At 46.1% G+C, this 144,179-nt stretch overlaps 4 protein-coding genes and 1 long non-coding RNA gene across 5 annotated transcripts; 3 read left to right on the forward strand and 2 right to left on the reverse strand.

Annotated features, from left to right (window-relative positions):
- Positions 1-3,805: 3,805 nt before the first annotated feature.
- Positions 3,806-26,995, reverse strand: ITM2C (integral membrane protein 2C). Its single transcript, XM_005529605.3, has 6 exons — positions 26,852-26,995; positions 12,972-13,109; positions 11,288-11,476; positions 10,884-10,994; positions 7,216-7,366; positions 3,806-5,607 (listed from the first exon to the last, which is right to left on the reverse strand). The coding sequence occupies exons 1-6, from the start codon at positions 26,969-26,971 to the stop codon at positions 5,516-5,518; spliced, it is 801 nt and encodes a 266-aa protein (XP_005529662.1). The 5' UTR covers positions 26,972-26,995; the 3' UTR covers positions 3,806-5,515.
- A 26,044-nt stretch (positions 26,996-53,039) lies between these two features.
- CAB39 (calcium binding protein 39) lies at positions 53,040-94,314 on the reverse strand. Its single transcript, XM_005529604.3, has 9 exons — positions 94,209-94,314; positions 73,069-73,225; positions 65,503-65,667; positions 61,532-61,650; positions 59,374-59,542; positions 58,615-58,674; positions 57,137-57,202; positions 56,173-56,316; positions 53,040-55,353 (listed from the first exon to the last, which is right to left on the reverse strand). The coding sequence occupies exons 2-9, from the start codon at positions 73,180-73,182 to the stop codon at positions 55,165-55,167; spliced, it is 1,026 nt and encodes a 341-aa protein (XP_005529661.1). The 5' UTR covers positions 73,183-73,225; positions 94,209-94,314; the 3' UTR covers positions 53,040-55,164.
- LOC148183498 (uncharacterized) lies at positions 63,435-68,016 on the forward strand. Its single transcript, XR_015773493.1, has 2 exons — positions 63,435-63,548; positions 66,780-68,016. It is a non-coding gene; the product is annotated as an uncharacterized LOC148183498 (long non-coding RNA).
- Positions 94,315-107,475: 13,161 nt separating the features above from the next.
- On the forward strand, positions 107,476-109,725 carry LOC102107007 (transcription cofactor HES-6-like). Its single transcript, XM_014258370.1, has 4 exons — positions 107,476-107,535; positions 107,929-108,024; positions 108,177-108,255; positions 109,280-109,725. The coding sequence occupies exons 1-4, from the start codon at positions 107,476-107,478 to the stop codon at positions 109,723-109,725; spliced, it is 681 nt and encodes a 226-aa protein (XP_014113845.1).
- Positions 109,726-139,902: 30,177 nt separating this feature from the next.
- Positions 139,903-141,534, forward strand: LOC102113770 (transcription cofactor HES-6-like). Its single transcript, XM_088061089.1, is given in 5 exon segments — positions 139,903-140,000; positions 140,079-140,165; positions 140,241-140,333; positions 140,336-140,392; positions 140,394-141,534. Coding segments are annotated over 5 exon segments (747 nt in total). The 5' UTR covers positions 139,903-139,934; the 3' UTR covers positions 140,838-141,534.
- Positions 141,535-144,179: the final 2,645 nt, after the last annotated feature.

Below are 144,179 nucleotides of genomic sequence, written 5' to 3' on the forward strand. Positions count from 1 at the left end.
AGCTGGCACAAACACCTTCCATATCCAGCATGAATAATACTATTCCCAGAGCAAATTTTCTCAGCAAACTTGAGGAAACAGCTGATTCTTGATTCTTCAGCCCACCCACTTCTTCAAAGATTTTAATAAGAAGGAGTTAATTGGTAATTGATGAGCAGCCCCTGTGCTCTTCCTGCCCCCTGCAGCAGCTCCAGCTCCTGCTCTGATGTGAGCTGCAAGCACGAGAGGAGCCCGAGCCTGTAAATCGGTCCTGGTGCCAAGGTTGCCCTGCACATTGTGTCACCTCTGCAGCATCTTCCTGCTGCCTCCAGCAGGAATTCACTCACAGCCAGTGACAGACGGGCTCAGGGCAGGGGCTGAGGCTCTGGGATGTGCTGCACCGCTCGGATCTTATCCAGAACTGGGGCCTGTGGGGAGAGCTCTGCCACGTGAGACCCACCTGTGAGCCATGAGCACCTCATGGGAAAGGGAGCAATATACGAAAGGAGATGATGGGGAAGGTCACAGTGATCAGCTGAAACTGCTGTGGAGGTAACTCCAACCTAAATCAAGAGATTTTCCTTTCATTCAATAGAGAGCAAAAGCAGCAGCCACACAGGGATGCCCATTTCTGCTCAGCACTCCCCTCCTTACCTGCAGACCCAGCAGGTCAGAGCCAGCTTCCTCCTGAGGAAGCAGAGAAACACAACAAGGGGTTGTGTACACAGCAGCCAGGAAAAGCAACAGTCACCCTGGCCTAAAGTCAGTCTTGTGTTAAAAAATTCCACTCATTCAAAGTACCTGACACATGAGGGTGTTCATGTTGTCTGACTTAAGAGACTCAGGAACTCTTCATCTGAGCAGTCAAAGGCATCCTCAAGAGATGTCCTTACTCTCCAGAAACCAAGATTCCTAAATTAAGTATGACAAGTTGGATGGTCCAAAGGTTGCTTCAGGCTCCAGTTCCCTTCCCAGTCTCATAGGGCCCTGCTGGCAAGTAAGGCTGGACACTGTTTTGTAGACATTTCAGTCAACACAAATGTTTCTTTCAACACAAAATAAACAGTGTTTCATTTCTTCACATTCCTTCACCATTTAAATTCAGAATTTTTGGATAAAAATTGTTTTGAAACAAGAAATAACAATTTAATTACTAAAATGTTAAATGCATTAGCTTAACATCAGGAAGTTTAGCTGCTTCCACCCCTTTTTTGTTATGACTTTTTTTTTAAGCTGGAAATATTCACTAAAGCTCGATCCATATGTGTTAGAGACTCGGTTCCCTCACACTCTGCTTTTTGTTCATTTAATCCAGCAAACATTTCCTGTGACGGAGCTGCAGCACCTCAATGACTTCACTGGGACATCAGGAATTGTACTTGCCAAAAGAGCAAGAAACAGGCATTTACCTGAGACCTGGGAAGCTATTTTTGTTGTTCACACAGCTGTCCAAACACGCCTTTTTTTCTCTGGGAAGGTGTGACAGCATCCACAATACTTGTTCTTATAATGCTCTGGGTGAAATTCAGAAGGAGAGCAGCAAAATGCTTTGGGAACTTGCACATCCTAAGGCACATACATGAATGAGCATGTAGAGGAGAGAGAACAGGCTTTCCTTAGCTTGGAATCACAATATACCAGAGAGCTGTTCCTGTTGGGCTCCTCTCTGGAGCACCTACGTAGTCCATCAGGGCCTGAATACTCCTTGTCCCAAGGCTGCAGAGATCCCAAAGGGCTGAACATTGTGGGATAGGGACTGTCCCTGTATGGACCTCGTGGTTGGGTTCTTTCTCCCCTTAAACTGAAATTGATGAGAGGGAGGCTGTTTTTTCTCTCTTGTTCAGACTTGGTTGTTTATTCTTCTCTTATCTGCATTACATGGATTCAGGGTACGAGGAGCTGTGTGCACTAAGATAGAAAGGCACAAAATGGCTAACAAGCATTTTCTTCAAGGTCTTTTATATGGCCATTTACCCAATTAACTGATGCTAACTAAATTATTTTTCTTAGTGACCCAATGACCCAACACCTGTGAACTGCACTGTAGCATCTTCTATCCAATCACTCATTATTACCCAAAAACCTCCAGAAGAACATGAAGAAGAAGGACAAGAGACAACACCCTAAATCCTCCATCTGTTCTCTAAAGTACTTTAAACTCCAAACTTTAACTTTTTTACCCAGTGACATAAGAAACTTTCTAATTTACACATTTACACTCCTAGTTTTTCTACTTAACCTTAAGAGTTGTTTTCAGGATGTTATATGAAATTCAGTGTTTTCTTGGATGTCAGAGCCAGGTATCAGAGATAAGGGCACTCTCTGTGCCTCTGACTCCAACACGGGACTAGACTGTAAATGCAACTGCAGACAGCTTTTAGCAAATAAAAAAATTCATTTATGTTTTAGAGGAGACTCTGAGGTACCTCCCCTCGACTGCTAAGTTAATAACTTTCCAGCAGTTTTGGTTTTTTTTAAATAATAAAAATAACGAACCCAGAGCTTGGAAGTGAATTCTCCTAGAGTTAGACCAACTTTGATTCATTGTGCACCGCCTGGCAGAGCTAAACAACTACCTGAGCCATGCTGTGATATGCAAGTATTAGAAAGGAAATTATATTAGATGCCAGCCATTATCACAATGACCCATATTTTAGGGTTTCAGCTGCATCTCTGCCAGTCTTCCTAAAGCAGGTTTTATTGCCAAGCTTTTATACGTGCCACTATTCAATCAAATAAAGCAGCCTTCTGCCAGAGTGTGAGCAGGATTAGGAAGAAGAACTGACTTGAGTTCTCCTAAGAGCAAGGGACAACAAATACAACCCTAGAAAATGAAAAACTGAATCAAGAGGGAAATTTTGAAAATGTAAATTTTTACAAAACAAGCTGGTTTTCTTTGTAGTGGACATGTCTCAGTTAGCTGATTCACTCCTAACTGGATTTACTGGAATGCATCAATCACATTATTAATATCAGCATTTCAGCCTTCAAAAGGCATGTCTGAAAGGTTCAGGTTTCCCACAGAGTGGTGCAGAGTTGTTTCCTCAGCCCAGAGCTGATGGAAGAAGAGGGCAGCCAGGCAGAGCCAGCTGGGCCAGCCTGGCAGAAGAGGCTTTGGCAAACACAGTTACAGAAAGTGCAGCTCCCTTCAGAACCCAGGGATGGAAAGAGCTCCCATATACTGAAGAGTTAAATACAAAATGCAGCAAAAACGACTGTAAAGAGGGAAACATGAACCTCTTCCCTATCAACCAGAGACTAATTGTGGAAAGAGGAACAGTCAAGTTCAGGAAAAATATTATATTCTCTGCCTGAAAGACGAAACAGGGAGAAAACCTAGGAGGGCAGCAAGGGACCCCCATTGCTGTGTGCAGTGAGGAAAGGAAAAACCCCCAAGGCCAGCCCTGCAGAGCCAGCCAGAAGGTAACTGCAAGCTTAGGACACACTGGACACATTTCTGTGTAGAAATCCAGCAGCTGGAGAGGCAAGGCTGAGCACAAAGATCCAATGCCCATGAGCCACCCAAGCAGCAGAGGTTTCTGGCTGCTTCAGACCTCAGCTGGGCAACTTCCCCACACAGGCTGCCCTTGGGTGTCCCAGGGATGTGCAAGGAGAGGGGAAGGGCCCTCCAGAGCAGGCATGGGCAGCTCCCCAGTGGGTCAGCCACATCTCTCCCATCCCTGTGGGGAAAGATCTCCCCACTGCAGCATCCTCCTGCTGCCCAACTCCTCCATCCCACTGGGCTGGGCTCCCCAGCTGCTGCCTCCCATCAGCAACAGCTGTGTGGAGGGCACGTGCTTCCCATTCCAAACAAACACTTCACAGGTCAGAGGTAAAAGACTTTATTATCCCATGGGTTTTTCCTAAGAAGTAAGATTCCCACCAGACAAAATATACAAAGCATCTTATGTTTTGTTTCTAGACAACTGCATTCTCATCCTATGGAACAGCGACCACATTAGTTGACCCCAAAGAACCAAGGTTTGTCCTCACAGCTACGGGATTGCACAGGTAGCATATCCAATGACCAGTTAAATCATGCAGAACCAGAGGGGAGGGCAAGAGGCCTGTATGGTCACCTGAGTGCAGGCTCAGGCTTCTAGAAATGGAGAGAAACACCGGGCTTAAATTTACCAGTTACTTCCACGAAGTGAACCGATTCTCTGATCCACTTCTTGTCATCCTCTTGGCAATTAAAGGCTGGGGCTAGCAGCAAGTTATTGCTGGGAAAACACAATGCTAGAAAAGTAAATACCCATCTGGCAGTGGGAAACTTTCCACACCAACCTGCAAGAAGTGCACAGAATTCTTCATTTTACATCAAGTTTAAAGCAGAATGAAACTGAAGTGTCCTCCTCTACTTGACAGAAATTGATGTTTATAGTTGACTATGTTTATATAAACTAATAGATACTCAGCCTCTAAGGACATACTAATTCCTACTGCATTACATGACCATCCTGAGATCCTGTTTTGTTTTCACATAACCCATAGAATGAACACTCAAAAGTTTAAAATGTATGAACTTTGCATTTTGGTTCTGCTGAGTTAATGATTGTACTTGCATTTACTTTATCCTTCCTCTTCCAAAACAACAAGCTCATTTCAACAGATGGTGAACAAGTCCAGATTTGCTGGAAACCAATTAACAAGAATGTGCCAAGTTGAAACTCACCCCATTCTTTCAAGCCAAAAAACTGCCTGCATTTCAAGAACCTAATTAGTTTTAACTACACTTATGGAACAGAGGGAAGCATATTTAATTACTCTGCAATTCTTCTGTCTGATGCTCAATAGAAATGCAGTTTTGTTCAAGCAATTTCTCTGCAGTATATTGATGAGCTCAATCTTGCCTTGTATCAGTATCTGTGCTCCACTGGTGCTGCAGATACACAGCTGGATTACAGTGATTACTATCAGAACAGCTTTCACTGTAGGAGTTACACATGAATACACACTGTTAAAAGATTTCAAAAACCTGCTTCTTCACTTGCCATTAACTACCAGTTCTGCTGCTGACACCACCTTGCCTCTGCTGAGCTCTCAAACTGCCCTGTCTGTAGCCTCACGACTATTCCTTTCCTAAGTGCACCTGGTTTAGGTCATTACATCTGCACCAAAATGGAAATCCTCCTCTTGTGCATACACCCTCTGTCCCAGTGCCAAGGCAGCCTCAGAGCAATATCCCAGCCTGAAACTGCTCAGCCAGGAAAAGAGCACCTATTTCCAGCATTCCTATTTCTCAGCCATCCCTTCTACTCAAACCTGCTCCCAACAGAGATTTCCATCCTGTGGTGTGGAAGAAGCTGCATCTACCCCCAGTTATCTTTGAGCACTGTGTAAATTTAAGCCCAGCAAATGTCTTGGGTAGGTAGCAGGGAAGAAAAGGCCACAAAGGACCCCAAAGATTAGAGCTGCACAAGCTGAGGGGAGTATAAAAAGTAGCCAGATTACCATATCTAAAGAGAGGGCTGAGAGCATGTGTGTGCATGTGTGTGCAAGCAAAGCCAAGGAAGGTTACATCTGGAGACTGGCTTCATGATTTTTGGCAGATAACAGTTTCGACCACAAAAGTATTTTCAAAGTGACGAATACGATGACAGTTTCCAGCCTCACGTCGACTGATACCTAGAAGTGATTTAAAGAGAGGAGAGAGGTGAATCAACAAATGATAATCTGTAAGAACCAAAGGAAGGAGGGGAAGGAAAGCAGATGAGATGCAACTTCTTAACACTGAAATGCGGGGACGAGAAAGCAGCATTATCTGGTCTGTGGAAGAATTAACAAACTCTAGGATACAGTTCTGCACTAAGAGCTGCCGTGGGCTGAAGGAGTCACCTGGAAACAGCTGGTTTCACCTGAGAGCATCTCAGTGTTATCTCAGGGACCAGAAAGCCTTAAGAAATCAGCAGAAGTCACAGGCTGGCACAGAGCACAGCCCTGGATGCAGCAAAGAAGTGTTTAAAATATCCACTTCCTCTCTGGCTGTTTGTATCCCTGCATGCGTGATCCTGCTGTGGCCTCAGCCTTGGGTAACACTTCCCCTTGGGTAATACTTCCCCATGCCCTTCAAATGCAGCTCCTCAGCTCTGGGCAGCTCCTGCCCCCTTACAGCAAACCCATGGTGCCCCAGTGACAAGCAGGACCGTGCCAGGGCTCCAGAGGAGCAACTCCCAGCGTGTGCCAGCAGCTCTTCCTGTCAGTGCAGCTCCCATTGGGAAAGTACCATCAGCTACAGCCATGGGGACCTCTGCACCCTGCAGCTTCCCCAGAGATCCAAACCCAACTGACTGCAGGTCCATGTTCCAGGTGAGCCCTTAAGTATATCTTAAAAGCAAATTAATACAAATACTGGTATTAAAGAGTATTTTGCAGCAAAATGCATTTCAATATAAGGTATGTGTTGCTGATTTCCATGAAATCATTTTTACACAGTCCAATGTTCCCTCTTCACAACGTTTTCCATACTATTAGAAATTTAATTAATTAAAGGCAATTTGCAGATCTAATCTGCTCTGAATAGCTTGAACTGAATCGGGTGCCTTCATTAGGGAAATTTTCCAAACAGTTCCCAACAGCACTGCTATTTGTTCAGCCCCAAGAGCCCACATGTAAATGAATTGCTGGCTCCTGCAACCATTTTTACAAAGTTTCTACCAGGCTGATGGATGACAGAAACGTGGCAGTCAGCATCCTGGAGTTGGGTCTCCATCAACTAGATGGGAAATGTCTCAAGGGAAACCCCCAAAGGGAAACCCCACTCTGGCCATAAGGAGGCCAGCATGGCTGAACCAGCCACAGCAGGGCTGTGATGTGGGGTGAGGAGCACGGGCAGGGCTGTGATGGGGTTGAGGAGCACAGGCAGGGCTGTGATGGGGTTGAGGAGCATGGGCAGGGCTGTGATGGGGTTGAGGAGCACAGGCAGGGCTGTGATGGGGTTGAGGAGCACAGGCAGGGCTGTGATGGGGTTGAGGAGCACAGGCAGGGCTGTGATGGAGTTGAGGAGCACAGGCAGGGCTGTGATGTGGGGTGAGGAGCACAGGCAGGGCTGTGATGGGGTTGAGGAGCACAGGCAGGGCTGTGATGGGGTTGAGGAGCATGGGCAGGGCTGTGATGGAGTTGAGGAGTACGGGCAGGGCTGTGATGTGGTTCAGGAGCACAGAACAGGGCTGTGATGTGGTTGAGGAGCACAGGCAGGGCTGTGATGGGGTTGAGGAGCACAGGCAGGGCTCTCACGTCGGCGGGCGCCGCGCCGCCGCAGCCGGTACGTCTCCTTGCCGCTGCACAGGCGGTAGATGAAAGAGCCCAGCTGCTCCATGTCACTGACGTGCTCGGTGGCGATCATCTCCTCCTGGATTATGTATGTCTGAGGCAGGTATGTCCCTTTCTGAAACGACAGTTTCCACCAAAATAAGGCACAAACACTGCCACCGTCTCCTCCTTTAATGCAGAGCACCATGGACAGCCAAACCACGGAAAATTCATTCACTGTTGAGGCTCAAGCTCTACTTACTGAGGGCAGTTAACACGTGCTTGTCCTTGCAGGAAACTGTCCCTTGCTACTAACACAGTGCACACAAAACAGATTAGATCCAAAAATGGAATGTTCACATAAGGGGTGAAGTCAGTGTAGGATCAACCCTGGTATAAACTGACCCAAATTTTACAGCAGGATGCCAAAAACTGTAACTCTGAGAGTACAACAAACCCATCTGGAAGGAAATAAAAAGCTTAACCAACATTCCAGGAACTCCACTGAAATGTGCACTCTACGTTTACTTCAGAAGGCAAACCCCAAAACTACCAGACCAGCTCAGATTCCAACATTCCCCTCTCCTCTCTGGTCCGTTCAGCACAGCCACAATGATGTCCTGGCCCTACTGCCCACAGGAATGGGGACTAGAGATGGGCCATGGGCACCACATTCTGAGAAGAACTGGGCTCTCCACACACATTCATTGCCCCAGGAACATCTGGAGAAGTGACATCCCTGCTGTTGGTGTAGAGGCCACTATGAAGACCAGGGTGATGAGCGAGGTGTCATGGCAGAAAGCTACCAGAGGATGGAGAAAATGGGGTTTCTATGTGCCCCCCCAAGAGATGGAGGTCACATCTTTCCCTGTGGGAAAGAGTTCAGCTCAGCACTGGAGATCCTGCAAACTCATTCCCAGATACTCAAGGCATCTTTCAAGTTTGGACATTGCTGTAGCAACAAAAAGCTGTGTAACAAGTGCAGCTTGGGTCAGAGGGCACTTGTGAGTAGATGCTAACTAGATCATGAGGCAAAGAATCACCTCTGGTCCCTTTTCCTTAAGAAGAGTCAAAGAGATAAAAGAACTGTCAGACCCTGGGGCCAAGGTAAGCATAATCAAGGTGAAAAGCAAGCAATAGCAACACCATTTCAAATATCACCTCTTCTGTTTCCCAGGACTGGTTATCTCCATAGAGACATACCTGGAAACACTACTGTAACTCAGTGCTATGCTGCTGGGCTGGCACAGCCAGGTGGGTCAGTAAGGCTGTCCTCTAACACTGCAGGATTAGACAATTAGAGCCAGTCTGTACTGCACTAACAAAACAGTTCTGCAAGAAATTCCATTATTGATTCTCAGGGGGGAAGGCAGGAGGGCTGTGAGATACGTGCAGTTCCTGGCAGGGGCTGTGACGGTGGCAGCCAGGGCTGGGGCTCAGGATGTGCTGTACCCTTGGCCTGGTGAGAGGGCTCAGAGACAGACATGAGCACACAAGCCACCCTCTTCACTGACTCAGTGAAACAGCTGTGGCAGGTGAAGGGGGAATCACCACTCCTCCACTGCAGGACTGTGCAACAAGGACAATACCTTCAAGTCTCTGCCAAGAACTTTCAGCAAGCTACAGCACCGAGCATCTTGCGTTCTGCAGGAGATGTGGATCATCCATCATTTAACTGGGTCACCTCCAATCTCCTGCTGCTGCAGGGGGGAGCATCCCTCCATCCTTTTGTGTCAGGTACTGATGCAGGCCTGGTCACTGAACTGTCACACCTGCCCAGAATAAAGCCTGAAAGAAGCAGATGCGGGGCATGTGGCAGCCACTCTGCAAAGGGGCACCCTGGCACCAGGCTGGCCAGGAGAACAAAGTAAAGAAGGCTCCCAAACTCCCTGTGCTGCCCCTGTCTGCTGAAGCAAACCAGTGGGGTTAACTGCTGGACTGTGATTTGATTCTAGAAACAGAACTGCAGTCACTGAACTGCTCCAAAACAAAACTTTCTGCTGGAAATCGGTCTCATTCATTAGGGACTTGACTGCATTCAGAGATGCACAGAAGGCAAAAGTCTCCAAGTCCAAGGACCAACAAAGCTCACCCAGACTCCAAAAAGCAACACTTTTGAGCAGCAGGGCAAGTAATAAGGTCATAAAGATCCTCCCTGCAGCAGGAAGAAATGAGCTTTCTGCCTGACCAGCAAGGCCCCTGCCATGAAGCCATGAAGATCACAGGCCCACAGGATCACAGCTGGGGAGGGACCTCAAGACTTTATCCCATCTGGTCTTGAAACCTTCAAGAATTTCAAGGAGGCAGCACAACCTCCCTGGGCACCCTGTTCCACTGCTTCACTGTCCTCGTGGTGAAAATCTTCTTCTGAGCTCAAAACCAAGCTAATCACTTTAAAACAATGTCTCTAAGGTACAGGTTAAAGCCTCCACAGACAGACTGGACACTACTGGACACCCATCTCAATACTCAGGAGGTTATTTAAACCCACACCTGCTTTGGGCTCTTCAAGCACGTAAGACAATTTTAATTGTATTGCTATCCCCATTTTATATTCAATGACAGTGCATCATTTTCACTAACTGTGAGATTTTATCTGTTATTTTAGGATGTGACCAGCATTCCCAATCTCTCAGCTGTTTTTTCTCAGCTTGTGCAATTCTGCCTTTTCCATTTCCCTGTGCCCTGGGGACTGGTCACTGCCACAGTCAGAAGCTGTGACAGGTCTGGAGCGAGTTGTAAGTAAATGTGTGTTGTACCCCAGTGGGGTTCCCAGCACATTTTCCAGACAGTCACCGTGCATGAAACTGTGGGGACTGCTTGGTAACAAACTGGGAGTTTGACAGGGACTGGAGATCAGGCATCTCTCCAGCTGTAACTGTTTGCCTCTGAGCTTAACCACTGCAAAGTTCACCACACTGCACATAGCAGAAAGTGAGCAAAGGAAATTTAAGAAAGAGTAACAATTAGATGGTCTTTTTTTCCCCTTTCTTTTGAACAGACCCTCACAGGAGTGATAAAAGACCCAGGTTCAGTGCCTTGATTTACCTGCAGAAGGCTGAGACAGATATGTACCTTTTGCAGTCTGAAAAATCCTGTGTTTTTTTCTTGCTGTGAAGATTAAATAGTATTCTATTTTAAGATAACTGGTTTCAGCAGCACAGGCTTCTGAACTGAACAAAATCGCTGGTACTAAACCTAAATTAATGCTGGCTGTGAGCACAACTGCATGAGCCCAAGCCCAGTGCTGCAGCCCAGCAGCCAGGGTAGCAGAGATTCCCCCCAAAAAGGTGAATGTTGAAGGCCTGCTTCTTCCCAAGGGACACTGAGAGCTCTGCAATTGGCAAAGCACAGTGCAAACCACAGGACAGTGAAAGGAAAGAATTTTTTCTTTTTTCCCTTGATTCTTACAATCAGTAAACACCAGAGGGAAGGAATCTGCTGCTTCTTCTGGTCAGGCTGACCGTCATGCCAGCATTACTGTGCTGTCTGCACAATCAGTATTTCAGCCAAACCTGCTGAAGCCTTCACTCTACATGAATACTCAGGGCCAATACACTTCCCCAGCACTTTTGATTTCCCAGGAGCTGCCAGCTGGCACCCAGGAGCCAACTCAAGGAAAGCATGCAGAACAAGCAGGGCTGCAGCTGTACCTTCACATTGACCAGCAGCTCCCACAGGTTGCGAGGAGGCATCACGATGGTGGTGTTCAGCTCGATGACGTAGCACTTGTCCAGCGTTATGTCATGGTACGCTGTCAGACCCTGTGTGCCAAGCACAGGAATTGCCCAACTGAACCTTCTGCAACAAACTGTGACTGAAAATGTGTGAGAAGAGGGAATTCAGGGAAGATGGGACACTGCATTAAACAAACCTCCCCCCCAAGCAAGGAGAGAGGGTTGGAAAAACCCAGAGAGGGCCTTGGGCAGGAGCACAGCTCAGGAATAGACCACCATGGATGTGTGTGACAACAGTGACAGTGCTAGGCCATGAACACAGAGCTGGTGCACCCAGCTCAGCCCCACGCTGTACCCCAAAGGCCCCAGGAGCTCCTTACTCGCTGGAAATCGTGGATGATGTCTGCAGGGTCGCTCCCTCCAAACTGGGGCACCGGGACATTGATTTGCTCGTAGTTCTCTTCAATGTAGATCTTGACATCTTCGTGCAGCTCCAGCTGCCCTTTGAAGGGCGAGTACAGAGAGTCTTCGTACAGGACACCGCAGTGGAACACGCTCTCACGGGGCAGCTGTGGGGACAGAGCCAGGCAGGATACAACACACACCCCCCCAACAGCCACAGCAAACATGGGCAGGGTCAAACATCAGATGCTTGAAGGTATTTTAAGATCAATCTTTTTACCAGAAGATATTCTCGGTGAACCTAGTGCAAACTACCCTTGTGGAATGGTCACATCTCACTTCATGCTAGGCAGGTCCAAAGTGAATAATGAATTCCCTGCTGGTTTTCATGAGGAGTAATTCAGAAAGGCAAAACTGACTGCCTGCAAGCTCTTATATTTCCTTACTAGGCTGTTCACATCCCTCCACAGCCATGGCTTCCAGAAGCTGCACTTTTCTACAAGAGGCATAGAAGCTTGGGCTGAACAGAGTATAATTTCTAGAGGCCCTTGTAGTTTGGAGTGGTAAATACAGCAAAACAAAGTGAATTCACCTCACAGCAAAACAGGAGCTGCTGCTCTCTGAGCAGCCTGGAAGGTGTCCCTGCCAGGGCCTCCCCTCCTAGGGAAGTGTGTCCACCACTTTGACAGGTACCCTCACCTGGGGCAGGGCTCTGTGTGAGGGGGGAGCAGCATTTCCAGATCAGGTGTAAAAGAGAGCGGGTAATAAAGCACTGATGATTCTTGAAACAAAGACTGCAAACTAATTTGACAGCAAGGAAATTTATGGAGAAAAGGAGTACATAAAAAGACTGTTCTGCTGAGTGGGTAAGTGCAGAGATGAAGGCAGAAGTCCTGGGAGAACTCATTCACTAATAGCCACTCCACAGCACAATGAGAGCTCCGATGCAAATCAGTGCTCTGGGGTTTCTTGGCTAAACAGTCAGCAAGCCAGAACTCAGCAGTTTCCTCCTTAAAAAGCAGCCTTGCCTTGTCTTATTCCCTGTATTCTTACCCTCCACAGTTCTGCCAGCCCAGTGCCTTGGCCAGGCTAGGCCAGGCTTTGCAAAGACTACATGTTAAAAATGGTGCTGAATTTCATAGAGGTTGGTTGAGGGCTCACTTTCTACATCATCTCCCACTTAGTTCTTACTTCTCTGCTTGCTTTATTAATAGCAGCACCTATTTTTGTCACACCTACAGAGTTTTTCTGTGCTAGAGTCTACAAAACCTAATGCAAAAAGCTGCTCCCTTGCCTGTACCCCTCTGTTTTCTCCAGGCTTGTTCTCCCCTCACAAGCTCACCAGCCATGCTTTCAGACTTGAAAATGGACAGCAGTGATGTGGGGTTTAAAATGTACAAATGGTAGGCTATTTTTATGCAGTTAAAATAAAGTAAAACAAAGCCATAAGGGAAGGGGAGGGTTTCTGGAATGCCCTTCCCGGCATGGGGGATGGAGGTCAGCCTGAGCCTACCACTTAAGAAACGCCTCATCTGCAGTGCCCCGCATCCTGGCTCCCGAGTCACCACAGTGCAGGGCAACAAAAACCAGCAGCACCTCTCTCAAAGGTGGTCTGGCTGCTTGGGCTGATGGAGCCAGAAGTGCTCCCCAAGTGACTCCTACCTGGGTGATGAAGAAGTATCTGTACACGTACATCGATGCGAAGACCAGCCCCAGTAGCAGCACGAGGAGGCCCATGGTCAGGTAGCACACCCCGCTGAGCGACGAGCGGCGGCCCTGCGCCACGGGGCCTGGCTCCTCCTGAGGGACACAACCACAGCACCGTCAGCTGCCGCTCCAGGACACCTGCACCCTGCTCCTCCATCCTGAGAGTGCTCCAGGGCACCTGCACCCTGCTCCTCCATCCTGAGAGTGCTCCAGGGCACCTGCACCCTGCTCCATCCTGAGGGTGCTCCAGGGCACCTGCACCCTGCTCCTCCATCCTGAGAGTGCTCCAGGGCACCTGCACCCTGCTCCTCCATCCTGAGGGTGCTCCAGGACACCTGCACCCTGCTCCTCCATCCTGAGAGTGCTCCAGGACACCTGCACCCTGCTCCTCCATCCTGAGAGTGCTCCAGGGCACCTGCACCCTGCTCCTCCATCCTGAGGGTGCTCCAGGACACCTGCACCCTGCTCCTCCATCCTGAGAGTGCTCCAGGGCACCTGCACCCTGCTCCTCCATCCTGAGAGTGCTCCAGGGCACCTGCACCCTGCTCCTCCATCCTGAGAGTGCTCCAGGGCACCTGCACCCTGCTCCTCCATCCTGAGAGTGCTCCAGGGCACCTGCACCCTGCTCCTCCATCCTGAGGGTGCTCCAGGACACCTGCACCCTGCTCCTCCATCCTGAGGGTGCTCCAGGACACCTGCACCCTGCTCCTCCATCCTGAGGGTGCTCCAGGACACCTGCACCCTGCTCCTCCATCCTGAGAGTGCTCCAGGGCACCTGCATCCTGCTCCTCCATCCTGAGAGTGCTCCAGGACACCTGCACCCTGCTCCTCCATCCTGAGAGTGCTCCAGGGCACCTGCATCCTGCTCCATCCTGAGGGTGCTCCAGGGCACCTGCACCCTGCTCCTCCATCCTGAGAGTGCTCCAGGGCACCTGCACCCTGCTCCTCCATCCTGAGGGTGCTCCAGGACACCAACAACCTCCTGCTCCATCCTAAGGAGTTGTGCTATGTGCAGTGAACAGGGCAGGCACTGCCCTGCGAAGCTACTTCACACCTGGTGACAGTAAAACACTTCTTGTGCATTTTGCCTCCCTTACCCCAGATACATAAACGACATAATATACATTATATACACATATATTTGTATGTATTGAAAAATTGTGTGTGTGTGTGAACATACACAAACATGTATCATCAGCTTCCCACCAATTGTTCAGAACTAAAACAAGCTTTTTATCAATGGGCCATAAAGACTGACCAAAAATAAGAAATATAATCAGGAAGTGAGAATTCTTGGCTACTGAATGTAAGAGCATTTATGTGTTTATAGTCAATTTTTTTGTTGTTGTTGAAATACTGGGACTCATGGCAGAATGTCTCATTGGAAATTTTAGTGATGGGAATCACTGGTCCCAGAGAGGTACCTCCTGGCCCTGCTGGGGTGAGCTGACACAAACAGATGCGCTGATCTCAACTCCATTTTCAAGCACATTGCAGCACAGCTCCCAGGAAAATGGACAGAGCATCAAAAGGAAACACACCTGTCCTTTTCAGTGTGCTGCCCAATCTATACAGACAGTAGCCAGCTCACCTTGTCACAGCCCTGAAAACAGAGGGCAGCGCAAAGGCAGAGCTACCCCCTGGACACAGCTCATCCCAACCTATGATGCTCTTGTTTTTACTACCAAAATAACCCTTCAAAATGTTAAGCAGGATGATGTAAGGCCTTTCAGAAGCAGATGAAAGAAGCTGGTTCAGAGATGCCCCAGTTTCCACACAGAAGAGCTGAAAGCTGCCCTCAGCTGAGCAGGCAGGCAGAGGAGAGAGGCACCAGGGTTCTTGCAGATTAACTCCCTCTGTGCAGTTTGGGATCTGATGTGTTTGACTAGACAAACACTCTCTCCACAGCTGCTTGGAGACTGCTACAAACAGGAGGAGCAGACTGAAAAGCAAACATCAGCCTCTCATTTCCAAGGTTTCTCACTTCATAAAGGAAGAGATGTTTCTCCAGAATAACATGGCCAAGACCCACATTTGGGTGCTGAAACCCAAATGGGAGAGTCCCTTGGGCCCCTGCCACCCTCTGGTGGCATCAGGCCAGCTCTGCCCAGCCCCTCTGGCAGCAAACACCTCTTTCCCCTTCCCCTACCTTGGAGCAGCCCTTGGGAGAGCAGCAGTTCAGTGCCAGGCTTGGAGGTATCCTTGTTGTCCCAGACTAGGACACAGTCCCCAGACTGTGGGGACCCTGCCAGGTGAGGATTGCTCCACTGAGATGCAGGAACAGGGGCAGGGGCAGGAGCCTGCAGTCCCTCTCCTGCCTGCTCCACTCCTCCAGATACTGAATTTTTTGTTCCCAGCCACATTCAGCCAAGAATGGTAACTTGGTAACTGCCAAGACCAAATTGCTTTGGGGGAGCTACAATTCCCGCACACCTCCAGGAGAAATTAATCCACATTTATTTCTCCTTCATTCCAGCTGCTGAAAGACCCAGAGCACCTCGATTCACTGCCAGCTCCCTGCACTGAAGGATCACTGTAATCAGTTTGCTGCTGGCTCCTCCAGCAAATAAAGGGATGAGCAAGCTGAAAAGCATCACATTTTCCTCTCTTTCTGCAGACAATGGGCAGCAACTCTGACAAGCCACAAAGAACAGAAAAAAGAAACAAAAAATCACATTACTAGAGGAAGTTTAAAGGCCCTCTGACATGAACTGCTAGGACAAGAAAGTCATGCTAGATGTCAAGTGTTTCACAAAAACAGCTTTCCCCAGATACTTGTCATCACAGGAGGAGTGCAGATGGTGGGGGTGAAGAGGAAGGAGATCTCCTGACACTGAAGCAAGGCTGAGAAAACGTTTCATGCTCTGCAAGTGAACCATATCCGAAAGGTGCCAGGTTGCTGTGGCTGTTAATGCACTGCTGCTCCCACCCTGGGCTGCCAGTGCTGATTCCAGGGAGGGCTTGGAGACAGGCTTCATGAGGACACAGCAGCTCTAAGGGCAGAAAAAATACTCCCACTAAAAGAAAAGCTGTGTTTGAAGAATGCTAGAGAGGGCAAATAAGCCCTCAATGGTTTGCTACTTGTTAGGGCAGCTCTGTCTTCTCTGCATGACCAAGGACACTGTGAGATATCCCACCTCTCACTGCCAAACGTGAGTTCTGCTCCCTACAAAACATTGCTGGTTTCAGGAAAAATGCCCAAGCTTTGCATTGTGGGAGAAGGTGGGAGAAACAAAGCAGAGCTTTGCTCTGGAAGAAGTTATTAAACAAACCCCCAGACTCTGAGGGAGGAAAGAAAAAAATCAACAGCAAGCATTCTGATGGAGCAGCAATTTAGGCAATGAGGTTAAAAATGCAGCCAGTCAGGCCAAGAGGAACAGTTAGCACAGTCCTGCAAAATACTGCATAAAAATCACCTGGAAAAACCTGACCAAAAATGTATCTCAATCCCCTAGCCCAGCAGATGGAAAGGCCACCAGCCCTTGTCATTGTGAATACTTGACAATTTAAAAGCAGCTACGTCACTCTGCAGCTCAGCCTGGGGCTGGAGGCATCCCCAGCACTGAGAGCCCACAGATGGAGCAGTGCTCTAACAGCTCTTCACCCAGGATAACCAATCTGCACCAGCCTGGAAAAATCCAAGAAACTTGTTCCACAGGCTGCTGCCCTGCTCATGCCACTACACACCTCCTTTCCCACAGGACCCCTAGAATAGGTGCAGTAGAATTGTTTACAAACAGGGTACTCTAAAAAACCAGAAAATCCATCACAGCTGACTGCCATCTCTTCTTGCCTAGGAATGCCTGGCTCCCCAGCAAGGGGAGAATCAGAGTCGGCAGCAATGTTTTCCTGAAGAGCAGTCCATGCCTTCAAGTGCCATGTGCATTTCCACAGGACAAAAATCAAAATATTAAAACACAAAAATGCTGAATATTCCAAAGGATTCATTAACCAGACACACAGCTTGCAACAAGCCATCCTATTAATTTTCTGCCTTGATCAAACTTGGGGTTTTTTGGCCAAGAGGAATGGAAAAGGTTGGGGTCAACACCATTCCTGGGCAGAGGCAGGGACAGGTATTTCAGCTGAGTAAATGGGCTTTCCTCTTTTTGTCGTTTTAAACACAATATTCCAAAAGCTGGACATATTTTACACAAAAATGAACACAAGGCACTCCCTCCCCTCCCTGGGTTGAGCAGAGGACAAACATTCATTTGTTCCTGTGAGTCAGAGCAGGGAAACCTCCCAGGCACCTGTGGCTGAGCCAACCCCCCCAGCTTCACAGCACCAAGCCTTTGGACACAGCACTGGAGGAGCTGTTCACAAGAACCATAGCCGGTGAGATGCTGCCTCTGGAATTTCTCATTAATACAGGAGAAGGTTATAAAAATAGAAATGTGACATTATTGCTCCTTCATCACCCATGTCTTGCTGAAGATGACAGAAGTGTGAAAATAAAATGTGTTGTGTCATGCCTCGATCCCTTCCTGAGTCGCACATTGCCTCAGCAGAGATGGGCTCAGCTCAAGGCCCTTTTCTACTTCTTCAGCTTCAGAAACAGCTCTGAGTCCTCCACAAACCCTTTTTCCTTCATTTCTGAAACCATCTTAGGTGTAGCAGGGCCTGACAAACAGGGGACAGAGATTGGCAAGTGTCTAAATATACACCCCCAACAGGAAAAGAAGCGTGGGGTGACTAAAAATAGTAGATGTGATTTCGATGACTGACAAGTGAGGAGAGAAATGCAGTGCAGAGAGATGCAGTTTGGAGAGCAGTGCCATCTAAACTATGTCATCACTCTCTGGGACACTGTTCAAGGGAGCAGCAGCCTGAGCTCTCAGTGTCTGATGCACTGACATAACTGCAGACACTGCCATGGGCTCCTCGAAGGATGCAGGCTCCAAACTTAAGAAACTTTCATCAGAACAATCTAACTTACCTTGCTTGTTCACTCATTTCTGATAGCCAAAGGCCAATATGGACTATGGGAAAACTAAAAAAAACAGTTCAAGGTTGCTACCTCCAGCACATCAGTCCCATATTCACACCAAAATCAGTTACTGCTTTATAAAACATAAGGACTTGCAATAGTGGCATTTCTACTGACTTCAAGTGGAAAAAACCCAGAGCTGATTGCTGGAAAACTGCAGCAACTTGGAGTCGGTGTGAGCTGGAAGGGACTGACCTCTCCTCTGATGTGATGGCTCAGCTTTGAGTGTCGCCTCTTGCGAAAGTGACCCCCAGGCCTGTACCAAGAGCCTGCTCTTTCTGCAGATGAAGCAAAGCCCTCTCACCCAGCCACCCACTGCCTTCTACTTGGGCTCTGCCAGCACTCACTGCTGCTTCCCTGCTCCAGGGAAAGCACTGGAGAGTTTGTGGGATAAGCTGTAAGGTGAAGAAATCCAGAGCTGCCTCTCAGACAGAATCATGTCTGTAGTCAGGAATTCCAGCACAGGGGGGCTCAGTGGTGCAGAGCCCCCAGGGATGGCCCGAGTGAGCTGGGTGGGCAGGCAGGCTCCAGACTGGAGCACCTGCCAAGCTCTGCAGAAGGGAGGTGAGAGACTACACACAGGAAAAAGGCAGACAAAGGAAGACAAGAAGAGGGAGAGGAACAGAGAGATAAAATATCACAGCAAAGGCATCTTGGCATCCATCAAAGCACCCGCAACACTCCAAAGAAGGCTCCTGTGACAGATGAACAAAAAAATGAGTCCTGTCCTCAAGAGCAGTGATGCTTGGAGAGAGGAGAGGAAGCAAAATGAGGAGAATACCAGGTGAGCCCACGGGGGAAGACTGCCTGAGAGGTCAAAGCTCTGCACTAGCAATGAGAGGCCTCTCAAGGAACTCACACATGGAAGGAGAGTCCTTCCAGGCTGAAGGGCATTTCTGATGCTCTAGGTCAGAAAAGGAAACATGTGCATGCATAGACAGAGAGAAAAACACACACACACATACACACATACACATACACATATACATATATATATATATATATATGTGTGTGTATGTATGTATGGCACACAGTTTCCAAGGCAACCAAAGTCCCTGCTCACACTCCTTGAGCAGTGCTTGCACTGGCCGCCAAACAGCATTTCCACAGAGAACACAACTGATGACTTTTGGACTCAAAGATGCCTGGAAGCAGAAAAAAACAAACCCAAAAGCAAACCTGTAATTAAGAGACTATCACAGCTGAAGGCAAAAAAGTTGCAATAAATGAATCTAATCGCACCTTTGAGTGACACCACAGCACGTGACTAGCAACAAAGCCACCTGCCTCAGGAGTCACTTCACAGCACTGGAAATTAGAATATCAAAAACAACTGCTGGCTAATTAAAACCCCCAGCTTTGTTGCTATACGACAAAGACAGCATGATGTTAAAAATGCAGCCTAGCATGTAGGAGCTCCTAAGCACTCAGTGATCATATTTTCCTTCTCCCTCATCAGCAAGAGAGATATAAATCCCCCTCTTTTCTCTTTTTTCATCCCTTTCTGGAACTAAGGGGCTGTTTCTCTTCCCTCTTTCCACAGGGGTGAGGAATTAATTTCCATATTTTTTTTTATTTTGTTTTTTTGGCAGAGGCACAACAACTTCCAGCTGGAATGATTCCAGCCTCCCTCTCCTTTTTCCCAGGAGTACAACCATTCAGAGCATTAGCAGAGCCAACAAAGCCCCTGGTAAAAACAAGGCTGTTCTTACCACGCTCACAGCTGAAGCCCCGAGCATCATGTTGAACAGAGAGGCAGGCAGAGAGAAAATAAACAGCTGTGACAAAGTGGCAAAAAAATATCCCAACCTGGGCATTTAACTGCCGAAATACTGATTTGCCTGACTGCCAAAATACTGATTCTGATAACACAGCCTGATTTCCAGGCCACTCGCTGCAATGATGGGGAAAATCAGTCCCTGCCATGGAGCAGCTCCACAGCTAAAAGGCTCTGGAGCACCTGGGCAGACCTCACCTGGGAGAAGGAAGGAGCCAGCACAGCCACGTGAAGGCCACGGGCTGTTCAGGGCTTTTTCACAAAAGACTCCCTGAAGTGAGAGGTAGCATTAAAAGAATGGGAATTTTCCCCAGGAGAAGAATGGAGGTTAAGCTTTGGCACTGGGTCTCAAAAGGTCTCCAGAGCGATGAAAAGCAAAAGGCAGCTCAAGCAAGAGTGAAGCAGAGCAGCTGCTCTGGGAACAGGGGAAGCTCTTAAACCAAGAGGTTGGCAAATTTAAAGAGAGCCTTGACTCAAAGGTAAAGACACATGCAAGTGGGCAGGCACCTGACTCCTTAAAGGACCTCTCACAAATGCCAAAAATATTCAAGAACACTGCAAAACTGAGGTAAGGAAATGCCAACAGCTTTCAGCTTGCTCTTGATGTAGCTGAGTCTTCCTCCTCCTCCCTGGTGAAGGGAAGCTGCTACAAAAAGCAGTCTGTTTGCTTCTACCATCATGCAGGGCTTGGAAGAAGCAAGCCATGAGTCTGTGTCCTCACCAAAGCGCTGAGCTGTCCCTCAGGACACACACCCCTTTTCCCAGCCCGCAATTGTACAACTGCTCCCATGTAAAACAAACCCACCTACCGAGCCAGGCAAGTGGCCCTGGGCACAAGCCAAGAGAGACAGAGGCTGATTTTGCAAGAGGTGTGAAGGACTGGGTGCTGCAGTAACACATCTGAAAGCACCAAAAAAACACATCAAAAGGTTTCAGGCTTTCACCTGAAGATTTTCACCTCTAGTGATGCCTTTTGATGTTAATGAAGCACCGAAGCACAGCAACAGCTGGGCCCAGGACTCACCTGGACACTGCCACTGGGCTCTCACACTGCTTCTCCCAGAAAGCTCCATGTCTGGAGAGCTTTTGGGTCAGTGCAATATAAAATCACAGCATTCATCTCAGAGCTTGCACAGTAAAGGCAGGCAGAGATGGTCAGATCAGCCATTCTGGATGAGCAAGCCAAGCACTGCTGATCTGGCTATGGCCAATGAAGCCAATACTGTCCCTCCTCACTCTTCCTCTAGGTGTGACTGATTCCCAAAAAGCTGCAAGAAAGGACAAGCCATGCCCAAGATGCTCAAGAACACCCAAGGTCCTGCCTTCTGCTGGCTCTGCAGACAAGAGGGGCAGTCACAGCCAGAAACCTGCACTGATCACTCTGAGCAGAGGGGCAGAGTCCAGTATCTCCTGGAGGGCAAGTTCAGTCATCTTCAAGGAACCAGACTTCAGGTTACAGCATTTGCTAATTCCCTGAAAATCAGGACTTGCACAGTGTCACACCATAAAATGAAGTCACTGCTCCCTTCTGGAACACTGACAGCTATTATCTCTTCTCCCAGCAACAGCACAGGAAAACTCTGACAGTCAATCCTACACTTGAAAATTCACCACAAAGAAAAAGTGTCTAGTTTAACAACAGCAAGAGAGAGGAGGCAAATTTACCCTTCTCTTTGTTGTTCAAACTGACTTCAAAGGAAGGGCATGGCACCAAAGAAGACAACTCTGAGAAGCAAGTGCAGAGAGATGAATGAAAAAAACAGTACCCTCATACTGTCCTCCCTCAAATGCTAACACTGGCATTAAAAAAAAAAACCCAAACATTCCTAGGTTCTCACACATCACTTGGGCAGAAAATACATGTCTACAAGTGAAAATGCCTTTTCTATCTCCTGTAAACCTGGTAATGGGCAAACATGTAGTAGCACAAAACCAGGAACTACAGAGCAGCACACAAGGACACCTCATCCTCCATCTCTTCGGACCTGGCTGCAGTGCTCTGCTGGATGCAGCTCCCTTCTTCTGGCCTTCTGTGCCACACTTACTTTGGGTTCATTTGCACCCTTTAAAACTCTTCTTTTTAAAGGTATTTCTTGGTTTTCTGTGTTTCACAAAAAAGAAAAAAAAAACACGCCAAAACTGCTGTGCCCAATGCAGGTAAATGCAACAGGCTCTTCCCAGGTGAAGAGCTCCCCATGCAAAGCCAGGCTGCCTCCAGCTCTCCCCCAGCTTTGGGAAAACACACACCTCTAGACATATATTTCCAGTTCCTCTGTCTCCAGCTCTTCAGTCTACATCTCTTTGGTGAAAGACAGCTACATGTTCCAAAATTCCATTGCATTTATAACATTTCTGCTTGGAATAGATATTCTCTGTTCTAATCCCTCTGCCAGTTTTAGCCAGATCCTTTGTCATGCTCAGCTGGAATATCAAATATTCATGTCCGGAGGCCAGTAAGACACTGAAGTCTAATATTTCACTAGAGCAGATCATGCAAGGGGCCAGAGAATTTTTTTTTTCCAATTCAGACCTTCTCCTCTGATTCCAAGGCATCCCCAAACTACAGAGAACAAAATCCAAATGACAATGCTTCTCTTTAAGCTGACAACTCCATACAGGCCACAAAAAAAGTCATCACTTCAGCCCATGTGGTTATAAGAGGGTTGAGCAAAGACCAGGAGTAACCTTCTGTTACAGGAGGCTGCTTCTTAAAATTAGGATCTACCATATTCAGCTAAGCCTAGACATGGTGAGAGCCCCTGCAGATTGAGATCCTCAAGCCTGGACTCAAGCCTGCAAACATGTCAATGAGGACAATCAATCAATCCATGCTGCTGCCAGCGAGGTTTTCCTTCCTCTCTCTGAATTTACAGCTTGCTTTGTGAAAAAGCCTCTTTAAAAGACTCTTCCTCACATCCTCCCCTTCCCTCGCCATCTGTCTCCCACCTCACAACATTCTGCAGAGAAGTTGCTCACAAAACCCAACACTGCACTGGCACGGCAGTGTCCACAGGCTGGTGTGACTCTGCTTTATGTGCCCAGAGAGCCACTGCTCCTCCACCTGCCCCGGGAGCTGGAACCCAGCTCTGGAGAATCAAAGGTACACCAAACCCCAGAGAGCCAAAAGTGGCACTGTTGTCCTGCTGCCACCATGAAGTGCTGATCCTTTTGGGGTCACTTAGGCAAATGCAAATCATTCCCAGCTCACCTCGCCCATCTGAGCATCAGGAAAGGCAGGAGGGCAGGGACACAGCAGCAGCCCCAGCAGTGAGGCACTGTCTGCCTGCTTAAGAGCTCCACATCCACAGCAGATGTGCTCCTCACTGGGAAGATGCGCAGTCACAGGGAACAGAGCTTCCTGGGCACCAGAGGGGCCCTCAGGGAATGTGCTCCCCACGGGTTTCCAGGCTTTTGACCGCTCTTTCTGCCAAACAGGGCAACCATGCTGGGTGTGGGAGCTGTGGCAACAGGGAGGAGGCTGAGGCAGCTCAGCTGTCAGCCAGGAGCTGAGGCACCCACCAGACAGAGGTCCTGAGGTGCAGCTACAAAGAGACCACACAGACATGGAAGGGTTGGATGGATCCAGTTACAGGCAGCAAGCAGCTCCTTGTGGGAAACTTCTCCACACAAGCAGGAAGGGTGTGATCCAAAGACCACCGAGTCTTGTCATGACTTTGGGAATGCAGATGGGATGAAAGGCACAAAATCAAAGCCTGGTATTACTGCAACCAACCAGGAGCAAAACGTCGGTCACACCCTGCAGACACCACTGTGTGCACCCTGGAAAGCCCCTCACAGCCCCCGGGTCTGTGAGCCATTGCCAAGGTGTTTCCAGCAGGCTTGCCAGGCCTATGGATACGGAGAGAGCTCTTCCAGTCCTGCTCGGCTCGTAAAATCCTTCTCTGCCACCAGCCAGACCTGAGCAAACACTGCCCTGCCTTCAATGCTCATCCTGCCAGAGACAAGAATGAGCTGCTTCCTTTCCCAGAGGCAGGACAACAGGTTTCTGTGAAAGCAGCCCCTGGATCACACGGATGTGTTCCCACTGCCTGAACCCCGTGTCCCCCAGCACCAGCCTGTGCTGCTGTGTTGGTGTAAGGCACGATTTCCCCCAGCCAGCAGCACCGAGTGTGGACACAGCCCTCGGCCAGGGGCAGCCAAAGTCCGCTCTGGACAGAGAGAGGGCTGAGAGGTACCTCTGCCCTCCAGTACTTTCATCTGCACCAGGTGAGGCAGAAGATTTTAGTGAAACCCCTTCTCCTCTGGCTCTTCTGCTGTCTCTGCCAAATAATGAGCAATTACTAGAAGGGTGCACAAGAGATCAAAAACCCCACGTTTTGACTGGAGAGCTCCAGCCATCAGTTTTGTTTGGTTCCTGTGGACTTCAACATCCATCACAATCACAAGGAGCATATTTCCCAGAGCAGTGTAAGACACAGCCTGTGTATATATTTCCATTTCAGACTGCAAATATGGAGTTCAATTAAAACTCACTGAATACTATTTTGCATCTGAAAAAATATTTTTCAATGAATACAACAGATTATTTTACTGGATGCATAACCTCAAGCCGCCTTCTGCTCAAGGCTGCTACATCCCCGCAGTTCCTACTAATGACAAGATTGTTTCTTCTATAAGCTCTTGAAGTCTTGCAACAGTCTCAAAATTACGTGGATTTTTCTGACAGGAGTTTAAATTGCATATTCTTCCCGATTCAAGCCAAGCTGTGCAGGGGAGAAACAAGGCTCAGCACATGCAAGCTTGCTGTCATGACTCCTCACCTACTACTTTTCAGGACACATTAGCATCACAGACATCTTCCTGCCTGCCGCATCTTTGCATTCACCCAGCACCTGCCAAAATTCACAGGCTGCGGAAGCTGCCGCTGAATCATTTCCCAGCTCTGGCTCCTATCACTGGGATTGAAGTTATGAGATCAAAGAGAAAAGGAATGCAGAGCATCTTGTTTGCATGTCACCAATGCCATTTTGCTGCGAGGCAGCTAGAGAAAGACACACACAGACAGAAATTATTGGCAGCAGGAGTATGGCAAGAAAGCCTTGCTACGCAAAGACCAATGCCACAAGTCAGGTGTTTTACAAAGGTAAAGGTCCAGCTAAGCCCAAGCACACCAAAGAATCCACTGTCATAGTCTGAAAAACATCATCAGGAAGAGGCCACCTGATGTCAGTGGATATGCTGCTCCCTGGACATCCTCATGCTGCACAGACTCACTGTAACCCGTTCCTGCCCTTATTTCATGGGTCTCATGTGGATGCTCTTACATGTCTGTCTGCTGGAATCGAGAGACTTGAGGAGTCTTTGTTCTAAATTCATGTTTTTAGGTTCCTTTGTAGCTCACAGAGGTGGGCTTAAAAGAACATCACCAAGCCTCCCAGGAGTCAGAGAAAGGCCTAAGGCAACATAAAAACCCCAACATTTATTATTTGCTACCTAAGCCAATTTCATACATCTGGTAGGACCTGAATCAGAATAATTTTGATTGCTGAGATCTGGCAGCACTAATGATAGAAATAAGCTTCTATTACTTTTTTAATTTTTAAACTCCTTTTCTCACAGTGCTTATGAGAAATAGATGGATCCTGCCTGAACTCATGCAGGATCAACAGAAGAACTGAGTTTCTGGCTGTGGAAAGCTGGTTTAATGGCAGGATGAGCTGCAAGTCCAGTGTGGTAGCTTCCAGGGTTGGACATCAGAGGCAGGAAGAAAACTAGCACCTTAGCTTGTAATTAGGAAATACAAGTCAGGAAATTACCGAGGTCACAGTCGGCCTCATTCCCCCAGGTCTCTGCAGAGCTCCCTGGTCTGAGATTAACATCACAATCACGACAGACTGAGCACAGCCAGACCCCGGCAGCACAGGCGAGAGCTGCGAGCACATTGTGTGTGATGGGAGAGATCATCACGGTGTGACTCCCTGAACTCTGCAGAACAGAGCAGTCTTCGGAAGCCCCTGCTGCAAAGCACTTCTCCAGGGCAATTCCCACTCGTTTGGTGAGGCACACGAGGAGGAACACTCTGCTCTGCTGCAGGAACAGAGCAAAACCACAGCTCCCACATCGTTTTTAGAGTCAGAGAGATACTAGGGTTCAATAAATGATCAGACCACATGCACAGCCTAGGGATTTGTGAGGAATACAGAAATGCCATTTAGGACTCCTCCTCTGCAATGGAAGCCTGTAACGAGGCAGAGTCGATGCCATGGGTCAGGCCCAGCTCAGGACAATACATTCACATTACAGAGGGTGGAATTCACCCAGCAGGTCCACCCATGCAGCAGGGCTGGCAAGTGGGGTTGTCCAGCACCAGAGACTTCAGAAACACCCAACTCCTGCCAAACACAACAGTGCCTAGCTCACTGTCCATACTCGAGAGAGGCACTGGATGTGCCATCCCTGGTACGTGCCCAGCACTGCCCAACAGCGCCTGGCCACAGCTCACAGTCCAGGAGCGACCCACACATCTCTACCCAGCCCCAGCCCATATTCTGCATCTGCTGTGGATGTTCCAGTGCCTTCGTTCCCCTTGTGCCTAAAGGGTTCCCAACCCTTGCAGTCATGAGCACTTCTCCTACCCATCCCCTGAAGCCAGCAGAGGAACTCCACACCACTGTATTAACTGCCATCTGCAAAGCATCTAGAGCTGTGCGCTCTTAGCCCCTCGCTTCTCATCCTGCTCCAGCACCATCTCTTTTCCTCCTCTTGCCTCTTCCCCATGCCAATCCGAAGCCCTCAGAGATGTCAGGATTCGAAATCCCCCCATGCGTGACCAATCCGAAATTACATTCCCGCAGGCTGAACCACCCAAAGGGGTGAGTTCTGCTGCCACTGTGAGCGCTGGACATTCGCTCCGGTGCCCAGGGACGGCCGCTCTCGCCACGGCGCCGCTACCCTGCCCCATCATCCCCGCTCCTCTAAACTTCGGCTGCCCACCAAGCCCCCGAAGCCGCCGGTAAAGCCGGACACTTCTGCCGGTGCCCGTCCGAAGCAGCATCACACCCCCGGCACCCCTCGTCTCCCGCCGCCCCTCGCCCCCGCCCCACTCACAGCGCCCGGGGGCAGCAGCACGGCGCCCGCCGCCCCATCGCCCCCCGCCGCCTTCTCCTTCTCCTTCTCCTTGTCCGGCTTGAGCGCCGCGGGCGGCTGCTGGACGCCGATCTTCACCATGGCCCCGCTCCGCCGCCGCCAGCCCCGGCACCGCCCCGGGGAGGGGCCGCGCCGCGCCCGCCCTCAGCGCACTGAGCCCGCCACGGGCGCCGGGCGGGCCCCGGGCACTCAGAGCCACCCCGGGCACTCAGAGCTACCCCGAGTCCCCAGAGCCGCCCCGGGCACTCAGAGCCCTCAGAGCTGCCCCGGGTCCCCAGAGCCGCCCCGGGCACTCAGAGCCCTCAGAGCTGCCCCGGGTCCCCAGAGCCGCTCCGGGCACTCAGAGCTCTCAGAGCTGCCCCGGGTCCCCAGAGCCACCCCGGGCCCTCAGAGCCCTCACAGCCGCCCCGGGCCCTCAGAGCTACCCTGGGTCCCCAGAGCCGCCCCAGGTTCCCGGAGTTGCCCCGGACCCTCAGAGCTGCCCCGAGCCCTCAGAGCCGCCCCAGGTTCCCGGAGTTGCCCCGGACCCTCAGAGCCGCCCCGGGCCCCGGCTGCCCGCGGGGACCTGGCTGCCCCAGCACGCCCCGCTCTGCCCGGCCGGGCTGCGGGACACGGAGCGGAGTCAGCGGCACCTCCGGCATCTTGGGGTACGGCACGGGCAGTACTGCCCGTGGCACTGCTGACATCGGGTCAGCAAAAGGCAAAAAAACGAAAGAAAACCGAACAAGCCCCGAGCCTGAGGATGCATCAGCCTGCAGCAGATGTACAGAGAGCAGGGGTTACTCTGGGGAAAGCTGGAAGAACCCAGCAGCTCTTCGAGGCCACAGAGCAGAATCCATGGAGGAACAGAGAGATTTAGGTGGCCTTTCCCCAGGATCAGGCACAACAGATGGATTACCTTCATCTAAGAGACAGTGATCCAGAAAATGCCCTGTCTGCCAGAAGCAGAGTGTGGCATACAGAAGAGAATTTGGGGGAGGGTTGGGTTGCCTTTGTGCCACCAGATGATGGCTGGGGAGCAGCAGGGAGCACAGCAAGGAGTAAAGAACACATGTTGACAGTTTTGTTAAGTAACAAAATGGAAAAAAAAAACATTAACAAAACCCTCTCTGCCAGCTACAGGTAATAAGGAAAGTAGGAAATTGTCAGTGGATAAACAGAGCACTATCCTTACATTGATTTGGTCCACTTAAACATAGCATTTATTTATAATAAAGTTGTTTCAAGCATTTTCTTTCAATCCAGACAGGTTCATTATGTACTGAGTGCTTTACATCATATTTTGAACTAACCCATTGATAAATTAGTGCTAAATTTTATTTGTAAAAGGCATCTTTGGCAAGGATTCAACATTGACTCACAACAACAATTGCTCATAGTGCTGACTTATATTGTTCAGTATTTGGAGCTGTTTGCTTCCCAGCCTCCCACCCTGTGGATAAAAGTTACACAGGGATTGCAAGTTTTATCTCACATGGAGATAAGGGGCTGCATATCCACAATAGCCTCTAATTCCAGGAGCTCAAACTGAGACAAGATGGTCCTGAGGTTATGGAAATGGGAGTGTTTACAGCCAGATTCAAACATCTCACACTCAACATGCAAACTGGGAGACAGCCCACCAGGGTCTTCCCTGACTAAAGCTGTAAGGTAAATTCTAACTCTTCTGAAAACATTTATCCTGTTTCATATGTAGCCTTAGAGCAAGGAAATGTCCAGAATAGGGCAGAAATCCCCTTGTGTCCCTCTCAATCCACCAGATCAACCTGCTGCCCAGACTTGGCCCTGCCCTGCTCTTTTTTTAGGTTGTTTAGCTCACTCTTCCTTAGGGGTAGCCCTCTGTGTGACAAACGCTGTGTTACCTCCTCTCCTCCAGCCCAGGGCCCACTGGGCAGCTCTTGGCACTGAGAAGAAACCTAAAGGCAGGATGCAGCTGAGGAGAAGTGATTACAAAGTCTTACCTCTGATACAACCAGAGAAAGCTTGAGACTAAAATCTTCAGTTTAAAGGCAGAAGTTAAAGAAAGTTGGGGTTTGTTCTTTCCATTTATGTCTAACGTGACTCTGGCCCTCACCCTCAGTCAGTCAGTCTGTGGGAGTGGTGGGACAAGTCTGCAGTCAGGAGAGTAAAGGACCCTCTCCTAATATTTAGATCATTTGTGACAGATAATGAGAGAAATAGGCGCAAGGCTCATGATGTTCAGCAGGGCTCCTGGCAGAACTAGTCTATTGATTTCCTCAGAGTCTAACAAACGGAAGAGAGCATTGCACCATTGCCAAGCCAGCAGCAAGCACCAGGCAGCAGTGACAGTGTGACTCTGCCCTTTCTTGCATCAGGTCAACTGCTGAATCAGCCAGGGTCCTCTCCAGAGCACAACTGATCTCCTGCTTCAAGTGGGGAGAAGTATTGATCAAATATCTCAGACTGCCATTGGAGTGTAGGTGTTGGGGTGTCCCCTGCCCACAGCTGGGCCAGCCTGGCTGTTTCCAGCAGGAAACCTCACCTGGCAGCCACTGCCCTCCCTGCAGGATCTGCACCTCGTGCCCAGCACAGCCGGAACTGCAGCACCCTGTGCAGCATCAACCGGCCCCCAGCACACCCAGAGCTGTTTGCAGGGAGGGCACAGAACCTGCAGGATGCTGTTAATGTTCATGTGTTCTTTAGAATATTTTTTTTTCTTTTATACAAGTAATATGCACAAGTACCTCAAACAATCTTTGAGTTTGCAGTATTTGTGAGCATAGCTGAAATACTGGAATATCACTTCGGCTGTACCGTAAAAATACTGCAGGACTGACAAGGAAGGCAAGTTATTCTCAGCAAAACAATGAACCCAAAACAAGTAAAGGAAATCGTCAAAATAATTATAAAATGGGTCAACATTAAGGGTGTAAACCGTTAAGCATCTTTACTTATTTAATATTTCAAGACTGGGTCTCAGCCACAGCCATGGCATTCTGTGGCATCTCCAGATTTCAATTACATCCCTGGATAAATGGCTTTGCAAGCATTAAGAAAAATCACCCAAGTTATCACAGGGTGAGTTTCAGATGAGAAGATTTCTCAGTTAGAAACCTCCAGCTCCAGGCCCTTCAGTCAGAGGCTTAGGGGATAAACACTGACAATGAACTCAACGTTTCTAACACAGCTTAAAACCATCTCTCTTGCCCTGCAGTGGAGAACTGACATGCTGCTTACAGAACATCTCGCTCAAATCTACTGTCTTTTCTATTTTTAAGCAAGCAGGTTTCTATTTAAAACTGCCACCTAACCAACTTCCTTAAAGCCATCTGCTGGTTTATTAGTCTGTGATAACAAAGCTTCCATCTCTGAATGTAATTAAGTGGAATCCCAGGGACAATTTAATTGACTGACCTTTCATTAAGAATAGCAGTGTGATAGCACTTCTCAAGTAATGAAGAAGTGGGACCTCTATAAACCTTTATTAAACTGCCCTCTGTCTTGCCACTTCTCACTTTTCAAAAAAGCGCTTAGCTAAAAAAAAACACAAACAAACAAATATTAAAGAGAGAGCACAAGATAACTGCTTTAATATTTTCCCAGCCAACCAAAATGTGTTTGTCATGTATTCAGCTGCATCTATTTCTGAGGTCTGCCTGGTGTCTTAGCTGTCATTCCTCATTGTATCAGACTGCAAGGAAATGAGAATTTCAGAGTCCTTAAATCATTCTGGTTTTCCACTGTAGTTCCAATAAGGTCTTGTACTAGAGAGCGTGCCTAAAAATGAACAGAACTCTGTAATGTGCTGAAAATATACTTTTATTTTTTCATTCTTATGCTTCATCAACTAAACAGAAAGAAAGAGACAGGTTGGGCTAAAAAAAAGAAACTGTTAAAAAAAATCATAATCACTCTTAAAGGAACAGACCACAAATGCAGAGGATGTAGTCATGGTTTTTGCTATTCCTTACACAATCTACTTCTAATTGCCACACATAATTGCATGAGGTAAAGCAATTACCTGTAGCCAAAGGTAGAGAATCGATCCAGTGGTTTCCATGGAAAGTTACAACTTTCATCTGCAGCTGAACTGAGCTGAATTTCTTGTCACTCCTGGGCACCTGCCACGCCAGCCAGGGCAATGTGTCAATCCCTGGAACAGCTATCAGGGACCACATCCTTTGTTCCTTCTTTGTTTTGCTTTGAAAAAAAGCCCTGATGATTCAGCAGCAGCAGGAAGCCTTGGGCTACCTAGGAGGGTAAATGGAAAACTATTACCATTATGTACTTCAGAAACAAGAGAGCAATTTTCTCCTAATAGTAGAAATTATCCTGGATTAGTCTCCCTCCTGGAAACTAGCAAGCTCCAGGTATCTTGGTTTTCTCTCTTTTACAAACTCTTGTGTATAAAAGGCCAACACTTGGCATCCTTCAGTCAGTAGCTGAAAGAAAGCATTCACATTTCAAAAGGTGTGCACAGACCAGATGTTCAATGGCTTTGACCTGAACAACGTTCAGGTAACCACTGGTGGCAGGACTGCTGAAAGCCAGAGCCAGGGGCTTGTTAACATTTGGGTGCCTGTTGTGGCACCTTCACACCACGTGCCAAAAAGTGGGGAGGGATGGTGAGAACAGGAAGGGAAAATGTGGCTTGGAGACAGCACCCAAAATACCCAAGCTGGATTTTTATGTCATGGGATAAGAAAGGAGCATACCCAAGACAGCAAAATTAACAGGACTGTTGTGCAGTTTATACCTTTTTATGATTTAGAGGGAGATTTTCCATAGAAGTTTCCAAAATTTACCTGCAAACTTGTTAGGGGTTCCACGAATCAAAATACTTCAACTTTATATAATTTCTGGAACCAGCAGGGAGGGCATTGGTGGGGAAGCACTCGTGAAAAGAACAGGTTACCAGCCTAAAAGCCAAGAAAGCCCAGCAAGTGGGAAGGGCCCCATTTCCTACCTTTACATATGAATGCAAATGTTAAAAAACAGCTTCGGCACAAGGGGAGAAAGGGAATGTAGGGGAGATGCTGGTTTAGGATAAAAGGCTGGGGCTGGAGAAGTGGGTGTGAGGTCTGAGCCCCACGGAATTCAGCTGCATCCTTGGCCCATTGCCCGAGGGTCCCAGCGAGGGACAGAGCCCCAGGGACACGAGAAGATGTAACCTGAGCTCTCCCTGCCCCTTTCCCTTCGCTCACCTCATTTCTAGTTCTGTACTCAGGAACTGGGCTTTTGGCTGTACCTGCACCAACCTTGAAATATTCTGACGTTGAAAGAGGCCAAAGGATGTGGAAAACCAAAGACTGAATCAAAGCCCCCATCCTGCCTGCTAGGGGCCTGCAGACCCAAAATCTGGGAGGGGATTTGGGGAGGCTGGCTTGTGTTCCCCTCACCATAAGGACTATTATCTCAAAGTCATTAGGCTTGGCAAAATCCATCTTGTGGCAGGTGCAGGCAAGTGTTCCCTCACCAGGAGCAGTGTCTGAACCAACAGAATCATCGTGGGAGGCTGCTTAGTGCAGAGGCAGCACAGTACCAGCCTCAGATGTGGGGAGTGAAGCACCACGGGCTCCTTTCTGTGGTGTTGGGTGCCCAGCCCCAAGAAAATGTGCCTACAATTACAGTCCTGAGCACAATGCGTGTTCCAGTCAGCTGCAGAAAAGCCAGGGAGTTTGAGGAGGCATTGGCTTACACCAGCAGCCCCCAGTTTTCACCAGCTCATGCCCATCCATCATGCAAACAAGATCGTGAGCAAAGGCCCCACCTTTTTCTCATTTCTCAGTGTTCCTCTTCTTCAATAGGGACTATTTACAAGTGTATGTAGTGACAGGACATGGCTTCAAACAGACAGAGGGCAGGTTTAGACTAGGTATTAGGAAGACATTTTTACTGTGAGGATGGTAAGACATTGGAACAGATTGCTCAGAAGAACTCTGGATGAGCCATCCCTGGCAGTGTTTAAGGCCAGGTTGGAGGAAGCTGTTGTCCAGTGGAAGGTGTCCCTGCCAAGCAAAGGGGGTTGGAATAAGATGATGTTTAAAGTCCCTTCCAACCAACATCACCCTGTGATTCAGGATTTGTTAAGAGTGAGTGATGACACTCAGCCTGAATAAAATGCTTTCTGGCAAGAGCAGAACACACTGAAGAGAAAGGAACATGACACTGGAAACCAGCACCAGCTCTCCAGCAGAGTTTGGGCTGAGAAGAAGGAAAGAAAGTGTCATCTCTTGCCAGCAGTTTGAGTGTTGAAGAACTGCTTTGAAAGCTCAGATAGAATAACTGGTGTTCCATGACAGCCACATTCTCTGAGCGAGTCTGCCGTCTCTTTTAATTAGCACGCCTCCGTGAACACGTCAGGATTTAATGTTACACTCCTAGAGAACTATCATTACCTTGAACCCAAGAGGGATGAAGTATCACAGGACAGTGTAACAAACTAATAATCCCTAGGAGATGGAGACCTACATGTTAACCAGGTGCAGGACTGTGACAGGAAAAGCCTGAATCTCCTCTGCCCTCTTTCGCTTCTTCTATCTCTGTTGAAATGTCTGTGTGATGCTCCATCATTGCCCAAAATATTTGCACAGCAGGCACCCTCCTGCTTGCCCTGGCACTTTTGATTTGGTACTTCAGTGCTTTGCCCAAATGCACTCCTGAAAATACAGAGCAGGAAGATGAGAAAAAACAAGAACAACAAACCCACAGCCAGCACGTTAAACAGAGGGGCAGACTGCAAACTCCTGCTTGCACATCCTCAGTTTTGGCTTCTTCTTTGGGAGGGGGACTCGGTGAACAAGCCTTTTGTTCAGACACCTGGTTTGTCACACCCAAAACTGCTGCAATCAGGTCACATGGAAGGAACCTGCCACCCCCCCCAGTAACGTGTGACATCCTATCATGCCCATAACTCAGCTAATACCAAACAAAATTTCAGTATTGCACGGCTGACAAAGAGTTTGCAGTGAGAGACAGAACCACTTTTGTTTGCAGCATCAGCACATCATAATACAAATTCAAGCAAGCTTGGAGTCAGCAGCTGGCAGAATTGATCTAACCTTGCTGTGTAAGAATCCTCTGCTTCACAGTCCAAATGAAATAAAAGCCAAAGCAAGCAAATTAAACTACATCCAGTAATTGCCATGCTCCTGTTCAGAAGGTCCCAGGGACAAGGGAATGAAGATGACATCTGTGATGATGTTCAATGATGTGGCATGTGGCATGGAGGAGAGCTGCACATTAGAAGAGGCTCATGGAGTCAACTGGACTCCAGCACATTTAGAAGTCAATAGTGCCAATGGACAAGCAATGAAAAATATACTTGGATTAGTTCTAGTGCAGCTGATTACATGGGCCCAATATTCACACAGCTGAAACAAGCTCCCTACACTCTCTTCTTGTCCCCTACACTGCTTGACACCTTTCTGGAATGAGGGCAATCCAAATCAGAAGTAGATGCCCCAGTTCACCAGTAAATGCCCAAACTACAGCACAATCTTTCTCTAGCCACCCTCTCTTTGGAGCGTAGGCATAGCAAATCCAGATGACTTCATGCACAGAGCATCCTTTAATTGCAGATTCCATTCCCCTGTTTTATTATCTTAAGTCCTACCAAACTGTATCCCTGCCCACCAACCACCCCTGTTCCTGGGAATGTGTATTCTACTCCCATCCCACACATGAGAAACCATTAGCTGGCAGATCATGTGGACACAGCTTGTGCCTGTTCTGCCAGCAAAGGTGCTGGTCTGTAGAGCAGCTGAAGTCCTGTCATTGCCCAGAGGCAATATTTTCAGGTTGATATTACAGATATTACAGCTGGAGTGCCGTGAACATAAACTCCTCTTGTGCTTTTTCAAAACACCCACCACAGCTGCATCAACAGCTGCACAGCTGGCTGTGCCAAGGGCAGGCAAAGCAGTTTCAGTAGTGTAGGGTGGGACACCAGAACACTCTCCTGAATATTTCAAGTGTGACTGGGGTTACTCTTTGGGGTATTGCCACAAATTTGCTTCTAAGAAATGGGCTGCTGTGTGTTGTGGTTCCAACTTATATTGAGATTTGTCTTGGTGCAGTGCTGGGGGAGACATCTTGGCCCTGCTCTGCCTTCGTGGTAAACCTGCAGTGCCCTGTGTGAGACAGAAAGCTGGCAGCCTCATTTTTAATCACTTGTGGGCTTGAGTTCATCAGTGTTTTCCCAGATTTTTATTTATGCCTTGTAAAATTTTCCAGAAAGCAGAAAATCTGTTCAGTCAGGTCACATTGTGAAGGATACCAGTTTGTCCCTCCACAAGTCATCATGACATACTCCCCCTTGTCCCATCCTCCTCTGCCAAGAGGAACTGAAAAATCTCTTGATTTAAGGAATTAAAAATATATACAAATTAAATATATATAATAAATATATATATATTTAATTCCTACATATAAAATATATAGGAATTAAAAACTCTCCTACTACCAATATTGTCCAAGTGGAAAAGAAAACACACTGTTGGACTCCTGAAAACACACAGCCAACTCTTTTACAGTGACCAGAAAGAAAAATCCCCACTCTTACGAGCTGCTTTCCCACTCTGTGCCCTCATGACTGTGACCCACAGCCCATAACGTGCTGCTGTATGAACCCATGAAAATCTCCCACCCAGCAGCATACCAGGTGGATTCCTGGATGAACATACCGCACTATTCATGAGCTGAAAGCACTGTATGGATTAAAATTCCTTCTTTTCTAGGTCAAGAAAGATGTTGCCGTGCCCCACAATGCACCACAAGCCATACACAGAATATCCAGGTTCCAGACATGACCCTGGCACTGCACATGGCTCCAAGCTTGCATGATGGCACAAGAATGTGAGAAGCCCACGTGGATGCCTAGGCCATATATATTGAATTAACTAATTCCTCTAAAACATTATCTTCCATGGTGAAGATGGGCCTCAGAGGCAAAACTTCTGAAGGTGAAAAGCAACAGCATGGTTGGTTTTTTTTTCAAACATCTCTATCCTAAGTTCAAGGCAGCATTCTTCTTCTTCTTCTTCTTCTTCTTCTTCTTCTTCTTCTTCTTCTTCTTCTTCTTCTTCTTCTTCTTCTTCTTCTTCTCCTTATTCTTATTCTTCTTATTATTCTTATTCTTATTCTTATTCTTATTCTTATTCTTATTCTTATTCTTATTCTTATTCTTATTCTTATTCTTATTCTTATTCTTATTCTTATTCTTATTCTTATTCTTCTAAGTTTGGGCATTAGCATGATGTATTTTTCAGGACACAATTTCAAGGAAAAAACAGAGAATAAAACCTGTACTCCAAAGTCTCATCTTACAACTCACATAAAATTTTTACAAGGGCAACAGACAGGGCAACAGCACCTTAAAACAATTCTATTTGTAAAAATTTGTATTTGATGAGCAATGCAGCCTGCAGGTTACTATAGCAGCCAGATCCATCACCTAGGTGACCAAGCACCAGTGATATCAACATTAACCTATCCCTCCACACAACCTCACACTGTGCACATTATCAGCCTTCCATTTCTTGGAAGTTTCTCTTCATACCAGCAGATGGACAGGAACAGAGCATGTGGGCAGTCTCCAGGAGGGGTGAGCTCTCCTCACAGCACCAGGCTGCCTTGCTAAGGAGGATTATTTCCGACAGCACCACCTGTGGAAGTGCTGGGCACTTGAGGCAACCAACACATATAACCTGATTTACTACCAGAATAGTAAGCAGCAACTTGCCTGAAAGCTCTTTGGAAAAGCTTCTGATGGCCAAAGAATCCATTTAACATAGCAGAGGGTCTGAAGCTTTAATCCACACAAAGCAGAGAGAATGTTGTGAGGCATTGGCAAGATCTCCCCCTAATGAACTATTATTTTTGGGAAGCCAAACTTTCAACAAGGAACACCAAATCCAGTAAATTCCCAAATCATTACCTTACCTATTCCATGGGAATGACCTGTTCCAAATAAGGCCAAATAAGATGCTTCTCTAATGTTTCCCTGATGCTGTTTAACTCTGGGTATCTGAGGGACACTCCTGAGTACAGACGTGTTTGTTTACAACCAAGCAACACATCACTCTGATTACAGGGACAGATCCAACTCCAGACTCCTGGAAAATACTTTTTTGTAATATTACATAATTGGTAGCTTCTGTAGTCTAAAGGGATTTTGGTTGCTTGGGCTAAAGGAAATTAAATGGAATTTAGATTTGATTTTTTCCCCCTTTTGTTAAAGGCTGCCTTTATATCCCATGGAGAAATTAACTGAGAAATCTCTTTTCCTGCACTTTGATAAATAGGGATGACTCATTATTTCCTCATTTTGCTTTAAATATCCTGTCATCCTTGTGGTTTGCTTTGTTCAGCTATTCTCTCAGCTTCACCCAGCACCTGCTGTAATGACACAGGAAGTCCTCTGTGGTTCTTCTGCCCTTTCAGTGCATCCCCTTATCAACAGAGCGCTCTGACCTTCACACATGCCTCACTTCACTCACCCAGCAGACACTTGCACCCCCTGGGACAGCCCTTCTTTCATCACCACTTCCTAGGCAGCAGGAGATAATTTTGGCAGTGCTAAAAACCATGTCATACCTTTCCAAGCTTTTACCCTCATTGAAGCACACTCAGATTTGGGGCTGCAGTTTAAATTTTTGACGTAGACTGAGCTGTTACAGCTTCTTTGACACTGCAGGAGGTGGAGAAGCTTCTTCAATCAAATATATTTGTTTGAAAACTAATTGTTTGCTTCCTTGTCTTCCCACCATCTTTCGCTGTCCTATTGCCCCCTGTTCCTTGTGCTCAGTAAAAACAGTGGAGTCTTTGACCTGCTTATCCATGCACAGGTTGAGTAAAGACCATTAGAAGCCAAGCCCTTTGTAATCCTGGAGAACAAAAGAATAACTGTCTTCCTGATAAAGCCAGTTTTCTTGTCTGTCTCTCACTGGCTGATGATGGGATAGCACCAGCAGAAGAAAACAAGATCAAAGTTATAGTGCTGGATCTGAGAAGATAAAAGAAAAAAATTCAGAAAGAAAGGAACTTGGGGCAGATGAGAGAAATAAGAAACACATTTCTGCAGCAAAGGATATTTTACAATGAGGCTAGACAAGGGCAGAAGATTTTAGGAAAAAACAGGGCCTCTGTTCCAGGGAAGGCATCTGTTGGGGCCTGAAAGATTCAACCTCCACACAGAGAACACTTGAGCAGTGGAAAACAAAAAAATAGGAGCATGGAAACAAATAAATGTTTTATTGTTAGATGAGAACTGTACATTCTTTGTTGTTGACAAATGCAGCTTGAATTTTGCAGAGCTTTTGTATCTGCTTGTTTCCCTCGTGGAGATGCCCTTCAGGGGTGATCCAGGAGTGCCCAAGGGCTCCCAACCTGTCCCTGGCGAGGCTGGAGCTGCCTGGGGAGCTGAGGTTCAGCCCTGGTGCAAGAGCCAAAGTCAGGATTCTGTGAGAGGAGGACATACCTGCCTTGACTGGAAACTTTCAGAGGGACCAGCAAGGTGAACACATGGATGTAGACAACTGCTGAAGAAACTCTCCACGTTTTTTGTCCGTGAATTATATGAAATAATGTTTAATTAGTTCATATCCCTAACAGTCCTCTTCAGAGCACTGGACATCCAAGGTCAGAATGTCTTTCAGGACAACTCGGTATCTTTAATGAATAACTGCACTTTAAGCAATGAATTTAATTAAAATGCATCACTACACTGGAGAAAATGTCCAGCCCTTGTGATATTATGCAATAGTGCACTCAGTGTAGAGATACAAGATAAACAAGGAACACTCTGAGCTTGTGTATCATCCTGCATGACTTAACTTCCTATTACTTTTTACCTTTTCTCTTTCTCAATTCCTATTTATATTTATATATTTAGAAAAGGTAACAGGCTAAGTGAACACTGCAGAACTGCCAGCAGCTGGTCAGGTGGAAATCTTGCCATTATGAGGTTGCAACCGTGCTCAACTGTGCAGAAACAAAAATTCCTCCACGAAACATCTCACTGGTCTTTCCTGCAGGAGCAATGAAATGCTCAGTGTTTCCAACTCCATGCCTCTGAGAAATGAAATGGGTCCTAAATGCTGTAATCTCATTTTGACTTCCATTTTTATCACTCTAAAAACCAAGATCACAACAGGAGAAGGCGGTAGGATTTTGTCTGTTGTTGCAAAGTGCAAAGAGCAGCTCAAGATGGCACCTGAGAGCCAGGAATGCAGAGATTTGTATTTTATATAATGACAAGAGAAATTTTATTCATCTGTTTCTTTGGGGGGAAGGCTCACAGTAGAGAAAACCCCAAAAAAATCAGGAGAGAACTGCTTGAAGATACCATGAAAGGAGACCTTCAAAGGCATGGGGCAAAGAACCTTTGGATTACTCTTTTTATAATGCATAAAGGATATGAAAGAGGTTTTTCAGTAGTTCTTTCTTATTCTAAAAGGATTTTTTTTTTGGTTCTTGCTTCTCTTTTACATGAAAAATTCAAGTCTTGCCTTGAATAGAAGGCTCTGAGGCAAACAGCATCAAAGACATGCACAAGTCAGGATCAAGTACATTGGTAAGTACATTTGGTTAGTGCCTGTCTGACACTGGATTCTTAGGGATGCAGATAAAAGTCAACAAATTTGAAGATTCAAAAACCAAACCAAATTCATTTCAGCTGCAACAAATACTTTTAGAACAGTAAAAAATTAACATCTTTAAATTACTAATGGTTTAACTTTACAAAAACAAAATAAAATTACGTGCCCCCAAAAATTCACAGTTGTGTTTGGGCAGAAGAAACCTGTCCTTCATACTCAAAGTGAAATTACTGATAAATAAAATGCCTTTTCATTGCCTCTGTGTGGTGGTGAATAGGCTCTAAGTTACCTTTTGAAACAGACTTGTATCCCACACCCTTTTTCTGCTGAAGGGAAAAATACTTTCTCAGCCAGCTGGTCTCTTTTCTGAGTAGGAAAGCAGCAGCAGAGCTGTTGGAGAAGGACTGGATATTATTTCTTGTGCAACAGAACAAACTTCAAGTCTGTTGTACCTACAAAATGCCAGATGATTTTCTCCACTGCTTGTAAGAGCAGGAAACCTCTCAGACTGTTGGGTGGTGAAAGTATCTGCTAAAAAACATAAAAATACAAAATAAAAGCAACTCCTTGGAACATGAACATGATGGATTTTGAAGTCAGCAAGAGGAAGCAGAGATGGTGCATCTGATGACATTTTCCCAGTTTCTTTCTCAGGGCAGATCTGAGCTTTCAAAACTGAAGTGTTATTGTAACACTTTTTCCCTGTTCTGCATGTGGGGTTTTGGTGGATTGCCTACTGAATATTGAGTTAGGGATGCTCGTGTTCTCAGATTCCTGTGGCTATGTTGCCCTAGTCAGAATTAAATGATACATTACACCCTGAGTCACCCTCTGCTAATGCCTCCTAGATGTTTTCTGGCACCAAGGTTTAGAATTGGAGCTCACTGGAAATTTTCCATAGGGGAGATTTTCTGTTTCTGAGAAAATGGGAATTTTCCATGAGGGGAAAAAAAAAAAAAAAAGGTTGTTTCTGCCAAAAAAATTTGAAAGGTTTGTTTGTAAAGAGGATGAAAAAATAGTATTTCATTTTGAATTGGACAAACCAAACTGCACAAGGGCCCAGATGATCCGTGTGAATTTTGGATAATTTCTGATGCAGGCAGTCCAGCCAGAGCCCAGCCTCAGACAAAGCAGGGGCTGTGACTACAACTTTCAGATGGGCCAGTGTGAGTGCTCATTTCTGACAGCCACGAGTGTCAGAGGAGCCTGCTGGGCAGGGCTGGGGGTCAACAACCTCCAGTTATACAGCAGGGTTACAGCAGCCCCACACAGGCATCTCCTGCAGAAAGACACAGACAGGCTTTCCAGTAATCCCAGTAATCCCAGTAATCCCCAGATGTTTCCTGAGCTACCATTGCCATCTCCACATCCTTTCCTCTCTGCTGGAACCACTTCTCTCCACTCTTCCATCCCTATTCTCTATCAGCTCCCATTCTCACTTCCTCACCCCTCAAATCCCAGGTGCCACTCCACAGTATCACCCCTGCTGTCCCTCAGCAGCTCCACACTGGGAACCCCTGGAGCTGTCTCCTCCTTCCCAACCCCACCCCACCTCCTTGGCTGGGGCACAAACTCTGCCAGTCACACTCTACAGCTCCAGGGGCCACCTCCATGCTGCTTCCCACCAGGAACATGAACGGGAGACAAATCCACTGATGCTCTCCAGTCCTTTGTCCCTTCAGCAGAAGTTTCTCCTGCAGCTGAAAATGCTCCCAAAGCCTGGTTTTCATTTGTGTTTCTTTTTGTTCTAAAAACAAAAGCACACAACCTCTGGTACTTGTCTAAAAGGAGGCCTCTCCTCTGCCCTCAGTACTCATTGGGAATGTCCTGAGGTCTGGAGTGGCTGGACTGTCAAGCCAGCAATATTTCTTTTCTTTTTCAATGGGCTCTGGGTCAGGCCAAATACGCAGATAAACACCAAGGAAACCAGATCCCAAACCTGGAAACTGATGTCACCATCAACAACCAGTGTGTGGGCCAGATCTGGTTCTGTGACTTTGCTGCTGGAAGGGCAACAAGGAATGGAAAACTGCCCACTTTGGAAACTTCTCTGAAGTGTGGAGAGCCTCAGATCAGAGCTACCAGTGCTCTGTTTGGGTAGAGACCTTCTCACTTACCCTCTGCCTCCAGAAATTAAAGGCCACACCGTAAGACAAGGACATTCAAATTAATATCTTCTGGCTGTCACAGACTTTTGTCCTTTGATCTTTGAACTTTCTTCACTCCCCTCCAAATAAAGCAAAACCTCCCTGTACCATGGATGTAACCCTGTATGTAATATCTTTTTCTTTGCCTCCTTTGGGCTGAATTCCCTTGGGATCCTCCCTCGTGGGGAGTCCCATTTATCTCAGTCCTTATTATTCGATGAAAACTCCCGAGCTCGTTAGAATCTTGTTTCTTGTGTTTATTGAAGGATCCTTACAAAACTTAGCAGGTCTCTCCAGGCTGGTTACAAGATCAGTCTTTGCAATCTGGTACATTTCTTTCTTCTGATGGTACAAACAAGGCCTTGTGGCTCACTTTGTGTTTGAAAGCACAAAATGGCCCCGAACTACGCAGTTCTTTTATCTTTATACCTATTTTTACCCAATTAACAATAGACACATATATTATTTTTCTTAATGACCCAATGACCCATCACCTCTGTGATGCACTACGGCATTCTCTATCCAATCACTTACTATTACCCAAAAACCTCTAGGAGAAGAACATGAAGAAGAAGGGACAAGGGACAACACCCTAAATCCTCCACCTTGTCTCCTGTTCTCTAAACTAACTTTTTCACCCAGTGATTAAAAAAACTTTCTAATCTACACACTTACACTTTTAGCTTTTTCTATCTAACTTTAACATTTGTTTTCATGTATCACCTTGAAAACATGCTCATGAATTTCATATTATATGAAATTCAATGTTTTTCTAGATCTTATAACTAAGTATCAGAAACAAGGGCACACACTCTGTATTCCAGACTCCAACACTGTAGACACTGCAGACCTGTCAGAAGAACACCACACATGTCCAGAAGTTCAGCAGCTACAGGAAGGAAGAGTTTTCTGGGCAGCATTTATTTCCAGCAGCCTTCAGGCAGCTCTGAACTGTGCCAGAGGGTCAGGCTGGAGAGGTGTGGACATGTTGGCACAAAACCAGCTTGTATCAAGCAGCAGATAACAATGACACAGCTATCATCCCCAAATGCTCTCCAGGAGAGGCTGCAGGCCAGTCCTGGAAACAACCTTTGTGGCAGGCCATGAAGTCACTGTTTGGGTAACTTTTGGAGCTCATTTGTCCTTGTGCTGGACCAGCTCAAACGCTGTTGGATTTGCAGTCGCCTTTTCTCTCTCTGGGAGCGCTGGTCAGTCAGGCACACAGCACTGCAGGGATGCAGGGTCTGGCTGATACTGGTGCTGCATGGAAATTGCAGGGGTCAGTCTGAACAGGGACACGGGGGGCAGAGGTCACTGACACTCCTGGTGGCAGCACGGTGCATCAAACAGCTGCAGCAGAAAGGCTTTTAGAACAAATGGACTGAGAGAACAGAAGCAAAGCTCTGATCTGTGCTGCACATCGTGTCACAGGGTGACCCTGGCGGTGTCTGACCCTGCCTGAGACCAGGGGAGTGTCCCAGGCACCACCTACAGCCCAGGAGGGACAGGACAGATTGACAGAGCCCATCCCTGCCAGCAGAAACCCAAAGCTGAGTGTTCATGCAAACAGGGCAGGTTTTGAAAGCAGAGGTTTCTGAAGCACTGGCTGCTTTATAAATCTGTTCTCAGCTGCAGGTACTGCGAGCCCACACAGCTGTGTGTGGGTGTTGGGAACACCTGGCTTCCCAACACTGGCCACCAAGCACACACCAAACCTGTGGCCTCTCAAAGTCACTCTGGTCACACTGTGCTACTGCTGCTCCCATCCCTCTCCACATCATCCCTCTGCAGCAACATCCTCGTGTGCCAGACAGTGCTGAGCCCCCCGTGTGCAGTACCTGTGATGACTCTCACTCCATTCTCCATTTTCTGATAATACACAAGCACCATTTCCCACAGGAAATCATGTTACTTGCAGCAATGATACTGCATGATAAACTCTTTACACCCAGAATAAAAATGTTCAGACAAATGACTGCTCTTCTGGCATCCAATTACAAAATAGTTCCCCCAAAATACAAAGAGCCCCTTGAAAAATGAGCTGAAAAGGCAACTGGCAGAAATCAGGGAAAGGCAAGAGTGAAAGATGTTGATTTGCCAAGAGGATTGTGTTTTTTATGTGTAGAATCAGACTTAGTCAGAGAGAAATTAACTAATACGAAACAAAAGTGTAGAAAATATCCTTTATGAACTTGGAATTTCAGAAGCAAGGAGTGGGAGCATCAAAAGAGATAAAGATTTAAATCGTCTTACAGATGCAGAAATGGCTCATGAGGCTGAGCACACACCTGAGTAAGGACAGGTAACACAAAGCTGCTGGGTCACCAACAGCTCAGCATCTTTCCTGAACCTGTGCTTCACTGCCTATCCTGCTCCAGGCTCTTTGTCCTGGAGGTTTTCAGCTGATCTGTGGGGTGAGGCAAGAGCCATCAGGTCAGCCAGGAAAGCTGCCTCCACAGCAAGGCAGCAGCAGAGCCAACATTCTCCTCTTGGGAGCTGGCAGAGCCTCCCCAGCTGGTGGGAATGAGGCAGAAGCACAGGGCACACAGCAGTGTGGCACCTGGGCTGGTATCTGCCTGACAGCGATTCTTCACAACTAGACTCGAGTTTACTGCTCGTTGTGAGAATCATCAATGCAATCATTATCAATTCCAAGCTTCTGCACACTTTTATTAGTAAAGCTAAGACTTCCTTTTTGAAACTGGGATGTTTAAAATTGACTATAACTCGCTGTAGGAATGAATTTCATCTACTTGAATTTTTCCCATATGAACTTTACACCAGAGCACCCCACAAATGTGACACCAACTGTGCACTGCAGTCATGTGTTACTAATTACCAACCTGACATGTACATCAAGGGAAATTTAATTTACACCAGTCAAGGCTGAAAGAAAAAGCATTGCTCAGAAGAAACATTCAACTAAAAGAAATAAATCATAACTTAATGCTCTCCTAGAAGTTTCTGCACAAAAATTTAAATTATCCCAATCTTAGCTTTCAGGTTATTCTTGTATCAAAAACATAAAGGGAAAATCTTTCAAAATTGCAAAGCAGCAGTAGGGAATGACTTGTGTAGTATTTTAATATGTTCATTTTTGTCACCATGACTCTCCCCTTCCACCTGCAGGTTTCACCCAAACTTGGTGAACACACAAGAGACAGATTGGCATTAGAAATGTGAGAGCTGTGTTCCTGCTTCATAAGAAGCAAGAACACTTTCAGCATCTGCCCATCATAGCTTTTTCACACTTTGATCCTTGACAAGTACCTGGTTTTTCATATTACATAAACTGAAGCTAAAATTCCAAGCCTGCCTATATAGTGTGTAGCGTATTACATTTATTACATTCTGATGGCCTAAAACCTAGCATGGCAAGAAAAAAAATCACCTTTTAAATTACATAATAGATATTTTCTATTCACAAGCTTCAGTGAACTGATCTTACACTTTTCCATAGGTCTGTACCTATTCCTGCTGTGTTTGCTTTTTTTGTGCTTTTTTTCCTTCTAGAACACCCCTCTGACACAACTTACAGCCAAGACTCAGCCCTAACCTGCAAGTCTGTGTGTTCTAAGGGCTCCTCAAACCTGCAGCACGTGCAGCATCATCAACCTCAGCCCAAAGGATTTCCCTGCTGCTCCAACAGCCTGAAGAAACATAAAAACCCTGCTTTGCCCATACACTGGGTTTGTGAGATTGTTCTCTTACTTCAAAACACGACGTCCTGGTTTAGGGCAAATTTGGGAGAAAACCTCCGACAGGGGGTCCCCTCCAGAAAGCAATGGCCCCTCCCCCAACCAGTTTGGGAAAAAGATTTCCTTGGAGAAAAGTGAGAAAAAACCTGTTTATTTAACAGAAATTGAATAATATTAAACAATAAGACCTCTCGCTGTTCAGTGAGATGGCAAATGCAGAAAAGTCCTTTTCATGTGGTGCAGCTTGGCTCACTCAGGTTCTTATCAGTCCCTCTGGTGCTGGAAGGTGCCGAGGCCCAGGCCCTGGTGGGCCACAGGCGTGAGCTCTGGGGTTTGGCTGGGTTTGCAGTCCAGAGCAGGTTTCAACAGATCCAAGGAAAAAGGAAAAAAAAGTCCAAGGAACTCCTCTGCCTCAGCTAGCTAAAAACTAATTGAAAGCAAAGGAGAGCTCTGTCCCTCTGTCTGTCCATGGTGCAGACACCACAGTCCAGGAGCAGGATGTGGGGCAGTGAGTGCAGTTTCTGAACACAAACTGCGGCTTCTTCTTCCCCCCTTCGCTCTCAGAGCCAGCAAGAACTTCTTCAAGGTGCAGAACTTAATATGGAACATAAACAAGGCAACTGGGGATACAAACATCATAAAGTCACCCCAGGACATTCCACCCCTAATTCCCATATTGTCAACTTACTACCAAACTAATATATATTCTAAATCTACAACACATACATTATATACATACACATACCTATCCAGATATACATACAAGAGCAGTGACATTCAGCAAACAGTGATATTTACTCATGGTTCTCACCCAACAATCAGATCTCCCTGAGGTACACATTGTGTAGTTCCATCTTTCTGCATTATCCACCATGTGCAACCCGGTCCTTGAGCAAAGACAACTCCACGAATGGGTTTGTCTGTACTCGAAGCAGAACTGATCCAAACTGTCTTTCCTAACACACCTCTGAGATGTACTGCTGGGACTTTGTTTACTGTATGCTGGGGCTCAGATTGGGCTGGGCCTGCTCGGTTGGTGGAACCTCAGGTGTTAACTATCCAGGTGGCCTTTGCTAGATGTTGCTCCCAATTTTTGAAAGATCCCCCACCCAACGCTTTCAAGGTAGTCTTTAACAGTCCATTGTACCTCTCCACTTTTCCCGCAGCAGGTGCATGGTAGGGGATATGGTACACCCACTCAATGCCATGTTCTCTAGCCCAGCTGTTTATAAGGTTATTCTTGAAATGAGTCCCATTGTCTGACTCAATCCTCTCAGGGGTGCCATGCCTCCAAAGGACCTGCTTTTCAAGTCCCAGGATGGTGTTCCGGGCAGTGGCATGAGGCACAGGGTAGGTTTCCAACCATCCAGTGGTGGCTTCTACCATTGTGAGCACGTACCGCTTGCCTTGGCGGGTTTGGGGCAGTGTGATGCAGTCAATCTGCCAGGCCTTCCCATATTTCTATTTATAGGTATATCCCCACCATACTTCATACTTCAACCGCTTGGCCTGCTTGATCATGGCACACGTCTCACAATCATAGATAACTTGGGAAATACTGTCCATGGTTAGATCCACCCCTCGGTCTCGTGCCCACTTATAGGTGGCATCTCTCCCCTGATGACCTGAGGTGTCATGGGCCCATCGAGCTAGGAACAACTCTCCCTTGTGTTGCCAATCTAAGTCTGTCTTTGACACCTCTATCTTTGCAGCCTGATCCACCTGCTCATTGTTTCGGTGCTCTTCATTAGCCCTACTCTTGGGGACATGGGCATCTACATGACGGACCCTCACAGACAGTTTCTCTACCCTGGTGGCGATGTCTTTCCACTCATCAGCAGCCCAGACTGGCTTTCCTCTGCGTTGCCAGTCAGCCCTTTTCCACCTTTCCAGCCATCCCCACAGAGCATTGGCTACCATCTATGAATCAGTGCAGAGGTAGAGCTTTGGCCACTTCTCTCTTTCAGCAATGTCCAGGGCCAGTTGAACAGCTTTGAGTTCAGCAAGTTGACTTGATCCACCTTCTCCTTCAGTGGCCTCTGCGACCTGTCGTGTGGGGCTCCATACGGCTGCTTTCCACTTCTGGTTCATCCCTACAATGCGACAGGAACCATCAGTGAACAGAGCATAGCGTGTTTCTTCTGCGGGCAGCTGGTTATATGGTGGAGCTTCTTCAGCCCGTGTCACTTGTTCCTGCTCCTCTTCATCAGTGAGACCAAAGTTTTCACCTTCTGGCCAGTTTGTAATTATCTCCAAAATCCCAGGGCGATTTGGGTTTCCAATACGGGCGCGCTGCGTGATGAGGGCGATCCACTTGCTCCATGTAGCGTTGGTGGCGTGGTGGGTAGCAGGAACCTTTCCTTTAAACATCCACCCCAGCACTGGCAGTCAGGGTGCCAGGAGGAGTTGTGCTTCAGTGCCAATCACTTCTGAGGCGGCTTGAACTCCTTCATAGGCAGCTAAGATTTCCTTCTCTGTGGGAGTGTAGTTGGCTTCGGACCCTCTGTAGCTTCGGCTCCAGAATCCCAGCGGTCGGCCTCGAGTCTCCCCAGGCACTTTCTGCCAAAGGCTCCAGGACAAGCCATTGTTCCCAGCTGCAGAGTAGAGCACATTCTTCACATCTGGTCCTGTTCTGACTGGGCCAAGAGCTACTGCATGAGCGATCTCCTGTTTGATCTGAGCAAAGGCTTGTTGTTGTTCAGGGCCCCAGTGGAAATCATTCTTTTTTTGGGTAACCAGGTAGAGAGGGCTCACAATCTGGCTGTACTCAGGAATGTGCATCCTCCAAAAACCTATGGCACCTAGGAAAGCTTGCGTTTCCTTCTTGTTGACTGGTGGAGACATTGCAGTGATCTTATTGATGACCTCAGTGGGAATCTGACGCCGTCCATCTTGCCATTTTACTCCCAGGAACTGGATCTCTCGAGCAGGTCCTTTGACTTTGTTCTTCTTGATGGCAAAGCCAGCTTCTAGCAGAATCTGGATGATCTTTTCTCCTTTCTCAAATACTTCCACTGCTGTGTTCCCCCACACAATGATGTCATCAATGTACTGCAGATGTTCTGGAGCCTCACCCTTTTCCAGGGCAGCCTGGATCAGTCCATGGCAGATGGTGGGGCTGTGCTTCCACCCCTGGGGCAGTCGGTTCCAGGTGTACTGCACTCCCCTCCAGGTGAAGGCAAACTGAGGCCTGCATTCTGCTGCCAGGGGAATGGAGAAAAATGCATTGGCAATGTCAATAGTGGCATACCACTTCGCTACCTTGGACTCCAGCTCGTACTGGAGCTCCAGCATGTCCGGCACGACAGCGCTCAGCGGTGGAGTCACTTCATTCAATGCACGATAGTCCACAGTCAATCTCCATTCTCCTTCAGATTTATGCACAGGCCAGATGGGGCCGTTGAAGGGTGAGTGGGTTTTGCTGACCACCCCTTGGCTCTCCAGCTCTCGGATCATCTTGTGGATGGGGATCACAGCATCTCGATTTGTCCTATACTGCCGGCGGTGCACCGTTGAGGTGGCAATTGGCACTCGCTGTTCTTCCACCTTCAGGAGTCCTACTGCAGATGGGTTCTCTGATAGTCCAGGCAAGGTGTTCAATTGCTTAATGTCCTCTGCCTCCACAGCAGCTATTCCAAAAGCCCACCTGAGTCCCTTTGGGTCTTTGTAATACCCGCTTCGGAGGCAGTCTATGCCCAAAATGCATGGGGCGTCTGGGCCAGTCACAATGGGATGTTTCTGCCACTCATTTCCAGTCAGGCTCACATCAGCTTCCACTAAAGTAAAGTCCTGTGATCCCCCTGTCACACCAGCAATAGAAACAGATTCTGTCCCCACATGTCTTGATGGGATTAGCGTGCACTGTGCACCAGTGTCAACCAAGGCCTCATATTTTCGTGGTTCTGATGTGCCAGAACAACAAATCCAACGAATCCACAGTCCAAAAGACACGGTTTTCCCTAGCCTCTACCTGGCTAGAGGCAGGGCCCCTCTAAGCCTGGTTATCCTTCTTTCCCTGCACAATCTGTCTTGGAGGTTTCTTCAAGGGGATCAGACGTGGTGTCATCATCATCACACCTGGCAGTTTGGCTACTGGAGCTGCTTTCTTTCTGGTGTAACTTCCCCTCTGAGTCTTGCTGTCTTCCAATTCACACATCCGTTGTCCCAGAGCCGCAGTAGATTTCCCATCCCATCTCCTCATGTCTTCTCCACAGTCATGCAGGAGGAACCACAGCTCAGCTTGTGGGGTGTACTTTCCCTCCCTATCTGAGGAACTTCTGCATTTGGTACCAGAGCTTCTGATCTGTACTGCCAAGATTTGGAGAAGGTCCTCTTTAATCTCCTACATCATAAAGTCACCCCAGGACACACAATTTCTAGAGAAAAGTATGTTTTACAAAAGGATTGTTATTGTAAATCCTTAAATGTTGTTTTCACGTAATTTGGATATGAGCTGGCATGACCCTGTTAATTCCAGAGATGGAAGGTGAGGAAACTCAGCAGCTGCAATCTGAAGTTTCATAGCCAGGTGAACCTTTGCACCTTTTAGTCTCTCCAGACTGGATTTCTCAATCTGTCTAGATGCCCAGAAACCTGAATTACAATCTCGTTTCTCAAACTGACACTTCTTTTAATTCCATACAATCTGCAGATGCTGTTAAAGACCTGAGGCCACAAGCTTGGCTGGCTCACACCTCAGTTGTTTTAACACTGTTCAACACTGCATGCCTTATTTAGATGCCCTGAATTATAGTTACAAAGGCTTATTTATTAATGTTACAATATACAACATTCTTAAAACAGATCTAAGAAATCTATACAGCTTTTATTCTTGTTTTACGCTCAAATAAATTCAAATCTTTCCCTCAAGTCTCTCAATAACACTAAGCATATTAAATTCAGTTCATCTTTTAATTGTAGAACCTTGTTAAGCAACACTCACATTTTTATGACACTGAGTTTCTCCTTGGTGGGATGTGAGGCACAATCCTAAAGGCTTCCACAAGAGGAAGAAACAAGTCTTAATGGGATCCTCCATGACAGCTCAGTACAAGGAATTTGCTAGGGAAGAAATGGAAAACCACCTACTGATGATTTAATTTTAGGCAAGGAGAACAGACAACTGCAGTCATTTATCTTGTTTTTTCCAAACAGATCCACTCACATTAAAACATACCTAAATTGTATCTTTGTATTACTGCACACTGTTTATGTTCCTTCATTCCAAGCATGCCCTCTTGATAAATTGTGCAGTGTTGCCAACATAAGGAACACCTAAGGCCAGTGTCACCCAGGTGGTGTCACCTCCAGCAGTGGGACACTCTCCCTTGGTGGACATAATCCTGCATACTGGAACTGCACACCCCACCACAACACAGCTGGAAAACTCTCCTGCAATGGAAAACCTTTAACCTTAAGGGTTCCTTTATGGAAAGTGAGAGCATCAGTTCTGGCCAGGGCATTTCTGAGCAAGGAAACAAAATATCCTTACTTGTGCAAATCAGAATCTCTAGCAGGAGCCCTCTAAAATAGAGCTTGCCTTTATTCTGTTGTAAATACAATACACTCCCAAAAATCTAGTTGGCTGAATAACTTGGGGCTTTGTGGTGGCATTTTTTAAACAGAGGTGCATCCACAGATATTTCAAAATAGGAAGCAGAACACAGGATCATAGAATGGTCTGAGTTGGAAGGGAATTTAAAGATCATCTCATTCCAGCCCCCCACGTAGGCAGGGACACCTTCCATTAGTCCAGGTTGCTCAGGGCTCCATCCAGGGATGGGGAATCCACAACTTCTCTGGGCAACCTGTTCCACTGCCTCACCACCCCTACAATAAAAAAATTCTTCCTGCTATCTAATCCAAACCTGCTTTTTCTCAGTTTAAAGCTATTCCCCTTTGTCCTGTCACTCCATGCTCTTGCAAGTAGCCTCTCTCCATCATTCTTCTCTCATGAAATAATCAATTTCCTTCAAAGAACGCAATATTATCGATGCATACCACTGCTCCCTCCTTTCAGCTTTTTTCCAGGTTTTTGGATGTTTTGACCTGCCTCTAATCACATGAGATTTAAACTGGATCTCCCCTGGTACACTTGTAAATATAGATGATATATGCCAGAAACAACAATTCACAAGTTCAGTGTGCTCAGATTAAGCTGAACACTGATTTAAAGAGGTAACATGTAAAAGAACCAAGTAATGTTTTTCTCATGATACTAACCCATCACCTTCAACTGCAATGTGCTGAAAAGCTAAAAGAAACAGCACTAAAGACTGCATGACAAAGGCCAAAACCTTTGGAGAAAGGAATACAGATGTATCATGAGAAATAACCACAAAGGTGACAGAAAATAAAGGCACTGCATCCAGAGATGGCACCAGTAAACAGCCACGGGAAGAAAAGCAGCAGAGACAAGGAAATAATTCAACACAGCAGCCAGCAAAAATCTAAAACAAAGAGGGGAAAAAAGGGGAAGAAGTTAAAGGTTGAAGCTGGCTGCTGGGAATGACCTGGCAGGCCACAAACAGAGGGAGACTTACTGAAAGCAGTTTTGTCCACAAGCTGATCCCACGGCTCCAAGGACAGCTCCTGCAGGGGTTCCTGGAGGTGGCAGCTCAGAAGGCAGGTCCTGCTGATCAGCCCTGTGGGGAAAGCACATTTTAAGAAGTCAGGGCAACACCTCCTTGCATTTTGTGTGTTTCCTCCCACTGGACATGTTTCAAACACCTTGTCAAGTGCCCAACTTGTCCACTCAATTAAAATTTGGCATTTGTCTGACTACCAGTACAAATTACTCCTTTCCCCTGTAATCTGTGATCTTCCTGTCTGTGAGGAAAAGAAATGCCAACATTTTCTAGAGGCTCAGACAAGCGTGGTCTCTAGTGGGGGCTATCAAAGACCAAATATTTCTGTCTGCAAAATAATTATGCTCTTGAAGGGCAGCTTTTTGTTCAGCAATGTTGCTGAACAAAACAACCTGCAGAATCCGCATGAAAAGCTCCTTAATGCTGTTTAAAACATGATACTCTCCTGATGTTTGCCACATGGCATCAGCTGGGGGTTACCTGTGACAGCAGTTTCAGAGGCAGCGAGGAGACCCTGGTGACTAATTACACACTCAGCTCCTGAAAATCAGAGAGAAGTGAAGGGCCAAAAAGTTATCAACCAACCCTATCAGGTCCTGTCTCCAGCCACGATGCAGGAAACAGCATCTCCTCTCTGCCCTTGGTCATGCCAATAAAAGTACAACGAGGCAAGGGAGACTACCAATAATTAATTAAAATTGATTGCATTTTTAATACAGCACTTTGTCTTAATTCTTTAAAAATGTCTGTGCAAGCCAGAGTTCTTCACGATTTAAAATGATTTCATATTTAAAAGGGAGAAAGCTGAGCCACTCAAAGGCAATAAGGGAGACCTGACACACATCAGAAATGGATCCTCTTCAGTAACACAGTAAGGAACACACAATTTTCTTCAAAATTTTATTTTAATTTAAATTATGGGGCCAGCCAGATTTTTTTTTTGGATACCAAATGCATTTTCCTCAAGAGAAATGAAATACTACCATGGAAACAGAATTACAATTGTATACACCTCTTATTAAAAAAAAAAAAAAAAAAAAGTCAAACAAAATATTGCTTGCATTTAAATGTGTTTTAGTAATACCCTTAAGCCTTCAAGCAGATAAGAAACCACTTCCAGAACAAGTTTTTTAATATGAACAGCACATTGAAGGAGCTTTAATTTAAATACAACTTCTTTCTGAAAGCCAACATTCAAATGTTTCCACATATTAAAAAAGTCACCATAGCCATGGATTCCAAGGCCTAATATAGAGTAACCTCTATCCCAGTCCAAATGCTTTCACTTCTTTACACATAGAAATCTTTAGCACATCTACATCTTTCTAAAGAGGAAGCCTTACATGTGATGGTGAGTAACTTTGCAAATAATGTTTTCTTCCACTCAGCTATGATAAACCAAAATATAACAGACAGTTAGTACTCAACTACAACATCACCTCAGTGCCAGCTCTGCCTGCCATCTCCAGGAAGAGTCAGCTATTTTCTCTCCTGTAATCAAAATGATTCTGTTTGCAAAGGACACGTTGAGAACCTTTAAAAGACCAATTTTAATGCTAAGAGCAGTTTTAAACAACTGAGTGAAAACACTCAATTTTCTTGAGCTCTTGGATTTCCCCTGTGAAGGCTTTCAAATCAGCTCAAATGTCACTGATTGTGAAATATTCCAAGTGGGAAGAGGACGGGAAACAACAAACATTTTCTGTAGCACTCCCAATCATTCAGTCATGCACAATTGGAACTCTCAGACCCCAATCCACGAGTTTTGGCTTGGTTGCGATCTTAGCGTTACTATATGATGGATAGATACAATTTTAATTACATCATTCAGCTATATTTAGTAGATTCCTTTTGTATGGTCACAGTAACAAAAACATGGTGCAAAATCAGTTGGGTTTTTCTGTTTTTATAAATACTGATAGTTTGCAGCATTAAAGAAGAAAATCAACAAAAAAATTAGATCATTTCGTTATCCTAGGACACCTACAAAATTGTTTCTTGAGGTTGGAGGGAATTAAATCATTCACTTACACAGCTACTGTACTGAGTTATTTACTGTAAGAAGTGACGCACTGCAGGCTCCCCAGAAGTCAGAGGAATCGATATTAATTTAGCATAATCCTTGCCATTTGCAGAGCCGGTGAGCACAATGCTAGCTTAATTAAATAAGGCCAGTATCATCTGGTAAGAACATAGCAGAAAGGGTTCCAGTTCTCTGTTTCAGCCTACCCTAATTGATGGCACCCCACTGGATAAGTGAATACAAAGAATTTGTTTGGGTTTGGGTTTTTGTTTCCTTTTAAATGCTGCGGTACTTAAGATCGTTAAATCAGCATTTCCATGTGATCTGAATTATTCAATTACATATGAGCATTCATTTTGCAAAATTCAATATTAGGTAATAGTTACAGACTAATACAATAACATTCCTCTGCTGTACAAATTAAATCATATTTTAAAGAAATGAGCAGCCTAGGAGTTATATACAAAAGAAACCAGCAAGCATTGTTGAAATGAAATGCAAAATGTCATTGCCAGGTCTACTGTCTGAAATACCTTCAAAGTAAAATTAACAAAAACCCTTAGAACATATTTCCAAGTTTACAAGTCAAGTCTCAGAAAAATCAAATCATGTCAAAAAAATTCTATAAAGCAGTGAAAGGCATATATACATTTTCCTTATGAACCTTGAGATTTCACTCTTTTAAAAGTTGCTAAGTTTCAATATCAGTTTATTTGCAAGACAACTGTTTATCCCAATAAGCTCACATCTTAGATACATTTCCCCTTTGATTACAAATAAAGCACTGCACATTTTTTTTTTTTTAAATCAAGGCATATAATCTTATACTATGGTGCCAGGTATGCACAGGTCACGTTGTGCTCATTATCTCAAACAAGGTAAGTGCAAACATACAGATTTATTCAGATTTGCAAGCATGCAACCTGTTACTTAACTACATGAATACCTTCTCTCCTAGACCAAACTAGAATCTATATGTTTGCTTTCACGGACCTAGAATCTTTCTTTTCAGGACTCCTAAAACAAGCAGTGTCTTTGAATTCTGAAATGACACAAATATCAAGAAAGTCCACATTGTGCAAGAAAGCAGCAGCTATGTTTCTCAACTTGGACTAAAAATGAAAAGAGAAAAACAAAAACCGTTCACTGAACAGCAGATTAGCAGTAATGTTCCTCATGAATCGATAAGAGTGCCTGATGCTGAATATCTAACAGCAAATGCTGAATTTGGGTTTAATATTTTAAAGGTTTATTGGAGTTTAAGCTTCTTGCTGTGCTGGTCTCTTCAAATCCCTGATCTGTTTAACTAAATAGGTCTTCTCATCATTAAATTGTTCATCCTCGGTCCTGTCATTCTGAAACTTGCTGAGGAATTCAATAAGTTTGGTCTGGTTCTTTAGAAGGATGTCTAATATAGGCTGTGTCTTGTTAGGATTGGCTACAAACACCTGCAAGAAAATAAAGAGGAATTGAGCACAACAGTAAGAAACAAAAGGTTAAGTTAAAAAAAAAATCTAACAAAATGTGATGATGATGATAAATTAAAACTATGTTTTAATTATTCCAGCATCCCACAAAAAAGAATAATGGGGTAAATGAAAGTTTTTAAATAAAATTCCTTTTTTTTTTTTTTTAATCAGGACATAACCTGAACAGCAGTACCAGAGTAAATTTAGTTTGTGGGAAGTGACCAGTCAAAACACCCTCTGCAGAAACCACTGAAGACACTTTATAGTTAAATTCTATGGCAAATGCATAGTTTCATATCATGTGCAGCATCTGATGGGAATCTCATACTTCACTGCAGATTTTTAGATCTCGAGTTATAACTCTTAGCTGCCTGTCTGCTGCCAAGTCAGAAGCCATCTGTTATAATGTTCAAATTACAATTCAGGTGACCTGAGTGAAATACTGATGTCCTTCAGAGATCATGCAGTGTGATAAAACCACTTTTGAACTCCATGATTTTTTACATGGAATCAGGCATTCCTCCTGATCTTACTGCATTTAATTCCACAAGTTTTTAAGAGACATTACTCTGACAATCACATGGAAGTGCCTAAGAGGTTTCTAAATGGTTTTCAAAAGATAACTAAGATATCTATTTGTTAAGATGGATCATAATAAAGCAAACATCAGTGCTCCCTTTATTTAATCACTTAGCAGATGTTAAGATAATCTCCATTTAGGCTCAGCTAAGCAGTTTACTCAATTAAACAACTTCTGGTCAGATTCGTTCTGTTTCATGGTGGGGTTTTGTAACATACCTTGAACACATGGAAGGCCTCAAACTGAATGTTACGACTCTTGTCTCGAAGAAGGTTCATCATTAGTTTGAGATTTTCAGGTTTACTGATGTACTTCGTCATAATTGTGAAGTTGTGTCTGTCCAGTAACAATTCACCAAGAAGCTGAAGGCAGAAAAGAAGCCCAAATGAAAAAGTTACTAACACTGGACATAAGAATCAACTTGTTTATAAATGCTTTCAACCCCCTGGGGTGGGTGCTCTGTCAATGCAGTACCAGTGGTCAGTAGAATTAAGTGCCCTGAATTTTTAAGTGCAGGTGCATTTTCCCCTTATTTCAACGACATCGTTTCTCCTTTTCCTCAGAAAGTGAAAAATCACACTTGTTCCCCTTTCTTACGAATTGGAAAGAGAAGTCTTTCATTTTTTCCTGCATGACTTCATTTTTTTTTTTCCACTTATACAGAAGCTATTCAGAATAGAAAGAATACCTTTGTAAAAGAACCCCAAAACCCAATAAAACAGGTTAGTACATCAAATGAAATATTGACACTTCTTTTGCTACTTAAAGGGTTTAAAAGGATTTTCCCCACAAGGATCACCTCTGCTGCAATCTCTGTATTACATTTATGTTCATTATTTCTAACCTATATGAATTTAAGATCAGCATTGCTTTAGGCACATCACGTGAATCTTTGTTAAGCTATTTAAATGTAACCAGACTTGTTGAAGGAAAAAAAATCAACAAAAATAAAGAAACTTGAGGAGCCATTTCTTCATAGGGAGAGAAATTACTTTGGTCTGTGCTGGACACTAAATAATGTAAGAACTAGACTAAATAAAAGTAGCTGATCCCAAGAATTAAAATGTATAGAGAATTAAATACTATTCAAGGCTGTTACAGAAGTCATTTCAAATAAAGTTAACTCACCTTGAAAATAAAGGGAAACTCTTTGCAGTTAAGAAGAAAATAAAATTGCCTTACCTTAAGTGACTGTCTCTTTGTCACATAATTTTCTGAATGAAGCAACTTCTCATATTCACTGAAGAACTAAACACAGAATAAAGAGAAGGGTTAGGACTTTTTCAAGTGTCATAGGCATCTTCTTCCAAATTATTGCAACAAAGTGGAGGAGATTCAAAACCCTAACAAAACCAAACTAAATCTGCAATCTCAGCAGATTCCTGTAAGTCATTACTTACGCTTTTAAAGTGTATACAAAGTTAAACACTGAACACGCTTTAAAAACTATGTATTTACCCTTTCAAGAGACTTTAATGTTTAGATTACAGGGTAGGGGAAAGAGTTTCCTCATTTCATTGGCAGAGAAGCTGTGGCTGCCCCATCCCTGGAAGTGTCCGAGGCTGTGAGCACTCTGCTGTCGGTGCCCACGGCAGGGGTTGGGAGCAGGGGGTGTTTGAGGTGACAGCTCCTGCCCGGGCACTGCTCCCCAGTTCCCGAATCTCAGGGATATCCTGGAAAGCGCAGCACGGGCTCCCTCTGGAGGAGGAACCAGGCCTGGCTCCCACAGCACCACATTCAGTGCAAGGCTTCGATGTCTTGCACTCACCAGATCAAACGAACTTTTTAATTTCTACAGGGTTTTTTACAAATTCCCAAGTGACCAACTGGAGTTGCCATTCAGTGTGTCAAAACGTGAGGATGTCACTGAGTCAGGCAGGACTAAAATAAACATTTACCTTGCACACTCTTTAGGTTTTTTAATATTGCCAAGTTTTACTATTCACAAGTAGTCTAAGTTTCACAGCTGTAACACTGTTAAATACAGTTTCACTGTGACTTTTCTTAGAAATACTTTGATCAAATCTCTTCATGTTTCAGATACGATGTCACAGCAAGAACTTTTCTCTGAAGTAGATTAAGAGGTCAGCTAAGTATCGACCCTGCATATCTAATTTCTCAGAGCCTCTTAATTCCCAAACAGTGCCTAAAGCATTATTCAGTAGATATTTCAGGGCTAAAGCAAGTAGTCAAAAGGGAATAATGCCTGTTGTCTCCTGTATAAAGCTCAGTCACTCAGAGGACATATTTGTGATTTAATGAACATGCCTGGAGACAAACCTTTAAAACTAAAGCGGATTCCAAGTTTGTTTGTTGGTTTTGGGGTGTTTTGTTTTGTTTTTTTTTAACTGCTTGGGAAGTCTGGGAGTTTTAATCAGAGTAAGATTTAAACATTTAAGTATCTTTGTGGAACTGGTTCTGAATAATCTGCTGGAAGGTGAAAGGATTGGAGTCATGTCGCTGAAAATGTCGGGATAAGTGAGACCCTCTAACACTATTTGTTTTGGCACTGAGGGGGAAAACTGAACCCCAAGTTCAGTTGATTTAATATTCTGTGGAAATCCCCAAAACCAGAGCTAAACAAGGAATAAAACCACCAATTTCTTCAAATAAGGTACACAGGACCAGAGAGCTATAAATATGAAAAGGTGTCTGCTCACCCTATCGTAATGTTGTTCCAAAAATTCTGCACTTAACAACTTGTGTCTTGTAAGCAAATCCTGTAAAAAAGCACAAACCCAGTACTGTCACTAAAAAGATTTAAAAGTACAAAGACATTCTCACACACATAAGACATTTAATCCAAAATTCTGCTATTTCATTAAACACATTAATGTCCAATTACCTGCACACTGCTCAGGATCTTGGCATCTTAGGAAAGATCTGTGTTGAGTTACTTTAATTCACAGAGAAACAGCCTGTGAAATTATCACTGAAGAGTGCTATTTATGGATCAAAGCTATACTCTGCACACTACACACAACTGAGGTTAAGACTCACCATTTAATATTGATTAATATTATTCTTATTGTCCCCATAACTGATTGGTTTAGAGACACAAAAATTAGGCCACAAAAAATTTCCCCAGACCAAGCAACAGCATCAAATATCCTCAGGAGGAGCAGAAGAGGAGTTGCAGACACAGATTTAAAGCCCCTGGCATGGGAGTACACCTGCATTCAGGTAATGCACAATACAGCTTGCTCTCCAGAACAAAATTTTGGGGAGCAAATGCACTACATGTATTTACAGGTGTGTCTGGCATTCTGAGAAATAAGGAGGAACAGTGTCCAGCTCACCCATCTGCATCACACCTATCTTATTCCCCTCTCCCAAAGCTTGTTTTGCCAGGAGCATCACACACAGCACTGGGCTCACAAAGCAGAGGACTGCAGCAGTAACAATTCCAAGGAAGTTACCTTGAATGTGGCAAAAGCATCGGAAGCGATGTCAAACGTTGACATTTCCACGTATCTGAAGAAGTCGTAGAATTGTTCTGACCACAAGATGATTTTAGCTAGTGGCTCATGCCGGATGCATTCTCTAAGCATTATCCCACAATTTAGAGCAATTTCTGGAGATTCGTACCTATTACAAAAACCCAACAGAGATTCTTTATAAATTTATAAACTTTCACAAGTTAGCACTGCAGCACCAAATTGCTAATGACAGTGTTCAGTACTATGAAGTAAACAAACCCATAAAAATTAGAGGTACTTATTGCTGCATTAAACTCCATTTTAAAATATTCCTACAAAATACTACTGAAATAGCCAACAGTTACAATTATAGCCAACTCAAAAGATCTTCACAAACTGGGAAACAAGACTAAATAAAAATATTTTCTTTGCTCTCAACATCAGTTTTTTTGTTCCACATTGGTGGGATTGCAGACACAAGGAAAAGCAGTAAATCATTTGCCTTAAACATGACAGCAATTTCCATAAAACTTTCCATATGATCATGAGGGGTTAACAATACTGGACATAAATTCAGATCTCCTCTTTCATTGAACTATTTTTCAGCATCACTGGCTGATCTGCACATCATGGGGTTCCAGCTTCTGGAGCAGTCACAGCCTCTCACATGCCTTCCTGCCTCACACCTCCAGAATCCTCCCTCCTAAACAAGTGGAAGCTAACTGAAATTCCCCAAAATTTCAGGAGAAAAGTATCATTGTGCAAACTGCATTAACTGTATTACCCTACCAAAAAACTGAAACAATTTTCATGAAATCCTGCAATATTCTCCCATTTAACCTGTCGTGGAGATTTGAAATCTACTGAACTTTTTGCAATTCATGCCACAGTTTAAATTCACATAAATTTGTCTCAGTTGGATACCAGACATAACATGTAACTTGCTAAATGCCCATTTCAAACATCTTGACTTATAAATAGGAGTTTTAATAACCCCTGTGAGAATAAAGCTCTCTGGAGTGTGACAACACAGACTAAAAGTGACCACCAATGTGCTGCAGCCCTCATAAACCGCTTACCATGAGAACACGCTGAAAAAGCAGTTTTATCCCTCTGCACCTCCAATATCCTTGCCTTCTTTTGTAAATCGTTTTCAAGATGCACTGACTCAATAATATTTTTTGCATTATGCCACAATTAATATTTTTTTTGTCCCTCTAACATTTAAATGACATTACAGGCAAGTAATGCTACCAACAGGCAAACATCCCACTGAGATGAGTGGCTCTTTCATACACCCTTGAGTTATCCCAGTAGGTGGAATAAGTACTCCTCAACCACAGCAAGCTTACCCAGAAACTGTAGCCAGATTTATAAATAGCTGTGTTTTTTTTAATTGTTTATTAATGTTTGATGAGCTTTTCTGTCCCAAAATAACACAGTGGAACTGACATTTTCAGAACTTTCTTAATTAACGTTATTAGAAATTCAAGCAATTATTTTTTGCTTTCATGCTCTGAGAGCTGCAGGTCTCCACGCTCAGCCATGGATTCACTATGGCATGACCCTCCAATATCCAGCACACCAGATACTACAAGAAGAGAGGAAGAAATAGTTGTCTGGCATGCACAATATGCCAAAATTGTTCTTTTTTTTTGGTCAGGTTTGTGTTGATGTGTTTGTGTTAACACAGGAATATAAATCACTATGAATAAGAAGTCTAAGATAGACCAGCAAACTGGAAATTACTGTGGTTAAAAGGAAAAAGAACAGCCTTCAACTCTTTATGAGCAAATTCACAAGAGAATAGTTTAAAAAGGCTCAAATATCTTTATTTGAGCCTTTTTAATGTATTAAATATCAGTATTTCCTTTCAATACTGAAAGCAAAACATCTTACTAGCCCAGTAAGAGTATTTCAGAGTACTAACAGTTCTCAATTTTCAGTTTTATTTCATACAAAAGTAGATGGTTGCTGTTCTGTTTCTCAATTTTTCTTTTACTTAGGAGAATTACAGACCCCAAAACCAAAGAAAAAGAAAATAAAATCAAGCATACTGCAAAGGAAGAATAAACATGTCAGAACTCACTGCTTCTCCATGCATTTAAAAAGCCCTTACTTCATGGAACAACATATTTATGCTTCACAGTGCACATACCCTTTTAATAGCATGAATAAGATATTCTGTTGAGTGCAGATGTATTCAACTGTGGGAGTTCTTGTACCAATTTGTCTTCTGAGAATGTTGTTGAAAATTTGCGCAACATCTTTCTTGCCCTGTCAAAAACATCAGCAGTTAAACACAAAATATTGAAGTCCACAGGCAAGTTAACAATTAAACATTTATCATCACCTCGTGCAGCCGTACTGGGGGGTGTTGTGCAGTTCAGGCAGCCTCCATACTCTGATCTTGAGCAGATTCAATATTGTATTTATTTTTGCCCATTTCAAATATGCCAAACCACTCAAAACATGACAGCAAGTTGCAGCCAGATCATGGGGAATTTCCATTCAGAAGTAAAACCATCGGATATTTCTATGTAGCATCAATCTCCTGGGTTTATTTGATATTTGATTTTGCTAACATATAACAGTTTTTAACTGTGCTCCTGCCTGGAACATTCTTCAACATTCCATTATCCTCTCTCCCCTTGTCTAGGGACACACAATGCCACCATTAAGAGTGTGCAGAGCATTTCCAACTGCAGTGTTAACATCCAACTAAAAACTGCAACTTATCACAGTGGAATGAATAAATAAATGAATGAATAATACACACAGAAATCATCCACTGACCTAAAATGAAAGTCTCACATTTTTCAATGCACAAAAGAAGTATAAATAAGACGAGGATGCTGGAATTCAGCACAAATTATACACAAAAAAATGCACAAGCATAGCACCAGACAGTGTAAAAGGAACTGGAAATGTTCTTTGTTGAATAAATACTCATCTCCTGTTTATTTCTTGTCAGACCACAGCTGAAGATGACAAACTGGTACAGACATCTAACAAAAAGCTGATTATATACATAAGCACTTTTCACTGTAATTCATATGAACCATTTAAAAGACAGATTTCTGCAATTAACTGTCCATTCTGGACTGCACAAAGATACCTCCAGGATTTATGTGTTATCAGATCTATTCCAGAAAAAGACCAGGCCAGCTTGTACTAAGATTGGACCTGCAAATAAAGGCCTGTTAAGCAACTCCACCTACAGGTTCCCTGAATGTTCCACACCAAATCTAGATGCATTTACTGTTTCTTGCCAAGCTCTAGCTGCTCTGTAAATCTCCTGAGTAGCACCAGGAAGCTTTTGAGTAAAATGCAGGGCGTATTTAACTAGCGACGATTTTAAAAACAACATCAATTATTTAAAATTCTTTCCATTTTCTAATCAGTGTAGAAAAGACTGAGTGAGAAAAAAATTAAATGTTTATGAAAACGTAGGAGGACTGGAGTTTTACAAATGGCATGTTTGTGAATTACCACAGACTGTTTTGCTGGAGTGTTGTTTTCAGGATATAAGAGATTGTTTGTAAACGCTTGTTTTCTCAATTACAATTCCATTGAAAGCCAGCCCAAAGCAACACCAGAACTCTTTGTTCTGACATGAGTAGAGCACTGTTTGCAGGAATTGCTTTACTCAAACTCCACATAATATAATCATCAACTCCCATTCACCAGCGCTGCCAGGGCTGCACTGGGCCGTGGCATTTGCCTCCGAGTCCTCAGCAAGAACAGCATTTCCTTATTATCCCATCCCTGAGCTGCCCGTGGCACACAGCAACCCCACAGCCAGGTTTTGTCACTTTTTTGTGCCTTGCCAAGTGACCTCATGGCCCAACAACGACCAACAGCCCCCGACTCTGTGCCAAGAGTCACGACGGCCAGAGGTGAGAGGGACACTGTGTATTGTCTTCTCAGCAGGATTCAGCTCCCCTGGGCAAAAGCCAGTTTTGGTTTGGGTTTTTTTTTATTATTTTCTTTTTTTTAAAAAATCCCAAAACAACAGAACAAAAACCCCAGTTTCACCAGGGATACCACCTCTTTCAGTGCAAACCAGCGAGGAGATAAGTGTTAAGATTGGTAAGGAGATGGTTGTGTTGACTGCTTTATTGGAAAGCAAGCTTCCAGGGAAGGACAACACTTTAAACAGGCCTGGGCACAAGGTAAGGGCTGGACAATTACAGTTTTCTTCATTAAAACATCAAATTTGTTGTTTTTTCTAGTTTTCACTTCTTACTCTTCTATGGGTTGATTTTACCATAGCAATTGAGATTCAGTTTGAGACGAGTTAAGAGTCACAATGAACAGTCCCTGTCTATTAATAACCTGTCTGTTCCTGTTCTACGAGGAAACCTCCCTCAGAAGTGAGACTGAAAGGAAAAAAAAATGTTTAGTTTGTCACTGAATGATCTCCAGCTGTGGTGGGAAACCAGGAAGAAAAAACTCTAGACCCTCTTACTCTTCAAGTTTAAAAACTCTTCAAGTTTAAAAACCACCAGAAAATCAAATACGTATTTCCATTTTCAAACGGAAAAATCATTTAAAATGCAATAAACCCACACAGATATTTGGGATATCAAATCTGCTTTTTAACAGCTGGGAAGCTGGAGCACATCTGGAGCACAGGTGTGTTGACATGAATTCTAGGTAACAACAATAGCTGGACAGTCTGCCAGCTCCCAGCCATAAAAAGCAGACGTGGTCCAGCCTAGAAAGCAGTGAAAGATTTGTTCTCTCTCCAAGGAATACCATCACATCCTCGTGAAACAAAGCAGCAGAAGAGCCACAGGCAGGAAACAACTCACAATCTTTCCATGTCCCCTTAGAATAAAAAGCACAGTTCTCCTTAATGAGAGCAAGCCTGTGCAAATCGTTATCATTCTTCATTAGCAGGAGATAATGAAGGTTTCCTTTGCTAATAACTGGGCTGAGTAAACACCAGGCTGATACCGATCTAGAGGTCAGCAGAATTCAGTTGACGTTTCATGATTTCCTTTCTTCAGCAATTAAAGGCCATCCCATTTCAGCATTCCCTCTCAGCTTTCCCAGGTTCTCTTGCTTATTTAACAACCTGAATGTTTTATGTATGGTATAAACACTTGTGTGGGTAGGGAAAAAATACCACTGTATTATAATTAAACACAAATCAGAGGGAGTTATGGGTGGGGTGGAGGGGAGAGAAGAAAGAACAGGGAAGAAAGCCATTGTTTTTGGAATGTCAAACTACAATAGGATTTTAAACTGCTGCGTTTGTATCCTGAGCAGCTTGTTTATGAACAATCCCATTTTTAAGCAATCTTAAGGGGGATGATCGTTATGGTTGAGGCTGTGGAGTGAGGCTGGCTCCTTCCCTAGACAGCCACAAGCTTCTTGCGAGACCTCAGGGAAAAGAGAAAAATCCAATTGTACTGCAACATCTCAGAACTAAATAGTTCTTTATTTTCTCTATGGTGCTGGGAAGGTCAATTATTCCATGTGGTGACAAATGCCACAGAGGCTTGTAGAGAGATATGTTTACATATAAGTAAGTATTGCTATTTTGAATTGATCAGTGAAAATTTGGGTTTATTTTTTTAATAAACAGAAAAAAAGATGAGGAAAAGCAAAAAGGTTGCATCACTTGTTTTTAAAAAGAGAGAGAAATACTGGACTATTAATAAAACTAACAGCTTTAAATTATATATTTAAACTTCTTCATAAATGTTACAATAATTCTATTACTTTTCCTAGTAATTCGATGTAGCAAGATGAACATAATATAGATACATCTTGCAGTACTAAGCTTTGCCTTCACTATGGGATTACTCCCAAGATGTTAACCCTTCTGTGTACACAACAACTCAGAATTCTTCCATAATCCTAAGAACTGTACCACCATTAGAGGTTTATCTGCTTCAAATTTGTGTTGTTTATATGCCTAAACTCACAGAACTCCTATTCTTTAGCTGCTCAATCTTCTATGATGTTTGGAATAGTGAGTTCTCTTTCTAATGGATGTGTCATAACCACAAAATAAAAGCTGAAGACTGAAACATCTTAATCAATTGAAGCGGTAGGAATTCAGATGTGTTTATTTTAACATAAAGAATAGAAGAACTGTCAAACCTCCTTTCTTACCTCAAAATCAATGAGCTGCAAGTCAGCTACTAGGGTACTAAGAAGACCACTGTTGTATAGCTCCTGAGCAAGCTGTGCCACAGCTTCTGTCTGGGGTTCTTTTTCATTTGTGCCATACAAGATTTCTTTCATGGCAACAAGGTTTTTTGAGACCTCCTCTGTCGCCTAAAGAAAATTGGAAAACAATAGTTAGAGCACAATGCCATTTGTCTTTCTAACTGCACACTCCTTTATTCTTAATGTCTACAAACTTCCACTGGGGGTGGGAATAATCAGGAAATGACAATCTGGTAAAAAAACAATAGATATTCTTTCTGCAAATAAGACTGTTATGAGACTGGTATTTAAAAAAAAACAACCAAACAATGAAAAGCACAGGCAAGACATACACAATTTAATTACCAAAGGTAAAAAACTCTTCCTTTTTACTGCCTTTTAACTTCCCATTCAAAAATCCCCTAAAGAACAGCAATAGGATGAAAAGAACCTGACAAAATTTCCATTCTGTAAAAGAGTTGTGCAGGATCAGACTGGAAAGCATGACATGGAGCCTCATGCCTCAGAGACACCACATGTATCCCTCCTGTAGATTTTGCACACATGAGGTTTTGCCAAACAGTAGGCTCCCATTCCACTTACTGTGGGTGAAGTCTTTCCAACAAACAAAGAACCAACTTTAATTTTCAGGTTATCTCAGCACACAAGAACAACCTGGCCAACAGACCCAGAAAGAGATATACTCAAAAGGACAAAATTGAAGGTCTAAAAATCCTTCCCTGCTTGAAGTCCACTCTATAGAAGACAGATAGGTCTGACCTGTCACTTGTAAGGAATTCCTAAGTTGCCAGGATGAGCTGGAGCAACATTTAGCAGTGGAACACAGTTATCTCACAAAAAAATATAAATCAACAAGAATACTTTTAAACACCCACTTCTAAATGTTAAAATCTAGCTGTATTGGACAAAAAAAGAACTACTCCTTTCAATATATATGTTTACTGAACTTGGGGGGAAAATGCTAAAAATAATCATCATAAATGGATGGTTTAATTATAATGGTTCTTCATATGCCTAAGAAGTCTGAATGGTTTGTAAGTGCACTGATTTTTAGAAATTAGATGAACCTGCCAACAAAGTGTACATACACTTTAATGTAAAGTATTTATGATAGATAGCTCACGGAAAATTAACAAAAGTGAAAAAAATATCACTTTCTGAATATTGCCATTCTTATAAAGGGTATGTAAAAAGATTTCTCATTTGTGCTTTTTATCCAGAGAGGCTAAAGATCAGCATGACCCACGCACTATTCAAGCTAAAGCCATTCCAGCTTTGCTAGGTATGCAAGCAAGGATTCCATGACCTTTAAGGAGGCTCCGTATCATTTTAAGTTCCTGCGCAACTTTCCACTCCCTGCTGCCTCCCTCCTCCTGCTAACTTCAGTTCCTAGTCCCAGCTGTCTCCTCCTCAATCGAAATCCCAAAGGATTTCTGTGCACTGTTAGTGAGACAGCAAGAAGCAGGTGCTTGGTAAGACTACTTCGATTCACTCCAGCTCCTGAAGACGTGAAATGGGAACAGCAGCTCACCATACCGGAGCAGAATTACACAATTGTTCCCTGAAATTCAGAAGAAACAGCTTTTTCATAGGAGAAGAACAGGAACATCTGTCAGGCACAGAGATATGAAGGGATATCCTCGATGCATGGCTGCCAAGGGAAGAGGAAGCAAAGTCTGTCCCTGCACACTAATGTAGAAAGCAAGATGAAAGAGGAAGAAAGGCAGCTCGAGTGACTATTTTAGCTAAAAGATGGCAGTATTGAGGACATGCCTGTAATTAAGAAGGTGAGTAGAGAATTTGTCCTACTAAAACCCCAGGAAAGAGAACAAGCCTCCCAACCCCAAAACTTTAATAACCACACTTGAGCACTCTCCCTCACCACAAGCCCAAGACAGACACCAGTAATGGAAATGCTTGCAAATCAGGCAGAAAATAATGCTGTGTTTTCACACACTGAGGGCTTTAAAAAACCAAAAAGCCTTCTAGCCCAACATGAACATCAATAAGAGAACTTCAATAAGAGACAGTTGGACTTCAGTGCTCTTCACAACTGTCAATAGCACCTGAATGTGCTTCACTGGAACCTGGCATTGGCATGAAGCTTTAGTGGGAAGCAGTAGTTAGAGACAGGGAATCGTTGAGGTTGGAAAGAACCCTTCAGCTGAAGGCTGCCACTAACCACACCTTTAAGAAGGAGCAGAGCTCAGACTGGAAGGTACCTCAGGAGGCCATCAGGATGCAACCACCTGCTTGAGGCAGGGCCACCTCAGTCCTGCCAAGCTGAGCAGGCTGATGGCCAGCCCTGCTCCCAGCAGTTCCGTGGATGGACACTCCATCACCTCTCCAGGCAACCTGTACCAGTGTCTGACCACCTGCAGCACCAAAGCCTTGCCTCATTCCAACCATCATTTCTGAGGTCTTCTGGAAATAAAAGTATGAGGTTTTCAGGAAGTATTATATCAGTAATCAATGTCTTTCGATGCACTACATTTGCATAAAATACAACACTCTTACACTTCTAATCTAAAATACAACATCAAAAGGACTAGAAATTGTCTGACAAATTTCTAGAGCCTCCTTACTCTTATATATTCCATGAACTCTCAAACATATTCCAAATACAAGATATGCAGACTTATTTTTGCCATTTCAGATGCAGAATGGAATTTAGATAGTTACACTGAAAAATATAATGCTAAGTTAAATATTGATGTGAAGAGCTAAGCAAAAAACCACTAAAAACAAATAAAATCAGGAAAGATAAGAGAAGGTTGGCTAGCATCACTTGCAAGATTTTCTAAGATACTGAGATCTAAATGCACTGCTTTCTTTTAAGATGGTGGAAAAAAATCTCTACAGATAAAAATCAAAATACACAATAAGGTTCATCCAAAAATCCGTGATCAAAAGTGGAACTAACAATCAGACACCATATGTACCAATACATAAAATATATCCCATTACAATGTATGAGGATTGGTGTATTTTATATATACAGAATATCTATACTCTCTATGTATTTTGTAGTCTCTAAGTACATATATGCTTAAATTTATATTTTGTTAAGTATTAACACCTCTATTAATATGCTCTCAACACTGAGATTGAGCAACTTGAATTTTAGAGAAAAATTTCATGGCAAGTCATATTTGAAATTCAATGGTGCCAGGAAATCAATACTATCTGAGGACAAGCCACACTCTAAATGTAAAGCAAGGAAAATAAAGAAAGTACTTACTTCTCTATGTTTAAGAAGGACAGGAAGACATTATTTTAAAATAAAAGCAGACACCATGAAGTCACACATATCATTGCTACACCAGAATAACTGCATGTCTTTATAGCTATGGTTTATTCCAGTTTCTAGAAAGATCAGCGAAATACCCTAAAATTTAGTAGATATGGTCCTTTAATGGTAAGCAGTGCAAACCCCAAATACTCTATCTAGAGTTGTACAGCTGCATTATTTGGGGTTTATGACCAGTAGAAAAAGATAAAGAACATATGGCCAGTCCTGAAATATTTCCAAGTGAGCTTGGCAGTTTCCAGACCTACGGAACCCCAGTGGCTGGGGTATCTGCACATAGATAATGCAGTTACAGAAACTGCACTATTAATGAAAACATCCATCAAAAAGCTAAACCAGACATAGCTTTGAGCCTGTACTGGTTGAATAATTTTACTACTCTACAGCAGTATCTATCACAAGTAAAAAGCATCATTTTAATGACTATTTAAATTGGCCAGATTTCAGAATGCTTACAAAAACATACAATTCCGTAAATGTATCAGTAACTACATCAGTGCAGTAGTACATTTAAAGGCCAAAAACGATTGTATGATTTTCCAGTAAACATTTAGCACGCTGCCACCACAGAAGAGTTAAGTTCCATTAGAAGAGAAGCATGTCCTCTCACCTTCTACTTCCTGAAGAAGCCTAATCTTTACCCCTTGAGTAACAGCCCCACACTGGAGGCCAGGCAGATTACTTAACCTTCAGCCTTCTTTCAACCACAGATTAATGGCACACACATGCGTAACAAATCTAAAGAGTCTACTGCTTTATGAATGACAGCATTAACTCCCTGGATGAAATCTAACCTATGGCAACATGGCACAGCAGCACCCTGGGCCAGCTGAGCCAAGCAGCTCACGGTGCAGCCCCATTCCTCAAGGTGCTGTGACGTAAAGGAGAGAGGCCAACCTGCCTGGGATAACAACAGGGCTCAAACAATCAATCAATCACCCAGCAGCCCGAAGGGAGCTGCTGGGACCAGGCTAGCCCAAGGTCAGAGGGTAGGGAAGAACAGCTTGATTGCATGAGTAAATATTTACCTGCATGACAGTAAATGTGTGCCACACACCAAGTGAACTGTAGTATGAAAAAAATGCTGGGATCAGCCAAAGAGGAGGAAGGGATGTGAATAAAGACTAACTAATGGACTAGATCAAGGGTAGGTCCAGCTTATAGGAAAGGAGTTTTCCTTTCCCTTCCCTTTAGCCCCCCTTTCAGAGAAAGCACCAGCAATGGAGAACAAACAACATCAATGATGAACACATTTCAGCTATAAAGCACCTGACATCTCAATTCCCTTCCAAAATACTGACAGACAGCGAGCCACTGTGCTAAGCAGAGCACGGCAGCCAGCAAGCACCAGAGCTGTGGCACACAAAGATGGGAGCAGTGTGCCACAGCCCAGCTCCCCCAGCTCAGCTCCAAAACAAGCACCACACGCTTAAAGGACATTTCAAATGACCTGGAGAAAGAACTACCTGGTTAATTTTTCTCCAATCTTCACAGAGCTCAAAAGGTAGATTAACATGTAACTAGGATATACTTGAATTTCAGATTTTTGGTTATAAAACAAATTTTCCAGTATTACATGGCAAAATGTTTCATAATTGAACAAGACATTACAATTGTTTTACATCTTTTACTTTGAAGAATATCTTCCATTTGATTATAATGAATGGACAGGAACACATGCTATACAAGATTTAAAAATCTTTGTTACATCCTTTGATTTTTTTTTTTTCGCTCACAAAACATTAACGATTTTAAATTTCAGCCTAAGCACTGAAAAAAATTAGTGTTTCTGTTCAAACATTATTGCACTTATAACTTCCAGGGAAAATTATTTGTCTAATTTTCTTATAAATCTGTATTTCCAATTGTGCAACAAAATTGTTATAGACCATTCTCAATGTAGTAGCAGTCTCAATACTAAAACAAAATAGTGTAAGGAAAGTAGGTAGTCCCTTAACCCAAATGGGTACTTTTACAACCAGTACTGAGTATTTAGCATGCTGACCCAGCACTGAAATTACACCATGCATACCCCTGCATCAAACAGCAACAAAGACAAAATTACTGAGACACACCATATTTTATACACATCTAATCGCTAATAAAATGAAGTCACAAAAACAAGAACAACTTCTGCATCCTTCTCCCCTTTTAGTACCAGGCAGCAATTTTTGTCAAGTGCAGCTTCATGTAGAGTGAGTTTTTCTACTTCTGTTCCACTACCAGTCACAGACCCCACCCCGCCACCAGCACAGAATTCTCCAAAGAGGGCCAAAAAGTTACCTTGCAGAAAGAAACATCATAATAAGAAGGATCATGAAATAGAAAAAATGCCTAAATACAGAGATGTGGGCATGAAGAAATGTTTGTTCTTTTCTAATAAAGGCTACTGCTCAGACTCCTGTCTTTTAACTCCAACTTCAGTCATTTCTACAGCCTGGACAGGAAGAGGGCACAAACTCAGGGTGTCTACTCAGAACTGTGCCCTCAAAGATCTGATGACTGGTCCATAAGATATTGAAGAACTTTCTCTAGCAAAGCAGCAAACCAGCTGAGCTAAACAGTCACAACCAGAATCCCCTTCCTGAAGTCTTGGCTTGCCAAGGAAACAAATACTTCCTGATAATCTCTGCATGGAGATGTGGACACTGGTGGTGCGAGTGTTCGGATTCATCAGCTCCTTTGTGAATAGCAAGGATGACAGGGAACAGAACTACCATACCCAGGCTCATTCCCCTACATGTCAGGATTTAGCCCCCCTCACACTTAACCTAGTGAATGTGGGCTGCCTTTGTCCTCCTGCAAACACCATGTGTTACCTTCTGTATGACACAGAAAAAACCACTCCACAGGCTTAGCACATTACTTCTTGTCACAGCAGCAGCCTCACATAAACGAGGTCTTTGAAAAAGATGGAGGTGTGGGGTTAAAGGCCAGCAAGAAGAAATGGTACACACCAACCTTCAGCTACAGCATCAGGAACACAGGCATGTGCTACAGTGCACAGCTACACACAATGGCATGGGCTGCTCTGTACCCCACTAGGGGTCTCAGCAAAAAGAGAGGACACGAAAGAGCACACATTTTAAGACCAGGCCACATCTCCTGTTACTAATAATGAGGCTGAGGTAAAGGAGGCAGTGCCAAGTCCCATCAGAGACTCTTCAGAATGCACCTATCCCTCCTCTCCTGATGGAAGGCTCTTTTAGAGAAAGAAGAAAAGCAGCAGCAAATGAAAATCTTCCCAACCTTCACACAAGCCTGCATAACAGAATGTAACATTTTCCTCTCCAACAAGAGAGGAAAAGCATCAGAGGATCATACACTTCAAGACATCTGGAACACACCACATGGTGACAAAGGGGTAGAAGATGCTGATTATTCAAAATATCAGAATTAAGATGGAAATTTAATTAAGACCCTTAGAAGTAGTAGTGCCAAATCTAGGTGAAACTGAATGTAGAGGAGCTGGCCATACTCTGCTTAAAAATATTGGTGAACATGAAAAGATTGTGACTGTGGATGCCAAAAATAGCACATAATAGTAAAATGATGCTGGGAGAGGCTCCAAGGAGGGTGCTCATCTTAACCTCTGCCACACAATTCACTAGGTGGGATGCAGCTGCACACAGGGTGAACTTTGAGGCCAGTTCCTGTAAAGCTGCAAAATCAAGAGTGCCAGCTGAGAAGTAAATGACTGTGGACAGATACAGAGCCTGATGTAGCAAGACATCTATCTAAAGGAAACTGCACTAGCACAGGAACTTACCACATCTACTGTGGGCTGAAGAAGAGGCAGCATAGATAGATATTCTCTATCTATGAAGGCAAAGTTCTTCAGCTGCAATAAGAGGCACTCTGCTCTGTAAAGATTTGCATGGACAAGCAGAGACAGAACTACCTGTGCAGTAGTGAAGGCACTCTGGTGGTCACAAGCACCAGAACGCTGTACAGCTGTTCTGTTTATTAAAAGAATGCAATGTCTTACAGTTCCAAATAATTTTAAATATCATTATCAGCTGCCAGAGCATAAGCCAACCACCAACAGCACATGCACCTGTTCAAAGGTACATAAATTACCCTTTATCAGAGTATAAACCACCAAAATAATTCCTAATTGATTCAGTTTTAATGGCTGTAAATTCCCCCTCTCCCCCACTTTCAAATACAGTTTAGCAACTGGAACATCACAACTGTACCTTTTCTGCCTTTTTGTCAGAGATGTCTTGTTTTTCTAGAACTGCCATGCTCTCCTTCAGGTTTTTCACTATGTCTGCAGGAGACTTGTGGGACTTGCCAAAGGGGAATGGCATGATTGCAAACCACAAGGTCTTCCTTCTATGGCTCCTGCTTCACCTGGAAAAGAAGGAGAAAGAAAGCACATCAAGAATAGAAACTTGAGCTCTGTATAACAAAACACAAAAATCAAGAGAGAGTAGCAAAGGTATTCATACATGGAATAATGATCCTTGACAGGTGAACTAGAGCTTGCCATGACAAATTTAAATTCTTGTATTTCTTTTTCTTTTAAAACACAAGATACACAATCAAAGAACTCACATTAAAATTGTCATCTTATGTTTCAGGAGCAAATTAAAGAGTACATTAATTATATCCAAAACCACATACTCCACACATGCCCCATATGGGCAAGACTTGCAAGGATTAATTATTCCAATTAATGCTGTCAAGCAAAATGCCTTCCCACATGAGGTGTTTGACACAGAGCTCCTCGTGTCTCAGGGCTCTGCAATGACTACCCAGGTACATGCTTTTACCCAGATTCATTCCATAATGTATAAATGCAAAGGAGACCCCAAAGCCTACACCTTACTGCAGGACCTACAACTACAGACAGCAGCCTATTCCTGTCAGAACACCTGGCACTTCTGTATCTGTAATACTACTGAAAAACAATCTCACCTTCACACATTTGATGGAAAATAAAATTTGACACCTAGCAGGGATATATACAGTACTTGAAAACACTAAAAACAACACCTGATGTGTATCTTTCTTAAAAATATAAAACATGTCTTAAAGGAGAAAGTCTTCTTCCATAAAAATATCTGGCTCTTGAATCAAAATGCATTTATTCCTCTGTATATTTACATGTATTTACTTTTACATACACACACACACACATATAAATATATATATACTCTCTTCTGTGTACAGAACAGAGAAGTACTACTGCAATAAACACGTGTACTGAAGCTTTTGTTACTAAACACATACACCCACATTTAAACAATAATAAAACCTTATAAGTGAATTCCATGAAGCATATTTCTACAACTCTAATCTAGACAGAAAAGAACAGGAAATCCTCCACTAAAAATGCTGACAGTGCTACTTCTGCTGGACACAAAAGACAGCTGAAACTGTCAGAGCAGAGCAGAGCCTGCATTGTCATTTCAAAGAAGGGGTATTACACTAAAAGCTGAATTTCTATCTCCCTGCAGTGTCTGTGTAGGGAGTAATAAGTCAGCTCTAAGCAGTACATGTTGAAGTTTCTTATCTGACACGATGCACTTTGCTCCTTGGTTAAATACCAGCTCATCCACCAGGAATTCCAGAACATTACTCCAGATCTCATTCAACAGAGTTTTGATCAGGGATGAAAAATCCTAATGTAATGCTATTTCTGAGTTATTTTTATTCTTTTAACAAAGAAGTTTGCCTGGCCCAAGGGCAACAATTTAAAGGGTAAGAACAGAAGAAGCTGGATCTTTAGCCAAGTAAATTTCCATAAATAGAGATTTCAGGTAAGCAGTACAGAGATCATACGTTCACTGTTCCATGCCTACAACTGACTTAACAAAGCATAAGGTAGGTAATTTTTAATTACATTGCTTCCAGACAAAAGTATCAGCAGGAAGGCTGAAACAAGACCTTCCACCAGTCATTTCCATTCTTTAATATATCACAAGGACTTTCTGCTGCATTGATTTTGTAGTATGTGTCATTATAGTAATCTCTCATTCACAATCTGCACAAAGGGGCTGTAACACTGAAATTACAAATGCAGGAGATAGAAAGAGATCAAAAAGTGCCCACAGGTCATTTGTTTGACAAGAGAATTTTATGCCTCTATCACATCTAGTGGAACAGAAACCTACAGCCAAGAAAAGCACCACTAACTGACTGTTATTTAATGAAAATACAATGGCATTTAAATGATATTTAAGGAAAATTATGGTATTTTCTCACAGGACTTTTTTTTTTTCCTAGAAAGAGACAGTGTGAAAATAAGCACCATTTCCCCACAACAGAAATGACAGACCTCAAGCATCACAGTAACATTTTAAATGTTCTCTTTATCTCTTCCTTTGATTACTACTTCTGCCAAATTAAGATGAGCCCTGAAAACAAATCTGGATTCTTTCATGTTTGCATATCATCACTGATAATAACCGTATTTAACAACTACTCTTCCTATTCATCCTGGAAGATGGCTATACCCATGTAAGAGAGAAGGACTGGCTTGAGAAATTGCCAGTTCTAATTCCTTGGATTATGCATTAAAACAGAAGCAAATCTATTAGGAATCAAAACAGCTGAGAGAACAAAAACATATGGAACCACAAAATCTGGTATGACAGCATTATACAAAGAAAATAAATCAAACCAAAGAAAAAAGCTCTGCACACCCATTTTTTGGATCAGAACTATGCTACTCCTAAAGTCTAAAAGACTACATGGACAACACAAAACCTATGGAAATGTAGGAGATTGATAAACAACTGTCCTCATGTGCACCCAAGGTCTAGGTTTGCAAAATTTGCTTTTGCTCTGGACAGTGCCCAATTTTTTCTTTAAATTAACTATAGTCTATAGCTTTGATCCATTCCTGAATCCTTGCAGGTTCTGTGGAAATCAGCTACACATACACTCACACTCAAGTCATACACAAGCTTCATTCATGTACTAGCATATCTAGTAGAAAATAATCAATTAATAACAGCTCACTAGCATATACATTTATATCAAACATTTTCTCCCAATTCAGGCAAGTTCCTGTATGAACCTCTCATAAGCAATTTAGAAAAATCAAGAATGACTGTCAGCACCTCTAAGAAGGAAATCTACATCCTTGATTACTGAAGGTGACATTTTGCTTCAAGGTATTTCTTTTGTTATATAAAATGGAGTAAATACACTGTTTATTCCACTTCAATTTTATTACTGGAAGGAATGCAATAGCACTGCTGGGAACATCATCTGGGGCCTCAAAACTGAAGATCCCACAAACCCTGAAGCAAAATTCTGTTACTGAAAAACCTGTGCCACATCCTGCCAAAAAAAGGAGGAGCAGCACTTTGTCTCTCAAAGCTGTACTTCATGCAGGGGAACATAGACAGGCTGTTCCTTTTTCAGCCCAGCAAAACTACCCCCAACAGCACTCTGTGCACAATGGACAATGACAACATCTGTGTGGGATCGGAAAGAGCTGCCACCACCCACATCTGCAACACAAGAAAAAAGGGAACAACATCAAATGACATTCTCTGTAAATAAGAACAGGCCTTACATCATGTCAAATGATAACTGATTCACAATACTAGCACCTGGTCGCCTTGCAAATTCCGGATAAAACATTGATTGTGGCTAAACAAAGGATCACAGGACTCCCCAAGAGTTAAACTGCAACAAGTACATGGACAGCTCTGTGCTCTGCTTTGCTGTATCCTCCCTGGCCAGAACCCTCACGTTCATCCATTTGTTAAAAGAGGCCATGGACAATATTATACAAACCTTGGCCTTTCTCAGGTGTGCATTTCATTTCACCAGAATTCAGGGAGACCAAAGGTAACAAAATGTGAGGTCCTCAAAGCATTGGGGTCACAGGCACAATCAGAAATCTGAAGTGATGTTACCAATCCCAGTGGACCATCAAACAAACACCCAGACTGAGGTTCCACTGACACACTCAGGCACACTGGGACATTTGGGCTTTTGTGATAAGCAGAGATAGCAGCCTCCCTGTTTCAGATAGTATATAACTTCCACTTCTGTCAATGCTCCAGGCATCCATGCAGTTTGCTTTATCTCTAAGGCTTTGTATTTTTTTATTCACTGGATTGACCACACAATCAATAATGTCCAATTTAAATCTAATGCATTCCATATATAAGATTTTAAAGTGTGTGCTGAGTTAAAAGAAACACAGCATTTCTCTATGAGGACAACCCTCCTGCAGGAAAAAAAACAAACAAAGGAACAAGTACAGAAGCATGATAAACAAATTCCTTCTCTTTAATTAATTTAAATTCTCTAAAGAATAGATACACTAGCCTGGACTACGGTCTCTCATGTAGCTGCGATTTTTTAATTTGAAGGGTCAGGAAAAATGCTACCTCTAAATCAGAAGTGTGTGCCACAATTTAAAACCTAATTACTAACTAGTAAAAGTGGTTTTTTCTATTGTAGAAAGTACATTTTTGTTACTGTGAGATGCCTGCACTACTGTTTTCAGAACAATATTGGTACAAGAAATGGTACAATTACACTCCTGACTGCACTAACATGTGTAGAGTTATTCCAAGGACAAATGAATTTCTGGCACCAAAGTCTCACCAGCACAGACTTTTAAAGGCAAGAAAGGAAAGGGATTAAATTGAATGGAAAGCCATACCAGCAGCATAAGCAAGGACACAAAGGCAAACTTAAGCCTTTCTACTTTAGACACACCATGAATTTACCACAACATATAGTTTAAACTTTTTGTTCTCTGCACAGAAGTATAATCCATAAATAAAGCACAATTTAGGTATTCACACTATTCCAGTTCCAGAGAGCAAAGCATCACCCATCCCCATGCAAACCAATGTACAAAACCCCTACATTTCCAATTTTGTGAAACAAACAGGAGCCATGAACTCAATCCTTATTCTATTATGGCCCTCACCATTTCATTCCACTACATTAAGCCCTCAGTTGCATCTTGCTGCCCTGTTTGTACACACCAAGAATTTAAGGTGACTGCTTTTGCAAGTTCCTAATGAGGAAAAGAGGAGGAAAAAACCCTTCAGCTATTTCCTGGCCACAACTGCACATGTTAAAAGAATCCCAACTTAGTAAGAAAGCCCATGTAACATCCATTTAATGTGCACATAAGAAAACTGCTGCAGATCAAACAAAACCAACATGATTTTAGTAAGGCCAAATAATTATCAGTAAGATTCCCCAGGGCAGCTGAGCCAACCCCAGAGCTGGCCACTGCTGATGGGGATGTCCCATTCCCCCTCTGCTCCCAGCACCACCACAGCCCTTCCCCCTGTTTTATGCCAGGAGCAGCTGACCCATCCATGAGCTGAGACACTCACCAAGCTACCAGTAAACTAACACATAAAAGGCAAATAAACTATGAGTAGTATGGGGAATGTAGAAAAAACATCCCTTTGAGCAGCAAGTAGTTCTCAATCAGCTCCTGGTGTCTCCAGAAGAGCACTTCATGGTAAGACTGGAGCTGAACCAACAGCAGGGCTGGAGGGGCAAGGTCACTTTCCATCAGTTATTTTGAGAAGCCTGATATTTGTCCCAGTGCCCAGCTGACTGAACCGACCAAAATGGTAGAAGACAAAGCCAACAAAAATGAGAGACAACAAATAAAATAAAAATTCTGAAAGGTTCTTAAAACAAACCAGTACAATGCATCCAGAGTTGTGAGCCAGACCCAGTGCAAGGAAGGGAGGAGGAGAGGGCTGAGGCAGTCAGGAGGGAAGGGCACACCAGCTTCTCCTCATCCTCCAGGTAGAGGGAAGCTGCCAACTTCTCTCCACATATCATGTGTCAATTACCTTCCACAGTGCTAATGACACCTAGGAGAATGGCTTAGGCAAATACACTTAAATAAACTAATGAGTCTACAAAGGTAAAATACCTAATTTCAAAATAAACAGTTGGGGCTGCACTGCATTTTTTATTGAATTTTAAATTGACAATTTATCACCCTATTGCTGACACAACATGTTGCATCTTGCTAAAAAGGGGCATATTGTTATTAAAAAGATATAATGCAGCAAGCTCATGTTTGTCTTGATAGACCTGATTTCCCTCAGAACTCTTTTGCTTCATGCTTCCTGGATTAACAGGGATCATTAAGGCAGTAATGAAAACAATAACATAAATCAGTTTTCTTCAGGTGTAATTGCTACAAGCGGCTGTTAGCTCAGCTAGAATTCACCACTGTGAAGTCTGGTTGGAATGATAAAACCAGAAACAGATTGAGAAATTATATATTTTTAAAAGCACTGTCTCACCCTCAGACATGCCCAGCATCCCAAAGAAAGACTGACAGCCATGCCTTTGATCCAAGAATCATTTTTTATGCAAGCTACCGTGCTCCTTGGGAAAAAAAATTCCAAAACTTGAGTACTTCAAAGCCAGAAGTGGCACATTCTTAGCTATTCAACTCTCCTGTACACGATTCTGAAATGTCACCAGTCACCAGAGTATTTAGGCAGATGAAGTTGCTGCCTGTACTTTCTGTGAGCATGGTTTGTCCCACTCACGTGGAGCAGCAGCTGCAGCATGGCAGGACAGAAGCAGGTGCCACTGGGAAGCATCTGGAATATTGCTGCCAGCTCACCACTGCAAATTCCTGCCTACAGCACACCTTCCTGAAAGGCCATACCCCTTCTGATTGCACACATAGAATGGCCAAGGGCAGCATCCATCATTTCCTTCAGTGTGTTCTTTAAACTGAGTACTCACAGTCTTCATTAAAACATTCTTGCACATTTTTCATGTGCTGTGTCAGTATTCTCATTCTGGATATATGGCTTCTCACTAGATTAAAAGATTTTCCAGAGCTTCAGTATTGTACCAAAGCAGTTCTTTATTTTTCTTTTGAATACGTTAAACAAACTGAAACACAACAGCCTCTCATCCAAAATGTGTGTCTAAGTAGCATGGTTTATTAACACAAGCTCACCTGCAAACCTTTCCTATCACAAAGGAAATGAGATTGATAAAGAGCACCAGAAAGCACAATACACCACAATGTATTTCAGGGCTCTAGCATGAACTATTCAGTGTAACCATGGCTCTGTGGCTGAGCATGGCTGTGCTTGTAAATGGTAATCACTGGCAAAATTTAAAGGTATAATCCAGATCTAGGGCACTTTTGCTATCCTCTAAATACTCCCACACAACTTTTCAGTAATTCTTTCAACATAACTTTGAGATGGGGATAAAATAATTACACCAATGATCTGTTTGGATCTGTTGTGATAATTTTGTGAGGAATATAATTCATACATACAAGTTTTCTTGAAGGACAGGCATGTTTATCTTATACCTGGCATGACCCACCCAGCACAGAACACTAGCATGTTTCTTAAAATTCACTATTAATTTGTTCTATCAAGTCTGCAGCACATAAAAGCTTTAATGTGATTCAAAAGCAGTTTCACAACTCTACATCACAGAACTATTTGTGGTGTGACCCACTCAATGATTAAAATTTTTAAAAAATCCTCTCTTTAAAAATGGCAACTTAATTCAGGGAAAAATGAAAATCATGAAGAAAAAAAATCCCTCCTGTAACACAGAAGAACAGTGAAGTGGACAAAAAAAAATTCATTCATTTGATTCAGAACAAAAAAGGGTAAAATTGCAAAAAAAATGTCTACATAAAAATGAAATTAATAAAGTGACATAGCTTCTTACTTTCTGAAAATTTCCAAGCAACTAGAAGCCTGGCAGTTCATAGCCCTGCTTGTTTTGTTAGCACCAAATGCCATCTGATTCATTAAGCAGGCTTCTCTCTTGCCATTCAATCAATTTACTGATCCTTCTGCCTCTTCAAGAGCCTCCTTCTCCCACAGACACCTGAACCACACTGGACAAAGAAAACTACATTGTACTCTGTGACTTGTCCATTATTACAGAAACTGCAGTTTAACACACAGCTACAGAAACATTAAGTAGAAATTGATTTTAAATAGTACAGCTGCTTTTAAGGGGCTTCAGAGATCCAGCATGAGCAGAAAAGCTTGCTAATACCAAAGCTTAGAATGTGAGATCCCAGCCTGTCTCCATGTTGAAGGAAATCTTCTGACTCAGCTTCTTTCCCTAGTGTGCTGTTCAGAGTTACCCCACCCATCCATTTCCCCACAAACCTTACTGCTATACTGCAATATGGTATACAGACAGGCATGTGAGTGCCTCACCCACTCCTTGGGAAGTATACTTAAAAATTAATGAAAACAATAATAATCCTACATTTCATCACTAAAAGCAACTACTATCTCTAGCACATTGTGCACAAAAAAACAACAAAAGAACTTACCTGAAGTTTCAAGAAAAGTTGTGAGACAATATGCCCACTTGTGCCCAGGCAGAAGCTGAAATGATTTGCTCCTAACCTGGTATTACAGTCAATCCCCTGTTGGCTCAGTTGCCTGTACTGCATCATCACAAACCCCAGAATATTTGTTACATGACAAAAAATGCTGCAATTCTGTACATGCCATTCTACCCACCCCTGGAAACAAAAATGCAAAGCAAGAGTCTCCTCTGTAACTAGTCCTAGTCCTTTGCATATATTATTCCCATTCCCTTCCAGAGGTTCTCTTTATACCACATTTTCTGTTATATATCTAAAGGTCAATTTTAAGAGTGAAGTAGTGGCAAAAGTGGAGGCACAAGGACACTGTAGTTTCATTTCTGATTTATTACACATTGTGAAATATGACCTAGAGTTCACACATTTCAGAAACTCGAATCAGCTGAGTGTGAGAAAGCACCCAGGTGAAGGACAGGAAAGCCCACCAGCACCACAACATCAGCACTGAAGCAGAAAGCTGGTGCAATGGGCAGGGGGAAAACATCACTTTACCACGAGTTGGTTACGTAAGGAAGGAGGATGAGAATTCCAAGTACCAGCACAAGGGAAGTGGATGTGTGCTTCGGGTGTTTTGTTTTGAACACAAGTTGAGACCAATTAAACTGCAAGGATGGGTCTGGGACTGCTCCAGACACAATCTTCTTTAGAGAATATTCTCTCAAACAAAAACCTACACTTAGAAAAGCCATTCTCTAGTAGTACAAATAACAAAGCTAGGAAAAAAAAATCAAAATTAATGAAGTATTTACCCAAATACAATTTCAATGAGAAATGTATCACTTCTAAAACTAACTTTAAAGAAATTCAACAATATTTTTCCCATGGTTTCCTTACTCTCTTTGGAGACCATATTCTGTGGCCTGCTAAAAACTTCTAATGCTCAACCTAAGTTTATCAAAGTTCAACACAACGTAGCTCTTCATCTAATTTACCTTAAGATCAACAAATTTTTAACAAACATAACTTACAAAAGAATAAGATCACTTAAAGAACAATAACATTAAAGCATTAAGATTCTAATCAGTAAAACAGTGACCTTGACATAGCTCAGGAACATCCTAAAAACACTGGCCTAGGAACTGGGAAGACACAGCAAGGAGTATCCCTGTCCCCACAGTGATTACTACTGGCCCACGCTCTCAATCCATCTCTGCTTCGCCACACTGCACATGTGGAGGCTTCCCCTCCAAAATAATCCATTTGGGAGCTCACAACTAAAGACTCTTGATGTTAGTGGAGTTCACCTCAGTTCCATAAGCTTTACAAACCAGCTGGCATGACAGGAACTACTTGGGTTCACTTTTGGGCATCAGCTGGGCAGACGTAGGGCTGAAACTGAAACCCAAGGAGCGCAGCAAGCTGCACTACAAAGAGCAAGCCACACTCCACAGAGGTGGCTGAGACCACAGCTGACACCTCTGTTCTGCAACTGTCACCTCTGCTGTGACATCTCTGGAGTGTGACACAAAAATTAAAATGTAAATCACCGGGAGATCAGTTCTCATGAATCCGAGCTGATTCTTGCTACAGGAAACCAAGACAATTTGGTGTGTGATCCAATGATCCACACATTCCTCCTCTACAAAAGGGAGTTGCTGACAAATAACCTACAGGAGTTATGTACTGATTCACAGAGAAAGCAGGAGAGGACAATCAATAAACGACTGAGAATCATGACACCACCATTACTGGGAATCTTCTCCCTCTAGTTCATTACATTCTCACCCAGTAAAGGAAAAGAGTTGTTCAGGGCTTTTTCCCTTAAATTATCTCTTATCCAGCACTAGCAGCTGAAGCACAGGCAATACCTGTGCTGATCCACAGGTCATTATCCATCTGACAAATTTGCTTTCTGTCACACTATTTTATTTTTTTTTGACATGGTCCCTGGCACTTAGAAGACAGTTTTGATGACAATACAAAAGCTTTACTGACACAGCTCTGCTAGCAAATCCTACCAGTGGAGATACAGCTTGGATTAGTAAAACCACAACCTCTGAGCATGGTAACTGCAGCTGTGCTAGGGCTTTACTGGTTAAGAACTTTTTATAGAGTGCTCTTTCCTTCACACTGCCAGCACGCATCAGTACACCAGCAATCAAGTGTCCAATTCTCCCCAAGTTAGCTGTGTGGAGGTGCCTTTAGTACAGAACTCTCACTCAGCTCATTCTCAGAGCAAACTCCCGGCTTCCTCTCGGGTATGCTGTACTGAGGACAATGTAGCAAAGGGGAACACATCAGAGAACAGCAAAATCAGAGGCTAGCCTGGAGAAATTTTCCCCCTAGTTACTCAAGACCAAGAATTAATTTCATGGGCATCACTTGAAAGATAAAAGAAAAAAAAAATCAGTGCATTACAGGCCATAACACATCTGTGATATTCAGGTGCACATCTACCTCATTGCTATCAAGACACCAGAGTGAGAAATACACTAATGGAAAACAGCTGGCTCTATCCCTGCCACCCAGGGTTCAGGAAAGAGACAACACTTTGATAATGTATTATCCCCCACAAGGAGTGGTGTTCCTCAGGGCTCACAACTGGACTGGCACTGTTCAGATGGCTCTGCACAGGAGTGAGATGTGGGCTCATGCAAGCCTAATGAAGCCCAACAAGCACAGCAGCTGCAAGGTCCTGCCCTGTCTTCCGAGCACAGACACAGTCTGGGCAGAGAGCGGACTGAGAGCATCCCTGCCCAGAAGGATTTGGGGATGGTGATTGATGAGAAGCCCAACATGACATGGCAGTGTACACTGTAGCCCAGAAAGCCAGCCACATCCTGGGCTGCATCATGAGCGGTGTGGGAAACAGGGTGAGGATTCTGCCCCTCTACTCCACCCTGCTGAGAGCCCACGTGCAGTGCTGCACCCAGCTCTGGGCCCCCAGCACGTGAGGAACATGGACCTGCTGCTGCAGTGAGCCCAGCCAAGGCATACAGGTGATCAGCACCTCTGAAATGGAGACAGCATGAGAGACCTGGGGCTGTTCTGCCTGGAGAAGAAAAAGGGGGATGACCTTAAAGTACCTTCCAGTCCCCAAAGGGGCTACAGGAGAGCTGCAGAAGGGCTTCTGACAAGGGGGAGTGGCTTCAAGCCAAGAGCAGTAAGGGCTGGATTAGGTATTAGGAATGAATTCCTCCCTGTGAGGGTGGAGAGGCCCTGGCACAGCCTGCCCAGAGGAGCTGTGGATGCCCCATCCCTGGAAATGTCCCAGGCCAGCCTGGATGGGGCTCTGAGCAACCTCATCTGGTAAAAGCTGTCCCTGATCATGGCAGGGGGCTGGAGCTGGACAGTCTTTAAGGTCCTTTCCCAATCCAAACTATTCAATGATTCTGTGGTAAATTTATCTCCCTTTAAAATTAAACAGCAAACCATTAATGAATAAGTGATCAGATTTTGAGCCAAGATAATAAACAGACAAGCAAAAAACCCTAGATCTTAAAGGATAATTCACTTTGTTCTCCCTAGGAAAGAACTAGCCGTTGCAATACAGAAATTTCACATAAATAATTTCAACATCACAATATACCTTCAGTGGCTGGAGAAAAGTATACTCTGCATAGTTCCCCTAAATAACCTCTCTTTCTTCTGCCAGTTTAAATGTTTTGGTCTAAATCTTCAAAGTCACTAATGGGATTCAATTCCTGGTACATAAACTGCACCACATCTCAACTGCCAAGATAGGTGTGCTCCTTTGGGGCAACACAGAGCAAAGAAAAAGAGATTTAATGGCAGAGATGATGCATCCCAGGACTAAAAGAACTATCCAAGTCACAAACCTTCAGGAGAGATGAGGTGAGAGTCACAACATTTAACACCATGTCATTTTATTTTACTTTTAGAGATTTGAGGCAGAGGGAGAAGAGGTTCAGCTAACCCATGAACTCCATGTTATGAAATGCTCTGCAGCACAGGAATCAAAAAGGGGGAATGATCTAGATTGCTCCCAAAATGTGCTCAAGCTCTTGCCATGGCAACTTAATTAAGAGTCCTTCTGATAACTCACAAGAACCCAGTCCCAAGATCTATGTTACAGCAGGATACTTCAGCATACACACTCGCCATTCCTGAAAAACCCAGGTCAAATCAAAGTCCTTTTCCCTCCTGACAGCACCCCAGAGTTTCAGTTACACGAAGTTATTGTATATTAAAGAAAACAGAAGCTAAACAATGTGTCAGATGTCTGTGCTGATACATGCTACTTTCCATCTGTCCTCTTTTCAGGCACACTTGAGTTCTCTTTCCAGGTAGACCACTTCATGCAAAGCAAACTTCTCTGCTTCGATGACAGTAACAAATACAAGAAAATAACAACCTTGGAACAGACAGGTTCTTCAGAAAGTCTTCATAAAACGTTTAACATCTAAATTTATTACACCCTAAACTCACAAGACAGTACCTTACAGTTCCTGCTTGCTGTTGACCAAAAGTTTCTAAAAGCATGTTTGCACTTAAAGGAAAAGGAGGCTGGAGGGAACACCAAAGCACAAAGCCACCTTCCAAAAGAAACACTTCCCAATTGATTTGACTTCAAAGCAAGGGCAATAGCTGCTGTGGATATCACTCTCCAAGGCAGAAGAGCCCTGAGGGTTCACAAATGTAACAAACCAGCACTGCTGATATGTCCCATCCAGGAGTCAGCACCTCCCCTAAAACAGACAGGGCCATGGATCAAAAACTGGCTGGGAGCTACCCGGCCACAGACAGCACGTGAAAAACAAGGTTTGGTACGAGAGGTGACTAATGGGACTAATATTCAGTCAACTATAGTGGGAAGCACCTCTGAGGGAGAGTTTCCTTAATTAATCTGATAAGAAGACTGGACTGGAAAAGGGAACTAACAAATTGTTTCACAATACTAAAATAAGCACTCCTGATTCTCCTCTAATGCAAGTACTTTGCAATGCTACCAAGAAAAATTTGAACACTGCAAAAGAAGTTTCCATCTCTACAAGTTTACCCAAGGAATGACCACACATCATATCTGAAAAGACTGAAAAAAAACATTCTGCAGGACAGTACCTCTTCAAAAGGGCTGACACCAAGCTCAGGTGAACTACTTGCATTTTAGCTGATATCTATATTCCTAACATTGTGCATTTTCACATATTTCAGCTGTGTTGGTACGTGTCAGTATCCTTAGGGGTATGTGGAGAAACAAAGCAAAAACCCCACAACCCTTGCAATTATTAATCGGTGCATGAGCTTAACATAGTTTTATTTAATTAGGGATTACAAAAATTACTTAAATAGGAGTTTACAGCAGTACAATATAACCACTTCCAATATCACTAAGGGGTTTCAACTGAACAAGAGCTCTTAAATCAAATTAAGAAATGGTCAAGAAATCAAAATTCCCTCCCTCACCGCTTGTGATGCAGCCCATAAACTGTAATTCAACCTTTACATTCCTCAAAAATTACAAAAATAAAAGGCATGCAATGACAATTTTGGAACCTGACCAACCATCCATTAGAAACAGAAGTAAATAAGGGGATTTCACAGAATTAAGATGTACTGAAATCTATTTAAAAAATTCTTCACTATTAAGTCAAACAAGATTTAAATAAACAATGTGAGAGACACCGTAATTTATGGATTTTCAAACTATCCCTTTTAGTTCCTAAAATATAGATTTTAATTTTCCCTTCACAGTCATTTTGAAATTAGTTTAGCTTGGTTATCTAATTTAAGGACTTGCTCAAAGTCTGGATTTTCTGAGTTTTGGTAGAAATCACAGAGGCATCAATCCACAACACTGAAAGTTAGAGTACCATAATGAATACAAGAGACAAGGTATAGAAACTTCTGTTGTGCTTAATAACATTTCTCAATGCTTGCTAGTAATTCTGAAATTAAAAACATCTTACTTCAAGAGAAAAGCTTCTGTATTTCTGGCCAACAATTGTTCTCCTTGCTCACTAAAGAGCTCAAGAACAGCTACTTCTGAAACGCAGACTTGACATTTCTTCCTACATTTGATAGTTTTAAGTCCACAGCCTGCATCAGCACAGGGAGTGACTGCCAGTGCTCAAGGAAGAGCAGAACCACTCTTCAAACTCCAACAACTCTGAGACCTTACCCAGTACAATTCCTAAGGGAAGCAAAGAGCCTTGCATGGTCAGCCCCAGAGCAAAAATCTAATGCATCTTTGCTGGATGTAAAAGATAAATCCAGCCCCATATGGCTGTTAACATTTTTTATTTTTACATATCCACACACACACAGAAGTTCCTAAGTATGAAGGAAAACTCACTATGTTTTAAATAAATAAATAAATTTTAAATAAATGGAGTTTATTTCTCTTTCTGAGAGGAAAAAAAACCGTATATACAGGCAGGAACTAATAACTACAACCACAAATTCTGAAGCTGGAGAGTTGAAGGTTGTATGGTTTTTCCAGGTTAAAAGAATGAAGAAAATTGACACAAAATTCTCTCAGAGAATTTAAAACTTAAATACATTCATAAGTTTCTCAGCATGCACAAATGCCCTGAAGTTTTTGTGTCTTTTTGGGAAAATATTCCATAACCCTGCAATGAAGAGGCTCTTTTGGATCTAATGATGTTAAACCCATCACCATAACAGGAGTTAAGGGTAATGCCACTCAGACAGCACAGCTATGCCAGGACTGCCCAAAATGCTCTGTGAATGGATGCAGCTCCTCAGAGAAAAACTCTTTACTCCAGCTCCACCCTATTACAGAGTTTGTAGTTTGGATATTGCTCAATGTCAACTACAGACATAAAACGGAACTATGTTAGTCAATTCTGATGAGTCAATCTACTGCTTTTCTTAGAGATTACAAATCTAAATAATCACCTCCAGAACAGCGCTTGTTTAGCCAACACAGACTATTTTCAATAAACTGTCTTTGCTGTCAGTCATTACCTCTGTAATTCATGGAAAAAGACTGATTTGCCCTGGTGACTGGAGCTTGTGTTTGCTTTCAATCATATTTTAAGACAAGCTGAACTTCTCAAGTTCATATATGAACCCTCAAATCCAACAGCCAACACTTAAGGTTTTCCAATTATTTTGATTATTTTAGTTTTTCTCAGTTATACTTAAGAGAAGCCTTCACTCATTCCACTGATAAACTATTACTAGATTACAGAAATGAAAACTTCCATATGAACTTTTCCCTTTTTAAAGCTGGAAAGCAGGCAACAAGGCAGCAAAACCAGGTCTCTTGGACAAGACTGGGGCAGCAGAATTTGATCCCAAATCTTCCTTTCTCATTAGGCAACATATAACCCAGGTACCTCTAACATGGTCACTGCTTGAGTGTTCATCCTTTTGTGGAAGGCCAAAATGAGATTCCACGGCTAACAACCAATCACAGCATCAATTCAGGTGCCTGATGGACAAACCCCACTGTGAATGCTCTGAAACAGCACAGCTGGTCTCCACCTGCCCTTTCAGAAAATCACAAACCTCTAGGGCAGGTGCCTTTGAGCATCTAAAATAAAACTAGATATCTATGTTTATGCACGCCACAAGTGGGTGTCACTGGAAAAAAAGTGTTTATGAAGTGTGTGTTTGTCAAGTGCTCCAGCAGACAACATGTACAACAAATATCACATACTCAAAGAGTGGACAAAATTCTCTGTGCTTAAGCACCATTCCCTGAAAAAAAGGAAGCTGCTGCTGAAGAACACTGAAATGTACTGTCATGAGTATCTGTGAACCAAAGAAAAACCCTCAAGGACCTGGATCCTCCTGTCTTCTTTTGCAGTAAAGCAAAAGACCAAATACACTGCAACTAAACAAGTTCATTCAAAGGATGTTATGTGCACCGAGCTGAAAAACAATCACATAAGGTTTTTGTACCAAATCAGCACAAACAATGCAAAGTTTGGGATATTTGCTGATTTTTGAAAGATTAGCTTTGCTTTCTCAACATTTGTCTAATGTAGTACTAAGCACATACCAAGTCTTTATCAACAATCATGCCTCAAGTGACCTCCTCCAAGGTACCTCTTTAAATTCTCCTGCGAAGTTTCTCCATCACTATCAAACTCCAGTCAGAAGAAACTTAGGACTTGAATAGCAGGAGTGACAGGTTAGAAGAAGCATGCATTCATAAACTGTGTGGGAGAGACTTCTCACACATCCCTGTGTTATACTCAGTGCATGTCTGCATCACTAAGGTCTCTTTTACAATAAAATCTCCAACATTTTCTCTGCTAAAATTTTGTGTCTCTGTGAACAGACTTTACTTTTGCTTATTGTTTGTATAGACATGATATTCAATAAAGTCATAATGTTATGTGGTGGCTAATTTGGTGGGTAATTTTATAAATTATTGCAATACATTAAAAAAAAATAATCTTCTGACATCTATTAAAACGAGTATCATCTGCCAGAGCAGTAACTTCACATCTAACAGTCAAAAGTAAAATATGACGACACAAATAACTTTTGTCTCATTTCAACAAGTGTAGCAAAACCTCCTGAAACTGCTTACCCAGGGGAAGAGCCCAGAGCCTCCACTGCAGCAGGGTGTTCTGAATGGGTGTGAGCAGCACACACATTTACCACTCCATCCAGGAGTTACCACTCCTAACTCGGTGTCTACAGACTTTTTCTCAAAGCAAACTCCTCAGCAGACGAGCTGAGAAGCTGCTGTGGCTCTGAACAAAATTTGGAAAAATATCTCCATCCATGAGGAGCTTCCCAGGTGCACGTGGCCAGGACAGTAAAGAGAAAATGACAGAGAAAAGTTGCACAGTCGAAGCAATACTGGCTGCAAGAGCTGGCTGGGGTGTCAGAGGGACCTTCTCCAACTCTGTGCAGCTGCCTTTCCTCCCATATCTGTGCACTGCCATGCTTTACTCAAAAGTCAGTAAATAAAACAATGAAAACTTTTCAGAAAGGTGTTTCTTCAGATGTCAAGCTGTTTGTCTGGGCAGCTCTAGCAGCCAGAAAAAGATCATGCATTCCACATTTCTGGAAATGCTTCTCCATTTTTTCATTCTGTTTTAACACAGATAAACTTCAAAGGAGATAAGGCATTTCTCACATGAGTGAGTGAACATAAGTACTGCTCTCACAGATTACATTACAGCATACATTCAATTCCCTGAAAAGCTGACAAATTAATTCTATTTAATTTATAGCCAAGTTCTATCTCAGCTATTTTTAAATCGCACGTTTCAAATCTTGCAGGGTTTGCAGTTAAAACAATTTGTTACATCCTCTTAGTAAGAAAAAACAATTTGTTATCAATAAAAGACTGACTGAAAAATACACAACAGTGCAAGGATCAAAAGCAGCACAGTGTAATTTTTCACTGATGCAGCCATTTCCCACACTTGGCAGTATACCTGAATGTTTTAAAATATCCAGTGTTTTAGACATCTACATAGTAACTCATAAATATCTTCATCCAAAGATGTTTGTGAACTTAGAAAAACATGTTACACTAATACTACAGTTCTCTACTAATTATAACTCGCCAGTTTTTGAACTGTCTTGCTATATTTAACTTTTTAGTGATGAATTCTCTGAGTGTTTGAAGGGGAGGGAAGGATTACAGAGGAAATGGATCTTTAGAAAGGAACTTGGAATTTAACTACAAGTATCAGAATTTCAATAAACAGAAAGATTAGCTACAACATTCAGTAACATCACCCAGAATTTTATGCCCTTGTGGATAGGATTAATATTTATTTCCTTTTAGCAAATTTGAAGTCAACAGTCAGGAACTTTTTGTAGTGTCTTTTGATTATATCAAGCATAGCTAGAATACTCAGACCAAGGGAGTTAGAAAGCAAATTGCAGTTGTTTATTTAAACCTAAGCCATTTACTTCCTAAATTAACACTGTCTGAAAAAAAAGAGGCCACGGAGGCTGTTGAGGAACGACCACAGTTATTCCCATAAACACACAAAATTTTGGCTGCTTCCAGCTTGGACCAATCCTGAATTCAAGCTTTTATAAGGAGTATTTAAATAGGGGCAAATGAATGTGTTATTTTATCACAAGGTGCAATAAGGAAAGCACATAAATCTGCTCAGGCTAAAGAAAGCCCAAACTCACATGACACCACTGTAAGCCTTAGGTACTCCCAATCGTGCATTTAACAGCCCAGCTCAAGTCCTTTAAAATAATTCAAGACAGCCTCATCTTCTAATTTAACCTTTGTGTTTGCACTTGGGGGGTGGGGAGGGATCTTAGCATAAAGTTTCACCTTCTCACTGCATGTTCAGCTTCCTTTTGGCTCACACCTCTGCACCTCGTGGTGCCACAAGCATGGTATCGAAAGAAAACATGGGCAAAGAGAGAATTAAACACACAAAATTTCAACTGTACAATGCAAAAATGATAATATTTGAAAAATATTCAACTCACATTTTTGCTTCGCGCATTATTTACATAAATAGCTGCAGGCTGTTGTGGAACTATTAATTTTGAAGGAGCAGATGAGTCAAACCTTATTTTTGATAGGTAACTGCAAGATGCCTCCAATTAGACAAAGATAATCATACTTTAATAGCTGCTCTTGTCATTAAACCATATTACACAGTGTCACAAGTACAGAAAAGCAGGGCCAGAAGGGAACTCAAAAGGCCACCAGGCTTCTTCCTGCCCCCTGCTTCAAAGCAGCACCAGCTATTACAGCCCCTTTCTGAAACTCCACCAAAAAAATCATTATTTTAGCAAGTGTCTAAAGCCTCCAAAATACAGAGATGATGAGTTTTCAGACATAATTTACACAAAAAATTAGCCTGCAAACAATTAATGTAAAAAAATCTGCAAAATCTGAACAAAGAAATGACTCAGAAGGGAAGCCAGTAATTCTCATTTTCACCAAAATGCCATAAAAAACCTTATGAAGTTCAGCACATACAGGGCAAAAGTCAAGTCTCATTCAACTACCAGCCATTAATTAATAAGAGCTACATGATAGAATGCAAAATAGATACCATCCCCTCCTGAATAAACCAATCAAGGAATTCCAAGAGGTGCAGTTTTAATATTATCACACCCCACTGGGAATATTCATTTGTCTGGGTTTGATAATACCCAAAAGAGCATAATTATCTCTCAAAGACATACTGTCAAAAAGTATTACTCAACTGCTGCTTTTATTTGGTCTCCTTTTCTATATAAATACATATATTTTTTAAAATATTAATTCTATTTTATACAACTGTGCATTCAACACACACAGAGCATATCAAAATTTCAGAACTATGTGTCAACATAAAGAAGAGAATGTCACTAAACTTAAGAGTAAAAAAAAAATCTGTGCTGTCAGCATTCAGAAAAATTCAGCAGCATGCTAGTCCATATGTACAAAGTCACGTTCTAAGATTATTCTGCTTAGTCCCAACACCACCAGATACAACCTCCCCCTGTCCCAAGGTGCTTCTGTCTGACCAAGGGAAGCCCCAACAACAGGGATATTACACTGCAAATGAGATCCACATTAAATACAAATAAATTTAAGCCAAGTGCATGCTAGCTGGCCAACCCAACAGTTTCTCACACCACAGGAAAGCCATGAAGCTAACAGTGAAATACAATATTCTTACAACAGTCCAGGCAGGCAGAAACCTATCGAGACATCACCATGACACTTACAGATCAGGTTAGCTGCCAATTTCTACAGGACAACTGAAAACAACAAAAAAATCCTGCACCCAGAACAGGCACCATGATTATTCTACTTCACAAAGTATTTCGTGGCCTCTTTTTTTCCTCTGCAGTTAAAGACATGTGCCACATCAACAGGTATTAGGTAATCACTATTAATTAAAGGTACACAGTGCTTTAAGTAGTAAAAAAATCTATTATTTAAAGGCTTCGATAAAAAGGTGCAAGCTCAGGATGTTAAATTTCCTCTGACTACATGAACTCTAGGTGTTAGAAAGTCAGACGCACTTCCTGATGAACCACACTGCTGAGGATCTTGAATTAAAGAGTTTCTGACAGGTAAGTTTCAAAAAAACCCGCGTGCAGGCAAAACTTTTCAACATTTTGATGTTAATCAAATTTCATTTCTGGTCTACATTGAAACTGTTCTTCCACCCATTGTTATTTGCCTCACTGAAACTGAAGAGCCTAGGTCATGTAATTTAATCTTTGACTCATCATGCAAATTAAATCACACCATTCCCACAAGACAGCATATAGGTTTTAAATAAATCCTGGGCACCTACATGATCCCTCACCAGAAATTAAAATGCAAAAAATTTAAAGAACACCAAAACCGGATACATCCTAGTCGCAGTACCGGTAGCAGTCCAAGGATTTGCAGGGAAAAAAAAAATGTCAAAACTTTTCTTTTCATACAGAACAGAGAGATCACGCTGCGTTAGCTGTCTGTGGGGCAGTCCGCAAAGCAAGCAGGCTCTGAGCAGCCCTCCCGCACAGCCACAGCTGCGGAGGCCTATCGGGGCTCCCAACAGGAACAACAATTGTAGGAAGAGGCCTCGGAGCCGGACCCCGCGAGGCCGCCGAAGGCAGTGCGGGCTCCGCACCTCCGGCCGCTCGGTGCGCCCAAGGCCCTAACAAAGAGCGGTGGGCGCCGGCAGCGCCCCCGGCCCGGCCGGGCCCTGCCACGGGACAGCCGCTGCCCCTCCGCTCTCCTCGGCGGCGGCCCGGGCGCTGCGGTTCGCTCCGGGGCGAGCCGAGCTCCGCGTTGCGCTGATCGTTCCCCGGGCTCGACGTTCGAGGAGCTCGGGGACCGGGGCGCTGCCGCACGGGAAGCGCGGCCCCGGCCGTGCCCTCCCCTCGGGCTGCCCGGCTGTGCCGCACGGCACTCCCGGAGCAGCGGCTGCGATCCCCGGACCTGCCCTCTGCCCGGGCCGGCGGGACTCGGCCGGTCCCTCCCAGCGCCGAGCGGAGAAACGGGCCCGGAGCGCGGAGGGCCCCGGCCGGGCCGCGCTACCCGCGGCCCTCCGGGCACGGCCCCGCTCCGCGCCGGACGATGCCCGCCGCTCTCGTCCCCCACAGCCCCGGCCGGCCCGGTACCTGTGCGTCCGGCGGGCCCCGCCGGCCCGCTGGCAGCTCTCCGCTCCCGCGCTGCGGCTGGGGCAGGGGCGGGGCGGGCCCGGCTCGCCCGGCCCGTCCCCCCCGCCCCGCGCTCACGGCGTCGCACCGGCCCGGCCCTCCCGCCCGCGCTTCCGCCCGCGCCCGGGCCACAGCGCCCCCTGCCGGCGCGGAGGACCGGGGGCGCCGCCGGGCCCCCCTCACGGTTTTCTCATTTCCCCCTTTTGTTGTTCACGGCGCTCTTTAGCGTTGTTACAGTCGTAGAGTCACCGAGGATGGAACGGACCTTTCAGATCATCCGGTGCAACCATCACCCCCTGCCACTGTACCGCTAAGCCACTAAACCACATCTTCACCCAGCCCCTGTACAGCATCTCCAGGGTGGGGACCCCACCACCTCCCTGGAGCCTCTCCGATGCCTGACCTCCCGAACAGGGAAAAATACGTTTCTAATGTTTAATCTGAATGTCCCACCTCGGTTTAAAGCCATTTCCTCTGGTCCTCTCACCGCAGACACTGCAGAAGAGACCGGCCCCATCTCACTACAGCCTCCTGCCAGGGAGCTGTACAGAGCAAGGAGGTCCCTCCTGAGCTCCTGGAGACCAAAGAGCCCCCGCTCCCTCAGCCACTCCTCATAAGACAAGTTTTCTAACCTCTCACGAGCCTTGGTGCCCTTCACTGGACAGGCTCCAGCACCTCAATGTCCTTTTTAAAATGAGGGGCCCAAAACTGCATGCAGAACTCAAGGTGCAACCTATTCTTCTATTCCTGATTATTTCATTATTACTTTTTTATTCTTTATTATTTTACTAGTATTTATAATTATTATTGAAATTTTATTTATTGGTATTTATTAATTTGTTATTTGTACTTAATATTCTTTTTATCATTTTTACCCCCCCTGCCCCTCTGCAGACTCTTTACACCCTCTGTAGCATCACAAAACTTTTCCATGCTGTGACCCTCAGGGTTTCAGTGTGGGGTTGGAACATGCCTTGGACATGGGCTGATTGTCCTGATGCATCAGGTGCTTGTGATTTACAGGAGGTTTTCTGCACTTCCCAACATGGCATGGAAGGACTCCAGACTGGTTTTCTGTCTCTGTACGTAATACTCATCTATTATTTCATTATTGTCACTGTGACAAATGCAAATTAGCCTGGATGGAGAAAAGCCCACACCTCTCCCAGCATGGATCAAGTTGATACTGTCCATTAGTGCGGTACAATATATTTAAAGCAGAAAATACATTTTTAATGGAACAAGTTATGAATTTCTTACAAGCCACGAGGTGAAACCTTGCCCAAGGAGGTCTGATGCAGTACTGCCATGCAGCCATGTGGGACCTGCTTTCCCAAAATGTCCAGAAGCTTTTCATGAGCTGACAGCTTCTATCTTCAGCTTCTTTTTGATCTCCACATCCCTTTGTTGCTCTTCCTTGTCTCACTGCTGGGGTGGGTTTGGGCTGGGCTTCTTGATGATTTCCTGTAGCAGAGTGTTGCTGCTCTCAACTCCACATGTCACAGCTCCCTGGCTGGTGAACTTCAGATGTTGGTGTTGCCTCTTGACCTCTTGGGGGTCTTCATCAGCCATGTGCTGCAGCTCAGACATGGAAAAATGCACCTGGGCACACTTGCAGCCTCCCCAGCAGGGGATCACAGGGCTGCAGCAGCACTGGGGCTGAAGCAGGAGGGGTCACTGTGCCTGTGCGAGGTGACAGGACCTCGCTGGTCACCTGGACCCATGGCGTGTGGGCAGCAAAATTTTGGCAGTTCCCAAATTCCCACCTGTGAGCTGGGAATAGATGATGTCAAAGCCAAGATGGAAAGGGTGTGTATATCTGAGTTCAAATTGTTAACCCATACTTAGGCTAAAACCATTTAAGTTTAAACATAGAATAATCAGGGAGGAAAAGGGAAGGGGAAGGGGAAGGGGAAGGGGAAGGGGAAGGGGAAGGGGAAGGGGAAGGGGAAGGGGAAGGGGAAGGGGAAGGGGAAGGGGAAGGGGAAGGGGAGGGGGAGGGGGAAGGGGAAGGGGAAGGGGAAGGGGAAGGGGAAAGGAAGAGAAGAGAAGAGAAGAGAAGAGAAGAGAAGAGAAGAGAAGAGAAGAGAAGAGAAGAGAAGAGAAGAGAAGAGAAGAGAAGAGAAGAGAAGAGAAGAGAAGAGAAGAGAAGAGAAGAGAAGAGAAGAGAAGAGAAGAGAAGAGAAGAGAAGAGAAGAGAAGAGAAGAGAAGAGAAGAGAAGAGAAGAGAAGAGAAGAGAAGAGAAGAGAAGAGAAGAGAAGAGAAGAGAAGCTAAAGGCAAGCACTGTTAAAGGAATTCAATACAAGCTCCTGGAGAATAGACACTACTGCTTTCCAAATGACCATTGGAAAACAGATCACACAAGAAACGAGTTCAGTGCAATCACCATCCCTGCACACTGCAGGGAAATCCCTGAGTAGAGAGAGCATGATTTTTCTAAGCTCTTAGAAGCAGGGATTAAATACAGCATGTGAGAGAGCTCTTAGCACACTAATGATTTGCTAATTCACAGCCATGACTGAGAGATCCATTGTGAATTAATTAATCCTTGCAAATTAGGAAGTGAGTAAACATTAAAAAAATCCAAGTTACTTCACCGGGGAAAAAAGAAAGTATTTAGAAAGGCAAGCATGCAGGTGCTTTGCTGAGGAAGGACTGAGCTGAATGGGATCCTGGGGCTTTCTGCTGTTGGTGGGAGGCCTAGGGAGCCCCTACAGCTCAGCTCTAACTCCTCCCATCACCATCCCACACTGAAAAATAGCAAAACTGGGGAAAAACAATATGCCAGCCTGCAAAATTAATCCTCCTTCAAGCAGCTCTGTTTTGGTCCCTCTCTTCCCCCTTCAGCCCTCACCTCACCGAGGCAGGGTGGCTGTTCCCTCCTGGAATGCCATGGCAGCTCTCCAGGGCTGGCTGCCCTGGGCTCTGCACAAGCCCTGTAACCACTGCCTGCTTTATCCTCTCTTTTCCACAGGACACACCTGTCCTTTCCCTTTGTGGGTGCTTCCTCCTCTCCCCCAAGTGCCTCTCATGTCCCACACGGCGTTGTGGGACAGCTTTTGCAGCCAGCCAGGCCCTTTTGGGAGTCAGAGCCCAAAGTTTTACTGCTGGAGTCACACTTGAGAGCTCCCCAGCAGGAGCCCCGCTTGTCCAGAGCTCAAACTGTGGTGGGAGCAGGGCAGGGAGCCCTGCAATAATTCCTGTGCTGTGGATGTGTCACCCACACCATGGGATGGAGGGGCTCTGCCATCCCCAGGGCCATCTGACACAAATCATCTCAAAAAACACTCTGGGTCATCTTGCCAGCTGTCTGGAGAAACACAAGGAGAGGAGAACAGAACTAACACTCAGTTCATGTTTTAACTGGGCATGGACTGGTGTGGTTCACAGAGCAGAGCCTGTCTGTGTTCCTGGCTCCTGACAAGGTGCTCCAGGGAAAAGGCTTCGGGGAGGAAATATTAGAAGTAGGGACAATTACAGTTATGCTGAATTTCTTCTGTTTCAAGTTCAGCAGAAGAAGAATCCTGGGTCTTTCCATGGACTTTGAACCAAGCTGCGGTGGCTGAATTTAATCACCAGGTTTCACAAGTGCCTGTGACAGTTCCTGAAACTGAGTTTCACCCGTGACTGCCTGGAGACATTCACTGCAGACTCCTAAAGCTTTTCTCAGAGAAACATCTGTGGGTGAATATTTTTTTACCTTTCAGTTCATCCAATTAATACATAATGAGCAGACTCACAGCCCCAAAATCCTATTTAAAGTAGAAAACACAATTAAATGTAATTGTTTTTCATATCAGTTAGGGTTTTTTTCCTCATGGAGATTCCATGATCTTTAATTCAAGGTTCCATTTCAGAATTAGAACACGTTTTAAAAACATTGTAGCAAACCACTAACTATGGGTTAGCATGTAAACATCTTCAGAAAATAAAAACAATTACCTTAAAAATCATAGGAAAAAAAAAATGTGTTGCAAATTCCTTTCCTGGAGAGCAAGTAATTTTAATAAACTTTTTATGACTATGGAGCAATTGAAAGTTATCTGTAAAGCACAGCATCCATTCAAGGGAGGATCTACAACTAAAGCCAAAACCAGGTTTCCACCAGCACAGTAAACATGAAAGGAAGTAACAGAAGTCACCACAAGAAACAACTCTGCTGTAGAATGTATTTCCTGAACTAAACAACAACAAAAACAAAACAAAACAAAAACCCACAAAAAAGAAACCCCACCCAAAACATCATATACAAAAAAACAGTCACATACAGCCATTAATTCAATAGAACTGGAAGCAGATACACTAAGAATCCCAAATCATTCAGAAAGACACAAGGCTGTGAACATTGCTGAAAATTACTGTAGGGTTATTTTTTAAGACGCTTTCCCTGTTCTTTTACATTTTAAAGAAATTACAAAGTGACAAACTCGGTTCACATTTAGGTAGTGACTGTTAAACTCTGAAGCCCACAGCCTCTGGATAATGCTGCCATGCACTTGCATACCCCTTTATCCCTTCAAAGGGCTTTGGGGCTTTACAGAAACTAAATAACAACACAATCCAGGATGGACTTGGCTCACACAGACCAGAGACCTTGCAGCTCATGCTTTCCCCTCCTAAACCCTCCTGTTTTCCACTGCCACAGCAGCAGCCAAGACAGGACCACAGCGTGCCAAGCACCCAAGAGAGCGTTTCCCCACTTCCTCAGGTGCTGCAATCCCAGCCCTGCAGCAGCAGAAATGGGCAGCAGGTTGGCAATGCTGCTGCTAAGGCCAGTGGCCCGTGGCTGACCTGGTGGCCCCACTGGTGCTGCCAAGGCGCTCTGTGTCAGGGGCTCAGGATGTGGTGGCAGCACACATATACACACAGGCTATAAAAAGCGAGTGCTGGCGTGTGGCCAGGCTGGCACAAAAGCCACATTTACTCACAGAAGAGATATTTTTCTCCCAAAGATGAATCTTAACCCACATCACTCTGCAGCCTCAAGAGCAGAGAAGCTCAGAAGAAACAGGCAGTGTGGGAAGTGCAGGGGCTGCAATGTGGGGTGTCCAGGGCTGGGGTACGGGATGCTGAGCCTGGGCTCCAATATGTGAGGAGTGAGGTGTCCATGCTGCTGGGAAAGTGAAAAAACCAAACACTTCGTCCATTACGGATCAGGCTTGTTAGACATCTTGTAACATCTCACACACGTAGAGTGTGAGAACACCCAGCACTGTCCTGAATGAAATAACTCACACAGAGTGTCAGAACACCAGCATTGCCCTCCTGAATTAACTCAACGCATGCTGCATAAAGAAAGTTCAAGTATTCTCCTTGAATGGTCCCTCAAAGTCCCCTGTGCTCTCCTCATGAAGCTTGAGTCTCCTTTCTTGTACACTTCAGCACAGGCAAGGGGCTAACCCTTACAGCCTGCCACCACCCACACAGCTTATCAGATTTTCTGCTTCCTATAAGGTGCTTTTGGGCCAGGAGCTGTGTTTCAAGCATTCTGGCTGAGAAACAGCAGAGAAGATTTCCTGTGGGGCCTGGAGCACTGCTAACCTGCCAGGCAGGAGACAGCTTGAGCAATGGCAAGAGCATCAGCTGATCCTTAACAGGAAGGCTGGATGGGGGTGTGTGAAAGAAAAGCTGAGAATTACTCAGTTGGTACCAGCCTTGTAATTATTTCCTACCCCAGGAGCTGACTCCTGAAGATGGTAGAGCCAGCTGGTACCCAGGAGGCTGAGCTGGAGCCAGAGAGGTGTGGTGCACTTGGTAAAGAAGATGGATTTAGAGATGTTAACAGAATTTCCAGATGTTCAGTGCTACTTTTGGAGCTGGACTTTTTCTGTGATCAAAATTCTTCATGTGGCAGTGTCCAATGCCATATATGACCTCTGTCTCTCTCCAGCTGGAGCAGGAGGAGCAGGTGAACTCCCAACTGCACTCCTCCCCTGCCCACACCACGGTGAATTCACTGGCTTTGATAAGCCCACCACTCACCACAGACATCAAACTCACCTGCCAGATGCCCCATGCCTCTTCCCCACCCAGCCACAAAGCCCATCGCCTCCCAGCCCTCTGCCAGGAACCTGGTACACACAGTGTCTCTCCATCCCCAGGGATTCCAGCACCAAGGGTGTCTGGAGCAGCCTTCCCCAGCACAGCCTCACTCACTGCAAGCTCTGCTGCTGCTCTCGGACCCAAATCCCATCGTGAGTGGTGTCTGCTCACTGGGCCTGTGCTCTCAGCCCGTTCCCCTCAACACAGCAAATGACTGCAGTGCTCTTCCCCACATCCCAAGAACAGATAAATCATGCTTTGCTTTTCTGACCGACTCATTTCCAGCGCTCTCCTGGACTGCAGGACACGTGCTCCTCCTGCGCAGGGCTGACACGGGACACGGCAGGTCCCACATCCTGAACCGAGGCCGGGCTGGAGAAGCAGCCCTGGTCCCCCCAGGCCACCCAGCCGTGAGTAATCCCCGAGAGAGGCGGCTGAGGTGCCGCTGTGCCGGGAGCCTGCCTGCCTGCCCAGGCACCGCCTGCACCCTCGGGACCCGGCGTGTCCAGTCACCGCGCTGGCACGTCCTGCTGCTCCTCACGTTCCTCCCCTGATGGAATATTTCAGCAGAAAAACAGCCCTGGTGAGGCAGGGCTTCAGCACAGCCTGCTCAGAGTTACAGCTACTGAGAAACATCCAGATTGAAACATTCTGAAGGAAAGATTTACTTCTCATTTTAAAACCTCAACCTTGAGCCAGAATTGACCTCCTGAAAAAGCTGGACAAAACCCTCTTTATTCAGGGTGAGTAAAGCCCCTGTAAAACAGCCTCTCCTTGGAGAGTGTTTGTTCTTGGTAAGGCAGACCTGAAGCCTGACCCAAGGGAGGGAGTGCAGGGTGCAGAGGGTGCCCGTGGTTGCACATCAGGGCCACCCACTGCCCATGGTGGCAGCAGCCACTGTCCCCACCTTACCCTGCCCACTGCCACGCTCTGCTCCTGGCTTCCCAAAGCCCACCTCAGGTGGTGAAAGCACAGCTGCTGCCATACACCAGCCCCAGCAAAGCTGCAGACACCTGGGGGTGATGGGCTGGCAGGAGGCCTGGAGCAGGACCCCTGTTCCTCCCCCTGCCAGCCTCGCTGAGGCCAGGTACCCACAGCCCCACACCCAGCCAGCAGACACACAGCTGGGCACAAATCCAGCCTGGATGATCTCCAGCCTGGAAGACAAGGGGGACCACACTTCTGTGACCCACACTGCAGGATTGAGCAGTGCTCAGGAACACCTGCCCAGCTCTCCTCCACTCTCCCACAGCAAATCCATCCCTGCAAAAGGCTGAGCTGCCTTAACGAGGCCATTCATTAACCAGCCAGGGACAAGGTTGGGCTTGGGGCGGCCTCAGAACTGCACAAGCCTCCTTGTTAGTCCTGTCAGGTTCTGAGTTGGTGTCTGCAGTATCACCCCGAGCTGCAAGAGGCAGGAGGGACCAGCCTGGGTGGGTGCACAAGGTCCCTGTGATGTGCGGCATCCTTCCTGCAGCATGGAGCTCCTCAGTCCAGCTGAGATACCTCCTGCTTCCCAGCTGCCATGCAGGAAGGGCTGTGCCACCAGGAGAAACACAGCTGACACCCCCAGCAGGGGTTTGGGCTCCTTGCCCTGTGCTTGGCCTCCAAACACAGCTCAACTCACCTGGCTTTCCCCTCCGGCCCTGAGCAGGGAAGAGAAGAGCTGTCCTGGCACATGGCAGCCTGGCTGGCAGGACCAGCTCTGCCCTGCCCAGAACCCAGAGAAAATCCACTGGGACACAGATGAAGCAGGCTGAAAAGTGCAGGAATTAGAGGGACAATCCCAAAGCTCCTCAGCTTTAACATCAAACTGGAATTAATTACTTTCTTATGTGAATTCTTTTGGCTTCTTTTTTTCTGGGCTTCTCACTTGTTTCCTATGAAGTGCCTAAGCAGAAATATTACCAGCTTTCATGGCAAAATCTTTTAAATCATTTTATCAGCCAGAAAGAAGGGAATGAAAGGTTCTCTCAAAATCTTTGCTTTCATTAAAATCAGCTGGTTTTTTTCCTACCCAAGTCAGTTTCACAAGGCTGTTTCAACTAATCGTAATCAATAGGATTGGAGGCTTTTTATTGTCATTATTATTATATTACTATAATATATATTAATATATTATTATATATATAATATATTGTAATATATATTATAATTATAAAATAGACTAGATATTATAAATATATTAATAATTATTATAGTTAGTATTATATTGTTGTTATTGTATTAATATTGTTGTTGTTTTTATTGCTATTATTTCACATTATATTTTACATTATTTATATTTTATATATAAATATATATTATTTATATTATATTATATCGTTTATATTATCATTTATATTATAATTTATTATCAGAATTTATTATAATTTCATTATTTAATATAATAATTATTATAATAATAGATATTATAAATATATAAATAGAATTATAAATTAATATATAAATATATAAATATTATCAAGACAATAAATATATAAAATAAGAATTTATATGTTTATACTTATTTATTTATATATAAATATATTAATATAATAAGTATAATAAATATAGAAAATAATAGTTATTTATGTTATTTTTATATTTTATTCATTTATATATAAATATAATAACTACATAAAATAATAATTATTTATATATTTTATATTTTTATTTATATATAAATATATGAATATAGTAAGTATAATAACTATATAAAATAATTATTATTTATATATTTATATATTTATTTCTTTATAAATATTATAAATATATAAAATAATTATTATTTATATTATATTTTATTTATTTATTTATTTATTTATTTATTTATTCATTCATTCATTCATTCTCTTGGCAGAAGCTCTTTTTTAAAAGCCCAATCAAAGATACCCCTGCTGTCCGTTGCTCAGGGTGCCCGGCAGGTCCGTGCCCTCCATGCCCTGTGCTGCTGCCTGGCACACACAGAGCACCCGGCCCCTCGGGGAGGATGGAGGATGAAGGATGGAGGATGGAGGATGAAGGATGGAGGATGGAGGATGGAGGATGGAGGATGGAGGATGAAGGATGGAGGATGGAGGATGGAGGATGAAGGATGGAGGATGGAGGATGGAGGATGAATGATGAAGGATGGAAGTTGAAGGATGGAGGATGGAGGATGAAGGATGGAGGATGAAGGATGGAGGATGAAGGATGGAGGATGGAGGATGAAGGATGGAGGATGGAGGATGGAGGATGGAGGATGGAGGATGGAGGATGAAGGATGGAGGATGAAGGATGGAGGATGGAGGATGGAGGATGGAGGATGGAGGATGAAGGATGGAGGATGGAGGATGAAGGATGGAGGATGAAGGATGGAGGATGGAGGATGAAGGATGGAGGATGGAGGATGGAGGATGAAGGATGGAGGATGGAGGATGGAGGATGGAGGATGAAGGATGGAGGATGAAGGATGGAGGATGGAGGATGAAGGATGGAGGATGGAGGATGGAGGATGGAGGATGGAGGATGAAGGATGGAGGATGAAGGATGGAGGATGGAGGATGAAGGATGGAGGATGGAGGATGAAGGATGGAGGATGAAGGATGGAGGATGGAGGATGAAGGATGGAGGATGGAGGATGGAGGATGAAGGATGGAGGATGGAGGATGGAGGATGGAGGATGGAGGATGGAGGATGGAGGATGGAGGATGGAGGATGAAGGATGGAGGATGAAGGATGGAGGATGGAGGATGGAGGATGGGGGCTGAAGGATGGAGGATGGAGGATGGAGGATGGAGGCTGAAGGATGGAGGATGGAGGATGGAGGATGCGGCCCCAGAGAGAGCAGGCAGGGGACAAGGAAAGGACGCTCCCGCTTGCAGCCCGCTCACATTCCCCGGTCCCGTGGCCACGGGCTGCCCCGAAGGCCTCCCTGGCGGGCCCGGGGGCCGCTGACCATTTCTGTGCTGGTGATTCGATTGTTCACGGCTCTGAGGTTTGTTTGAATAAGCGCTTTTGTCGGGCGGCGCTTTCCCACGTCCCCCGGCCGGCCGCGCTCGCGTGTCCCGGGGCACAGCACAGCCCAAAGCTCCCTCCGAGCAAGACATCTGCGCCGGGGGGAACCTGCCAACATCTGCCACACTTGCCCCCTTTTCAAGAGCCTGTCCTCGCCTCTTAAAAACCGCAGGAACAGATGTTAAAAGTTGTTTTCTTTCTCCGGGGTGTGAAATGTAGACAAATAGCAAAAAAAGAAAACTCTAAGTAGCGCTCACGCCTCTCTCTTTCCTTTTCTTTCTTTTTTTTCTTTCTTTTTTTTTTTTTTTTTTTTTTTTGGGGGGGGAAGCCTAGGAAAAAAGGGAGGCTTTGTTTACAAAGCAGAATCCCCTTTTCAGTGAAACCTGGCAGTGGCGAAAGGAAAGCGGGAATTCGCAGAAATCTCCTGTAATGCTCATTTGCATGGGGCTCTTGGGTCCCTACAATCCCCGGCACACATGTCAGCCTTGCCCGGAGCCAGGGCAGCTCTCCCGCCTCCGAAATAAAGCCTTTGGCCGTGACTGAGAGGTGTAAAATAACTATTTACAGCGAAAGCTGCTCTTCTTTTTCACCGCCGTGCTGTCTTACAAACCAAGCCTGAAATGAGCTCACCCGCAGCAGATGCCCCAAGGGCTCCGATGCCAGGGCTGGGCACCCGGGGCCACCACGCTGCCCGTGGCCTCCTGTGGCAGCCGCTGTCCCCTGGCCACCGCCTGGCTCCGTGCTCCTGGAACAGCCCCGGGCTCGGGGGCAGCTCGCAGGACCAAGGAGGCAGCGGGAGGGTGAGGCCAAGGATGGGAGAGGGTGAGGAAGGAGGTGGTGCCATCACAGACGCCTGAGAGATCTTTCCTGGAGGCACTGGGGGCTGGCCAGCCCCTGAGGTCACCACCGTGGGGGCACACACTGCGCTCTGCAGCAGCGCCAGCAGGCGCTGGAGACGCTTCTCAGAGTTTTTGGGTAGCTCTGAATTTGCTGAAATCCCTGCTGTGCTCAGCTGGGCCAGGAGCTGAGGTGATCTCAGCTTCCCCCTGCTGCCCTGAGTGCCTCGGGAACCCGCTGCTCTCTGCACAAGGTGGAGGGAGATGGACAAGCACTGCCAGCCTGGCCAGAGCGCTGCCCAGAGCCAGGGGTGTGCTCTGTGCCCGCTGCCTGCTCCAGGCTGAGCTGCTGGAATCGTGGCCTCAGCTACACCTGCTATAAATATCACCAACAATCCACTTCCTTGGGCTGGAGAAAGGTTGGAAAACCAAAGGAGTCTGGGCTGGCTGATGGGAGGGTCTCCTGCATGGGGTGGTGGGATCTCCTTTTGCTAAAGCCAATGCACCAGAGATAAGGATCCCATCCCTTTACCTGGCACGGAGGATAAGTTATTAACCTTCCCCTCCCAACCCTCCTCTCCCAGCACAACAACCACCCCAGCTCGTCCCAGCCATTGCCAAGTAGGACATTATAAAACCAAGTAAGGGCAGCCCAGCTCTGCCAAACAGCCTCTGCCTGCCAGATGCCACGGCTGGGGACAGGGTTTAGGGACGAGCCCAGGCAGCAGGGCGTGCTGCAGGTGTGTTTGCATTGACACACCGACAAACACACTCACACCCACACGGTGCTTGAGCAAAGAACAGCGTGATGTCCTCGCTGCTGTCACTGGGCTGCATCCACACCCAGAGCTGGAGGGGCAGAGGGCTCAGCAGCCATGGAATTATAGATATGTTTCCTCAACAGAATTGTGGAGCAAATCTGTTCCTGTAAGTGTACTAAAGGCCAGGGTACTTCAAGCCAAATTAAACCTGTGTGCAGCCTGCATTGTAGAATCCTGCTATTATTTTTTTTAATTCATTTTAATAAAAATATTTCTTTTTCCTGGGAGCTAGGAAATCCCACCAGTGCGTTGGGAAGGCTTTCAGTGCTTCTGAACCGCTGCAGCTGCTTTCTCTTCACTTCAATAAGGTGACACATTCAACACCAATCCAAAGGGCTTCACCTGTGGGACTCAACAGGACACTGCCAAATCCTGCTCATTAGCAAAGCAGCTTCAGAAAGCAATGAAAAATGCCTTCATACTCTCCCCCAAGCCAGGCACAAGTGAGGAAGTATAAAAGTGTGTTCTCACCCCACACCAAGCCTCCTCAAAAGGCCTCTCTTCTCCTGCACCAGCATTCCAGAGGAGCAAACAGACAAACCCCCTTCCCCACAAAGCCACCCAGGCCTCGCTGCAGGGGGGAAAAAAATCAAAGAAGTAAAGCCCCCACAGGACTAACTCACCTCTAGGTTGTTTGTATCTTCAATACTCTGTAAATTTAATATTAGATTCTGCAGAGTGGCCCAAAACCAGAAGAGTTACTTATTTCCTACATCCTCCCAGGTGCAACAGATAATTCAGGTTCCCAGGAGGTAAATAAAGTTCCCATGTTTTCCCTAGAGGATTTCTGTGATGGAAACAACCTTCCTTCAGGTGTCTGCTGTCAACAGTTTTTAATCGATCGTCATTTCCTTGTAATAATAATCCCTGGGAGCAGGAACTGCTGGCTGAAGTACTCTACCATTAAATTAAGAAGCTGTTGCAATGATGTGAAACGACTGGGGTCAGCAGGTAAAAATAGGCATGGCTTCAAGGAGATAGAGGAGAAAAAGATGAGTAAGAAGACATTTTCCCAGGTGTAATTCAACCGCTTCCCCGCTATTGTGTCCCTCCCTGGGAATCTGTGCAAACTGAACGAGGAGCCGTGCAAGCTGCTCCGAGTGCGCCCATTTTCCTTCCCTTCTTCCTGAACAAAAGATCCCTCCAAAGCACAGCGTCGGAGGCTGGACATCTGTCGCCGTTTGGGGGGGCCGGCGTGGCCATTGAAAAGAAGCAGTGACCTGTCAGCTTTGATTGATGGCCACAAACCTCCGGGCTCGACCCCTCGTGTGGGAAAAGAAATCCCGCCAAGGAAAGTTGCCTTTCAGATGCTAATTCGGGGTTATAAATACAGCCGAGGAGCAGCAGAGCTGCAGAGCCCATCTGGAAGGAGAGGGAGCCACTGCCTGAGCCTCCTTCCCATTCCATCCCTTCTTATCCCATCCCATCCCATCCCATCCCATCCCATCCCATCCCATCCCATCCCATCCCATCCCATCCCATCCCATCCCATCCCATCCCATCAATCCCAGCCCATCCCACCGGAGCCAGGCCAGCTGCCTGGACCAGGATGACGGCCTCGGCCACCGCCGGCACGCACAAGGTGGTCAGCAGCAAGGAGGAGAGGAAGGTACGTGTCCCCTGGGCATGGGGATGAGGGGTGCCAGGCCCCTGCTCACAGGACACAGCACGGGGACAATGCTTTTTCTCCTCCTAGAAAGACTTTTTCTCTGATTTAACTCATGCAGGTGTTGTTCTGCTTCCTTTCTGTGCCTTCTCTCTGTTTGGGTCGGGTGAAATGAGTTTCTCTCTTTGAAATGATTGGAAGTGGGAGAAGGGAGAGGTGATGCTGCCTCAGGGACAGGCCATGGCTGGAGCTGGCACACTCTCCATCCTCACCTTGTCCTGTGTCACCCTGTGCTGCCATCACACAGAGGAGGGCGTCTCTGGCCTTGCTGAACAGCAGCAGGGAGAGGAAATAAAAATATCAACTGCAATTTTCCCTGCTCCTTTTCTTTGCCAGTTGAGGAAACCCCTCATTGAGCGGAAGCGAAGGGAAAGGATTAATAACTGCTTAGACCAGCTGAAGGAGACTGTTGTGGGTGCATTTCACCTGGATGTAAGTGCTCGTTTTATTCTGCTTTTTGTCCTTTTGCCAGTGGGAAATCAGGTTGTGGAGGTGGGGAGGAAGGGAAATGCCTCATCTTTAGAGAAGCTGGCCACGGTGCAAACCTTTTTTTGCCTCTAACTGCTGCTCTCTTTCCTTATCAGCAGTCTAAACTGGAAAAAGCAGATATCCTGGAAATGACAGTAAAGCACCTGCAGAACATCCAGAGCAGCAAGATGCTGGGTGAGTGCCTGCTCCTCACCCTGCTCCTGCTCCTCACCCTGCTCTGTTCCTGCTCCTCACCCTGCTCCTCACCCTGCTCCTGCTCCTCACCCTGCTCTGCTCCTGCTCCTCACCCTGCTCCTGTTCCTGCTCCTGTTCCCTCACCCTGCTCCTTCTCCTCACCCTGCTCCTCACCCTGCTCCTGCTCCTCACCCTGCTCTGTTCCTGCTCCTCACCCTGCTCTGTTCCTGCTCCTCACCCTGCTCCTCACCCTGCTCCTGCTCCTCACCCTGCTCCTCACCCTGCTCTGCTCCTGTTCCTCACCCTGCTCCTGCTCCTCACCCTGCTCTGCTCCTGCTCCTCACCCTGCTCCTGTTCCTGCTCCTGCTCCTCACCCTGCTCTGCTCCTGCTCCTCACCCTGCTCCTGTTCCTGCTCCTGTTCCCTCACCCTGCTCCTCACCCTGCTCTGCTCCTGTTCCTCACCCTGCTCCTTCTCCTCACCCTGCTCCTCACCCTGCTCCTGCTCCTGCTCCTCACCCTGCTCTGTTCCTGCTCCTGTTCCCTCACCCTGCTCCTCACCCTGCTCCTCCTCCTCACCCTGCTCTGCTTCTGCTCCTCACCCTGCTCCTGTTCCCTCACCCTGCTCCTGTTCCTGCTCCTGTTCCCTCACCCTGCTCCTGTTCCCTCACCCTGCTCTCGGTTCCTCACCCTGCTCCCGGTCCCTTTCCCGATGCCAGCAGGTTTGATCCACTGGCACCAGCATCTTTCACACCACCCGAGGCGTTTCACCCAGGCTGCTGCCGGGGTTTGGCTTTCCCCACTAGATGGGGAGATGGAGCTGGGCACTGGTTTATCCACGGGAAGCGTTCTTCCCTTCCAGAGCCGATTCCTGCTCTCTGGAGCAGTTTCTCCTCGGCGGTGGGCAGCAGGGCACAGGGATCACACCCTGCGAGTGAAGCATCTCGCAGAGCCCATGGCTGTGGGCGAGCACCGCGGTCACCGCCAGCCTCTCACCAGCTGCCCTTTGTCTCCTCCCGCTCGCAGCTGACTCCAGGGTGGGTCTGGAGGCCCAGCAGAGGTACAGCACCGGCTACATCCAGTGCATGCACGAGGTGCACAACCTGCTGCTCACCTGCGACTGGATGGACAAGAGCCTCGGGGCGCGCCTCTTGAACCACCTGCTCAAATCCCTGCCCAGGTCTGGTGAGGACACCTGCAAAGCCGCGCTGAGGCCTTTGAGCCCATCTCAGCAGCCTCTCCTGGCACACAAGAGTCCCCAGAGCCCAAAGGGCAGCGCTCGAGGCACAAACCCGGCACAGGAGCGCCTGTACCCCGCTGAGAACAAGCAAGCTGCCAAAAATCCCCTCCCGCTGCCCTCGCTGTCGCTTTTCAGCCACCTTGACGCTGCACCCCCCAGACAGGTTCTGCAGCCGAATTTTTCCCGTAACAACCCCAGAATGGGTTCATTAGATATGTGGAGACCGTGGTAAAGTGTGTTTTCAGTTCTTGTCCTAACAGTAGACACTCTTACATATGTATCTTATAGATATGTTTCTTTAAAACACTCGTGGAGCAGATCTGTTCCTGTAGGTGTACTAAAGACCTGGGTACTTCAAGCCGAAGTAAACCTATGTGTAGCCTGCATTGTAGAAGGCTGCTATTATTTTTTTTATTTATTTAATACATCTAAATTATTGTATAGAATCCTCTAGTGCTCTTTAGTGTATAATAATTATATAGTTTTCTTGTCTTACGTTCTAAAATAATTAACTTCCTATTAATAAAAACACAAGACGACAAGCAATGACCCTCTCTGGCATCAAATTTGCCGTCAGATCTCACATAAGCCATTTGTTGGGTAAAAGGGTAAAGAACTGGTCTCTTCTGCTTTTTGTTTTTATTATCATCCCTGTGCAGTGTAGGAGAATCCAATGTTGAGTCCTGTAAAAATGCTGCAATTATTAGGAGGGAAAAAAAAATAAAGAGAGAGAGAAAAAGGGAGAGACTTGGTCTGGACTTTTTAGGCTGTTTAGAGATATTCTCTGGGTTGTTCATCCTGGCTGTTCCCAGCCATGAAGACATCCCAACATTGCTCTTTAGCTTGTGAGTACATATATATATATATATATATATATATTTGTGTGTGTGTGTTACATATAGTTATATTTAGGGATGTTTTTTTGTTCCCATAACTAAAAGTTCTAAATAAACCCTTTGAAGATAACGACTGACATTTCTCCCAGCCTTGTCCCATGTGCTCTGAATAAAGCGTGTTTAAGCCTCTGCTTTTGTTTGCTTCTTTCACAATTTTTTTCCTGGATGCAGCTGCAAGAGCTGGTTTGGGGTTTGCCCCTGATGCTTTGTAGGAAAGCAGCGTTCACCTGGCAGCGTTGGCTGGATCACAGGAACACTTTAAAAGTTAGGAAGGAAATAGGGAGTTGGGTTTATCAGCCTGGATGGATGCTTTAGCTTTTACTTATAACCGAATCACAAAGATCATCCGGAGGGCAGAAGGGAAAACTCCCTGCGAGCTGTACCAAGGAGATTGGGACAAATCTGCTCTCTTGCTGGCAACATTCGGTGCCCGGTTTTCATCTCAAAGGCAGCTAAAAGTTGCTGGCAGCAGAAATAAAAGAGCAGGGAGCTCTTAAACAAACAGGGCGCATACTAATGAGCGGCCCGGCAGCTCAGAGGGGCTCATTATGCAGCGAGATCTGTTTGATGAGGTGCTAAAGGAGTGAAAACCAGCACCTCAGGCTTTAGCATCTTCTGTGAGGCTTTCCCTTTTATCCAGTCCTCTCCAAGAGCCTCTAGGAGCAGTGGCATGAGGGTGGGAGGAGAAACAAGTGTCCGACACCTGGCTGCGAGGGGGCAAGGCAGGTCAGATGCCAGGTAAAGACCCAGAACTGCACAGATCGAGAACTGCACGAACCTCAACCTCAGTTTCCACCTTCTGCCTGGAAATGACGACTCCCCCCTTTCCTGGGGCCCTTTGGAGTGATCAATGTGTGAAAAATACACGTCATCATCGTCATCATCACCATCACCATCATCACCATCACCATCATCACCATCATCATCCTCGTTATCCCACTGCAGAGGTCCGGGGGAGGGTGGGAGGTGGGACCACCCCAAGCAAACCACGGCAGCGAAGCCCCACAGAATACTCCTGCAAAGTTACCAGGCAAAGAAATCCGAAAAATCCCGGCAGAGAAAAGACATTAAAGATCTTCCCAGTTTACTGTCACAAACACTGCTGAGTTTAGATAGAAACCCCATCCTGTGAGAGCCCCAGCAAGGAGAGCAGCTCCCGACCTCTGATGGGGCCTGAAGTGCTCTTTTACTTCTGGACGGTGCCAGCAACGCAGCTCATGGCACTCGTGGCCACCTTATTGCTGTGCTGGGAGAGACTGAGATGAAAATATTTGAGTACAGTTTGACAGCATCATCTTAAAAGCATGCATTCCCTCTAAAAGCTGTAAATCCCCAGTGACTGTAATTATTAGCTATGGTTACTGTGCTGAAAAGAGATCAGTGGGAAATATCTGTTTCTCACTATCTCTGCTTGTTTATTTTGTGTCTTTGAAAATACTTTGTGGTTAGTGAGTTTTATTATTTCCTGTTTCTAATCAGTAAGGGCTTTTTTCTTTTGTGGGTGTGGAGGGAAGGGTCACATCACAGCTGGTGAGGGAGTTTTAAAAATAGGAAAGTGAGACTGCAATACTTGGCCAACAATCTCCAGTAACACTTTTAGTACAAGACACTCATTTTTCATTGCCTTCATTTCAAACCAAGGGTGAATTTTGATACGATCTCCTTGTCCTTTATCCAATCACTACTGCAGGAATCCATTGCAAGTCACTACTTTTCAGCTAAAAAAGAAAGAAAAAAAAAGAAAATATGTATCTTCAGGAAGGCAGAAGATTACTCATAGAATTTCAAACACATGAATTTCAGCTTCTAATTCTGTTTGACAAAGGAACTCTGTATTTACTTGAAACCTGCCTGGTTTCACCAAGGCCAGGTCTGTACAAGAGCAACAATTTGCTCTTCAATATAAGCACCTCTCTACTGACTACCCAAAAATGCTTTGCCAGCTGTTACCATCTTCTCCCCAGAAGAAGGAGCAGAGCCAGCTGGCCTTGCAGAGTGGGGAGCACAGTCCCTGGCAGCTGCTGATGCCCTCACACGGGCTCTGGACACAGCACAGAGCCCAGACAGATGTTTTCTCACATCTGCAGCAGGCACTGTGCCTCTGGACTGGCAGAGGTGCCACAGCCCAGGGGTGGATCCCCCAGCAGCCACGTCTGTAAGAATCCAGAAATGGAGAAACATTTCCCTGTTTGTCCTGTTCTCCAGAAAGGTATTGATCTTGTCTGCCACTGACAGAAAGGCTTCCAAATATCCCTGGGTAAACCAAGATTTATAAAAAATTAAGTAGAAAGCAGTATAATGTTTAGTATGTCACTGAATTAAAAAATATAGATTTTAGAGTGTTTAATACATGGAGTAAAGATGGAGGAAAAAAGGTGTGTTTTTTAGCTCTCCTTCTTCCTTCTCCGTGATTCTGCAGTTTTTAGGAGCACAAAGAGTGATTGGTTGGAAATTAGTCACAGTTTTAATTATGTAAGTAGGTGTAGAAAACTTATTTGTTAATATATAAAAACAATACACGTGTCCATTGTTAATTGGGTAAAAATGGATATAAAGATGAAACAGCCATGTGGTTTGAGGCCATTTTGTGTCTTCAGAGCCGAAGTGAGCCAGGTTATGGTGAACTGAACTTGTGCAGAAAGTCTGGGAAGGCCTGCCAAGTCTTTAATAACATCCTAATAAACAGGAGAAACAAGATCCTAACGAGCTCTGGAGTTTTCTTCCTGACCCAGAGAACTGAGATAAACAGAACTCCCCATGAAGGAGTGTCCCAAAGGAGCTCTGCTCAGAAGAGACCCAGAAATCCATTTTGAGAAACGCAGCATCAAAACAGAGAAAAACATTTCCAGACCAGGATGCACCCCATTCCCAGCTGGGGCTGAGTGCCCAAGGCACAGACGGGCTCTGGGGGCACAGACACCTCAGTGCAGGCTGGAAACAGCCAACACAAGCACCCAGAGCAGATTCCTGGGCTGAGGCATGGCCAGACTGAGCTGTCTGCTGGATGTATCACATTTCCCCAGCACATGCAGGGCTGGGACAGCAGCAGAGCTGGGCTTTGTCCCCTGCCAAAGTGCTGTTCCAGGCGTCTATTTGTGAATGGAGAATTAAAAAGCAGAGATCAGCTGCTGTGTACACAGGGATGTGGGGAAGGCTGGGCCCGAGTCTCAGGACCCTCACATGCCTTCAATACAAAGCAATTACTGATTTTTATAGCAACATAAGCCCAGGTGGACAAAACACCCACAGGCACAACAGTCCCCTTGATTAAACCTTCACTCCCAGACCTGCTCTCATGGAAACCAAGAGGAAAACTCCCAGTTATTTCTCAAAAAACAGGACCAAACCCTTTCCTACTCGGAAAGTACAGGGCTTGATCAGTATGTATGAGAAACGGGGGCCCTGCCATGCTGTCTTCTCCCTGACACACAACCCCTGGGGCCTCTGAGCATCCCTGCCTTTTCCCTTACTCCTCCTCCCAGCCTCAGGGTCCCACAGCCACCCTCAGTGACGAGGCCAAAATGCTTTAGGGATTTAGGAGTCCCTGAGTCTCTGGACATCACTACAGAGGGGGCAGAGCAGAGGGCAGAAAAAAGGGAACGTGAGCTGCATCTTCACTTGACCTCTTTGCTGAGTGCTCACTTTGGCAAAAAGGAGACTGTGCTGCCAGTGTGACCTCTCCAGAGGGCCTGGAGGGCTCCTGAGCCTCTGCACTCCCAAGCAGCCTTGCAAAACCCTGTGCAAAAGCAATTCAAATGTTTTCAAACTGCTTTGAGCCACGCTGCCACGGCTGTGAGTGCTTGCAGATCACTGGCAGTGATGCTCTGGGGAGAAAAGTGAAAAGAAACCCACCATCGCAGAACACCAAAGACTTCACTTTCCCTTTGTCATTTTCACTTTGCCATTATCCCCCAGCTTCCAGTGTGTGCACTCCTGTCTCAGAGGGACATGCTCACATTTCATCTCCTGGGAAGTGTTGAGGACATAACTCCAGAGCTTTCACACACTCATGAATAATGCAGCAGAAGCTGAAGGCAGCCCTGGGTCTGTTCAGCACTGATGAGATATTTCATCTCTCAGTCAAAGTCCTGGTGAGAACATGGCTTGAGGGATGACCACGGACCCACCAGAGCCTGGGATCACTTTGCTCTGAGACCCTCCTATGGTTCCTGCATTAGATAGCATAAATTGCATAAATCCTACCACATATTTGGAATTAAAAAGTGTATCAGAACATTTCAACCAAGTTTTTCATGGCTAACACCACCAAGCAAATGGACTTCTTCAATCAATCCCACATCTGCTGCCACAAAGAGATTGGGACCTCTGGAAACAGCTCAAAGGGCTCTTCTTCAGGGCTGAAGGACTGCCCATTCTGCTCTGCAAAATGCCACTGAGGAGAAGGTGGGACCATGCCTCCTCTCCAGGGTCCCTTCCCAAGGAAGCAAGGGGAAATGGCAGCACAGAAGCTTTAGAGGCTATTGGGAAGCTGCTCAGCAGGGAATGACTTGCTGGGGTAAGAGAAACCTCTGCTAAGCTGGCCCTTCCTTTCCTAGGAGGTTTTCCAAACCCTCTCCTCTCTGCCTCCCTCCCTGCCCAGCCTCCTCCTCCTCCTCCTCTGTCACAGCAGCAGGAGTCTGCTGTAGGACAATTTCTCACTCCCCTGGCATAAGCTGAAAGTGGCAGCCCCAGGAGCACCTTCCCATGTTTGCACCATCTCCCACTGCTCAGGCTGTTTCTCATCCACGTAGATGAGAAGAACAAATGTTAGGCAGGATGGGCAGGGGAGCCATGGCTGGGTTCCCTGGGACAGAGCAGCTCTAAAAACAGAGTATCCCTGTGTAGGAGCTGGGACTTTCCTGGGTGTCTCTGGACTGTGGGAAGAAACCACTCAGGAGCAACCACATAAGCTCAAACCTCTCTGTCCCCTGCCCTACCCTCCTTAGCCTGGGTATTAAAGCACAAAGCGAAGCACTTTAAAAGATGTAGTCCTCCCACTGGAGAGGCTGTGGGAACAAGAAATCCACATGGGATAGCAATCACATCACCTCAGGTACTCCTCAAAAGTGCTGAGATGTTATTTTGATAGGTGTGATAGAAGAACAGTCCGGTCCCTGAACACGATGAAAACAACGCCTGCACAGACAGGTTCTCCAAACCAGACACATTGCTGTCAAAATCCTCTGGGCAAAAGGAGACCATGGCATCCTGGCCTCTCCCATGGCTTGGCACTGCCCTCATGAACACACCTGCTAGAAAACCTCTGCAGGAGTCCAGGGCTTTGTCCTGCCTTGACCATAAGAATTCACGAGCAGAGGATTCCAGCACAGAGCCAACACAGCAGAGGAGAGCCCTGAGCTTACCAGCACAGCTGGCCTCAGCCACAGCCCTGGGCTTGGTGTCAGGTTCCTCGTGGTTCTCAGAGCAGCACAGAGCAGGGCAGCTGCTCTTGTTTTACTCCCAGCTCTCCCCTCCACCTGCTCTGCACCTGAATTTTTCCAGGCTCCCGCTTGGGGGTGATGACTGTATTCACCTCAGAGATCTCTAGATGAAAAGCACCAGCGAGATGCCAGGGATTACACAGATTAAAGAGATGAGGCAGGACTTGAAAAGCACCTTTCCAACCAATTGTCATATGAATCACTTCTCCACTGTTTCCCCAACTCCAGCACTCGCCTCTTCCCTGTCCCTCTGTGCAAATATACCTTTGCTACCACTGGAGCCTTTCCCCCAGGGCAGGCAGTGCCTGGCCCAGACTCCCCCCTGCTCCCTGCTCTTGCTGGAGATTTTGGTCTTTTCAGGGCTGAGCTCCTTGGGATATTCTTTTATGGGGAATTACTTTTATTTCAGTTCTGTTTTAGGAAGGCTTTTCATAAGGTTTGTTTGTTTTTTGTTTCTTGTGTTTATTAATATATATCAAAAGACTTAGCAGGTCTAGAGAAGACTTTCTGCTTAAGTTCAACTCACTATCACCTGGCTCAAGTTGGCTTGAAAGGCACAAAATGGCCTTGAAATACGTAGCTTTTTTATCTTTATACTTATTTTTACTCAATTAACTATAGACATATAAATTGTTTTTCTTAGTGGCCCAATGACCCAACACCTGTGTGCTGCACTGCAGCATCTTCTATCCAATCACTACCACTCAAAAACCTCTAGAAGAAGAACATGAAGAAGAAAGAAGAAGGAAAAGAGACAACACTTTAAACTCTCCATCTTGTCTTCTGTTCTTTAAACTATCTTAAACTCTAAACTTTAACTTTTTCACTGAGTGTTTTAAGAAAACTCTCTAATCTATACACTCACACTTTTAGTTTTTCTATTTAACAGTTGTTTTCATGGTGTTATATGAAATTTAATGTTTTCTTGGATGTCAGAGCCAGGCATCAGAGACAAGGGCACACTCTCTGTGCCTCTGACTCCAACACCTAGCCTTCTCCAAGGCATGTTCCTCACCAGGCATGGGACACCCAGTGTCTCCTGCCATTCTGCCCCTGTGTTGGTTCTGTCAGCCCTGGTGTCCCTACCCGACCCAAACTGCCCAGCTCCCCTCGGTGCCCAGCACCAGCCCTGTCTGAACTCACCCCACCCAGGAGGGGCACGTGCCCCCCACACCAGCCATTGCTTGTCCCACAACAGCAAACACAAAGGTGACATGAAAGCACCAAGCTGTACTTGGCAAGATCACTCTGTGGCTGGAGATGCCTTGGTTTTGAGGAGTGACCCTCTGCTGCTCTCATGAGAGCTTTTTCCCTATCCTGGCCCCTTTTCAACCGGCTGGGAGGGGATGGATGTCCCTATCAGAGCAGCAGGTTCTGCCCCTTCCTGCTGGAGGGGCAGAAACTCCAGGCACCAGTGATTCATGCAGGAAGAGTGTGGGCTGAGCTGATAGCCCAGCTTGATGAGGAGGAACGGGAAACTTTGGCATTGAGCCTGAGAAGAGCCGCTTTCTGTTCCAGCTGTTGCTCTGACAGCTGCAGGGAGCCTGGCACTGCTCTGAGCACTCACCAGGTGCTCCTGCTGCCCTGCCCAGCTCAGTGGCAGCTGAGGGACACAGCCTGGAGGTGGTGAGCTTGGAAGTGCTCCTGGGGATATTCCCTGGCCCAGTGCATCTCCTGGTCAGGTTGCTCAGCCCAGTGCAGCACAACCACGGCAGCCAGTGAGCTCTGCCCCTACCAGCAAAACACCTCCAGCCACCAGCCCAGTGCCTCCCACATCCTGATCTTCTCCAGCAGAGGTGCTTCTACAGCTGAAGAAGGCAGCAGGGGCCTCCCTAAGGTATCCCAGGACGGCTGAAAGTACTTTCCAGATCACAGGGACCCCAGGGAATACCCAGCATCTGCTCTGATGGAGGTCTCGGCAAGAAGTGGAGGAAGAAAACCGTTCTGGCCATTCTCTCAGACACCTACTGTGTAAAACAGCAGCCAATGCTCTCCTGATGGCCCATGCTGACCCCACCCCAAAGTGGGGATACTCGACCCTCACCCTGGCAGAGCAAAGCCTGCAAAACCTCAGCACAGGCCAGGCTGCAGCTGTGGGACACAGGCGAGATGACCCGTGCTCACTGGAGAGCTAAACTTCAACACCCACTTGAGGCCACTGCTCACCGAGGGCTCAAGGTCACCTAAGCTCAAGGGCAGTGCCTACATGAGCGAAGAATGGGGTGTGAGAGGGGAGAAAAGTGGGCTGAAGCAGTTGGTTTTGAGGCTCCTACACCTGCCATGTGTGCTTCTCCAGGATGGTGCCTCCAGCTAAGCTGAATCTCCTGGACCAAGCCCCTGGACATGCGTGTCATTCCCAGCTGCCCAGAGCACCAGCTGCTGATTTCATCCACCACATCCTCCTCCACAGCTGGAGAAATCTGCTGCAAGCTCAGGCACAACTTCTGGTTTCCACCAAAATGAACCCAGTTTGTATGCAAAAAGCTGCACCTCCAACCCATGGGGCGTGCAGAGAGGGAGGACAATTAGGAAATTTGTTTCAAAACCACACTGCTGCTCCAAAATGAAGCACCAGTAGAGTTTGAGCCTATGATCAGCTCCCACTGGTCCTGCAGGGAATACGGCTACCCCAGCTGGAGCCTCAAGTGTTCCCATAAGCTTTTGGTTCCACAGCTTCAATCCCAGCCCCACAGGGGGGATTTTACACACCTTTCACCTTTCATCCAGCTGTCTGTGTCTGTAGCCAGCTGCTGGCACGCACATCAGAGAGCCTCACCCAGCGTGCAGACAGCTCTCCTGCCCTGAACCGGGGCGGGCAGCGCTCCAGCCGCGTGTGGAGAGCCGGCCTGCACTGGTGGGAGATGAGTCTGGGCAGGAGGGATCTGCCTGCCCGGGCACACCCCTCCCTGCAGGGCCACTCAGATGGGTTTGGGAAGTGCCCACCTGCCATCAGCTGGCTGTGCCACATGCCCATGGCCCAGGGAGCATCCCCAGGGAGTACGGACAGCAAAACACCCGCGGCACAGGAGCCAGCCTGGGCCTCCCCTCACACTGCTGCCAGCTTGAGGACAAAAAACTCCGTTGACATGGGAATTACTGGTTTTTGTGGCTGCCATCAGTCAAAGAGGAGATACTGGGAGTAAAATGGACAGCCAGGACAGCAGGTACACAAGCTGGGTGTGCTCGTTTTACAACAAGAGCAGGTTCACTCCAGCACCAACGTGTCCCTGCCATTCCCAAAGGTCCTTCCACAGCTGGGACAGAAACCACAGCAAAGTGGACGATAACCACCACCTCAAAGCAAGATTCCTTGTCTCAGAGACCTTTCATAGCTTCAGCAATACTCTTTTTGACCTTGTCACCTCTTCACAGGGAGGCTGAGGAGGAGTGGAGTCTGGCTGCCTCAGAGCCACGAAATATCTGTGGCTGAACTGGGCTGACCTGGTGGCTGTGCTCACCACTGCTACACTGCTGCCATCTGGTAAAACTCCTTCAAATAGGTGTGAAAACCCCTCTCAATAAATAAGGGAATACACACTCATTTTCAGGGACACTGCAGTAACTCAACAGCAATTTCTTTGGCCCACCATATATATATATATAGATATATATAAAAATACATATATCCGTATGTGTGCGTATACATATATGGGTGTGCATGCATTTAAACATACACATAAAGAAATATCTGTAATGTAAGACTTCTTGGGAGACAGAAAGATAAGGAGACAGCAAAACATGAGGAGCCTAAAGCCAGTACACAAAATAATTGCTTCTCTGAGAGCCTCCCTACATTTTTCCACATTAAAGTCAACACCACCAGGGGCAGAAGAACCAGCCCAAAGCAGCAGTGGAACCTGCAACAGCAGAGCAGACAAACAACCACAGGCAGGGTAGTAAAGTACATAAGGCAAGGAGAAAATTGGCTTGTACACACTGCCAACAGAGTCCTGCTGTGGTGATTTTTTGTGAGTTATTCATGACACTCTGGTTCCCAGGTACTGTGAAGGAATCCCAGCCCAGCTCCTGGTGTGCCCCTCGGACACACTGCAGAGATGGGAGCCTGGCACGGGTGGAAAACTTCATCTTGGGCTTCCCAAGAGTTACTGTGCCACAGGCAGGATGAAATGGTTTCCAAGATCATACAGCTTGTTGGCTGTGGAGAAGGGGCCTCCTTTTTTGAAGGGACATTTCAGAGATGTGAGAGCAAGAGAACCACCATTTTCAAGAAAAAGGATAGAAGTGCTAATTGTTTCCATGCTCCCCTCTCTCTCCAGCTCCCTCAAAACCATCAGCTCCTCTTTATGACCCCACTGTCCCCAGCTCCACAAAGGTAATTTCAGAAGGTTATTCCTAGAGACAGCATGGTGTGTGTACACTGAATGAAGGCTGCATTCCTCCTGGGGAGATAAGGAGGTGAGGGGAGGAATTCTTTCCCCTGCGTGTCTGTGCATGACCCAGACCCAAAGAGCAGCAGTGTGTGACTGGCAGCTCCCCAGCAGATGACTCTCAAGAGTTTGAATGCAAGTCAAGGCAGCAGAAATGGTCAGCAAAAGGTTTTCCTCCAACCAGCCCATTCAGACCTCTGGGGCATAGCCCCATCTGAAGCCCCCTGCCTGCCTGGGGACCTGGGCTTTACAGAGACCTCAAGCTTTGAGTGCTGAAATATCTTCCTTTGGGGTGCCCTGAGGAAAAACCCCGACATCAGGGTGTGACAGGGTATGGGAATGTGGGCACAGACACATGCACACACTCCCCTGGCACGCTCTGCTGCTCTGATGGGAAGCCCACCGCTCATTCCTGCTTCTAGGCACGAGCAGGGATCAGCCATGCTCACAGCACACTGCATACTGGCTCAGGGAGCAAACAGCCTCACTCATCACATCCCTGAGCAGTGACTGAGCAGGACATGCAGTGTATTGGCTGCCAATCAATTGATACACATCCAGCTCCTGCCCTTAACCAGTCCTGCTGCTGCAGCTGTACTGCCAACACTCCCCACCACAGCAAAACCCACTGGTGGCACCAACACATCAGACAAGCAAAATCAGCTTTGTTTACCCAGTGCTTTTATACTGCTATAACTGGAAGGGATTTTGCAGTGAAGCAGAATAATTAAAATCAAACAAAGAAACAAATCTTTGTCATCCATGTCCTGTGCTGTGCAGCTGCTGGCAGTGTGAGGTGTCTGATTTGAGGTGCTCTCCAAAGCAGGCACAAAGGACTGTTCAATTACCGGTGAAAATCTGCCAGCTCTGGGGTGAAGGGTGTGTGGATTTCACTGTTCTTTGGCTTGGGTAAGCAACCAAAAATACTGTAGGCAGCTGGAAATGGAGCAGAAAAGCAGAAGAGAGCTCTTTGCATGAGGCTTCACCGTTACTGTGAGACTGATGTAAGTGGCCCCTGGCTTGAAGACCCTCCAAGCTGTGGGATACACCCACAGGAGCATTTGGTGTCTAACAGCCAGGTCAGAGACAGGAATTTCCCATGGTTGCACCATTGCTCGAAATACTGTTACAAAACCAGAGCGTAAGAATCGCTTTAGACAAGAGTAGGAGCCCACCCAACACAGCATCCCACCTCTGATAGCCCAGGGAAGGAGTTAACAGGGTAAGCACAGAGCTGTCACTCCATAGCACAGCCTTATTTTGCTTTTTTTTTTTTTTAATGGTTTCCATTTGCAAATTGCCTAATTATAATGCCTGCACATGGAAATCAGAATTAAGCAGGGCCAAAAAACGAAGCTTGAGGAGAGCTGGATTTTCAGAGAGCTGATTCTGAGGTTCTATTTTAAGTCCAGTCAGATTTAGGGCTGCCAATCAAAGGGTCACATTTGCCTTCAAAGGCTGCTGTGCTGTGAGGGATTTCCTGGTGCTAAGCGCCCTGGCTTAGCTGCCCACGGCGGGCAGAGCCCAGTTCTGCCGACAGATCAAATACCCAGCAGCTCAGTGCTCTTGGCTGGGGATACAAAGAAATATTTGCCCTACCCCCATTTTCCAGGGGATGCTGCAGCCTCTCTGTGCAGGAGATGCTCTGCAGAAGGTCCCATCTCTCCAGCAGTGCCCCTCCAGCTCAGCAGCCCACAGGGGAGGACACCAGAGCTGCTGGGGACTGGGTGGTGTTTCCATAGTCCCACTCTCTCCAGGGGAGAGAATTTTGATCAGCTGAGGGGAAGGAGATGGGAGAGTCCCTCATGGCGCCCCTGGGAAGGGGAGAGCTCGGCCTGAGGCAGCTGCAGCATCCATAGAGCAACCGGGGCAGGGATCTCCCCCACGCTTCCCCTCTCCTCCCATCACCCTGCCAGAGATTTTACAATTACTTTTATGAGTTTCCCCAAGGGAATAAAAAGATTAAGGCATGAGTAAGAAAACCAGAGGCATGTGGAGTCTGGCCATGGCACAGGGACCAGCCCAGGCTCCCACCTGCACAAGAGGGGCTGCTTTGATGCCTGCAGCAGGCGGGAACTCCCATTTGGATTACTGGAGACCATCTTCTCCAGGAATTTCGCCACACCTCATCCTCCCATTGTGCTATCCTCCACTGCAAACCCAACCCCACACATGAGCACAAATTCCCTTGTCTGCCCAGGGATTGCCAGCTTCTCCCAGCTCACAGTGCAGTGGCTATTCATTGGGAGAAAAGATGTTTTCAGGGTTGGATTTTGGCACCCCACCCCTTCCCCAGCTGAGGGCAACTTTGGATTCTGGTCTGGTTCCAAAGTTTGTACAACCAGCCCCTTTACCAGAGCCACCATTGCCCAGCTGCCTGTAACAACACAGGCTGTGGGTGAAACCCCCCTTTCTGCGTGGTGCCAAATCCATGTGAGAGGAACAGAATGTTGTAGAGAAGGAGGTGAAGTGTCTCAGGAGGAGACACAGTGCAGGCAGTCCAGGGGAGGAGAAATTCCATCTTGGTCTCTTGGAAACACCTTGTTTCACCTGTAACTTTGGCATGGATGACCACCAAACCTGCTTTGAGGGGCCAAAGATAATACATGTACATTGCACCTGTGGGAAAACCAGGTACAGGAATGAACTGCCATCGACAAAGACTTCCCTTTACAGATTGTGCTCCACTTGGGAACAACCTGTTCTGAGTGACTCCACATTCCAACCTCAGAAATCAGAAATACCTGCCGAGGTTCTGAGCACAGGCAGCCCTTTCCAAACTGGGATTGGAGAGGTGAGCTGGTGTGCAAGCTCCCCACACCTGCAGGGATGGCCCGCGGGGAAGCCTCAGTGTGGGCAGGGTGTGCAGATCCTCCCTGCAGGAGGCATCTCAAACCACAGTGCAGCCAGGGGCTCTGGGGCCAGGAGAGCAGGGGAGAGCATTCCAGGGTGCTGTGACCATCTGTATTTATGGGAACACAACACCCACTGGGACTGGGGACTGTCCCAGCTGGCAGAACGGGGCAGCTCCTGCAATTACACTCGACACAGGAGCGAGAGGATGCCAGCCAACACCTGCCCTGTGTTTGTACAACACCTCAATTCAACAGCTGCTGTGTGCCCCCCAGATTTCCTGGAAGGTAAATGTACCGATACAGGAGAACCCCAAATTCTTGGCAGCCAGGGCAGGCACTCGGTGTCACTGCTGGGCTCTGCAAAGGACAGGACATTGGGATTTGAAGCAGGTTCCCTAGGATGGAGCTACAAAAACACTGATGCCCACAGGTATTTCCTTCTCTGAAAGCTGCATCTCTTCCTCCTTTCCTTCAAGTGAGTGTGCTATTGCAAAAGCCTAGTGAAACTCTGAAATCACAGTTGAATGAGCTCTAGGAAACAAAGCCACAAGTTAGAAACAAACACTGATTGCAAGAGCAGCGGAGGCCTCAAAAAGGCTGAGCAAAGCCAAATTCCAGCCCAGGTGAGCTGCTCTGGGGCAGTGTGGGCCCACACAGCCCTGTACAGAGCAGGAGCTGCTGTGGGTGGCAGAGGGGTTGCATCCAGGTGTTATTTCAGTGTCTGATCTGGGGAAATGAGACACACAAGAACAGAGCAATGATCAGTTTCTCCCCTGTCCTCCTCTGCACTCTGCATGGGTGTGAGAGGCAATCTCACCAAGCACCAGACCCTTTCCTGGTTTCAGAAGATCAAGGGACCAGCAGCATAGTTTTATTTAAAGAAAATGAGCAACAGGGAGAAATGGCCCAGGTTTGCTCTGAGCAGATGGATTCTGCCAAGGTACAGCACACAGCACTTAATCCACACAAAGCCCTGCTAAATTTAGTGAACTAGGCTCAGCGAAAAGCCAGGTAAAACTGCCAAAATCACACCCCTGGGAGGCGTGACAGACACTGCCCACATTTCCATGGGACAACAGCTAATTTAAAGCCAGAACTTATGCACAAAGGTACCAAGAAGATCTGCTGATTTCAGTGTGTACCATCAGTGCACTTTCAGGAGACACATTTCACCAAGAAAAACTGGGATGAACTGAAATAAAAAAAATCTCAACAAAGGGGTTCCATGAAGGGTGAAACCATCAGACATCCATGATGGTGTGGGGTTCCCTGCTGTTGGAACCCCAATGAGCACAGCAAAGCATCAAATGCCCCCACTCTGAAGCCAAGCTAAGAAACCAGCTCATCTCTTGGCTTTTACTGTGCTGCTATTACTTGTGTGGTGAATTCCAGGTGGGGAATGTAACAGCAGACAGGCCAGGAGTACCTCACTGGTGGTAAAATTCAGGTGCAATGTGTAGCCCATGATGAAGAACCCTGTGGAGTTCCTTCCTGGGGTCACAGGGTTTGGGTGGTGCAGACACAGGGTGGGACAACTGGCAGCATTTGTCACCTTTGGGGAGAAGACAGATTTTTAGTCCAGATCTGGAGATGGTAAAAATTTATTAAAAACCAGCCAAGTTTATTCCTGTTAACAGCTGGCTTGGCTGCTGAAATCCTTGGATGGGGTGTTGGTTGCAAGCAGGGGATGTTGTGCAGCTTTGCCTTCCAGATGGAACTCAGCAACCCAGACTCTCCATACCCATCCCCTCTCCACCTTGCCCTGGAGGCTGGAAGGAAGAAACAACAAGGGAGGGAGATGTACAGAAAGGAATATTGTGGAAGGAAAAGTACAGGAGCAGTGTACTTTTGTGGGAGCAGTGTACTTTTGTGGGTAGGGCACCAGGTGGGCTGGGTCCTTCCTACATCTGCCAGCTGTCTGCTGTGTGACTTCAGCGGAAGCTGTGTCATTTCTCCACCTAACTCCTCCAGTCTGCCCAAGTGTTTGGATGACAGTGTTTGCAAACTACAGAACAAAAGTCCTGTGCATAACAGGCCTGCTCAAGCCCAAGTAACCTGTGTGTGCTGTATTCAGAAAACACACTCTTTTGTTTACAACTCATGTGTAAATCCCAAAGGTGTGCATTGCTCTGTCAGTCCTGGTAATGCTACACCACTGAAGCCCTCAGTGTAGCAGAGAACAGCACCCAGATAGGATGGAGAGCCTAAAACTCCCCCACGCTACACCAACAAGCAGGTGATCAGTGAGTAAGCACACAGCCTGGCTGCAGGATTTGGGTCTGCTGAAATGTCTCTGTAAGGCAGTGACCTTAGGGACAGGCATCTCTGGAGGTTTTTCAACAGCAGAGACAGGCCCTGGCACAACAAATCAGTCACCAGCTGAGATCTGGCACTGTGGTGAGCTGAGAACTACTGGGCAGGTGTACACAACTGAAGCAATGAACACAGGGAAGACACTCAGACCCTTCCTAAGACAGACTGTGCATTGCCTGGGTCTCTTGATTCACCAAGACCAACGCTGCCTGCACTGGCACACCCCCAAAAGAGCTGCAAATCTGTCCCTGCTTTGCTGGAGTGAAGCTGGGTAAGGCAGCAGGGAGTGCAGGGGTGCCTGGAGGCAGACAGGAGCGAGTGCAGGCTCAAGCAGCTCAGCCAAAACAGATCAATAGGCACTAAATGAGAGGGTCCCCATGGAGAGCCACGGTGCACAGAAAGCTGCTGGAAGGAATGGAAAGTGCAGGTGAGCAGATTCCCCCAGATACGATCTGAATGAACCTGAAGCAGTCCCAGGCAGAAACACCATCTGCTCAGAGCATTCCACGAGGACATAGAGGTGGACGGCGTCAGAACCAGCAGACAGATCCAAAGGGGTTTAATGCAGAACACACCCCTGAGCCAGCTGGCAGGGAAAGGTCATGGAAGACCTTCAAAAGGGCTGTCTAAGGACCGTGCCTCCTGCTTGAGCCAGACTGGAATTTATCAGTGGCGTCATATATGCAGAGGTGTGACTGCCACGAGAATGCAATGGCTCTGCAGAGGGGAGGGATGGCAGGATGGACAGACAGCAGCTGACAAGTCACCCAACACAAGAGATGGCTGCTGTGAGACAGAAGGTGGACCATCACATTTCAGTGCTCGAACAAAGCAATGGAGCTGTACAGAAGCCCTGGCAGAGGTTGTGGTTTCACAAGTATCATCGGTTCCCTCACAAGCAGAAGGTCACTCAGATGATAAAGGCAGCAATGAATTCACATCACATTTCTGGAAGTTCACCTACTTGGTGTGATCTCCAGGGAGCTCCCACAAGATGCAGGACATGGCCAATACAAACACACCCATCACGAGTAGTTCAGGATCCAGGGGCGTTCCTGGCCCTAGAAGGCGCAGGTTACCTCTGCTTTTCTTTTTCTCTTGTCTCCTGCAATGACAGACACCATTTCTGAGAGCCTGTGGGCCAACAGTGCAGCTCCTAGGCCTGCCACAATGAGGCCAGTGTTCTGCAGTGCCAGAGCAAGGAGAGCACCCAGGAGCAGCCAGCAGTGGGCTGCCCTCTCCTCTGAGCCTCAGCTCCCTGCACGCTGCTGCCAGCACAGGTTTGGAACATCAGCCCCTCAGGAAACAGCACGCTCAGGTCACTCAGCACTCTGCCCACCACTTCCCCAGGTGCCTGAGGCCCAGAGGCAGAAGAACAGTAAATTCCCACTGTTCACAGTCCCAGCACACAGGGATGGAATACAGACCAGGGGCTTTTCTCTTTGCACCTCAGCTCCTCTGCATGCTTCACACACCGGGGTGCTTGTCTGAGGTAAAGGGAGAAAGAGAGGGAGCTGTAAGAATTACATCTCTTTTCTTTATGGGATGGTTATACCAGCAACAACACAGATAATGCCTGAAACAGGCAGCTCATGACATGTTTGCTGTATCTTAGGAGTAAGATGAGTAAGTGCAAGGAAAACAAACAAGCAAACAAACACGCAAGGGCTGGAGGCCAACCAAGGGCTAATTAGCACTGACCAGCGTTTGCCAGCAGAGCCCCTTGCTGAGCTACAGCTTCTGCTGGCAAAGGGAGCCGTCAGTCTGTCCAGACAAATCACATCCCACAACAGCTCCCAGGCAGCAGAGAGCCAAGAGGGCTCTCCTGGGGGTGTCCCCACTGCTGCCCCCAGGACACGCTCCACAGCACCCGGCAGGGCCAGCTGCCCTTCTTCACTCCCCTAAGGCGAGGCCGTGTTGTGAAAACAGGCTGGAGAAATGCAGTTCTGGAGGACAAACCTTTTGTGGCAACCTGGATTTTAAGAAAGAACCGTGGATCTTTTACAGGTCTTCCTGGAAAAGCTGGAATGTCATGAGCTGTCTGCAGCAGAGCGAGGGGACACCGAGGTGGCTCGGTGCCACCGAGTGCAGCCCTGCAGAAGAGCTCAGCTGCACGACATCTTCATGCTTGGCTTGTTCAGCTGATCTCATTCATGTACAGAAACAAGGCAGTGTATTTACTGTGTTTGAGGTGCGTTTTAAAAATCCAGTTCCAGCAGCATTAAAATTAAATAACTTGGCAGAGAGCCCATAAAAGAGACTGTATTTCAGGACTTACCAAGACATGAAGATGGTTCATACAATTATGCTGACAGTAAAATGCTGAACTTAATTATGACTTCAGCAATGATGACATATTTGTGATGATTAAGTTTAAGATCTGCAGATAACAGGATGTGGATAAAATGCTGGGTTCCCTGGGCTCCCTTTTTTACTCTCTTCCCCTTCTTTCCCCTGAGGAAAAAATCCTGCCACAAGCCTCAGTCAGTCCTCTCCCAGTAATGTTCAACTTCTCCAGGTAAATTTAACAAAGGAACAAGGAAGTTAAAAAACTATGAGGAAATGAAGTTTCATGCAAATTCTATCAACATGGGCATCTGGGCTGAAGTGAGAGGGCCTGCAAGGGGGGTTTTCCTTTTGCTGCAGGGCAGAGCCACAAGGATGGGCACAAAGGAGAGAGGATCCAAGCAGACAACACAAAGCTCCAGGGAATCAAACTTCACCAGTCCCAGAGAAGCTCCCTAGGTAACAAGTGCAGGAGGAGACTTTCTCCTGGAAGCTCACAGTACATCACAAAATAGATTAAAGTTAGCTTCATGTCACCCCCTCCTCTCTTTCACTGGCTGCTTGTGTTGCACAAATGCTAAGGACAGTGTTATTACTGCCCCAGGGTCTTCTGCACACACTGCACCAGGCCCAGAGAACCTTGCCTTGCTTCTATTCCAAAATCCTGAGTGGGTTCAAACAAAATTCCAGCCACCTTGGCTCACTCCCCTCACACCCACCTCCTGGTCAGGGGCTGAAAGCAACTTCTTTCCACATCTATTCCCCTTCCTGGACCAATAAACTTCAAATTGAGATCATACTGCCCTGGGAAACTGGAGCAGACAGCCTCCATCCAGATCTGGGTTACTGTGTCAAAAGAAAATCACTGGGTACTTTGATCCAGAAATTCTTGAAAGCTCTGACAGCGTGCTGGCAGTCTTACCAAGGTGAACAGAGTGATGGAAAACCTTTTGGAAGGGACGTGTGGAGGTCTCCAGTCCAAACCTCCTTGAAGCATGGCCACTGCCAACAGCAGGTCAGGGTGTCTATAGCTTTATCTGACTGAGCCTCAAAAGCCACACAGGAGGGAGATTCCCTGACCTCTCAGGGCAACCTGTCCCCGTGCTGCACCAACCCTGTGGCAGAGAGGGTTCCCAATACCTGATCTGAGCCTTGCAAGCTGCACTGTGTGACCCCTTGGCTTGTGAGCTGTCCCTGGCTCCACCAGCTCTGTAACTGCACTCCCAGTAGCTGTGGGATGGATCCTCCTGACCAGACTAAACAAGCTCCCTTTCCCCAGGTCCTGACCATGTTGGTAGCTCCCTTCTGGACCCCTTCCTCCTCCCCTCACCACCCTTCTCTGCCCTGGGGCTCCAGAACTGGACATTCCTGCAGCTGTCATTGCACAAATCTGGAGTCCTGTCCCCAGCCCAGCATTTCTGGAGCTCTGAAGCAGCCTGATGCTGGGCAGTCTGATGTGGATAAATTCTATCTAGCAGGACCATGGAAGGAAGAGGTGTTGCAGTGAGCAGTGGAGGGTGAAAACAGACCTTTCAATAGTTCATAGCAGTGAGGAGCAGTGAGCTGCTCAGGGTAAAACACGTGGGTGCCAGCCCTGCTCAGGCTGCTTCTACAAATATTGAATGAAGTTTGTCCTGCCCTCCCTAGGGACTCACCCCACACCACCATGGGGCTCATCTTGCCCTGGGGAGCCTCAGGTAGTGCCTCTGTCTGGAGAAGGAGCAGGAAATTCTGATTTAGAAGCTCTCAAGATTGCTTCCTCCTTCAGATGAATTCTGTGCAAATAACATTATTGACACAACAAAGAGGCAGATCTCACTCAAGTAAATCATTCAGTTGCCCTCCCCACACAGGCCTGAACTCAAACATCGTAAAGCCTTTTCCTGGGACCCAACACAAACAGAATAAAAGCAGCCTTGTAGCCAGGACACGAAACCAGAGTTCCCCTCTCTTAACCCCTAACCCACAGTCCACACTCCCCTTCCCTCCTTGCTTTCACAATCCTAAGAGCTGGGTTTGTCTCTCCTAAAGGGAAAAATGAAAGCAAGTCTCTTGCATGATGCCAGACAGGGCTTGCCAAGAGACCCTAAGAGCCCTTGTCCTGCTGGAAGTAGCGCTGCCACGAGCCCTGTGCGTGCCCATCCTCACAAGATGGGTCTAGATCTAGGATGGATGAGTGCCTGTCTGAAGTCTTAAATCAGCTCCAGGGGTTGGGAAGGTTTCATACACACCCACACAAGGTTTCCTGACAATTTCTAGATGGCTTCTTGCTAAGAATATGGATTTCCTAGATCGTTGTTTCAAGAGACAGCTCTCAGGCACTAACAACCACATGGTTGGTGTTTAGCTTCCTTCTCAGAGCTCAGCTCTTTCTCCTTGTAACTCTTCTATAAAAAGCAATAAGAAATAAATGAATACATAAAATCAAAAGAGTCATCATAACGTTGGGACTTTACCTAGAAGAGAAAACCCTAGAAAACAGGAAGTATTCTACAGGAGATGACTGGGTCATCATAGCTGTGGGGAGATGCTGAAGGAAACCACATGCTCCAGCACTTGCAGGACCTGCTAAACACAACTCACATGAGAACCAAGAGAAACTCGTGACAGCTTCTTCTGCCTGCACTTTGGACTACATTTATCACCAGAGAATTTCCCCAGAAAGCACCACACTCTTTTGGCAGTGTAGAGAACACTGAGGAAGATGTGAGTGTCAGGTGATTGAGGAAAGGCAGCAAAAGAGCAGGACTAGAACCTCCATGCATCTGTTTGACCCAGCTGCAAAGGGTGCAGAGCTGTCTGGGAGAGATGGGAGGAAGAAAGGTGAGAAGGGCATTCAAGATGCTGCAGGATGCTCCCAGGCAGAAACACCTTCAGAAGCCATCCCCCACTACCTCGTGCCATCCCCTGCCCTCCTGGGCTGATTGCTCCTTACTAGAGGGACAGGAGGGCAGGCAGTGGGGCAGGCACACATCCACTCAAACAGAAGGGTTCTCCTCTGGGGGAGTGCCACACCAAAGCTCCTGTCTCCCTGCTCCACGAGGAGCAGCACCTGTGGGGACTCTCCCAGAGGATGCTGTGACCTGTTGCTCTGTCCCAGCAGAAGCGCCCAGGGCCCTGCACTGGCCCAGACCAGCCCTGCTGTTCTGCTGCCCAGGGGGCTGGGCTGAGCCCTGCAGTGGTGCCACCCTGCAGCCCCCATGTCCCAGCTCCCTGCCATGCCCAAGGACAAGCCAGTCCTCCACTGTGGGCGAGGCGAGGCCCAGGCTGCTCCCAGGGAGCTGCAGGAGGAGCAGGAGGCAGCTCAGCCCGGCCTGCCCGGTCTGGGCTGGCTGATGTTCAGCACTGGCAGGCAGGGGCTGGAGCATTGCCCTTGCTTTCCTTACTGAGGGTGCCCAGAGGAGCTGCTTACTTTGACATCTAGGGTCAAGCCTGAGGGCTGACTCCACCCAGCCTGCCTCAGAGCTTGTACTTGAAACCATCTGCTCTGTCCTTCCTGATTCTCCAGACGAGCTCTTCAAGGAATCTTGAAGAGGATCAAGAAATCAAGCCCTGCTTCTCTGGGCTTGTCTGTAATTACAGGTGTTAGAGAGAGGAAGTGAGCTCTGCTGGAGACGAGGAACTCTGGGTGTGGTGTTGGCCTGTGGTTTGATCCCAGACGTTCAACACAGAGTGTGGCACTAACAAGTGGATTTCTTCCCTGATCCTCAAGTCTGTCCAGAGAGCCTTGAAGAGCAAAGCTCAGGGAGGTGCCAGAGGGGATGGCCAGCAGGGCAGGAGCTGAGGTATCTCTAAGGGCAAGCTTCAGTGATTTCCCCTTATGGCCTGACACAATATTCCTAACAAAGTTTGCACCGTGTTCCCCTATAGGCCTGGGCATTTTATAGTCCAGCTGGGGCCACCTTCTGCACCTCCTCTTGTGACACTTGGGAAGCCACTGGCCACAAGCCCAGAGCTCTCGCTCCCCAACCTCCAACCGAGGGCACAGCTGTCAAATGAACTTGTTGAGGGATCCAGGCAGCTCTGGGGACGAGCCACCCCAGCTCTCACACAGCCCTGGCAGACCACACAGCACTCCTCTGAAAGGCCTGGAGGGAAGGAAGCGAAGAATAGCCCAGGCAGAGCTGCCCACATTTTCAGTTTGTATGTTGTTTTTCAGACCTGCCCTCTGATGACAGTTTTAGGTCATTGGGATTTTGATTTGCCCCAGCAATGTGCACCAGGCTTGAGTGGATCTAGTCCTACCACTGTGCCCAGAACTCCCTGTTTGTGCACGTGAGAAAACTTGCTGTGTGCTTTTCTATTAATTGCAAGGACACAGAAGCTATGGCTCATGCTAAGAAATTTTTACTGGAGTTTATACAACATTGAGTAATCCCTAGAAGCCACTAAAATGGCTTCACCCCCAAAACCAGCCATTTCAGTGTCCAGTTAAACTGGATCCTGAATTCATGGAGTAAACGAACCCCTTCCCAACATGCCCCATTAAACAAGGTGTACTGCAGGGATAGTGCTGCCTTCTCTCCAGACTTAAAAAAAACCAACAAAACAACAATAAAATAAGGCACTTTTAATTCTCTATAAAAAATATAATGGTTTGATATGAACTAGCATTTTTTTCTCTTTTAAGTCACCCTGCCTAGCATAAATAGGAGCCTAGACTTTCCATGATTCCACTGTTCTCTCCTGAGTTTTTTTGCCTCTGTGATTTGTGACTAGCCAGGTGAGCTGGCTGCAATGCCCTGTGCCTGCTGACACGGGCAGAATCATGGCAGCAGCCCTCCTTTCTCACAGATTTTGGAGGCACAGCACCTTCACACCAGCCCTCAGAAGGTCCCTTCCACCACCACCCCAGGACAGCTGAGAGGTGAGTGGAAGTACTGAGCAGCTCCACCTGACCAAAAACCAGCACATGGAAAACAGCAGGAAGACATCTGGCATTTTTCTACAAGCACCTGAGTCCCACTAAAAAAAAAGTCATGAAGAAAAAATGATGATCCAGGCAGAGAACTTGTGTTCTCCTCTGCCAGCTGTAATCCTGCATCGTGTTCCTGAGACCTCTCAGGGCTCTGTGCTCAAGTTCCAGAGCAGCTTCTTAGTCCAAGTATTCAAAAACATTATGCTCCTCTTAAACCATGCTAAGCTCCTCCAGAAAGGACAAATACACGTGGAGAGGAGAGAATGGCAGTGCTCACCTGCTTGCTCAAAGCTGCCTGCTAAGCTTCCTTCACACCACCACCCATCAGTGCCTTCCAGCACCACCTTATCCACGGCTCCTCTCCAAAATGGACACAAGCAGCTCTTGCAGAGGCTTAGGGGACTCAACCATGAGCACAAATTAAGTGAGCACTATGAGCTGTGCCAGGCAGCAAGGCTAAAATCTGCTCTCAGCTTAGGGTGGTTAAAAAGCACCCTCTTCCATAGTACACAGCAGACCCAGCCCTCAGGTTCCTTTTCCCACACCATTGGAAGGACCCTGGTTCACAAAGTGTCATCTCCTTGCAGAAACACCAGCTTAGAGCTGGAGTATGGCACAGTTAGGACAAGATCCACAAATATCTCTTGCTGTGGCCATGCCCCAGGTTGTTCATGGATACCTCCAGAAAACACATCTGTCTAATCTGAGGCATCTCCTGCAGCCACATCAAAGCCAGTATTTGTAAAAAACACAAAATGGGGTGTCAAGATTCTCGGTTGGTCTCAGCTTCTAAAATACTTTGACTTAGAAAAGACGAGTGTTTCTCAAAATTGACCATAAAATATATTCTGTCATTGCTAAAAAGGATCTCACAGACTCCCCCTAGGGAACAGGACTTTCCCCTGCCTACAGATAATTTGTAACGTGAATGCAAACCTCTGAGGGACTGTGAAAGAGGGCATTTTCCAGAGCATTTCACAAAACACACAGGAGCCAAGTTCACAGCCTGATTATGTACATGTTAATCTGATAAAAATAAAACCTGTGCCCTGTCAACAAATGTGGAGTGTCACAGCCAGATGTACAGGCTGGGAGTTACCCTGGGCACGCACTGCATGTCACAAGAAATACTCTCTGAAGGGCACACACTTTAAAAGCTATCAGCCCTAGTCAGAATTGTGTTTAAGGGATTCAGCACCTTCTCTGAAGCAAATGTACTTTAATGAGGATGCCTGTAAGGCATTTAGGAACTAATATAAATATCTTGCAGAGGAGGATTAGTGACACATGAAGCCCTGTTACAAACATAGCATAAAGCCTATGATGAAGACAGCCCCATGATAAAGATAACTTTTAATTACTAAAAATATTAGAGAAATCATATACAAGAGGCTTCCCTGGAAACACAATGGAACTGCTCCCTGAAGCACCACAGGCACTTGGTGCTGTTTTTTTTATCCAATTCTGTTTTTTTAATCCAATTGAAAAAAATCCCTCCCTTCAGACAATTATTGTCACTTCCCTGAAATACTTCCCACAAACGTCATGTGCCCAAGTGATGCTATCTGTAACCTCAAAGGCACAGGATCCTGTCACAGTCACTGACAACAGACCACAGCTAAATGGCAGGAGCTGAAGCAGTTTGCAAAGCTTTCGGAGTTTAGGCTTCTCTTTGTAGGAGCCCAACAGGCTGACAAGGTAAGAAACGTGGCACAGAGGGTTTTGCTGGGGCAGTGCCCCCACTGGATCCATCATCCCATCCCTCCCTCACCATCGGGGAGAGGCTCTGCTCTCCTCTCTGCCTACTCAGCACAGCCCCTCACCACTTTTTGCATTTGAAAATCAGCACCTCTGGAAGGGCAGAAAGTCAAAGTACCTTTGACAGAAGGCTGGGCCCATCTTCTCAGGCAAAGGGGACCCCCAGCTTCCACAGGCAGCAAACGCAGTCTTGGGCTCTTCTGTGAATGGACATAAGACCCTTTTGAATGCTCCTCATTAGTGTTTTGGCTGGCATGAACTGTTCCTCTGTGCCCCAGCTGATGAACACTAGCACTGCTGCCAAGTCTGCTGATAAATAAATAAGGATAGGAAAAGCCTTATGGTTTTTGAAAAGGGCAGCAGGAACTCAGTGCTCAAGGCAGCAAACACAATTTGCAGTAACAAACAGACTGGAGTCCAAGAGCAGCTCAGTGGTGATATTCAATCCTATTTTCCTCTTAAACATCAGCTATTAACAGCAGAGGAATCGATGGCACTGAAGGCAGCCAGGATCAAGCTGATGGGGAATGCTGCAGACTTCTCCCAGCAGCCTTCCTCATTCCCTTCATTTATCACCTACAGCCTCAGCTCCAGCCTCACTCCTCTTCTCCTCAGCTCTGCAAGCAGGACTAATTTTCATCAGTGACAAGGCAAGAGACTAATTACAGTACACATTTCATTTGTGAAGGGACCCCAGGGAGAGGAGGATGGGGAAGGAAGCTTTTTCTTGCTCTGCCACCTGAGCAGTTTGTATTTGTTAGTGTAGAAGTAAGTCTGATGGCAGTGAACTGCTGCCTAAGGAGCAGCTCACCCATTAACCTCACACCCACAGTTCACACCCACCACCCTTTCCATGCACCATTAATATTTATAAGGATGACGTGTCTCTTTGACAGGAACTTGTGCCTCCAGCGACAACAGATGTTATACCATTTATGAAAGAAACTACTCAAGCATTTCCAATGGACCTTGTGCATGCTCATCATGTCTTTATCCCGTGCCCTTATTGTATTATCCTCCTGACTCCAGTCCAAGAGCATGGATGGCAGCGCACTTGCCTGTCGAGTACTCAGAAATGTTTTGAGTTTCATTACGCCTCTGTGAGTGTTCTCTGGCAGCTGGAGCCCTTCCAAATGCACCTGCCAACTCAAACAGAAGCGTGTGAGGCCTGACATGTCAGAAATGAGGATTTGCCACTTACCTGGGCCTCCAGAACACATGGCACACAGCTGAGGCTGCAGGATGGCCTCCCACAGCTGCATTAGTGCTCATGCATCATCTAGAGAGAATTAAAACCTGGTTTATACACTGTGCTATGCTGCTCTACACACAGGCTTGCAGGAGAACACATGCAGCAAGGCCCAGATGCCATTGCCTCTGTTAAAACTATGCTGCTCCTTGGCTAAACATCAATTAATAGCTTGTGTGGGAGTCTGTCTCTGGCAGGACGGAGCTCCCTGCTCCACCAAAGGTTGAACTCCCACCCTTCATGCAGGAGGAGCACCCCCATCAGCAGGGAGCAGGATGGGCTTAACCTGGATGAAAGATAAGTCAGTGGATTTAGTGAAATCCTTAGAAACCACCACGCATGGACAAGCACCAAGGTATTGGACAAGGTATCTCAGGAAAGTTTTCTTTTCCTAGATTGCAGTTGACATTTCCATTAAAATGCATGAGGTTACCATGATTCACTTCACCTGATGTGATGGAACTTGTTTAAAGTAGCACAAAAATGTCACATTGTCCCTGTGGGCTAGAGGAGATAGCCTGCAGTGACTTCCTCCTCCAGAATGGCAGCTCTAGTGATGCCCTGATATTTATGGCACATACATTTTTAATGCCCAGCACAAACAGCTCCAGCATTTGTCAACTCATTTGACCTGCAGCTTTTCAAAGAAAATACAAGAAATGCTGCAGAACAAGAGCCAGCAATGGGTACCATGCCTTGCCATCAGCACCTGCCCTGTCAGAAAGGAAACAGGATGTTTTAGCCATGTTTTAGCCAACTCTCTCTGGCCATTCTTAGCCAAGATTTGCTGCTGAAGTCTCCTCGTGCATCCAGAAGTGCTCACCTTGTGCCTCCAGCTCCTCACTGCTCAAAACCTCAGACTGAGGCTTGTGAGAAAGCATTGCTGTTCACAGCCACCAGGGCTTCATCACCCAAGTCCTGACACATTTGAGCCTCGACCACGATGAATTTGGGAGCTCCTTCACTTCTCATTTCCCTACATTAACAATGCAGCATCTGCAACCCAAGTTATCTCTGAAACACAACTGCTACAAACACTTGCAGTGCAGAGGCCTGGGCAGCTTTGGGCACTGCACACCATTTACACCAGTGTTAGCCCCACTGTTTGAGCAGTGAATACATGAATATTGGTGTGGTTTGGTTTTACCCCAGCCAGCAACCAGGTTCACCCACCTCCCCTCACCCCCATTCCATGAAAAGCTGAGCTTTGTCTGGAGAGAAAACAAGCTCACAGACGCTTAGAGTTCATCTTTTACCAACAATTACATACACTGTGTGTTATTGCACATTTCCCAAATGTGTGTGTGCTTTTGTGCGTCTTTATACACCTCTGATGACCGTAGGTGCCTAGTTTTGGTTCAGAATGAAGATTGTTCCTTCAAAATTGTGACACCCATTACTTTGCTGCAGTTTGTTTACAATTGTGGTTTCCCCTGCTGCTTAGGTAGGCTAAGGTATGCATCAGCCAGGCACAGAATGTCTCTACAGGTGTCTCCACTTGCTGAAATACAGAAGTGTTCTGTACCTGGCCTGGTCCACACAGCATTTCTGCTTAGCCAGCTGTGCTGGTTTTGCATTGATTGGCATTTGGGGAAGAAGTAAGAAACCAGCCACAGAAGTGATTTCTCTGAGAGAAGCTGCTGGGAGCTTCCTCTGTGCCTGGGAAAGGCCAATAGCTAAGGCCAATAGTTCTGAGAAATGACAGCATTTTGAGCCATTTAGAAATTAGATCCACCTCTGTGAGATCCACATTTTAAAAACCATAAATCTGGGAAATCTCTGCTTCTGGACTCAGAAGGGAACGGAGCTGTGGTGAGACCATGACTGCTGTGGCCACTGCCAACAACCATCTGCAGGCCTGGGTGAGATATTGACCCTTTCAGTGCTCAGATGAGATCTGTAGGCCACGATTCTCCCCTCAGGTGAGAGAAAAGACAAAGCAAGGACACGTAGAAGACAACGTGAAGACTTTGAGGTCAGTAAAGAAAGAGTCAAGCCCTGGATGGAAGGTGATGAGGAGATGCCTTAGTGCTGGGCTGAAAAATTCTTTTGGTAGTAGCATGGAGATGGACAATGATACACTGAAATATCTCCTTTAATTCATGAGAGAGTATGGGGGGCTGAAGTATTCAAGCTGTAGATGTGAGCAGAGGCATCCATAATGAAGCAAAGCAGATGCTGGAGTAGCTGTGATCCCATGAGATGCTTGAACAGAGAGAGATGAGAGTGATGAAGACCCTTTGACCCCAGGGAGAGAAGAAGAAAACCTCTGTTCCCAGAGATGATCACAGAGACAGATGAAAAGAACCTTTGCCTTTGAACAGCTCATCCTTAAAATAATACCCCATGAGTTTATGGCCATGGACACACCTCTAGGAGGGCTGTGAACACTGGAGGAATTTCACGATGCAGAATTTTTCCTGGGCAGTTGCTATTCGTGGAAATGAAAATCCATGAGAAAACTGTTTCTTGTGGAGAAATCTCCATGGCACGACAAGAGAAAACTCTCCTTACAAGGACTGATGAAAGACATTGTGTAGTTGGTACTGCTTTAACATCCCAGGTTTTGTCTCTACATGGTCAGTTGGGAAAGAAGTTAGGCAGCGAGAGGAAAGGTGTTCTGGAGGTTTTATTCTGATGCTTCTTATTCTTATAGTCCTGTTAATAAAGTTTCTTTACACCTTTTAAGTTTTAAGCCTGTTTTGCCCTTCTCCTAATCCACATCTCACAGCAAGAAATGAGTAAGTGCCCTGGTGATTTTAGTCAGCACCAAACCCACCACATTATTTGGTGTGTTGGCCAGGAAACTCAAACTGGCTAGTCTAAACCACTACACCACCATTAATTATATCATCAAAAAGAACGAGCTGCTTTCCACATTGTGGTACACAGAGAATTCGGTGCATGGGAAGCAGAAGGACAGATTTAGACATCCAGCCCCCAGTACATCCCACCCTACTCCTGTCTGGTGCAGGGAAACTTGTCACCACCTGAACAGACACTCTGACAAAACCCAAGCACTGATGCTTTAACATAAAAGGAAAAAACCACACCAGAAACACTCTTCTGAGAAGTAACATCTCCTGTCCATTGCGATACAAAACGAAGCCTGCTCTCTTGCCGCACGTGGACTAGCACAGCGCGGGCACGGAGGTTTACACGGCACTTTAAAGATGAAAAGCAGTGTTAAACAACTCTAACAGTGAGACTGCCGAAGTGAGAGCCACCCCGGCCTTTCCCGGAGCACCGGTACCCGCTGGGGCACACGGGACTCGCCAGGCACCGATCCAGGTGAGGATCCACAAAAACTGATGGAACCGGGCGTCCCGCGGCTCTGAGCGGCTCCAGCTCACGCCAGACCTCTCCGCATGAGCAGCATGAAAACCAAAGGGCTTTCCGTGGCGAGGCAAAGCAGGAGGAAGCTGGAGCAGGAGGGGAGCGATGCCGGACACGTTCGGGGAGGGGAGCGTGCGGCTCCGCGCCCGCAGCGCCGGTTCCAGCGGGGGACGCGTTCCCGTTTCCTCGGGCGGTAAAAATATGACATGCATTAGCGAGGAGAATAAAAGCAGGGAAACAAAGGAGCGGCAGCGAACACCTGTCGCTCTCCTCGGGGACGAGCCCTAATGCTTTTATTTGCCTCAGTCTGCTGGGGGAACTGCAGCTGCCAACTGTCATCAGCATCAAGTTACCCGCACAAAGCCGCCCGGCTCTTTCAGCCGGGGAAGCGGAGGGCTGCGGAGCGCCGGGCCCGGCACCGAGCGCCCCGGGCCCAGCTGCCCGTGGCCACCGGGCGGGCGAGCAGCCCCCGGGGCAGGGGATGCGCCTCGCACAGCCCTGCGACACCGTCGCAAACAGCGCATCCTCCCGGGCTGGCTCGCACACCCCGAGAGCCGCCCCGGCCGCTGCCACGGGGGCACGGCAGGACGGCTCCGTGGCCGGCTGTGCCTGCTCAGCCCCACGGCTTCCCGGTCACGGCTCTGACTCTTTCACGCCTAGGTCAGAGCTGACAGCTGGCCGGCCCCACCGTGCCCTCCGTTCCACGAGCACCAAAGCTGCTCGCACGGCGATGCCGAGGCTCCGGGCCCGCTTTGGGGCTCACCGCCGCCCCGGGCCCCTCACGCTGCCGCCGGGGCTCCGCACGTCCCGCTCCCGGGGCCCCGCCCCCCGAGGCCCCGCCCCGCCGCAGACAAAGCGCGCGGCTTCCATTGGCCCGTTCGGCCAACGCTCGGCGCTGCCCGCGCGCCGCGGCCAATGGGCTCATTGACATGCAAATCGCGGGCTATAAAAGGGCGGCGCGGGCGGTAGCGGCGCGGAGCGAGCCGAGCGGTGGCGCGGCCATGGCGCCGGGCGGGGAGCGCTCGCCGCGGGGTGAGGGCTGCGCGGAGCCCCACGTCGACCGGAGGGTGAGCGGGCGGGGGCCGCGGCGGGCGGGGGCCGGGCTGGGGGGGGTGGACGGGCTGACGGCGCTGTTGTCCCCGCAGACGAGGAAGCCGCTGGTGGAGAAGAAGCGCCGGGCGCGCATCAACGAGAGCCTGCGGGAGCTGCGGCTGCTGCTGGCCGACAGCGAGGTGAGGCGGCGGCGCGGCGGGGCGGGGGCCGGCGGGGCTCGGGGCCGCGCTGACGGCCGCGGCGCCCCGGGTCAGTTTCAGGCGAAGCTGGAGAACGCAGAGGTTCTGGAGCGGACGGTGCGGCGGGTGCGGGCCGTGCTGGAGCGCCGCGCCCGCGGTGAGTGCCGGCCCGGGGGGCGGCGGGGGGCCCTGCCCGGGCCGCGCCTCACCCGCGCCCCTCTCTGTCCCCGCGGCGCAGGGGGCGGGCGGCGGCTCCTGGAGGCCAGCGAGCGATTCGCCGCCGGGTACATCCAGTGCATGCACGAGGTGCACACCTTCGTCTCCAGCTGCCCCGGCATCGACGCCACCACGGCGGCCGAGCTGCTCAACCACCTGCTGGAGTCCATGCCCCTCAGCGAGGGCGGCTGCCCGGACTCGATCACGGACGTTTTGGGGGAGCCCGCGCTCGGCCCTTGGCCCGCCGGAGAGGCGCTGGCCCTGCCCGCCGGAGCCCGGCCGGGCCCGGCCCTGCCCGCCCCGGCGCTCTCGCCCTGCCCCAGCGAAGAGACCTGCTCCGACTCGGACGAGGCGGAGGCCGAGCCGGGCCACACCTCCACGGACGGACTGGACGCGTCCCAGACGCAGGGCCTGGCCTCGCCCGGCTCGCCCAGATCCATGTGGAGACCCTGGTAAGAGCGGAGAGGAGCCAGCGCGGAGCTGCCTGTGGGGAGGGCAGGGTGCCCCGTGTGTGCAGCGTGTCCGTGGGAGCGCTGTGGCTGCGGGACTCGGGCACTCGGACGCTGTCACACCCTGACAGCCTAATAGCGAACGCGTTAACATTTCATCCCTGTGAGCGTGCGTGTGTGACATTTGGTAACTTTAGGGGTTGTTCTTACGAGAGGATGGGGGGAGGAGGGAGTCGGTTTGTAGTAGCAAAGCTCTGGTGGAGACACAGCAGTTATTTTATAACCCTGTCTCTTTCTTCTTGGCCCTTAGAAGTGGCCCAAACACCACTACCCTTTAAGAAAAAGCCCTTGTACATTTTACATCACGATAGTCAATTCCCGGAGAAGCTGAAGCTACGTCTGCATGCACGGTTTTAAACGTTCTAGTGATAGCACAGACCCCTGAGAGATGTCAGTGGGGGTAGCGTCTGTACCTGGTAGCAGTTTGAAGTTTCACCTTTAGGGAAGGGAGAGAAAACTTAGATACCCGGTGGAATTAGACAAGCATTTTAAAAGATGTTGGTGGCAGGGTGCCTTTTAGAAATGAGTGTCTTTATGCACATTTTGCTTTTAGCACACTTGAGTTTGTTGTGACTTTATGTATATTAGGGTGTCAAATGTTTTTTATTTTTAATCTTTAATAAAAAAGAACCCTGAATTCACAACGTGGTGTAGTATATTGTGTAAAGTGATGCGCTTCAAACCCGTTTAGAAACACTAAAAATACAGCTCCCTCTTGTTGGCTCTTAACACCAATATGTGTTATATAATGGAAACAATGCTGGTAATTAAGCACTTAATTCTCGTACTTAAGCATTGTTAACTTAACTGTTGGAATTCAAATATTTCTTTTGTTCAATTCCAGTTGACACTTAAGTTTATTGCAGGAGCCAGGTCATACTGGCTGAGGTTGGTCTTGGGCCACAGAGTCTGGGGCTGGTTGGTCTGGATGCCAGTCTCAAACCTACTCTACTTGCTCTGCCATCTGAAGGCATTGCTCACACATGCACAGCCCTAACTTCACAAGTGCTAGGCAAATCCTGTCCTGGGGCATAACTTCACAGGGGGGTGGTTTGCTTTTTGGGTTGTTTGGTTTTTTTTTTGTTGGAGAGCAGAAAAGGACTCCATTGAATAAGAGTGTGCAGTGCGTGTGGAAAGTGTTCTTTAATGTTTCTGGGGGCTTGGAGGGGGACCCTCAGCATTCTTATCCACGAGGTTTGACCCCCTTCCCGTTCCTGCTTTGGGGAGATGCCAGGTTATTCTGTGATACAATACCTTTTTGTTGTGAAGAGGGAAAAAAAGAGATTGTAAAATGTCTTAATACATGGAAGTTTCCAAACATAGAGCAAGTAAGAAAGGAAGCAACTCAATGACCAAGGGACTAGACCTGTACCTTTTGTTAGTAACCCCACAGAATGATAAAAATAGAAAGTGAAGCACTGGCAAGGCCTTTCCATTGTAATTTTCTTTACCTGAGGTGGGTGTTCTTGTTCAAATATCAGAATGTTTGGTCCTTCTCCTCCCTTTGGAGCTAAATTCCCTTTGAACCAGAGGAGAGGGGTAAAAATGAGCTGAGTGAGGGGAGGTGAAAGCCCCTGTAGTGACCCTTGTGCTTTAGGGAGGGAGGTGAGGGGTTTGAAGTGTAAATGAAGCCTGGGACACTTGCACTAAAACTGACACCCCATACACCCCGTTGAGCTCTGGGACTGAGGCTGCACCTCTCCAGCCCAAGTCCAGGTTTATTTATGTCAATTTTCCTCAGGCCTCACGTCTTGTTTGATAAGTCAGTCTCCCCTCTTAGTTCAAAGCTCCCTGTAACTCCAAGCCCAGTTCACACACAGCCCCTCACCCCATCTTGTGACCCTGCTCAGCCAGAACCCCTCATGTCTAACAGCTGGAAAAGGCACTGAGAGGGGCCTGAAGCCACAGCCCAGTTCCTTAACGTGACAGCAGCAGGCACAGCTCAGCCTGTGGCTCACAGCAGCACTCAGCCCCTGCCTGAGCTCAGTGGCTTCAGCAGGGCCACCCAGGGCTGAGCCTGGCCCCAGGCAGCCTCTCCACTGCTGCAGGAGCACCAGAGGCACCTTGGCTTGGCTTCATCTCCATGAGAAGAAAGGCCCTTGTGTTAGGGCTCTTAGTAATGCTCCTGTGAAAGCAAGTGCAAATCCTGACACTTTGGTGACAGAAACACAGCCCAAAGTCAACATAAAAGTGCCAGGAATTGGGGCAGCTTGAAGCAAAGTCAACACTGCAGATGTGGTGCTCAACTTTCCCTCTGCTGGCCTTGGAGAATGGTCCAAAGCTCAAAGCTGGTCTTCCTGCTCCTGTTGCTTTTCCCATTCCTGCTTGTGCTGCTGCCCTACCCACAGCCAGGGGAGCCTACCTGGGCACATCCCGTTCCCTCTGCTGCAGGGAAAACAGGCAGTGGGGCTGTGAGGACCCCTGGACAGCTGCTCTCCCAAAGCTGGGGAAGAGCAGGGGCATTATACAGCCCTTTGCCCTGAGCTTACAGCTTACTTACCAGTGCTGTTCTGGCTGACAAGAAAAGCCAGGTCAGAACAGTACTTTGAGGAGTTCTCCAATAGTGTCAAAAGTATTTTAGAAATGTGTTAGAAATATTACTTTTTTTTTTTTTTTTTTTTTTTTTACATCCACAAATTAGGTTCACAGAATGTTTACATCCCCTGATTAGGTGTTGCTGGATTTGTCCATTAGCATTTCTGTACCTTACTGCAAAGGTGTCAAATCTGACACTTGGCTGACAAAGGCAGGAAGAGGTGAGCATTTTGGGGGTGGCACTGGGAAAGGGGCAGCGTGGGGAAGGAAGGTTTCCAACAGCTCTGATGAAAAACCAGGGAAGACTTTTCAAGTCCTTCTTTATAGAAACTGCCTTTATTCTTTTCCATTCCAAAGTAATACAGACAGACCATCTGATCTGACAGTGCAGTGCCTTGTAAAAGGAGAGAGGCAGCATTCTAAAAAGACTCCTCTCGTTTGATATGCAGGTGGAGAATAACAGAAAGAAGGGCTCATTTTCCCCTCTCTTTGCATGTCACTCACACCTGTTACAAGGGAAAAATGCTCCTTGTTAGACTGGATCAGCTGGGAGGACCTGGAGTTGAAGCCTCTTCCCTACATGTACCAGGTTTTTTATCAGAGCCTCTGGCCAGCAGACAAGATCAAGCTTTTAAATCACACCAATCGACTTACATCTTCTTTCATCTCCCACTAGTAAGTATCCTACAGCTCTCTGCAGAGTCTCCCTCTCCAAATGAACGTCTCAGTTTCTATTCCAATTAAAATGACAGAA

This window comes from Pseudopodoces humilis, chromosome 11 (assembly GCF_049639895.1).
Source record: "Pseudopodoces humilis isolate 2021_Gansu_Grassland_sample_001 chromosome 11, ASM4963989v1, whole genome shotgun sequence".
Lineage (NCBI taxonomy): Eukaryota > Metazoa > Chordata > Aves > Passeriformes > Paridae > Pseudopodoces > Pseudopodoces humilis.

Excerpts from the sequence above, each read along its gene's own strand:
- ITM2C (XM_005529605.3), bottom strand. The coding sequence starts at position 26,971 with ATGGTGAAGATCGGCGTCCAGCAGCCGCCCGCGGCGCTCAAGCCGGAC. Across the intron at positions 7,367-10,883 it reads AGCTGCTGGTCAATGTGAAG|AAAGGGACATACCTGCCTCA; the intron begins GTACAGCTGCAG and ends CTGTCGTTTCAG. Across the intron at positions 5,608-7,215 it reads GCGGCGCGGCGCCCGCCGAC|GTATCAGTCGACGTGAGGCT; the intron begins GTGAGAGCCCTG and ends AATCACTTCTAG.
- CAB39 (XM_005529604.3), bottom strand. The coding sequence starts at position 73,182 with ATGCCATTCCCCTTTGGCAAGTCCCACAAGTCTCCTGCAGACATAGTG. Across the intron at positions 61,651-65,502 it reads TGCAGCTCATTGATTTTGAG|GGCAAGAAAGATGTTGCGCA; the intron begins GTAAGAAAGGAG and ends TGTTTTTGACAG. Across the intron at positions 55,354-56,172 it reads AGGCCTTCCATGTGTTCAAG|GTGTTTGTAGCCAATCCTAA; the intron begins GTATGTTACAAA and ends ATTTTCTTGCAG.
- LOC102107007 (XM_014258370.1), top strand. The coding sequence starts at position 107,476 with ATGACGGCCTCGGCCACCGCCGGCACGCACAAGGTGGTCAGCAGCAAG. Across the intron at positions 108,025-108,176 it reads TGGGTGCATTTCACCTGGAT|CAGTCTAAACTGGAAAAAGC; the intron begins GTAAGTGCTCGT and ends TTTCCTTATCAG. Across the intron at positions 108,256-109,279 it reads CCAGAGCAGCAAGATGCTGG|CTGACTCCAGGGTGGGTCTG; the intron begins GTGAGTGCCTGC and ends TCCCGCTCGCAG.